The 140061-nt window shown below is 37.1% G+C and overlaps 2 protein-coding genes across 5 annotated transcripts in view; both read left to right on the forward strand.

Annotated features, from left to right (window-relative positions):
• The first annotated feature begins 954 nt into the window (after positions 1-954).
• DOCK9 (dedicator of cytokinesis 9) lies at positions 955-111716 on the forward strand. Of its 4 annotated transcripts, none has more exons than XM_058855623.1 (53): positions 955-1213; positions 37522-37638; positions 45329-45418; positions 47122-47204; positions 48263-48332; positions 52322-52417; positions 53033-53167; positions 56736-56910; positions 58140-58207; positions 62089-62163; positions 62248-62388; positions 62743-62943; positions 63074-63196; positions 65542-65624; positions 66083-66205; positions 67891-67970; positions 68055-68242; positions 68365-68430; positions 68967-69059; positions 69314-69437; positions 69810-69931; positions 71281-71367; positions 71976-72065; positions 73330-73445; positions 73578-73647; positions 73787-73912; positions 74042-74113; positions 76343-76489; positions 77165-77248; positions 77857-77968; positions 80289-80467; positions 81215-81331; positions 82021-82141; positions 82639-82772; positions 85916-86030; positions 86904-86970; positions 88408-88455; positions 90197-90333; positions 93003-93118; positions 94813-94950; positions 95259-95441; positions 96047-96160; positions 96301-96516; positions 98248-98305; positions 99164-99270; positions 102258-102380; positions 102722-102835; positions 104328-104474; positions 105255-105465; positions 106211-106401; positions 107623-107723; positions 107929-108067; positions 110486-111716. In XM_058855623.1, the coding sequence occupies exons 1-53, from the start codon at positions 1100-1102 to the stop codon at positions 110606-110608; spliced, it is 6270 nt and encodes a 2089-aa protein (XP_058711606.1). In that variant the 5' UTR covers positions 955-1099; the 3' UTR covers positions 110609-111716. The 4 variants fall into 4 exon arrangements, with proteins under 4 accessions (XP_058711606.1, XP_058711616.1, XP_058711597.1 ...); XM_058855633.1 differs by lacking the exon at positions 90197-90333 and adding an exon at positions 90854-90897; XM_058855614.1 differs by lacking the exon at positions 955-1213 and adding an exon at positions 30038-30306.
• Positions 111717-131574: 19858 nt separating this feature from the next.
• Positions 131575-140061, forward strand: part of SLC15A1 (solute carrier family 15 member 1) — a 26536-nt gene continuing 18049 nt past the window's right edge. The window contains exons 1-4 of the mRNA XM_058832632.1: positions 131575-131623; positions 134592-134614; positions 137556-137640; positions 137724-137865. Coding sequence (XP_058688615.1) covers positions 131575-131623; positions 134592-134614; positions 137556-137640; positions 137724-137865 — 299 coding nt within the window. The remainder of the gene's footprint in view (positions 131624-134591; positions 134615-137555; positions 137641-137723; positions 137866-140061) is intronic.

A 140061-nucleotide genomic window follows, 5' to 3' on the forward strand; every position in this document is an offset into this window, starting at 1 on the left:
TGGACTCTTTCACTTACACAGCTCCATGTGCATGTACATGTGTGTCTGCAGGTACAGAATCAGGTAATGGATGAGGTTGGAAGGGACCACAGGGGGACACTTGGTCCAACCTGCTTGAGCAGGGTCATCCAAGAGCACATGGCACAGGATTGTGTCCAGGTGGTTCTTGAATTATCTCCAGTGATCGAGAATCCTCAATCTCTCTGAGCAACCTTTTCCAGGGTTCAGTCACAGACACAGTAAAGAAGTTCTTCCTTGTGGCACTTCCTGTGCATCAGTCTCTGCCCGTTGCCTCTTGTGCTGTTGCTCAGCACCACCGAGCTCCATCCTCTTGGCACCCTCCCTTCAATACCGGTAGACGCTGATGAGGTCCTGTCTCAGTCTTCTCGAGGCTGAGCAGGCCCAGCTCCCTCAGCCGTTTCTCATAGGAGAGATGCTTCAGTCCCTCACCATCTTTGTTCCCCGCCGCTGGACCCGCTCCAGGACTCTCTTGCACTGCACTGGAGACAGCACTCCAGATTCAGCTTCACCAGGGCTGAGTAGCGGGGCAGGATGACTCCCTCCCCCGTGCAGGTACGACCAGAAGCAGAGCAGAAGCAGCGGCGGCGGCCGGGGCAGAGCGCGGGCGGGCAGAGCCCGGGCAGGCAGAGCCCGGCCGAGGGACCGCGGCCGAGGGACCGCGACCGAGCCGCCGCCGCTCCCGCCGGGGCGGGGCCCTCGCCAGGCGGCAACTTCCGGCTGGGCCGGCCCCGCCCCGCCGCGGCCCCGGCTCCGCGCCGGGCCAATGAGGGCGCGGATCCGCAGCCGGGCAGGTAACCCGGCGGCCAATCAGAACGGCGCTGCGGGAACAGGTGGGCTCGGCGAGGCCCCGCCCCCCGCTCCGCTGGCGGCCGCGCCAATCGGGGCAGGGAGGGGAGCAGGGAAGGAGGGAGGGAGGCAGGAGGGGAGGGAGGGGCTGCCCGCGGCACCCGGCGGCGGGGCTGCGCTCCCTGCCCGCCCCCCGACGGCCACCCCTGGCTGTCCGGCTGTCCGTCCGTGCGACGGCCGCGCCGGGAGGGCTGCGGCGGCCCCGCGCCGAGGGAGTGCGGAGGCAGCAGCCATGGCACTCGTGGCTCCGGAGACTCGGAAGTTCACGCGGGCGCTGAGCAAGCCCGGCACGGCGGCCGAGCTGCGGCAGAGCGTCTCCGAGGTGGTGCGCGGCTCCGTCCTCCTGGTGAGTGCGGCGGCGGCCCAGGCGCGGCTCCGGCCCGGGGCCTCGCGGGGCTGCGGCGGTGCCCCCCGAGGAGGAGACGGGCCCTTTGATCCCTCCGGGCTGTCGCGGCGGCGGGCTTTGATCCCTCGCGGGCAGCATGCGGCTCCTCGGCTGCCCCGGCGGCTGCTGCGGCGGGCCGAGGTGCGGTGCAGCCGCAGGCGGGGCGGGCGCTCCCGGGCGCGGGGGGAGCGCGGCCGCCGTGGGATGCGGGCACGGCCGGGAGCTCCCGCCCGAGCCCCGCAAACTTCACCTGTGGAGCGAGCGGCTGGCGCCCGGCCTGACGGGACCGAGAAGCTTTCGAGTGTGTCGGAACAGCGGTGCGAAAGCGATTTTTCATCTTGCTGCTCTCTGCTCTCTTTGCAACTAAGATGCAGTTTTTTGTTGTGTCGTGCGGAATGGAAGATAAGCGCTGGCAAGTGTAGCGGGAGTGTTTTAATGTGTTGTTTATCCCGACTGTCCCGTACCGTGCTAGCACATGGTTGCTGCTCTCTCCAGTGCACAGTTGGGAGCGTTCATTTAATTTGAATTGCTGAAAGTAAATTTGTGTAAAAAGTTGTCTAAACCAGGTGTTTTAGTTTAGAGAAGGCTGAGAGGGGATCACATCCGTACGTATAAGTATCTCAAAGGTGTCAAGAGGATGTTGCCAAACTCTTTTCAGTGGTGCTCAGTAAAATGACAAGGAGCAATGGCCATAAACAGAAGAATTTCCACCTCAAGATGAGGAACAACTTCTTTCCATTGAGGATGGCAGACCACAGGAACAGGCTTCCCAGGGAGGTCATGCAGTTTCCCTCTCTGGAGACATTTGAAACCCACCTGGATGTGTTCCTGTGCAACCTGCTCCAGGTGACCCTGCCTTGGCAGGGGGTTTGGACTAGATGATCTCCAGAAGTCCTTTCCAACCCTAACAATTCTGTGATTCTGTTAAATACCATATTGAGGCAGCAGGTGATGACATCTTAAACAGCCTCAGATAGACTTTTCAGGATTTCTCTCCTGGGATTCTTATTCGTGGTATGCATTTGTTTTCTCTGTGGTTTTGTTATCTCCAAGGGGAATGTTTCAGTAAGCATTTAACTCTGTGTAAGTGAAGAAGTTTTGGTTCTGGGATTCCTGATACTGGAAGCTGATCTGTCCTTTGTTCTTTGCTCTTGCTGATGCTAAGTGTGGTCTTGTACTTTTTTTTTTTGAAACCTCCTGTTTTGACAGTGTCTGGTCATAGCTGTGTGTTGTGAGAGTAAAAAATGCTGTAGCTGTGATTGAAAGACAAATACCTTTCTTTTAAAAAACAATGGCTCTAAACTTAAATTGCTCTTTACTTATCTATGGGTCACAGAATTTATAAAATACCTAATATGCAGAGTTTGGAGTCCACCTGGATACTGACAGCTTTCCACAAGGTGCTAGCACATATTCATGAAGTGAACATCCGAATATGTTAACGCTTCTCCAGGGATCAAGTGCTTATCGGGAACTGTGGAAGAAGAGTATATGTATTTTAAAATATTATTTGTTTTGAGGGAGCACAAAGGAGATTTTTGTATTTTCATGACATAAGTGTTTGTTTTTTAGTAGTCTGCAACCCTGCCATTGCTTCCTCTGCCTTTAGAAGGTTTTTCCTTAGTTCATTATGACTAGTGTCAATGAGTTGGAAAATATTTGTGTGCATTAATTCAGGTTGACCAAATACATTATAGGGTGATAGGCACTAATATCCCAGGTGTTTATATGCTGTCACAACAACATACTCTGCAGAATTTTGTGGAGATTAAAGAAGTGATGGTGCAAAGTGTTGTACTGGCTTGATCTTATTCTGGATAAGGTCTTAATCAGCATTTTTAGAAAGCAAAAGGAGTGACTTACAATTCATGGTGACTTAACATTCATGTCAGGTGTTTGATTCTTTTATATTAGCTTGATGCATGAAGCTGAATCCCCATCTCTCTCACATACAGTCTTATGCTGAAGTTCACCTTCCTATTTCAGCTGTATTTTGCCCTGGTTGCTATGTCTCTCTTACTATAAGTGCTGTTAATTTTTTCACTGAACTCCAATGTTCTTGTGCAGACACTCTTTAAATAATGGAATAAAAGGCTAGTAATTGCAGACTTACATTTACATTTTCTTCGTCCTCTTAATGTACTGTAACTCTTTTTGTTGAATACTGATGTTTGGAATGAAACAGTACTTTTTTATAGGAGAAATTTAGATGGGATAGTGCTGCTTTTTTGCTGTAAAAGACTTTAAAAAAAAAAAAGTACTTGCATCTGTAAGTTTGACAGGTTGACCTGTTTCTTATCTGTTGCAGTTTCTGGGCTTTGTTATCTGAAAAATCTCTTAGGCCAGCCTGGTGAAAATACGAGTCTTACCAGTGTTATAGTAGTTGTGGAATACTCTGGTCAGGTGTGGGACTTTAAAGTAAAGAAGACCCACTTTCCTTCCAAAGCTGCCTCTCAAAGCTCTCTGATATAGCACTTTGCCAGGATTTTTTCAGCTGAGTTGTCAACAAATTGTCTTGCTTAAAACTTTGTTCAGCATTGGTAACTAAAGGGATCTTACTGTCATCACTTTCTCATGAGCAAGTGCTGAAGATTTCCAGTACTGAAAAACTGCTGAAGCTGTTTGCCATTGACTAGACTCGCTGGGTAGAATCTGAAGGTAGGAAAGAATTAATTCAAACTAGTAGTTCATGGCAGGTGATCTGTCTAGATCTTTACAACCAGCTATTGCTTTGGACTGTACATCTCTTTGTCAGAATATACTGAGCAGTGATGCAAATCATCCAGTTATTACTTGCAGCAGCAGATAAATGTGAACTACAAATATCTCTGAGCTTGAATTTGCTATTGTGGCTACTATTTAACAGTTCCATCCATTTTTACAATCTACAGCATATGGCTAGGTTAAAAAGGGAAAAGAAAAGCTTTGCCTGTCTTTAAGTGAGGTATATTAGATCACATTACTAAAATATCCTTATTTTTTCTCATTTTATTAATGACCTTGAGATGTTATTGATGAAAGAGAACTGAAAACAGCATATTAGTAGGATAGTGTGGTATATCTTAAAGTTTCAGATTGCTCTTCATTGGATCTAAAAGTCAGAGACTTTCAGCCTGCTGACAGACTAAATAATGTGACTGTGTAGTAAAAAAATATGAAGCAGATGCAGTTTGCCAAGCTAGTTTTCATCACAGAATGAAGCAAGGTCTCTTGTCAGCATTTGACATCTCATACATTCTCTCTGTTAGATGTAGTTTGCTGAACCAACAAGTACAGTTTGGTTGGCTGAAATTAAATCTTGTTATTTGCTAATCGGCTTTTCACTGTGTTGTAAGGCATAAAATTTATTTCTTAATTATTTAGATTCAGTTTTTACTATTTTCTGCTTGACGGTAGCATCCTTGCTGAATATCCTCTTGTGCATTGTTGATGTTGTTTTGATTTCAGACTTGTCATGTGACTTAATTTGATGCCTCTGGCCACCCAAATACATTTATGTCTGAGAGGGAAGATTATGGGGCTGACAAGTGTGTCTCTTAAACCAGCAATCTTGCCAAGAGCAGTTTTCAATGCAGTTTTAGTATTATGCATAGTTGAAAGTGATGTCTTTAAGTGATGATGAGTTACTCAAAGCATGCTGCATACAGATCAGTGTCATGTTCAATAGTATGTTAATGATAACTCATCTTAGTGACAAAATTACATTAGGGTTATTTATAATAATATACCTATATTAGAGCTGACATTTAAGGATAATAAGCAATTAAGATAATGTTTGGCATATGAAATTTGATCTGCCTTTGTCTAGCTGTCAATAAAATTCCTTTGAATGTTCAGGTAATGAAAATGTTTAAATATGCCACATAATGCAGCAGAAGTTGGTCCCCCCATGTCAAAATTAATATTGCACAGAAGAAACTTGTGGTATGGCAAAATAGGATAAAATCTGAGATATTCCCAAATTGCTCTATACACTTCTTCTTTTTGATTTGGATATGTAGACTTGATTTTGATTATCTAAAGACTAGAACTGTATCTTAAGACAGTATAACTTCAGATACCTGATGGAGCTCTTGAGTTCTAAAACTCTTCCAGAAATTCAGGTTTTCAGCTATGGTAGAAAATCAGTGTATCACAAAGGCAATGCTTGGATCTCCTACTGAGTCTTTGCTCTCAAATTCACTGGTATTCCTTCTTTTCTTTATAAGAAAACTTACATCAACTTTGTCCTTCCAATCCTGATCTCTGCCTCCTGTGAATCTCAACTCCACAAGAAAAGCTGGAGAGGTGCATTCTATGCTGTATTATTGCCAAGTTTTTAATACAGCGTTTCTCCAAAAATGCTGGGAGGATTATGTAGTACTTATTTTGGGTTGGCATTTTCCTTTCTGATTCCTGTATCATTTCACATGCCTTGTGCACAGAGGGCTTGTGTGCTTCTCTCCAAAGCAGCTCTTCACATGTGATGAACAGAGTATCTGGATCCTCATTAAATGCCAGATTTGAGTTGTAGCATGTCTAGAAGAGAGAGTTGATGGCTTCCTTTAGGAAAGTGGGAATTCAAAAGTGGTATGTAATGCTAAAGGGATGAGGGAGGACTGGGATCTTTTAGAGCTGATGGATACAGAAAAGCTGGAAACGTTGATAAAGCTTGAGCTTTCTGTACATGGAATGTGAAATTGTATACATAAAGAATTTGGAAGCAGCAAATTGTTATGAATGGATGAATGAGATGAGAAATGACACTCAAGATTTTAAAGGAAAAATTGTTGCCGGTAATGAACATCACCATAACATATTTCATCTTGTAAGAATGTGCTAAAAAGGGTGATGCTAATTCAGTCACTCTGAACTGGTGAACTTTCTTTACTTCGGGGAAAAAGCTTATTACTTGACCCTAAGAAGTTATTTTAGTTTATGGTATGTACTGCTTAACTTTTGTAAAGGCAATAAGAATTCTCAGAGAACAAGATCTTTTTAATAAAGGTGCTATTTTTTTTTTATTTTTGTAAAGTGCAATATATAAACTTTTTTGATTGGATACAAGATAGTAGTAGAAAACTTATTTCTGGAAAGTCTGATACTGCAAAGAAGACTTTTTGGGTATGATAGACATTTCTCTGGTTGTAAAGACTCAGAGGCTGGACTACAGTACTAAAGTTTGTATTAAGACATGCCATTAAAATTATTTGAATTTTAAAGTTCTTGCTCAGGTAGGCAATTTGAGAGACAATATACAGGACAGTTGAGTTTCTGTGTGAACAGGTAGATGTTTAACCTTTCAACAGCATGAAATCATTCTTGTAAGCTGCAATATCTTTATTTTCTGGAATTTTTTATTTCCTGCTAGACAAGCACAGTTACATTTAAGATAGCAGAATAAGTTCTTTATAAGTAGTTGTTTCTAATACAGCAAATGTTAGATGCTGATTAGGGTTTTCAGTCTTACGCAACATGGGATACCACAGCATACCTTATCTTTCCTCTCTTCCTCCTACTCATGCCCTTTAATCCTCAATCAGGATGTTTCTGTCTCAATGGAAGTAGAGCTCATTACACCTACATTTAAACTTGGGACTTTCAGAACTCTGAAATTATTACTATGATTTTTTTATATTATTCATATTATTCATATTATTATTATTTTAAGATCTTGCACAATAAACTTAGGAGCATATGTCTCACTTAAAGTCTTTGGTTATACTATATTATTCTTCAATACAAATGCTTCAAAAAGGTCTGCAGCCACTCATCTTGAAAATAAGATCCTTAGTGTAAACTGTTTTTTCTGTTGCATGGGTGTGAATGCTCAAGTAACTTTTAAGCCTGTGTGATCTTTGGGCTCTCTTGTGAGTGGTGTGTGCCTGACATTAGATGATCATCAGAGATATGTATGTATATGCAATATCAACAATTTGTGAACTTGTCGATTTCACCAGATATTTGTATTTTTGAGGAAACTTGGAGAGTCTGCCAAATTCATGTGGGTCTGCTCTAAAAATGAGAGGTTATTTGTAAGTTGTTGGAGCAAATAAGGGGAATTCCATTTTCAAGACAGCAAGAAGCTTGATTGTGGCCTCTTGAGAAACGTATAGCCTATGTTGCTTTTATGTTTTGATGCCATTGGTTCTTTATGGAGATAAAAGGTGTAATAACATCTTCTGTGTTGGTGTCCATGAAACTCTCATTTAGACCTGAAGTTTCTTAAGGTTGGCTGAAGAACTTACTAAGGCAATGACTATAAGAAATAATATGTATTAAAATAATATATATGTAAAACTTCTTTCCTTAGCTAGTGTTTATTTTTCATTTTGAAATTGAACAGTCTCATGTAACTTCATTGGACTTGGGTGCTCCATCATTTTTATGAAAGTAAAGACAAATCCATTTTCCCTTGCCCCTCCTTAGATTGTCTGTGTCCATGAAAAGCATCAATTATGAAAGGCAGAAAAGTTGCACAAGTAGTCCATGAATTACACAATGCTTTTCTCATTGAAGTATTTTTGAGATAATTTATTTCTAAGGATGAGAAGATAGTTCAGTAATTTTGGTCATGTAGCTTATTCAAGACCTTAATTTAGAAGATAAATAGATTTATGAAAGGTGGCTTACATTCTGTCTTAGTCCAGAGACGCTGATGTCTTTGGTCTCTTAAATTTAATAATCTATGAGATAGCGGTAAGTATTGCATCTTGAGAAAACAATGGGATTTGTGGGTTTTTTTGTTTTTTTTTTTTAAATTTTATTTTACTGTAAGTAAAGTTCTTTTTGTGAGAATGAAACTGAGCATGTATTATCTCAAAATAGAGATTTCTTCTGGCACTAAAAATGAAATAAATTAACACATTAAAACCTAACTCTTTTTACATTATGGACTAGATTTCTTGTATTAAGCAAAGGCTAGAATTTCATTGGTGGAATAGACTCTGCTTTGGAAAAAAGGTGTGCTAGGTTGTCTGAAGATCTTCAGAAAGTTCATCAGAAGCTCTGAATGGGGTTTTATGAAGAAAACTCTTGTGGACCAGAAAAGTTTGATCAGAGAAATCCAACATCTGTTGCTTGTGTTGTCTTCTACTGACACTCCCATTGTGACCAGCTGGAAGAAATAGCAGCTTTGTTGTATATACATTAAGAAAATAGAAAGTCTTAATCTGATTGCAAAGAGTGAGGGATGGGATTCTTTATTAGTGTAAGGATGGATTGCTGCATCTGTTAGAACAGTTTGTCATCTCCTCATCTGCACCCAATGAATCAGATATAAGAGGAGGAGTGGCAATTCCAGGCACTGTCTTCTTCATTCTCCTGCTGTGTCCAGAGATTCCTGGCAGTTCAAGAGAGGGAAAAAATGAGGAAGAAGAAACCAAAAGCTTTTGTTAAAAAGTCTGAATCTGGCACCTCAGGCTGGGGAAACCTACCACTGCATTTTGTGACTAGGGCTCCATGCACAGTAGCGTTACCTTGGGCCTAGTGGTGAATATCCAGAATAATAAAAAAAAAAGAAACAGGAAAGATCTCTCCAAGGGATGGGATTTGAAGGAATGCCATAGTCTGTCACACAGTCCCAGGCTGCCTGACCCTGGAAGGGACCTTTGCAGGTCATTTGGGGCAACATTCTGCCTCAAAGCAGCATAACCTAGAGCCAGTTGCCAAGGTTGTGTCTAGGAAGCTTTTGAGTATCTCCAAGGATGGAGACTCCACAACCTCTCTGGGCAGCCTGTGCCAGTGACAAACAGTTCCCTGATGTTCAGAGGTAGCTCTTGTGTTCCAGGTTGTGCTTGTTGCCTCCAGCCCTTTCACTGGGCATCACTGAGCAGAGCCTGGCTCTGTCCTCTTTACACCCTCCCTGCAGGTATTTGTATACACTGATGGGATCCCCCTGAGCCTTTTCCGGCCTGAACAGTGCCAGCTCTGATTGTCCTCATGGGAGGGCTGCTCCAGTTCCTTAATCATCTTTATGGCCCATTGCTTTGCTCTCTCCAGTACATCCATGGCTCAAGCAGTTGGTGTCAATGTTAATGGGAGCTTTTTCAGGAATTCTAGTTGTAAACTTCTGGGTCCAGGCCAAGTTTTGGGTTTTTCTGAATAGAAAGGCCACTTCCACTAGAGAAGCAGCTAGAGTTTTATTTCAGCTCAGTAGCTGATGAAGAGGATGCCAGGTAGCTTTAGAACAAAATGTGTAATTCAACCCCTGCAATTGTGTAAAAAAAACAAACAACAAACCAAAAAACATTAAAGTTCTGGATCATTTTTCCATCTGAAGACTGGGAGGAGGAAGAAATAAGACAGCTGAGGGTGCACATTGCCTAAAAAACCAGATTGACAGTATTTGTGTGGAAAGGTTAAATGCAAAGCAGATCTTGTTTTGTGCTACATTCTCAGTAACGATAGGTCAGAAGGAAAGTGTCAACTTTATAATTCTGAGCAAATCAAGAAAACATGATTTGGACTGGCTTTTTTTCTCCTAACTGTATTTATAGTACTCATGGAAAATTTCTTCTAGTAACAATTCTAGGAAAGAATCCTGGGAAATAAAAAAATGTAGGACACCAAATCTACATAAGTAGTCACTTCAAAATAATACCTTACTCTTCTAAAATTGTTTTAAAGTTTTCAGGGAAGAATGAATAGTGTTACAGTCTTTACAAGTCAAAATCAAGTAGTCCCTTCTGAAATTTCTTCTGCTAAGAAACATATTTGTTCATACAGCAGAAATATCAAGTGACCTCACATAAAATTAGCTAAGTTACCTAAATAGGCTTTAAAACACAAATTTTCCCCAAATCCAAAGAAAACAAGAGAAACAATGCCAAACCACCTAAAATGGAAAAAAAAAAAACAAACAAGGAAGGTGAACACAAAAATGTAGTCACAACAAACCTGAGAAGGAGTAATACTGATCCATACCTGCTAGAGTTCAGAGAAGCCTGTAACATAGACCCATCAGTGTAAATAAATAATCCTTGGCTGCTGCTTTGTGTACTTCTGGGTGCTTTTTAATACTGAGGTGGTGTAGCTATTGACTTAAAAAGAAGTGGCACGTTGACAGATACTGATCCGGGTTTGGAAATTTAAGGCGTAGATGAAACTGTTTATAGTACTTCCAGGTACTCTGTGCATGAGGAGGAGTTGCTTGTTGAATTCAGAGATAAGACAGGACCTTATATTTTGACTACTATAAAATTATTCTCCCAACAGAGTGGGAGAATTTAAATCAGAATAGATAACGCTTGCATAATTTGAAGTAGGGAAAGCATTTAAAGATCAGGTTACATCAGTGCAGGATGTAATACATTTAACTTGTTTTAACACCCAAATTGTAAAGTAGTTAGTTTCAGGAGCCTGGAATTCAAAGTGGCTGAGTTTATAGACATAAAATTTGGTTTCAGCCTGCAAATCTAGAGCCTCCACTGCCTTTGGATGCTTTAGTTGACATGGAGATATATGATCTTGCTACCTTACCAGTTACTCAATGCCCAGCTGCCCTTCATAGGCTGAAAGGAGTGCTGAAACATACATGAATGAGAAGGTAGATGCTCCACAGAAAGAGCTGGGTGTTCTCCATGGAGAGGTAAATGTCAGTAAGATAGTTCTTGTTCTCATTTTAACAGGTTTGTCAAGAAGTCAAGTCAGATGGAAATGCCATGGGTATCAACATACAGAAAAGAGGCTTGAGTTTTAAGGTGGTGGAAGGGTTGTCATCCATTTTCCAATTTGATCACATTGCCAATACTCTTTCACACTCTGTTCTTTAATGTTGCATAGTAGTCTTTATATCCCTTGGTTTCAGAAATCCTGTTTTTCACCAGGGTGCTGATTCTGACAGAGAATCTGCTTGCCCTTTGCTTGATGCCTTTCTGGGCTTGTTTGTAGCCATGTTGGTAAGAGACTGCAGCCAGGCAATAGAATGATACAGAACTGAAGCTTTGTGAAAGTAAGATAGGAAGTGTTTTCACCTAGCCCGTGTCTCATTTTTTCCAGTACAGTGATGTTGTCAAGTGGTATTTCAGATGTCTTTCTGCCAGGCATATATGCACCCACTTGGACTGGCACTTACATCTGCAGTGTCATGTTGTCTGATTTGGTAGGTGGTTTATGTGAAAATTGTAGTGGTGTGTTTGTCTTTAAGGGATGTTCACGGCGGCCACATTCTTACTGTTTGCTAGTCCAAAATGGATTTAAAATCCATGTTGGTCCTCAAACGTCAGTGAGTTTAAAAAGAGCATTCAGGTTAATGAATAGATGACACACATCATAATTATTTGAAGGATGCTATTCTAGTTTCCTTCAGAAATTGTCTTGGGATTCTTGCTTGCCAGGCTTGTTATCACTTTGGACTTACTTTCTTGGTATTGTATATGGCTTAATACAGTTGTTATATTAATTTTTTCCTAGCCAGAGCATACAACATGATCCAATAAGTTTTTCCTCACATTAAATAGGAGGTTCCTAATAGGAAAGAAAAATCAAATAATCCTGCTGTATACAGTCTTGCTGATAAAGTTCAAGGGACAATACATCCAGCATAATATTTTTTGGCAGCAAATCATCTCCTGTAGGGGAAGTTAGAACTTGTTCCTGGCAGAGTTTGGAACAAAGGAAAGGAGAAAGACCTGAACCTGAATGACCTTCTTAGACAAATTAGAAGTAAAAAAAGGATGTCTGAGCCTGAAGTTTCTGCTGCTCTTACCTGAATACAGAAAGCTTGCCAAAAAACTGGATTTTAATTTTTTTACCTAGTCTGCTGTACTGTTGACCATTATTTATTCCATCATGGTTTCATCAGTGTTTCTAAAATAATATCCTATAATTACCAACTTGGTTTGTAGCGCTTTAATGGTAATAATACTTCTCTGTTATGGTTATTGTATCAGTTACTTAAAATCCCTGAATAGTCACTTCAGCTTCAGAAAGCTGAAAGTTATGTGACCACTAGATGGAGTCCAGTGAGCATATTTCAATATCAGAAATCCTGTGTTATGGATTACAGTGTTAAAAGGGGTAGATGTTTTTGTGTCTCATGCTTAGCAATAAATGCTTATTTATTCAATTTAGATTGGCTTGGACAACTTTCCAGAGTTCTTTGGGTTGTTCTTGATATGTCTGTCCTCAATGTTGAGTTAAGTTTGAACATAAGGCACAGAACTGGCAGATCCTATTGCTCAACTGTGGATCAAAGTGTATTGTTACTCATGTAAGAATAAGGACCTGTGAGAAGACTGAGCTTTCTGCAGCTCTCAAACATGAAGCCTAAAACTACTAGCTAAGATATTTAGCATTTTGCAACTAGCAGGGCTCTAAATCTGTGAGCATCTCTTCATCAGCACCTATGTGGTACCTGTCATACATGTATGTAAGATTTGAAATAGCGTTTCATAGATTGCTTCCTTTATGCCTCTTCACTTCTCTAAATATATAAAAGGCATAATAGACACAAAAAATACCTTGTCTAGGTAGGACAGACTAAATCTTGCTCCAGTTTTCATAATCATTTCCTTTTACTTTTGATGTGATCTTTGACATTTGTGACATCTTGTATACACATACATATGTGTGTATGTACATATAAACATATATATATACACATATATGCACATGTGTGTGTGTGTGTGTATATATATATAATGATAAACTGCCTCTGGTCTTCAGCCTGGTGTTATACTCAGTATTTCTTATGTCATGTTAGCTTTTTGTTTCTGTTGGAAAATCTCTTCTTAAGGTCTTGCTGAGTACATAGATGCTCATTCAAAATTATTTAGAATTTAACCATGCTGTTCTCAAGACTACCTCTGGAGTAACTATACTGGCTTTCTTCTGAAGGATGGAATTCTATTGGAGCTTTTATCTTTCTGTGTTTCAGTGGTTAGTGTGTGGCTATCCAGTGTGTCACCACAAAATCATGGAAATGCACTGGCTGAAATGCAGATCTCTGGAAGTCACCTAGTGCAATCCCCTGCTCAAAACAGGTCTGGTTAGAGCAAGTTGCTCAGAGACTGTGACAGTCTGGTTTTCATAACCACAAAGATGGAAATACTTTAACTCCAGCACCTGCCAGTCTTCATGGTTAAAAAAAAGAAGTAAATAAATCCTTTTATGCAAGTGGAGTATTCTGTGTCAGTTTCCTCCTATTCTGTGACTGTATCTTCAAGAATAGTCTGGCTCTTCTCTCTAGCTTCCCATTAGCTATTGCAACAGCAATAAGATTTCCTTTTAGCCCTCACTTAAGGCTGAACTATGCAAGATCTCTTAGATTTTTCTCATATGATACACTATGATGGCTCTCCATTAGACTCAGTCCAATATGTCAATATCTTTCTTGTACTGAGAAGCCTGTTCAGCATGTTCAACTTGCTGTTCAGCAGCAGGATGTCATCCTTATCCACTCATCCAGACCACAGCGAGCTAATCGATATACAAGGATGCTCTGGGAGACTGTCAGAAGCATTCTTTTCCTAACAGTATTCAGTGTCCAATGCTATCTCCTAGTCCACAGCACCAACCATCACATCACAGAAGACAAACAACCATAATTTGTCCTTGGTATATCTGTGTGGTCTACTTGGAACTGATATACATCTCTTACTCTTTATATGTCAAGAAATTGCTTCCAGAAGAGTTTGCATCATTCCTGGAGATTGGAGTGAATCTGACCAGCTTCTAGTTTTCCATATTTTCCTTACCATTTCGAAGAGCAAATATAAAGGTTACTAAAGATAATCCATACTCAAACACATCCTCTGCACTAGTTTTGACTAATCAAGTGCTTAAGAATTTTAAGAATTTAAAATAAAACTCACCGTTGTGATCACAAAGAAACTTTCAGCATAGTTTCTTCTTTCTCAAGAGCTTCAAGAATTACTTCTTGAAGAGAATTACCTGGTAAAACCCTTCTATGAAATCCGCATGCAGAAACAGATTTTTCAAAAGGAACCAGCACCTGAACTTTCTAGTCCTCTATGAACGCTTCTATTAAGTATGGAGTGTTTTATATACACTTCTTTTTTACTCTTGCAGGGCTATTGGATCTTCAGTTGTTTTTGGCAGCACTGCTTTTTCAGGCAGAAGTGAGTATGTTGCCTTTGAAATACTGTCATTGGCTTAAGGCACTCCAAAAATGCCAAGTGATGTTGGTTTTCACCTCTGGACTGAGGAGGCTTTAGGGCCCCATCTCTAGTGTCCTAAGTCAGTATGCAGGCAGCTGCCAGATGAGAAGTAGTGCTCCACCTACAAATACTGTCATGTTTTGTGAAAAGCAGAATTCAGGCAGGATGTGTTGAGATCTCTAAGGAACCAGACATTCAGTCATGTCAAGATTACATTTTAGTTTGGGCATTTTAAATGTCATGGAGAACTTGGTAGGTTAAAATACAAGTACCTGCTTCTAATGTTTCAAGAGATTAAGGATATTTTTGTGGCTCTTGTGCTAGGGTTTAGGTGCTTGAATCCTCCCTGAAGTATGTTCTGTTGCAGATATCTTTATGAAGTGTTTTCCTTTAGTAGTGGCTTTTCTGAAGACAGAAGCATGTTTTGTAGTAACCCATTCAATTAGAAGGTCTCCCTAGTTTGACCTCTATTCTCGTAACTCATCAGTTTCTGTCTAGAAGTCTCTAAGTTCTCATTTTGATAGTGAGAATTTTATGAGTTGAAGATTTTATATCAGCCCAAGCTGATTCCCTAACCTTCATATGTGTTAGACATTATCAAATGGAAACTTGTAAACATTGTTTAGAACTGTCTGATTGCTAACACACATTTAATTTCTATCTGTGTCATTATGTTTTCTTGGAACTCATTTGGTTGTCAAAGGATTGCTTAATGTGTTGATTTGAAATCCTCCAGTTTCCAAATGCAAAGAGATTTTTGGTAATTTATTGTAATCAGAGGAGTGGTTAGGCCCGTAAAGCAATTTTGTTTTTTTGCAAGGAAACTAGAACTTCTTTATTACTTTTCCAAAAGAACATGTCTCAAAAATACATGTTTCTGAACAATCTGGAGCTAACACGGCTAATTAATTTTTTTGTCCTCATGGCGCAGTCAGTACAGATTGAATATAATATATAGCAGGGAGGAGCTTGTTGTTCCCCATACAAATGAGTGGTTTGGCTTAGGGGTGTAATATTTGCGATGTATCCTAACACAAATAGCTTGTAAGTCTGCTTTCTGGTGTAGACCCTTTTTCATAAACCAAGAGAAGACAGGCACTGGTGGTGTGTCCTCCCTATAGCCTTATATTCCTCCCCTCTCTACCTTATGGAAAAAGACCTATCCATAACCCAGCGTCAGCTAAAGGCAGTTTGCAATGGGTAGTTTGCTGCTCATATGTACAGTCTGGGCTTGTTCATATATTGATTTGTTCTGCTTTGGTATTTTTACTATTGGATTAAGATTTTTACCTACCTTGGGCTGTCTTTTAGCTCTCTGTAGTGGGCAAAGTGCTGTCAGACCTTTGTAGCAACTTTTCTGGCCTCCCATTTGTCTTGATTCCAGCCAGGACAGGGTTAATATTTGCAGTAACCAGGAGAGAGCATAGTTCTTCTCTACCACCTTATATCATTTTCTGGGGACAGGGAAAGGGGTCTCTTGCAGTGGGGGTAGTGTTATGGTGGTTCTGGTATTTACCAGGGGTGAGCAATTGTGTGAATTGTTCACCTCTTTCTTGTACATTGTTATTAGTATTGCTGCTGTTACTGTGTTTTCTTATTTAATTGCTGTTTCCAGTAAATTGTTCCTGTCTCAGCCTGTGATCTTTACCTTTTATGCCTCCAGTTTGCTTCTCCAGCCACGCACATCACATCGTGGAAGAGCAGGGGCCAGTGAATGAGGAGTGCGTGGTTTGGAGTGTTTCAGTGGGAACATTAAATTGGGGAATACCTCTACTAAACCATGACAACATTTCACTTTGTGATACTGAAGTGAATAATATGGCATTGTACTGCACTGCTGCCTGGATGGTCACTGTTTGTGCAGCGTGGTTATTCATTACAATTCAAGGAATCTCCGTAATGAAGCTGGAAACTTCCACTTTGCACCAAATTAATAAAAAGACTGCTCCCTGTGGTTTCTTCCCACTCCTCATGTCCCCATAATTATTTCCCTTTCAAGCTGTATTTGGAATCACAGAATCAGAGAATAAGCTGAGTTGAATGGGACACAAGAATCATCAAGCGTGACTCCTGGCTGTGCAAAGGACCATGTAGCTGAGAGCATTGTCCAATCACTTCTCAAACTCTGTCAGGCTGGTGCTGTGACCCCTTCCTTGGGGAGCCTGTTCCAGTGCCCAGACACCCTCTGGGTGAAGAACCTTTTTCTGATACCCAACCTAAACCTCCCCTGACACAACTTCAGGCCATTCCTTCAGTCCTATCATTGGTCACCAGAGAGAAGAGATCAGTGTCTGCCCCTCCCCTTCCCCTCATGAGGAAGGTGTAGACTCTGATAAAGATGATTTTCATAGTGGTGTTACCATCATGTTGATGCATGTCAGTTTCAGTTGCTGTTTTCAAAATACTTTAGAAACGTGATGCTAAATTCATTCAAGATATAGTTGCAATTAAATTTTCTCATAATTGGTTTTGAATTAGAACACCTCCCTGGGTCATTTCCAACCTGAGTTACACTATGGTGTTTGTCTTTTGAAATTAAATTTTTTTGTCTTCTTGTTTCTCCGTAACCTACCTAGCATTTTACAAGTAAGGTAATTTTCTAGACATTTGGAAGAGCTGTCTAGTGCATGATAAGTTTTTCCTCATACTCTCCTAAGGTGTAAGCTACTTTTTTTTTTTTTTCCTAGAGACATTTGCTATTATGAAGTCTTTGAAAATGCATGGAAAACCCTCTAAATAGTGCTTCCTTTTAATGATCTCTTAACTTTTGATACCATGTTTATAACCCGAACTTTGTCAGGTCTCTGTAATCCTACATTTCAAATGGGAATGAAGTGAGCATCTGCACTAGAAACAGTTAACATGAATGTATTTTTGGATAATGCCTTCTGTGATAATTCCCATGACTGTTTTCCCTTGCATGTTTGCAAGGATGTCTTTATCCAGCCTTAGTGAACGGAGCACTGCATTTCCCTCACTGACCTACTTCTTTTTTTCAAAGAGGGTAGGATAGGTAGGGAGATGTTGCTGTGCAAGGTTCATGGTTATGTATGAAGATTCTCTGTCTTTTGTAGTAGAGTTTACGCTGAATTCTCTGCCATGACCTTCTTTGTTCTCCCCTTTGATAAATCTATTCATTATTAGCAGAACTGCCTTAAAACAACTGGTATTTCTCCCACTACGAGAAATGGTCTAACTTCTGCCTTTATGAATATGGGACTGATGGGTACTACTTGGATCACTGTCAAATATTGTTGGGTTTTTTGTTTTTTTTATTGATGTGTCTGCAAGTAACTATATTTTATCTAGGTTAGAAATGTAGTAAGAAGCATACTGACATGTGTTAGCTAGGCAGATGTTAGGGAAAAATGCTATTAAGCCTGAGATACTTCTTGTGAACTATCATTATAACTTGCAAATATTTCCTTGAGAAGAAAATTTGCATGGGGACAAATCTGTAGCTGACATCTTGAATCTGTTTATTCTCTCCCTCCGTGCTTTTAATTTAGCTTGTTTTAACTCCACTGCAACAATTGTGATTTTGTAAGATCACTTTTTCATCCAGTTTTACAATTTGGTAAGTAAATAAGTAAATACACCTCAGTGCTTTCAGTTTAGAAGAAATATAAAACTTACCAGTGTTCTCTGTCTAGGTGATACAGCACTCTTGTGATGTGGATTGGGACAGTTATTTTTTTGCAAATTGTTTGCCATTAAAAGTAGTTTTAAAAATTTAACATTTCTTCTCTGTGTCAGTTAAAGATGTTTATGTACTTGTACAACGGATACTGGTGCAGTATGTGAATTAGTGTCCTGTACTGATAAATTCAGTCAGCACAGGTGTGAGTCACTATGAAACCAAGAAGTGTATATGTTTTAAATTTTGTTCTGTATTTTTGTTTTAGAGGTGGATGTTGATCTGAGCTAGATAGTATTTCTCTTTTTTTTTTTCCTTTTCTTTTACTACTATTTCTTGTTTGCAATGAAGGACTAATAAATTCAGCTTTTGGCAGGTGTGTATTGGCAGATCACTTTGCATGCAAGAAAGGGAAAAGTGAAGAGAGTCTTCAGATCCCTTGTGGTTTGCCTGAAATGATAATAGCATGCTCTGACATACAGATTTGATTGAAAGAAGTGTATATAGCATGCTGTTTTCTTTGTATAGCAGCAGTGATTTAAGAATTCCCCCTTCATATTTTCAGTTTTTTATATTGCAGCTTTTTGTTTCAGACATTAAAAAGCACATATAGGTCAAGTAAAGAAGTGTTTGCCAGTACGAACTCTGTGCTAAGCATTCTGGGAGACTGCTTTCTTGCAGCAGATGAGGATTCTTTGTGGCTGGCAGCAGAAACTGCAGCAGTATCTTTGCAGTTTCCTTTCATCTTTGATTATGTTCTAAGGATCTCTGAGTATAGATGCTCTTTCTATAACCCCTTGGAATATCTTTTCATCTCTGTGGTGGAGTAGAGCACGTGCAGAAAGCCTCCTATCTTCTACAGCTGAGGTATCCTTTGCTTTTCATCGCCCTCTGATTTTTTGTCTTCAGCGGCTGGATTTTGGCAGTATTTGGCTTAAGCAAATAGGATTACATTTCAGTAGCTGATGGTTTCTAGTCGAGGAACATACTAAATGTGGGACATAATGAGGATTGTACAAAGAAATATTTCTGCAAAGCACAGGAAAATTACTCAAGTCGAGCAACGGAAGAAGACATTCTGCAAATGCAATCAGAGCTGCTAGAAATGCAAAATTCAACAGATTGGGAATGGGTTGCACGACAAGTGTGATTCTGTTTAAAGGCATTCGTACAGTTTTTGAGAGAAACTGTGGTTATATATGCAAACAGCAAGGGGAAAACAATGCCCTTGAATACACAGCATTCAGCTTGCCAGATGAAGATTCAGAAATATTGATTCATTCATTCCTGGTAAATAAAAACTTGTTTCATTAATACTTTTATCTGCTAATTGAAAGCTAAACTAAAACCAGAATAGCATGTTTATTTAACATCTGCTATGTACAGACATGGATCTATATCTTGTCCTGATATTGTAGGATGTTAATGCATGTATATGGCATGTTATATATGTGTGCATGCAGCTTTAATGTTAAAGCTTAAGATTCATATTCCTTATATCATTTAGATTTGTATTGATAGCTCTGAAGAGTTTCCACTCTGTAATTGTTACAGAGGATTGTCTGCTCTTAGATCTTTCTAAACATACTCTTGGAATGTATTTGGCACTTGTACTGAGGAACAACTGATGATTATGTTATTTGAAAAAACTAAGAAAGGCATTGTTGAGGAAACAGTAACCCAGCATTTAAGGTTTATTTTTTCCTTATGGATTTGAGTTTATTTTTTTTTCTCTGAAGCTGTTTAACTGTTCTATTTCTGTTTAACTTACTGAAAAGGATACAGGAGCATTCTAGAAGAAAAAAAAAAAAAAATCATTAAAGGGAGCAATAACTGCTTCCTGGACCTGCTTTGCTCTCAAAGGCTTTTTAGGTGTTTCCTGATGCAAAGAAACCAGGCTTTAAAGTGAGACTGTGGTCTTTGTACCCCCCAGGTTAATGACGTGTTTGTGCGTCAGGTGTATTACTTTTAGGCTTGAGGGGGTGGAATTGCAGGAGCTAACTCATGTGCATGGCTTCCTTCACAATTGGGCTAGTTAAGGATTTAAATATTAATTCAAAGCAATTTGAGTTTACTTGCTAATTGCTTTGTCACTGGCTCAGTAGTTGGGATAAGAGGGGCGTGGTACATTGAAATAGCTGGACAGATTTTGAGCTTGTTATCTTGCTGCCATACCCATGCTGTGCAACTGCAGCTATGAAAAGTCTCTGGAAATTTCATAAAGCTTTTGTTGCTTTTGTGCTGTTTTTTTTTGCTGAACTGAAATTTAAGGGAAAAAAAAATGTGTGTGGTTGCACATATGTGCAGGTCTATCTATAGGCACGTGTGTATATGTATGCACACATATATGTATATTTCTATATGTGGATACACACAAGCTTCTAGGAGAGAATACAGAATAATCTGAACTGTTCTCAGATGCTTAAAATAACTTACAGTATGTATCTTGCCCTTCATGATAGCATTGCATTTTCTTAATATGATTTGATATTACAAATAAAATGGCTTCCTCTGGGTATTAGAAGCCTTTTTACACTGTTAGCCATTTTTAAGTTAGCCTCATACAGAATATTGTTAGACATTTGTTAAATTCTGTGTAATAAATACTTTCAATAACTCTGGTAACCCATTGAGTTTAAGACCTAACACCCTTACTGGCCTAGAATTCTGCATATAGTTAGGTGAGTGAATGAAGAAATACTCCTTTTTTTAAAGTGTAATATGTAATGTAACTTGTAATATGCAATGAATTTTTTTTTGTATATATTTCTTCTTTGTTTCACGTGGTACTGTTCCAGCAATAATTTTTCTTTAATTTAGTCCTACAGAATTGGTACAAACTAGCAAGATTAAGCACAAAATATGCTTAATCTGCCATTTATAACAGAAGTTCCACATCTGTCTCCTTGGGGGTAAGATTTTTCCCAACTCCAAAATGTCTAGATGCTTTTAAATGATGATTTTTTTAATTTTTTTTTTTAATTTTTTTAATTTTTTTTTTATTTTCCTTTGGCTTTGCTAGCTTGGTTTAACTGGAAGTAGTGGATTAAGATATTTTCCTGGGATAAATACCTGAAGGATCATTTGGAGGAATGTGTGGAATCGAGGGGTCAGAATTCCTGGATGAACTTCCTGTTCATTGTACTGGGCCAGTGTGGTCCATAAGAATAAAAGTCAGGGTTTTACAAGAGAGAAACAGGACTTTTTTTAAAGGTCATGCACTTGATAATCAGAGATGGCTCTGAGTATTGCTTTCTCAGGTGTTGTCTGAGGCTGGGGAGCAGTTGCTACAGACTTACCCCTGAAGAGCGGAAAGTAGAATTCTCTGAAGAATGGGAAGAAGGGGAAGGATGCTGTAATCCTGGCAACAATGACAAGTGATTTTATGGAACTCGTAGAAGTATCTAAGACTTATATCTCTTAATTACATGATGTCTGTACTCCTTGCTATGAAAGCTAGCTTCATAGCTTCTTTCCCTTCCCAAACTGGTGGCTTTCAGGGGGAGAAATTTTGTTGCTCCTCACCAAGAAGCTGTACGTTGAGGTGAAGACTCCAGGAATCTTATCTCTGAAGAGAGCCTGCACAGCCAGGACCAAAAGAGTGACACCAAAAACAGTGTCGCTTGCTTGTGTTGTTTTTTATTTTGGTGATTGTTGCAACAGATGCAAGTGGGTGTGTGGTTTCACCTCTTTGTCTGTGCTGTAACACATATCTGAGCTGCAGTGTCTTAGCTTAGCCTATTTGTCTGTACCTCCTATCAGGTCTGTTTAGCCACTTTGGATCAAATATCTCCTGATACAGAGCTATTGTCAAAACACCAATGGATTGCAGGGAGTCCTTTCACTTAACAACAAATTGATCCTCTTGTAAAATCAGTGTTGAAATCCTGAAAATTTCCAGTGGACAGGAAACTCTTGGGAAGTAGCTTCCCTTGAAGGAAAAATCACGTCCTCTGAGAAGAAAATAAGGAGGCAGAGGGAGTTGATTTAGCATATGGTTCTCTTATTTACCCTTTAACCCAGAAGTCAGGAGGTTAAATCTAAAGCCTAGTTAAATCTAATTACAGTTTTATCTTAAGAAGGCCTGCTCTTTTGATTGCTTGAAGGAAAGATGAAATAAAGCCCATGAGAGAATGTCTTCTCAGGAGTACAGTTTATTTCTGTCCATCTCATGTCATTCAAACTTGCAATGAAAATGCTATATCTTAGCTTCAGGAACATTTCTAAACTAACACTTTGTACTGCTAGAACACATAGGGACTCATAGGGTCTCACGCCTGGATCTCACAGGGTCTTTAGGTCCACATGGGTAAGGATCTTTATTTTAATAAAGGATTATAAATTTAGTTTGAGATGCTATTAAAAGTTGCATCGAAATTAATGAAATTTTATTTTCCCCAAATGCCCATCTTGGGCATATTTATTTTTGGCAAGTGTTGAGAAAGCACTTTAATGTGCTTAATTTTGTTGTAAATCGAAGGATATAGTTTCAGAATACAAGCTTGGATGCTTGTTTACTTAATTTGTCTTAATTTTCCTGTGATTTTTTAAAAATTAATTCTCAGAATGGTATTGCATGTTATTTCTTTTTATATTCAATTTTTTTTTTTTTTTTTTTTTTATGGTGTCACTGTATAAGCAGACATTTTCTCGGAGTCAAATGTAAATGTACAAGTTAGATCCTAGACAGCTGTTTTGGGTGGTTGACAAAGGTGGAAAATGAGCAAGGGTGAATGATGTGATGATAACAGAACTAGCAAAATTTAAAAAGTGTGAGGCTTGCTTACAAGCCCCTTGAAATATTCGGTGATGGAAGAAACTGGAGCGAGTAAACTACCAGCATCTCTGGAAGAGATAGAAAATTCTGAAGTGAGACAGACGGGGCTGAAGGACATAAACTTTTTTTTTTTAATATATATATTTGTCTGAAAACTGTGGAAAAAAACTCCTTTTTTTTCCATGCTTGAAATGCTTTCTGCTCAGTTTGCTTCTAATGGCCCAGTCAGTGCTCTCTCATTTCTCTCATTAAGCTTTGGAACCTCGTAGTTTGGTAAATGTACTTAAGGTAGTATGATACCTGCAGCTCGTGTAAGATGGGGCCTAATAATTTTAAGTAGTCTTTAAATTTATGTCTGATGTGGAAAAATAGCTGTTACTTATTTTGTGCTTACACAGTTTCTGAGAAGAAATGTGGAACATTTTGAAATAGTACATGTACAGCTTTTAATAGGGTAGATTTAGGTGTTAGCTGGAAACAGAACCTGCTGCTACATTTTAGTAGCTGCAGTGTCTTGTCTCTGTCACCGGTAGACTTGACAGCAGCGTCATCATTAGGTGTTCCTGAGTTTTTTGGTGACTGTTTTTCCTGTGCTGCTCATGAGTCATTTGGTTTATTAATAAACTGTGACATCTTTAAGAGACACCAAAGTCTGGGCATGTGGGAAGATTGACTAATGACAGCAGTGAGCTACATCATTCTGGAAATAACACTGCAGAAGACATTCAAGTTGCAGATTTTAATTTCAAAATAAACTATATACGTATAATTTTTTACAAAGATTCTCCTTAATTTAATGTATGTTGTGTTTGAAATAAACCTTAAAGCCTTCATTTACTGAACAGATTATATTAAGGTGTATTCTTGCTATCTGAATTTGCAAATTAATACAACTTGTTTGTATGAGGTAGAAAGATTTAGTAGAAATAAAGTAGAAATATAAAAAAGGAGAGAGTTCTAAGGAAGTAATTGTGCTGAGTAAATGGAAGTTATTTTAATATGCTCAAACAGCTTATTCTGCAATTCTGTAATGGTGGGCAGACAATTTGTATGGGTTAATCTGTTGTTACACTCCCATAGCTTGCTTCAACTTGTAACTGTATTATGAGTGGCTTTTATTCATCAGCAATGGGAGCATTAGGCTTCATTAGGCCTCTTAATGAGGAAGAAACAGATATGTAGGAGTACAGCATCTAACTGTGGCATGGGTTTTTTCCAATTGAAAAAATGGAAATGGTCATTGAATTAGAGCACTTCTATTATTTTCTTTCATCTTACTGCTCTGGCTAAATGAAAACCTGGCATCTGATGTGCTGGCTTGTAATTTTGGCTAAATCTCCTGATGGTTTCTGTGCACTCCTTTTATTTTGACCTTTCATTAAATTCCTTTGGGAAGAATGCTTGAATGTCCATCTCCTCATATCCCTCTGCCCTCTCAGCAGGGGAAATTGCAGCACACATTCACCAAGCGTGTAGTACCTACATCAAATGCATGTTTTTGAAAGATGCATGAGAGGACTATCAGAAACAGGTTGGCAAACATTCAGTGCACTGGCATGCAGAAGATAAGATTAAGCACTTTATCTTCAGGAAAAAAATCTTTAGGCCTGGGGTAAAATCAGGATAGCTGGTCAAGTCTACATGTGTAAACCATCATTCATCCATGATAATAAATGTTGGACTAGCACAGGAAGATAACCAACCCAAAAATCTGGCACCAGTTTACATCCAAGTGGAACAGAAGTTTCCTTCAAATGGAGCAGGAGGGTATCTTGTGCTGAAAGAAGTGAAAATGTGTGGAACTAAAAAAACCCCAAAGAACACCGTAACCCCATCAAACAAACAAACGAAAACCAAACAAAAACAACCAAATAAAAAAATCAAAAAACAAAAAAAACCCCAAGCCTCATAAAAACTCCCTCATCCCTAAAAACTTCATAAAACCCCCTCCTAGAACCCCCCAGTAAAGTTTTATATGAATTTAAGGAATGAGAAGAAAGCTTCTGTGGTGGAGAAGCTGCATAGGTGGGGCTTTTAAGATTAGAGTCTAGACTTAATGAGCATAAGGGCAGGCGTCCACATCTCTTCCTCTCTCTCGATTAATACTTCTCTCTACTTGCTTTAGGAACAGCCTGAAGTGCTCATTTGACTCACCTACAGATGTAGGTACCCGATTCTGTCATGAAATTAAATGCAATTAAAGTAAATCATAGAATCATGGAATTGTTTGGTTTGGAAGGGACACCTTCCCCTAGCAGGTTCTTCAGAGTCCCATCCAGCCTGGCCTTGAACACCTCCAGGCATGGAGCATCCAAACTTGTCTGGGCAACCTGTGTCAGGGTCTCACCACCCTTGCACTAGTGAATTTTTTGGTAATATTTAATCAAAGCCAACCCTCCTTCAGTTTAAAACATTCCCCCCGTCCTATCCCTATAGGCTCTTGCAAAAAGTCCCTCTCCAGCCCCATCATTGGCCCCCTATAGGAACTGGAAGGCTGCTCTAAGGTCTCCCTGGAGCCTTCTTTCATTGATGCAACCTACTCATGATTGAGATCTCTTCTGTGTAGTATCTCAGCATCTCTGTCCTATCCAGGCTACTCAACTCTCTCCCTAAAAATATTGTTTCGAGAGTAATTTCACCGACAAAGCAAAATAAAAGATTGTATCAGTCATACTGATTTAGAGATACCTCTGCAAAGAGGGGTTGTTGTTCTCCATGTTACAAAATAGGCTTATTTCTTGTTTTGCCAAAGAAGATGAACATGAAAAGTTGCCTAATGTGTAGCACACTCATATCTGTGTCTCGCGCATTTTCTTTTCTCGCCCGTTTCCAATTGAAAATGTTCTTATTGGTAGGACTGCAAATTTCACGTTTGCAGTGTTTGCCATAGAAGGAGTCTTCCTGAGTTTTGTATGACTTTTTTTGTTTCATCTGAGTGTAGCCTGGATAGCAGGGAATTGCCAGGTGAATTGCATGCTGCATTCCATCTGCTATCAGCCGTTTTCTTGAACTTGTGAATGTGTCCTTCCAGGGAAGCACTTATCTGTAGGTCACTTATGAAACTTGGCAGCATTAAGATAGGTATAGCTGCAACACTGAATCTTCCACTGACTTGTGAAATGTTAGCCTTGAATACAGCTGCAAGGCAGGCTGCCAAGTGTGGGAGGGCAGTTCTGGAATATTTTGTACTAATACAGATGAGAGCAAGAAGTACTGGCTTTTAATGGTTCTTGTCACTCTGCTAAAGTGGGTCCATATTTTCAGATGAGCTACTGCCTTAAAAATCCAGCCTAAACCAAAACCAACCAACCAAAAAACCCACCCCCCAAAGCCCTAGCAAAACAAAGGCTCAACCCCCATCCAGTTATCCACCCTTCTCATTTTGAATTATTTTTTAAGAGATGCTGTGAGTTGCCAGGGAATTTAGAGCCACAAAGTAGAGCCACAGAACAGTAGAACAGGTATAGGGTTTTGGCAAATAATATCAAATCCTTCTGTTTTCCTATATACAGGATATGCAAACATACAGTAATATTATTCCTTCTTCTCTTGCTTCACCCCCCTCAGCTGCTACAGGTTAAGGACAGTTCTTTCCTTAGAATAGCTTACAGAGGCAAGTTTGATAGCTGTAATTACAGCTAGCAGTTTTACTGATCTTGATGCAGACTTTGAATAGGAGTTGAAGGAAAAGAAGGGCCATCAAACCAAACTACTCAGATTTTAAGTTGTTCCTACAGGGAGTCTGGGTAGTCATCTTTTCTTCCACTAAAGTTCAAAGGAAATTCTCGTATACTGCCCGTTCCCTTACTGTAACTTGCTTTTTATTATGTGATATTATCACTAGCTAAACAAGTTCTTTAAGTGAAAAGTGATTTGAAAGAATAAGTGTATGTGAAGAACTTTTCTTTTGGGCAGAAATTGGCTGGATGAATCACTGGAGTCTGCCAGAAATGCTGAGAACTTTGTACCTATGTAATTTTGTAATTACTTAGGCTGTTCCTTAGGCATGTATGATGCAAGACAGGAGACAAATATTTGGCTGTTAGAAGTGGTGTGAAAACTACTGTTGCTAAAGGTACCACATGAAGTCCTTCAAGCCACTATGTTTGTAAAAAGATGAATTGCATTTTTGCTATAATAATGTGAGTTATTTTGCAGATAAGTCTCTAGCTGGTAATTTCCCACAGTTTTGGGAGCCATGTTAGGAATGCAGTCAACTTTTGTACAGTGACATTTTTGTGTGTGTATTGTTTTCCTGGATTTTCTGTAGATAGTTATTGAGGTAACTAACTGACTGATGCAACAAATTGAGTACTTTTTTTTTTTTTAAATTGCATTTTAGGAGGCTAAAACTACGTGTCACATAACAAGATGATAGAAGTTTCATCATGTCTTAAAGTTCTGGTTTTAATCTTCCACTTTTTGAATTTTAATGTTATTGGTAAATTGTTTCAATACACTATTTTCTTAAAGTAGCTTAAGTATTTTGACTCTGATGCCTGGATAAGCGATATCTCTTGGGATTTTGGTTGGTTGGTTTGCTTTGATATTTTTGCTGTGGTTTTTTTGTTTGTTTTTTCCCTCAAATATTTTTAAATGAATTAAATTCTTGAGACAATCACTAAGACCTCAGCAGAAAATAAATGTTGGAGGTACACATCAATTTGGCAGTTAAGGTCTATTAAATGCAGGATACAGTTCCATAGGTACTGCCTCACACTTAAGTTTTTGTCAAATGAAAGAACCTCTTCTAACAGTATATCTGTGAGTGAAATGCAAGCTAGATTAGTCATTCGTAAGGAAAAATAGCTTCTATATCTTTAAACTGATGTTATAAAAATGTTAGGCTGTTGGCCTTCTTTTTGTCCCTCGTCATGTTTTGAGAAGAATAGGAAGAATGGCAGGGAAAGAAAGTCACATCTATACTGAATTAAAGGAATCCAGATACATTCAGGAGAAGAACCTGAAAAGAGTAAAATAATATTGCCATTTAGAAGAAGAATCCTTTGTTAAATTTAGCAGAAGAAACACTATTTACAATGTATATAATTATTAAATCTTTATTAATGTGAGTATTCAGAAATGCCTTTTGCATAATAAGGTTGTGCATTTCTGGTTGCAGTTAAGTATAATTGCAGACCATCTCAATGAAACAAATTCCTGTTTGGCAGCTGCATCCTCAAGTAATGGTGTAATTTAGTCTAAGCTGTTCTGTGCTTCCGTTCTCTGAAAACAAAGGGGGCTGGTGCAAAATAAAAAGTGTAACTAAATGTTCCTGAACTATTGTCTACCTTGCTTTACACAGGAAGATCTGTTTTGTAAATTTGACTGAACTGCTGGTTTCCTTCTTAACTCTTAATGAAGCTTCATAAAGTACTGTTTTCTGGAATTTGGTTTCTCAGTATTTGAGAGGTAGTACATGGATTAAAAAGTGCATGGATTGAACTTGTATTCTCTAGAGAAAAATAAATCATTATTGTCTGGACTAAAATGTTATTATTTCTTTAGGTCCACTTGTTAGAAATGTACTTGCACTGTGGATGGGATGGGCAAACTCTTGTTCAGACTCTATTTCACGAGTGCAGGCTGAAATAGGAGTATGTTACACAAGTGTGAGAGTGGAGAGAAGGGGAAGAGAAAGGGTTATCAACATCTTAGGTCTGAAGAATAAGAAACCTGTGCCACAAGTTGTGCCTTCTGAAAAATACTAGCAATAAAGGAGAATATTTGTGCTTCTCCACAACTTCATCTTCTTTCTGCAGTTTAAGGTGACTTTCTCTTCTACTAGAGAATAGATAAAAGTTCATGTCAAGTTAAATTTAGGATGTGAGTTATATTAAAGTAAGATAACTAACTGTCCCAAGAGAACTGAGAATTGAATGAAGGTGGTGGCTTCGTTTCCACAGCTGTCTGGTTCCTAAGTAGACAGAGTGTCTAAAATAAGGATGTGTTTCTCTGGGGAGTTGAATTTTCTCTCAGATGTATTTTTGCATGGTAAATACAGCTACTGAGGTTTGTGGAGGTTGCAACTCATTAGTGTTGAAACTAAACAAAGGGAAAACCAAAAAATTCCTCGCAAAACCTGGCAAAAACTGCTCATCACGGTTCACTTTTTTTTTCCCCCCTGGAGGAATTTAGCTAAAACTACAGTGTGGGGAAGTTGGAGTAGTCAAACCTTAAAAATTTCCAAAATGTCAGCTAGGTTGCATACAAAATTGCTTAGCAATTGCACAGAAATGATTTCAATAAAATTGTTGCTTTGTATTTTGCCACTGTGTGTGTGTGCTGAGCAGTGTCTGTAAGTAGTGGTATGGTAAGAGAGTAGGTGGGGTTAAAAAAGCAAAGTTGAAACATGACTTGAGTTTATGTTGTAATTAAGGATCGGAATGAGGAGAGCAACTACTGAGCCCTGTTGTAGGTTGGATATCTTGAGGCCAAGAGACACTTGTGCAAGCTGTTCTCAAGACAAGGGTGACACCCGGCAGGGTTTTGTACTGGCCAAAGGCAGTGAGTGATGGCTGGCTGATCTTCATGGCTGCAGAAGGTTCTCAAAATATGTGAAGATTTTGTTGCATTGTCTTCTCTGTGTTTCTGGATGCTGATCAGTCGTGGACACCTACAGCGTTAAAGGGTTGTGAGGAGTAAGGAATGAGTACAAATAATGTGCAATACAGGAGTGAGCTAACTGGCTGAAGAGAGGAAAGAGGCAGAGGGATACTGGTAGTTGAAGAGTTAAGGTTTTTGAATTCTATTTTGAGTTAAAATCTTTGTAGTGTATGTAAGATTTTTACTCTGAAGGCAATTCGGTGTGAAGCAAAACTTTTAATATGGGTTTAGCACTAAGATAAAAAAGGTCATGCCCACTCTACCCCAAAAAAGGAGCAATGTATCTGTCCAGGGCATTGTTCCTGAAGAGTGTCCTTGGTTGTGGTGGATTGTTGATAGCACCTGAGTAAGTGACATTAATGCAAAAAATTTTAAAAAGCACAATACTTAGGGTTTCATATTTCTAAAAAGGCACAGTTGTCAGTAAGTGACTAATTCCTACACTAAAAATATTTTTGAATTATTGAAGCCTTGATTTTATACATGCTGTAAAAGACTCAGCCTATTTTACACAGTAATTTTAGACATGCACATTCTGTTTTGTGTTTGGCTCATAACCTTAAGGCGTTAAATGGATCCACCTTTTTTTTTTTTTTCCTTCCCCAGAGGAATACAGCATGCTTAGGGGCTGGCCTTTGTCTGTCATGCATTCCCACCATAACAGATTTAGCAAACTACAGCTGAGAAGTCAGACTAGTTTGTACTTTGTGCTGCGTGTGCCAGGGAAAAAGCTTTTGTTTTCACTGGATCACTGGCATGTCGATTACTTTGATGCCAAAAAGCATACAGTTTTGCTGCTGTCTGTGTTTTCAATGAAAGAATGCAGGCAAGAACAAACAGAAATCCTAAGAAAGAGTTTGCTGTAGAATCTCCGCAGAAGGGCAAGGATGCAGGTCCTTGTGAAGTGCAAGCGGAGAGTCCTGTGGTTGTGCTGGTAAGAATTCTTTAAACAAGCTGTCTCTTCCCTTTGATAATTCCAGTTCTCTCTGTCAATGAAAAACTGCTTAATCTGATGCCAGTGAGAAGTTCCAGCATTCTTACTTGTGAATAATTTGCATTTAAGATTTAGGGTTGATTCTCTGTGTGTTTTCTGCCTTTTAAATTGATTTTTGCTGTTCTAGTTTATCAGATTTTTGGTTCTCTTTGAGTGTGACTTTGGAATTTGGCTTTCAGACTAGCTGCTTTTCAGTCTCTTCCGTCTAGCATATTTATACAGCACTTTGAACCTAGCAAAAAAAATACATATGCTTTAAAACTCTTTCTAGCACCTGTTTTTTAATTGCCTGGCATATCTTCCAATTAATGTATCTTTGAACTTCCTAAAGTGTGTGTGTAACAGTTAAATTTTACTTAAACGATCAAAGAACTATCTAAATGATTAATGACTACTTCTGTTAAAGTATCTATCTGTTAAAGGTCTTACTTTTCAATTCCTTCAATGCACATTATTTAGGAATTTAAAGTTTTAAAATAGCTTCCAGTGAGGGAAAAGGGAAATCTTCTGTATGTGGGGGAAATAATCAAATAAGAACTATTTTGCCTGAAACACTGCTAGACACTTAGTTCTGTTAGAACTTTAATAGCACAGCAAGAGAACATAGTAAGTGAGGTGTAATGAATCCACCAACTCTCTTCAGAGGAGGGAGGATTGGTAAGCTAATAATTACATATAAGTAGAAAGAAGTACTTTGATAGTTCTTACTAAAATTTCAACTTTATTTAGTATTATTTCATGCTTAATTGCTGGTGCTTCTGGTCCTCTCTTTATTTGTCTGCCTGCAGTTGAAGTTAGTGGGGTGATCCTCAAATTATAGTGTGTCCCCCCCCGCCCCCCCTCTTATTTGAGCTTCACACTCTGCATTTAAGAATTGAACTAAAACATTTTGGCCATCTGTATTTAGTAATACTCATCTGTAAGTTTTTGGGAATTGTTATTGTATATAACTGAAAGCTTACATGTGTGCTAGTAAGACAAACTTCCTTGTCACTGTGTTTTTTTAGTTTTGTTCTATTCAGAGAATTGTTAGTAAAATGTGGGGTTTTTTTTGGATGGGTGTGTTCTGATTTCTGATCCAGATTTTCATCAGTACAATATGAACTAATCTTGTGTGTGCTTTCCTGTCTTTGGAATGTTTAACTTTATTTAGAATTGTTTTTATTCCCCCATGAATACTCAGAGAGGATATTAGTGTTTCTGCAGATACTTGGAGTACTGCAGCTAATCAGCCAGGCATATGTACTTATTTAAGAAGGAAAAAAGAGTATAAACCAATACTGTGTTTACTTATCACGATTTATTAAGTACCTCTTTACAATTTCTCAAATACTAAATTTAATGTTCATGGAGTAATATACCTCCAGTGTTTGCTCTCATTTTTTCGTTTTTGGTTGAAGTGCATGCATTCTACACAAAGGTCAATTTTTAAAGGGAGGAACTTTTATCTTTTGCATAGGTCACATTAAAAATGTCTTCACTGTCATTTCAGTTGCTCTTTTGTTATTAATCTGTTTATATATATACACACACAAGTGTATATATACCATAATTATAGATCCCTTTTGTCTTGTTTTTGAGGAAAGCTAGATGAAGTGGTGCAAGTAACCTGCAGCAAGTGTGCTGCCAGGCACAAAGCAAAAAGTAAGGCGTATGTTTCATTTGATACTGACATTTGGGTCCCTTTCTATTTCATTGGGCTGTGATGTTCTCTACATTTTTACTGGCACAGTGAAGGTAGGTGCCCTATCCCTGGTGCAGGGTGCAGTAAGGTAGTAACTAGGACTGACAAAGTTTCTAGTTGCTGTAACAAATTCTAAACAGCAGAATTTCTTGTTTCCTGGGTTAAAAATCTGGGAATTACATTAGATAGCAATCCTCAAAAGCATGTGGAGCAGTAGGCTTCTGGTTTACTCTAATAATCCTTCTCACTGACTATTGTCTAAAACATTCCTTCAAGTGTAGTATTCCTTTTGTGCAAATATGATGTGATTTGCCTAGAGATAGAATCAGCTGTCAGGAAGCAACAGGGTTTTTGTTGTATTAACTTATGTCATATTCATTTAATATTTTAAATGTCGTTTACTGAGAGTCTGTTGGAGTATTGAGGGAACTGGGTATTTATAACTGGAAACATCCCATGTGTTACTGAAACAAGGTTATTTGATTGAGTGCTCTGCCTGAATTAACTTTTCCTGATTAGGTGGGTGGGTTCACAGAAAGAGTCATCTGCTGCTTTCAGTGCCAGTAAGTCAGTGTGTGTGCTCTTTTGTGTTCCTGTGATTTGAATTACATTGTGTCATAACTTTGCCATTGAGGTTAACAAGCAACAAGAGCCCATGGAAAAAGCATTTAGATTTTCCAGGTGGTGCCACAAAACCCCTCTTGGGATGAGCTGCTGTTGTGCTAGCTGTTGTAGAAGTTACTGGATGAGCATGCCTGCTGTCCAGCTGCATTTTGATAGTCACAAGTAGTAACTGCTTATCAAAACAGATGATGTTTCTGGGAAATTGGATCTTTTGGAGGTCATCTTTCTGCTTGGAAGCTTGCTGGAAGTATAAAATGTAACAGTTAAAAGTAAGCTCTAGGATACAAATAATTTCTTGAATTAATTTTTAAAACCTCAACAGGGGCAATTTATTTTTATTGTTGGACAGTAAGATACAAGGAGCTGTTACCCATGTTTAGTATTAAATAATCTTATTGTATGTCCACAGTGGCTTTCTCAGGCCACTATTAAGAAATACATAACATCTATTCATCTATTTATATGCTGCTTCCTGCTAGTGCCTGTAGCTCCATTTTACTCCTCATGGGAACTTGTTAATTTGCAGGTGTATAAGCCAAACATTTTTTTATAAGGTAAATAATGTTTTGTGGCAGGAGGCTAACAATATTCAGTGTGCTTAGCTTTACCATCTTTTGTTTTCTGAGAAGAGAATTGGACAATAAAAATTGTCTTAATTTAAGCTTGCAAGAAGAACATGTGCTGGAGGTTTTTTTCTGTAATATGTAATGTAGGCAATCACTGAACTCTTAGCTTAAAACTTACTTTATCCTGATGAATTTTCACACTGCTTGTCCAAATATATAAACTGTATTAACAGATTAAAATGCTTGCTGTGTGGGTGTCATGAATGCTGTTTTGAAATATTTCTTATTTCTGATAAGTTTCCATGCTTATAATAGTGAGGCAAAACCCAAAGTGGTACGGCAGAAAATTTGCTCTTTTATCTTTCAACAAATATAGCATTGTCTGGCTCGAGATCAGCCATGAACCTCTATGCTCTCATTTTCCTAGATTACAGAAATAAAAATGTTGTTGGCTGTAGATTAATAGGAAAAGTTAATCCTTATTGGAAGGACTGACTTTTAGTGCCTATAAACTTGATATTGCAGTTTTGACTGGGCTGAGTTTTATCTGTGTCAGCTGGTCCATAAATTGTACTCAACAATCCTGTAACTACCCAGCATATTTTCTTTTATATTGCATGAAATAATAGAGCAGGTTTTTTGTTTTTTTTTTTTTTAATGTAGAAGAGCCTGAGAGAGAATCTGCTTCCTAGTGCTGTTTTTTTGCCTGGCTAAATGCCAGTATCAGTGTGTTGTTTATTGTTTTCTTTTTTCATATCTGGACTAAACTGGTAAAACATCCTCTTCCTTTTGAATCTGACAAATTACTAAGAAAGAAATGAGTAACATTTAGGAGAAACTCAAGGAAGCAAATTCTTCATTAATTTTTACATAAATGACATTTCTGCAAATCAAGTATCTTGCTGATTAAATAGGAGAGGTCTGTATTAAAGACAGCTGCAGTGAGCTTTAGATTCTTTAAAAGCTTCTCATGAGGGAGAATTTTTATTTTTTTAATCTTGTGTTTACAGCATGCAAAAAAATGTAAGCAAACATTATATTCTTTTAAGATTCCTTTTCATAAATTTTATAGTTGTGGTAAAGCAGTTTTGTGACTACAGGGCAGACAGAGGCATTTGTGATTAATTGGATGATTTTTAAAGCTGCATTTTGGGGTTTTGAATTAGCTGTGCTAGGCAAGCGTGTGTGTATGTTTCCATGCCCATGAAATCATTTTAGTTGCATTATCTTTAAAAGTAATCCTTTTCCTCTGATTTTGCTGGTAAAATGAGAGAAGCCAGAACTAGCTTTCTTCCAGTCTTCACCTATCACCTTCCCAAGAGGATTAACAGGAGGATGGATGTAGCTCTTCAGCACCAGGGAGAAGAGGATGATAGTGCTGGTCATGTGCAGCACCATGTAAAAATCCATTTCCCATTCAAGATGACAGCTTTCCCTTGCTACCAGGCTGTGGAATTGGGGCTGTGATCTATCCACTTGCTAGTTCAGATAGTAGATCTCCTTGTATGTGAACGTTCTGACAGTATTGACCATGCATGTGTTTATTCTTTCCTTTGAAAAGCTCCCCAAATTGCCACAAATGGTCACACAGCCATCTGATCAGCATTTCAGATACAATCTGACTAGAAACCCCTGGTTGGAAGTTCTCTCAAGCCAGATCACCTCCTAATCTGTCACAAAAGCTCTGGCTCAGTTGCTTTGTGTGAGAAGCCTCAGAAATGTGCCACAAGAGCGAGGAAGAGTCCTTCTAGTGTCAGCCCTGCTTTTAATTGGTTTAAACCAATTGTGAAGCAAAACCTTTTAAACTAACTTCAGAGACTGATTGTATGCACAAATCAAGTTGTCCTTCTCTGCTGGCCATTTTTTAGGCACAGTTTAATTTGCAGTATTTATTTTTTGTTTCTCCTAAGGGTCAGTCATCCTGAAGCGCTTTCAAACCAACCTGTCACCGCAGCATGTTGTGTATAATTTCTCATGACAACCTCTTGAGGTCACATGGGAAAAGCAGACTTGGCCAAACAGAGTGACTGGGCCACATTACTCTAGGAATCTCTAAACCTTGCTTTTACTTAAGAAAGAGTATTGCATAAGAGCTCAAGCCCAGTGGTTGGCAGGTGGGCATCTTGCCTGGATAGGTAGGGAGAGACCTGATACTCTGAAAGTGAGAGAAAGGTGAACAAAGGGTGTTTTGTTTTCTGGCTGATGTGTTAACTTTCATTTATAGACCAGTGAAGTTTGAAGTGCTCTTTGTATTCTTTTATCTCTGTGCTTAAAGAAGAAAAATTGTAATGGACAGTTATTGCCGTAGTGAAGAGTTGGAAGGCGTGAAGTTCCTGTAATTTATTTGGAATCAGAACTGATTAAGACAATCTGTTAGAGTGGGGCTGCTCAACCTGAAATGTTGTGAAGGGGTAATTTTGCATGTGGGAAATGTTTCAAATGGGTGGACAAGGTGTTAAGTAAGCATGGAGCACATAATTTCATTAGCTTGGGATTCACTGCAGCAGTCTGAACACTCGAATGCAAACTTGCAACCAAAATAGTTTGTGGAATTAGTACATTAGAGAAAATGTAATCTTTTCTTAGGTCATGTTTGCCTTATGCTTTTCTGAGCTAAATTGTCCTACCATTTCAGCCACAGATGGGTGCATGAACATAAGCCTTTCTGATGGACACTGACATCAGTTCTTGGCTTTGTGATAACTCATGTTCATGAATAACAGGAGAAGATCAGGCAGTAGCTGGGGTTCAGGTGAAAAGCTCTCAAAATGTGTCAGAGCAAAATACAGAGTGAACTGAACAGCCCTTCTCCATCTCATCTGAGTAGAAAGATGTCAAACACAACATAATTATCATGGCTCTTAGAAGTATTGGTGTGTACTGAGTATGTTGTTAGATAGCTACTGAATTTATTGTAAATCCTTCCTGTGGGATTGTAAATGGTAGCTATTTTTCTTAACAAAGCTACATTTTGTTCATAATTTTTGGAAGATTTTTCCAGACTTTGCTTTTTTTTGCCTCTTCAGCTGTTATGCTTCGTTATGTTCCCACATTTTTCTTGCCAATAAAACTACTGTGTGGTACATATGAGGGAATCTCAAATAGCTCTTCAGTAGCCTGTGAACTAAGCCTGAAAACTTCGGTAACTTTCTTTGACCAAAGCTTTCCTAATTCCTTGAAAAAAAAATTTATTTGATTCACTTTTGAAGAAAACACCTATAGGGTTTCACAGGAGTATTATTAATATTCTAGTGATTAACAGCAATTACTGATAGAGATATTTGTTCTTTGTAGGACAATTAGAATTTGGAAGGTTATTGTCATGAATTATACAAAACAATATGTAAAGCTTGTCTTGTCATTTTACCTATAATGATGACAGAAGCTGGTCTTGCTGCTACAATTATCTTGAATATACTTTACCTGGAAATTAGTACCACTAATCTTGAGCAAATATAATTTGTAAAGTCTCTTGTAATTGCTGCTTATAAAAAAAAATAAGTAATTTTATGTCTGGTACTGTGATGCTGAATTTTAGTTGCAGAAAATTCAAGCTGGATTGTAACTCCATCTTTGCATTAGTTTGCACACTCCAAGGCAGAGCTGCCTTGTTCAGAGCTCTGTCTAAAACTGCTTTGCCATCTGACCACTTAACAGAATGCTTGGCAGGGTGAAGGTTTTTCCCTGTGTGATGGTGCAAGGGCAGCTGTAATGCCTCATCTGTAGAAAGGCGTTTTAATGTGGAATCAATGCCCAGTTACTGAGGAAAGCTACTTGTGCAATTAAGAGGGAAGTAGATGGCCTATGGGAATTTTGAAATATAAAGAAGAAGGAATGTCAATTAGCCTGCCCCTGCTGCAGGTTACTGCTGAATTAAAACACAGTTCAATCTCTGAGCTAAGATTGTTTTCATTCCTGTTAAATCCAGATCAGAGGTTTCTGGGCTATAGCAAGCAAAGGCAACTATCAACATAAGAGACTAGTAATTTTTTATAATTTTTTAACAGTGAGAATACATATGTGATTATGCAAATAAACTCTGGCTTACTGGATTTTGTGAAATCGTTCTGAGGCAATCAGCATGCTTGTCTCTAATTGTAACTTGCATTTCCCATATGGTGTAATATGACAAAATCTGCATTTTGAATACTATATGTTTTTGATGTAGATGCAGTATAATTCTGCCAATCTTTTAAAGAGCAACTTCTAAAATAAGTTAACAATTGTAATTTTCCCCTCAATATACCTAAGTTTATTTTGTTTTCTCCTTTTTTCCTGTAGGCCAAACCAAAGCTTATAGAGCCAATAGACTATGAAAATGTCATAGTTCAGAGGAAAACACAGATTTTGAATGATCCTCTGCGGGAGATGCTACTGTTCCCTTATGATGACTTCCAGGTAATTTAATCCACCCTGTTGTTATTGTGGGTGCTTTTTTGTTTGTTTGGGGTTGTTTGTTTTGTTTTTTGGGTTTTTTTTTTTCTACCACAGGTTTTTACTAGTAGTAGCCATGAGGTGATAACTTACTATTTCTTTGTTTCTTACCTCTTTTGAGCTCAAAAAATCTCCACAAAGTCTTTGCCATGAGTCCCATAACCCTACTTGATTTATTCTTTTGGGTACAGCAGAAATAGCACAGTTTCCTCATTTGTCCAGATAATAAAATCTACTTCTGCAACTCAGCAATTTTACTGCCTTTTGAAGTAGATGATCAGTCATTTTTAGATATTCCCATCCTTTCCGATGAAGGAAATTACATGATGTCTGTTTAAAAAAAGCATCTGCTTTCTTTAATTCTTAAACTGGTTTTTTTCCCCCTTTCTTAATAGTGAAGGACATGAACCTGTTCATATGCAGTCTGCTACTCTTACCTACATGATCCCAGCCAAAATTGTTCTAGTGAAATATCCCTTGCATAACAGAGTTTCTGACTTGATTAAGCCAGACTTAACCAAGCTTTGTGATAATCTTGTTATATTTTTTTAAATGACCATGTTTATCAAAATAAGTAGTTTATTTACATACTCCTTTTAAATAAATCTTCTTGTAGATCTAGTTAGGACAACTACCAAGCATCTTAGAGACTGGAGTTGTAGTAAATAGTGAGGAAGGTCTCTTGTCCACATGCCTATACCTGCAATCAAAATGTCTGTTTGAAAAGTATGCAGACACCTGAACAGCCTGTAAATTAATTTTGTTCAGCCAAGTAGTTGAAGCTAAGTTTATTTACTGTAGTGAAAGTTGATGATGAGTTGGTATATTTCTACAGAAGGTCATCTAATGTCCTATAAATTACACGTTGAATTTGTAATGAATTTTCTCTGGCCTATTAGAGTGTTTACCTGAATGCAGCTGGACTCCCTTTTTAATATAGTCTGGGGGCTTCTTTTTCATTGTTTCTGACATGAATAACTCTAGTTGTAGCCTTCCCACTCTGAGCTGAAAAATTTGAGTTTTGGGAAACTACAGTTATTTAGAGAGGAGTTTTTGCTTGTGTTCACAGCCACATGTGGAAGTTTATAGGATGGAAGTAAAATGTCTTGAAAAGGATGTTGTACTGATACAAGTTTTTGAATACAGAATCACTCTGTAGGATGATACCCTACACCAATGTTGGCTTCCAGACTGAAAAATATGAGTAGGCTACACTGCCAAAATCCCCTTCTGTAGCTCTCTTCAGAATCACAGATGAAGAGGAATCCAGGTTAATTCCACTCAGTAAGCTCTTATCTGATTGACTAGTTCACTTACCAGGGTCATTCCGGTGAACAGCTCTGAATTATCAGCGGAGAAGATACAAACCTATTAGGAATATCTTCAGGTGTTTTGTTTGAGCAGCCTGGGGGTATGCCTGAAGTGTTTAACTGCTATTTCTAGTGATCTGCAATTCTTACCCTCAGACCTCTATGAATGAAGCTACTCCATAGTTCTCAGTCTCTGAGAAAAAAAATTATCCCTTCAAAAGGGATAACCGAATTTTGTCATAAATTGTAATGCCTTTTGTCATCCTTTGTTTGGATTCTGTGGTCAAATTTCATCAAGGCAGTCATTAAAGTGTCTGTTACATCAGAAGATTTCCTTCAAGTAGTCACAGTTTTGGAATATGGTCCATTTTTCTGTTTCTTTATCCCTCATCAGTATAGTATCTGAACAAATTTTCTGTGTTCCCCCAGTTTTGGCAGTCTCATTTTATATGTGATTTACATGAAGACTGGTTTGTACAGTTTGTATAAAATGGTACTATCAAACTTCTATTTCCTTGGAAGATTTGCTGGCACAAATTAATTCCAAATATTTTTGTTGTACACATAACTCTTCTGTACTACTTTGATCTATCTAACTTGTTTTCAGCAACACAGAGCATTTAAATCTGTCATTCAATGTATTAAGAAAATATTCCCAAGTCAGAGAACAGAAAACCTTTAAGTGCTTATTATTTTTATATGAAAGTTAAACCTTTTAACTCTGTTCAGTTTTCCATACCCATATTTACAGATTTGAAATCATTAGTCATTATATAGTTGCCAGTATCATTTGAATAATTAAAAAAAAAACCAACGTGTATTTTCTGTGTTTGCCATTCAGCTTCGCATGTATTTTTTAGTTCCTCTTAACTTGTGGCTGTCACTCAGTGTGTGAGCAGCTCTTGGGTAAGCCATAGCTCAAATGTTTGATACTGGCCTCATCCTCTCAAGAAAAATTTAAAATACAAGCTAGAGCATTTAGAACTACCTGTAAACACACTTAGAACTGTTTATAGGTGGAAACGCCTACCATTGTCTAGAAACCTGTTCAAGTGATTTCCTTTTAGAACATTCAGTTTTTATCTTTACAAAGTTCTTCCTCACACTTAGGTTAAATTGATTGCAATCTAAAAAACCTTTGCCTGGAAAGGAAGCCCAGCAGTGTTAATTTATAATGACATTAAGCGTAAGGCTATTTTGTTCAGCATGGCCCTAAAACTAGCACTTAAAATGGCACAGAAAATGCTTAGCTTGCAGTACTAGATATCACTTCTAGAATTTTTGGAAGATTACAAAGGAAGCTGTATGTTTTCAAAAAAGCACCATTGATACCAACACTGAATTTCTGTTAAAGTTTAAATCGTTTAGAGAGAAACTGAAAATAAATATTTGTGCTTGATTTGGATTTTTTCTTTGTCAGGAAATGCAGTTAGATAAACCAAAGTTTAATTTATTAGGTGTGAGAAGCTAGTATTAAAGGAGAACCAATATTAATTTTTAGTCCATATCAGAAATGAAAAAGCACAGCAATTGGCTTTTTTTTGGATCACATATAGCTTTCCTCTCCTCTTCCTCCTGATGAAAATTGTCTAGTCAGGGAAAGAGGGGAAAAAAACAACACAAAGGGGAAAAAGAATTATTTCTGTTCTGCTATGACTGTTCTCTAAACATGCTGTCAGAAGAAGCTCTAAGCTCAAATCACTACCAAAGAAACATTTGACCAAGGATGGAGAGGAAAATGCTCCAGTCTTGGAAAACGCATGAAGTTTGAAGGATTGCTCTTCAGCCAGCTATCTGGCTACAGGAACCTTTCCAGATTTCCACTTAACTACATTTGCCATTGTCCCAGATGTGATTAGCCGAGGTTACGAAACATGTTTTCTCTCATTTTGTATAGGTTTGGTAGCAGTTAGTTCATTTACTCTTCAGAAGAATATGATTTCTGTTCAGCTTTGTGCAGAGCTTCAAATCCAAAAAATAGGCTTGTAATTTTTTTCTTTCTTTTCTTTTTTTTTTTTTCCCTTCATGCCATTATATCTAAATAATAGCAAGATTTGCTTTTCTGTAGTTACCAGAAGAGCTCTTAATCAGCAACTTCGTTTCCATATCTTGGGTATTTTTTAATTTACCACTTGAAGATTGCTTCAGCTGCTTTTCACAATCTCAAGCTCTGAGTTTTCTGCACTGAATTCACTTATCAGGTTACTCCCTACCCTGTTCTCAACACATTTGTAGGGGCAGACATGTTGTGTTTGGAGATATGTTTTGATGTTGGCATCACTGAGTTTGCTTTCATTCTTAGTAAGTGGGGTGTCTAAATTTCTTCATGCTTTGTATAGTCTGTTCCTTTTTAGCTGCATTTTTGTCCTCTTTTTCATTGTGGTGCCTATACAATGTGTTTGTTAATTATGATGATAGAACCACTTTTCTGCCACCCATTGGAACATCTCTGTTAATGTTCTTGCTACTCTCAGTTGCAATGCTGCCAATTTTTCAAGGCTATCCCTCTTCCAGCCTCTTAGTGGGAAGAGCCATCTCCTTTGTAGCAGTGAATGAATCCCATATCCATGGGATACTCTTGTATCCAAGTTTGTGCCTCTTCATGGCTTGTAAATTTCTCGCCTGAATTTCAGTAATTTGCTCAATAATGAAATGGCTTCATAACTACATAGCATTAGTTTAAAACAGGCCATCTTCATTGTGGCGGTGATCACGTTAAAGTCTTATGCTCAATGACTGCAAAATTTGTGATGTTGATGTTAACAGCACAGTGGGTAAATTATTTAAAGAAACCTTAACCCAAAGCAGTACTAGTGTGTGGCAGTAAGTCACCCTTTACCTAAATACCTTTTTTTTCTTTTCTTTCAAAATACCTAACTTTTGAGTACTATCTCAATTTTTAAAGGAAATTATAGAGCCATCTTTTTCTAACCCCCTGCCATGGGCAGGAACACCTTCCACTAGACCAGCTTCCTCAGAGCCTCGTCCAACCTGGCCTTGAACATCTCCAGGGATGGAGCATCCACAGCTTCCACTGTTCAGTACCTCACCACCCTCACAGTAGAGAACTTTTTCCTAATAGCTCATCTAAACCTGCTTTCTTTCAGTTTGAATCCATTCCCCTTTGTCTTGTCAAATAATGCAAATGCAGGCTAAATATGCTTGGAGCAAATAAAATGTGGGTGCTTTCCTACCCATATTAAATTTGTCTTCGCAAAGTTATTGCAGTGTTGTTTTGAAGGCAGTTTGGTGCGTAGCTTAGACATCATTTCACCTTTGTTATTTTTGGGTTTGAGCCATATGGATTTAACACACTTTCACTTAAAGCTCTTAGCTTTTATTTAATGCGAGTTAAGTACTTCTGAAAATAGATATTATGCCAGCTTTGCAGAAGTAAAACTAAATCCAGGTCATTCTATGAGCAGGCACATCTTTGGTACAAGAAAAGCAAAAAAAAGTCCCTATAAAAAGTAATATCCTCATTTTAGAAAGCATAAATTAAACTAGTCAAATAACTAATTTTGAATTTTTGAAATTTGAAAGTAATTTCTCTCTTACTTTTTCTCTTTGAAATCTAGTTTGTGTTTTTCCTTAAGTCTTTAGCCAACTATTATAAATTGATTTAGTTTGGAAATAACTTTATAATATAGGATCTGACGCTTCCCATACAAAGGATCTGACACTTCCCATGCAAAGATGAAGTCACTTCTGACACATGGCTGTTTTAACGGCAGGATTTCACAGCTTGCCATCTTTTCCACTGAGTCTTTTAGAAAAATTTCTGTCTCTACATCTGGAGCATAAGCCCCTGTGGTAACAGTCTCACTGGGAAATACAACCTCGTGACAGAAAAAATATCCATTGCAGTCTGCACTCCTTGTGGAGAGGTTCACTATCCATAGTCCACCAGGTTCGGGTAGCGAGTACTCCTTGGTTGACTTGGTGAAATGTTCTTGCTGCTGTGGCCTATTCTGAGACCTCAACATATCCTAAATCCCTGGGTCTCAGTCAGAAAGTTGTGTCAGTAAGAGTCTGTTAACTGTGTGCCTCAGTAAGTGTGTATGAGTCCTGGCTCATGTTACAAGTGGCCTTCCTTAGTTTTGGCAGCAGAGTCACCAAAAGGATTTATTAATTTTCTTTGAGAGCATGAGACGAACACTTTGTAGTTCCTGATGCTGCCATAAATCAAATGATCACTCAAACCCAGAGAGCTGAACAGTTTCATTTCTACAGAACAGTACAACCAATGTAGTTGTGAAGACAGTTTGTTGAGAAGATAATCCTTCCTTTCCTTATTTTTCTTTTGGAATATAAGGTGTATTTGTATGCATGCTTGCTTTTAAAATATAGTGGTACTGCTTAAGTAATTATTTTTAGGAATTTTGTCTAAATCGCAGTATCTCACTCATTGCATTTCCTGGCTCTTTGATGCACTACTGCAGCTACTGGATGTGCTGAGGAGGAGATGGATGCATTAAGACAATTACTAATATGAACAAAATTGACAAGTCAGGTTATTCTGTTTTGTCACTGATATTGATACAGTACTAAGATAAAAATCTTTTTATGTGTGAACAACTAGAAAAAAGCCCTTACTATTGTTTTGATAGTTGTGTAGCAGGGTAACAGCAGCAGACATTTTAAAAGTATGTTCAGCAAATTCTGTTTACCAAATTATGCTACAGTATTAAAATTATATCAATGAGTTCATGGATTTCCCATGAAAAGTGTCTCATAAGAAGCCACCTTAGTCTCTGGTTTTTCTTGAAATAGTATTTTTTTTTTTTGGAAAGTACACTATAATTGTATGCTTATAGAATACAGTTATATATATTCTATAATATATATATTATAGAATATATATAAATACTGCATATAATATTTATTTATTATATAAAGTATAAATAGTTTCTCATCAAATATCATACTGTTTCACTGGAATCGTATCTAGAAATTCTGGTCTTAAGGTAGGTTGCTACTCCTAATAGAAGTTTTTATTATTTTCATAGCTTGTGAGAACAAATACTTAATATCGTTTGAAGATATTTCTAGTTAAGAAAACTTCATTTTTAAAGCTGTTAGCATATAAATGTATATCTTCTTGCAGGGTTTTTTTTTTTTTTTTTTTTGTCTGTTTGGTTTTTTTAAACTGTAGTTTCCAAGGTTTATTGGTCCCATGAAATATTTTGGGGTTTGTGGTATTTGTTTTTAATACCTCCCCATCTCTCCCACCCAAGGAGCATTGTCACTTTTTGTGCTCTGGACTATATGAATGAGTTCTCCATGACTACGGGATTTATTTTTTCCCCCTTTCAATCTTTCCTGTAATTGAATATTCTTACTTAAATACCTTCCCCAGTTAATGGAGCGAGGCTTTGGTAATGACTAAGATAATCAATCACTTTATGGATCAAACTCCTAACAGAGATAAGGTAATTTACTTACATGCCCTTTGTTTTTCAACATTACATGTGGAGCTTTCTCTTGTCACATTTTTATCTGATCCTTCCTGGATGTGTGGAGTGTAACTAACAGGTGAGGGACCACAACTCCCTTCAAGGCCCTGGCTGTGTAAACTCTCATTCACCTTTGATGGCCTAAGCAATGAGATTCTTTTCCACATACTGTAAAAACAGGTTATATTGCTGTGTGCTTGTTTTCATTTGTGGTCCAGGAGATTTTGCTAAGTTTTCATCTTTTTCACTTTACAAATGTAAAGTATCCTAAGGCTTACTTCAGCACAGGTCCGAGAAGCAGAATTTCATGGTCACAGAGAGATTTTCTGCTCTCTGGCAGCCTTCCTGTGCCTCTCTGAGTTCTGGCATACGATAGGAATAAGTCCTGACTTGGTAGGCTGAAGTGCATATATACTTCAGTGATCCACACTTTCTCTCTAAACCTGCAGTTTAGTGCTAGTCTTACTTTTTGTCACTTGTTCTGCAATTAAATTACTCTTTCATTTTGGTGTGGTTTTCTTACCTTCCTTGAATAATAGTTTATATGTGTAGTAATAACACTACATTAATGTCTTCAAAATGTTGGAGTTACGTTGTCATGGTCGAACTATATTTTCCTAGTATTTTCTAGTATTTTCTTTCACATATTGACAATATAGTGGTAAACTGTCCTATGGCATCTGTTTCTCACTGATTCCAGTCTTGCCCTTATTGTGAAAAAAGGAACATGTTACTTGAATGGAAGCATTAAATGGTTATTCTGAAACTTCATATTCGTAGGATGTTTTCTGCTGAGCTTTTCTTCATTATAGTAGTGTAACTGAGTGTGGCCATAATGTGTCATCTTCCCTTTAATTGCAAGTTTGATTAATTGCTTTTGTTTATCAGACAGCATTATTGCAGCGGCAGAGTCGATACATTCGTTCAACGGTTCCTGAAAATGCAGAGAAAGAGGCTCAGAGCTTGTTTGTAACTGAGGTAATACTGAAGTTGCATGTGATTGTGTGTAATAACAATATTATACCTGACTTGTTTTTCTTCTCCTTCCTTTACCATTTAGAACAAACAGAAAAATAAGCCCTGGAAAAAGAATTAAATATTTCTTGCCACTTGTCAATTATTTCAAGGCAAAATTTCCAGGAAAACCCAGTATTAAAACCCAGTATTTTTTCCATTGGTGGCTGGAAAAGAAGTTTTACAGAATAGCTTTTAATTATTTTGTTTGCCTCATTGGCTTTTGCAGATGGTTCTCCCCCACCCTCATTATGCTTTTGGCTTTTCCAGATGAACGTGGGTGATTTCAATACATAATATTGGATCCACTAGTATATCTGGAATGAATCATTGTGACTTTTTTTTTCTGATAAAGTGTCTCACACCAGCCATTCTTACTTTGTTCATGGTAATCTTGTAGAGATTGCTGGAACAGAGGTATCTGTAACACTTGTGGAGGCCAAAATTCATTATGACAGTTCAACTTGTGTGCTATATGTAGAAGAAACATCCTCAACCCTGAAGTTTCTCAGAACTGTTTGCTTATGTTGGCATTCCTTTGCTTTTGTGAGATTGCTCTTCATTTATTGTCTTCTTGAAGCCTTTAAGGAATTAAAGGTTCAATTGTTTTTCCTTTTTTTTGGTATTATCTACTGGTTTTCTACTGATATGATTTAAGCGATATTTTAACATCTGAAACAAGTCTGTTGTAACTCCAATAAGACTGGAGGAGCTCCAGATAGCTGAATCTACATCAAAGTGATTTATCCACACTGATACATACCCTTAATACCTAACCTAAACATTTCTGAGATAAATTTGAAGAGGATAGACAAGAGGAGGGAGGACTGTTAGAGGTAATTCATGAAGTTTAATGAGTTTCTGCTGAAACAATTGCTTGGCAGGCACTAAACTCATGTTTTGAAATATAAAGAAAATATTTATGGTTTATTGGATGCTGTGTTTGTGTATAAGTAGGTTTATTGTGTAACATAAAATTTTGCATGGAATGGTTTTTGTCAACAGATTTTGTCAGTTTTATGTTACTTTGTTCAAAGCCAAGATAAATCAGTACTTTTATGTTGTAACAATATGGGTGGAGTAAAATGGTATTTCCTGTGATCTAGATCAGAACTTAATGACATAATTGCTTTTCAACCACTGCAAGCATACAGTTTCAATTTAAGTATTAATTTAATTGCACTGGAAGTATAAATTCAAGGAAGAGATGTTTTTGGCTTTCTGTATCAGTATGTGCACAATTGAATATTCTATTTTAATAAGGTGTCTGTTTTTGTGCTGAATTGTCTAAGGGCTCAGCCATGTTTTCAGCTTCAACTGAGATTCCTAAAGGCTTGGCCACGTTTTCAGCTGTGGCAAAATGCTGGTTTAACTTTCTGGACGACTGAAGATGGTTAATTCAGATGCTGAGTGCATTCACCATTTTCTGGTTTTATTAAGTACATGTCTAGCAGATGATAACATTGCGTTGAAACATATAACTTATTCCAAAAAGTTATGTTGCATTAGACTATTGCAAAAGAAAGGAAGTGTACAGCATTTTCAGAGATATGAAACCATAATTGTTCATAAACAGACATATCTTAAGAGGTTTTCTTGTGCTGTGTCCATTGAATACCTTTAATCTTCTTGCAGTTAATGTTGATACTTGGTTTTCATTTAAACAGTGTATCAAAACCTACAATTCAGACTGGCATATTGTTAACTATAGATATGAAGATTACTCGGGAGAGTTTCGACAGCTTCCAAAGTAAGTATGTTATTTAGTTATTTAGTGGTATGATAAATTGAAATTGTGGAGGAACTTTGCATTTAATACAGACTTATTTATTAGAGAAGTATGTTAATATGTGTAAACTGAAATATGCGATATCCAGGTTTAATGGTCAGTAGAGATGATATAGACTTGTTGGATGGAATTGATGAATTTGAATGTATAACACCATGTTAAATCATTTTCTGGGAGGGTACTGTAATAACATTGCCTTATTAACAGGCAGTTGTATCACTGACAGTGTGAATTTAAGTATGATAACTAAAACAGGCTGATGTTTAGATGAACCTAAAATGGTAATATCCTGTTTTCAAAGGCAGCTTTTGGAACTCCCTTTAGGAGCTTGGGGAATAGAGCCTAACTGAGATGGTTAGAGCAGGTTTTCACAGGATGACTCAAAGCCTAACTGACATCTGTTACAAACTTTCTAAACCATCTGCTAGAGAAATGTTTTTCCAGTTTTTCAAAATTTTCTAGGAAGAGTATAGAGATTAGACCCTTAATTCAGAATGTCTGAGAGAATCTAAATGCTCTGAATACCCCAACTCTGGAAGGACCTATGTCTTTCCTAATTGCTCTCTTGCATCTATTGGCTAAGAAGTAGTTACTTTACCTTGTGGAGAGTTCTGATCTACTCACAGGTTTTGTACAAGTCAGTACCTGTTTTTCACTTGCCCTGAACAGAAACCACAATAAGAATTAAAAAAAATGCATTCTCCTGCAAGGAGCCAGTGGTTGCAGGTATGAATTCTTACTCATAAGGTATTAGGAATGCAGTGAATGAGAAGGCATTTGTTCTCTTCAATTACACAGTAGCACAGTGACAAGCAGAACAAAAGTGAAGTGGTGGCCAGATGTACAAATGAGAAAAATTGCTTTCTAAGATATAGAATTAATGAAAAATACATGTTTTTACTTAGATATTCCTGTGCTTTTTCCTCTTTGGAAGGAAAAGGACATCTTAATTTTTGCACCAATAAAATATGTAACTAATCACAAAATTCCTAGTACTTCAGAAGCTTTTTCTTTTGTAGTAAAGGCACAAAGCCAGACAAGCTTCCTGTTCATTTATATGAAGTGGATGAAGAAGCAGATAAAGATGAGGTGAGATAATAGCAATTCCTTACTTTCTTTTGTTTTCATTAAAGTATGTATATATTGGGTATGTAGAGATTGTGAGTTTGGTTAATTGTTGATGTCTGTATGTGAAAACAGAGATTAGCTTGAACCACCTTATTGGGAAACAAATTAGTTATTTTACCTGTCTCCTCTCAAATAACCTTGTTCTTTGAGGTCTGTCAGTTGAGTTAGAAAAAGTTTTGACAGATAATAAAATTGAAGCTTTGGTACTTGGTGACATATAATCCTTCGGCTGTCATAAAATCTGTTTTATACTCTGTCTATGTAGACAGGTTTCCAGAGAGAAGTGTTTCCTGCAGTTTAATCGTGGAATTAAGTAAAATCATAAGTGAATCTGTTCCAGCACAACAACAGCACACACACTTCAACATGCTACATGACAGTGTAGCATACAGTGTGAGCCAAAATCAGTTCATCACAAATTTGAGTATAGGATAAGACTTGGAGAACTATCATACAAACAAAAGCATAAAAAATTGACCAAAACTCCGAGATATTTTCTCTTGTGTCATTGACTTAGGGAAAGAAGAGATGTATAGCATCAAGCAATTTTCAAGGCTATTTCAAATGCCAAAGACTTTTTTCAACAACTGCCTGTTGTTTTCATGATTTATTTATTTTTTACCACACCCTGTTTCAAAACACATTTTTAAGTGCCCCTGTTACTTTTTCTTACAGGTACTTAAACTCTTACATCTCAAACAAGAATTAAAATAAAATAATTTTTCTTTTTTGTGGTTTTTACCTCATGACAATTACTTTGCTTCTAAATTCCTGGTACTCAGAACTGCTGCATATGAAATGAAAGGATTAAATATGAAGAAGTTGTTTGGGGAATTAATCTGAGTAGACATATTCCCAATCAGAGTGTCCCAGGCTGACATTTACCCAGCATTGCTATTAATCTGCCCTATGAAATTTGGACAAATAACTTCATACATCTGTATCCAAAACTTCCGATTTGTAGGGTGGGAATAATTATGATTACTATTATACTGACATTTAAAAGACTTGGAATTATTTACTGTGATAATATTTCTGACAACAGAAGTGTTTTAGAAAACTGAGTTAAACACTAAAAAATTAAATGGATATATAATTTTTACCAGGAAATACATTATGAGTGGAGTCAGTTAAACACTGAAAAACTATAATTTGGCTATTAGCAGGTAGTATGTGTTTTACTAGGAAGTGTAAGTAGAGAGGATTGCCTGGGTCCTGCAAGAACAGGCAGGAACAGGGTTTCTTTCAGAAGTACAATCACTGGAGGACAGGTCTGCTGCTCTTTGAGGAACTTGAAAAATAAACACAAGAAAGAGACATGCTAGGAGGAAAAGGGAAGTTAGTGGGACAATAGAGTAGGGGGGGACCATAAATTCTTTCATCAAGGGAAGACTTAATGCAAGAGGTGTTTCTTCCTCATCTGTGCCAAAAAGCACAGATGCAAACCTCAGATTGAAAGTTGTTTGGTCTTTTTGTTTTGCTTTTGTTTGTGTTTGAAGAAAACTGATTTATTAAGAGAATGATAGAAAACAAAAAGCTACAAGTTATTAAAAATTGGTGGAAAATCAGACAAAGATTAGTTTAATCATGCATTAATAAAAAGGAAAATTAACCCTATCAAAAACTAATTTGGGCTATCAGGCCATCAGGTTGATGTCTGCAAATGGAATTTTTCAGTCCAGTATGGGATCAAGATACAGGATTGTTTTTGTTGAAACAGTTGCTGTTGAAGTAAACTTTGGAGCCAAGTTTATGGGAAAGATCACTTTAAAAAGTGCAGCACAGTGTGCAGCAGTAATGATAAAAGTGAGGAAATTACCTTACCAGTTGGAAACAGGAAGTATGTTTTCAGTGTGAGAGTTGTGTGTTAACAACTGGATCCTGGGTTTCTTTGTATTAACAGATGGTCAGCTGGAAAGATTCAGTAGCTTTTTGGCTCTGTAGGCAGGAATTCTGGCTGACAGAGAGAAATGGTGTAACTAGAGAGGCCTAAATGATGCTCAGTTTTATTGCTAGAAAACAGCATGCAGCTCAACAGAGTTGGGAAATTGTTCCCCTCAGAGACTGGGAACTGGAGTCTTAATAGAGCTAAATCTTAATTTTTGTTAACACAGGTAATGAATGGATTTTAGTCATGTGAGATGATCCTATGCACATGGTTTGTGCAATTGCAGAAAAGCATTTTGTGCCAAGTTTTGGCTATAACTTATCTACACATCACTTTATACTTGTAAAGGTGATTTAAACCAACCCTTTCCTTAGGAATAACTCTTGCCAGGGGAGGTGAGGAGTCATATAGAGTCATATTTGGAAACCCAGTGTTTTAAGTTGTGTTTGTGTCATTATTCTTGTACAAGAAAAGTAATTATGTGGGTAATAGAACAGCAGTGGAGGGTAATGACTTGAAAATATGAAAAAAAGGTGACTGTGTTGCTTGGACAGTGAAACTGTTTAGGACAAATGAAAATTTACTGAGTATTTCTGGTCTATGCCTTTGGGCCATTATATCAGATGCTCTGATAGCTGATGACCATGTCATCCTTACTGGCCCTAACTTCAATAGTACCAAGCTGACTATAAATTTTAAAATGTCAGATTGATGCATCTTTTGCCTTCTGTTCACAGTTTTTTGAAGTTCACATGTTCCTGTGCTTATGAGTATGCAAGCTAGACAGACTGAATAAGCTGTAAATAAATTACCTAGTAACTTTTTACAGAATGTTCCTTGATTCAGTTCCAGAAACAAATTCATATTATTCCAAGATTTGGTTTAATGTTCAGTTGTTGAACTAGTGACTCTCTCCCCCTTAAGTAATCAGTTTTTGTTGCATGTTTTCTTAACAGCCAAGAAAAGGAATTAGAAAAAGTACTTGAGGTACCTCAAGGATGTTTTGTGATTCTTGTTTTCAGCTGGATGCTCAGCTAATTCTGAATGTTTCAGTAAAAATTACCAGGAGTATTTCTCCTCTAGATGGATGAAAATCCTCCTACATGTCTAATTCATTAACAGTTTTGTTTCAAAATGGGCTACATCAACTGGAAACCATGGTAATGTCAGCTTTGTAGTACTCTAAAAGATTACTTGGAACTGGTGATTTAATATTTATTCTGTGGCAGTTATAAATCTGTCTTTTTGATCTGTTTTGATAGCAGAGTGCTGCTTTTTGGTAGTTGTTAACATCCTAAGGTTTTTGATGCAGTCATTCAGTTCTCTGCACTGGCAGATGGATGTGGTGTACAGGCAGTGGGTGTGATGTGTGATGCTTGTATTGGATCTGCTGTTTGTGAACTTGCTGTCACTGCCAAGTTCAGTCTTGTTCTCTCTGCAAAGCTTTGATTCTGATCTGTAAAAGGGCAGATCCAATTCAAGAATTAATTCTCTGTAAATTCTTAAGAAAGTAATGTCTTTGAAATACTTTATGTAAAGCAAAATGGTTTGATAAATCTCCACTGAAGTTTTGGATAAGAATGTGTTGGCATTGTTCTTTTTGGCAATAGAAATTGGTAACAATTCTTACACTCTGTGGAAAGGGTTCCAAGGTAAATGTAAGGAAATGTTTTAAGTTTTGACTGTTCATTCCCCTGTTTCATTGGGATTTGTCTTGACTAACATTTAGCTATAGGCTGGATCATCCTGGTGGCTGTAGATAAAGCCTGTAGAAGTGGCCAGATTACATATTAAAAGTTAGATGAGGTCAATCTCATCCCAGGTCTTTAAATAAAATAATGGAAAAGCTATAGAATTTCAGCAGGGACTCATTTATCATTATTATCATTATTATCATTTATCATTATTATCATTATTATCATTATGTTATGAACATAGTTATTCCAGCTTCTAAAATGACTTCTGAAATTATTGATAAATACTACATGGGCTGTGATGCAAAAGTTTACCTTTTTATTTCTTTTTTTCTTTCCTCCTTTCCCTGTATTCCTTTCATCTCCAGGATGCAGCATCTCTTGGGTCTCAGAAGGGTGGAATAACAAAACAAGGATGGCTGTACAAAGGCAACATGAACAGTGCAATCAGTGTGACAATGAGAGTAAGTTTAAGAATATCTTACATATGACAGAATAACTGAACAATGATATTAAATATCCCTGTGCCTTGGAGAGGTCAATTTGTGGTATGTGGTTTAGTTCTAAAAAAAATTGTATGAAAAGAAAGAGGGAAGTTTGCATGTACTTCATGTATCTGAAACCTTGCTTTTATTTTATTATATGTAAATCAGGAAAAAAAAGCCATGAAAAATCTAGTATGTGGGAGGAGTTAAATTTCCATAACTGTACCCTGGTGTGATTTTAGTGGAAAAGGGACTGTGTAATGTGGGGGGAAGGGGGCATTATTTGTTTGTATTCTTGTATTTTATATAAAACTATGATTTTTTAATTTGCCTCTTATGTAAATTATACAGTCAGTTTTCAATAGGTCAAAAATACTGTCAGATGATATAATAAAACCCTGCTGCAGATATCATAAGTTAATTTTTTTCATTCATGGTTTCTGTTTCCTTTTCTGCAGATACTGATTATGTTGTCTATAAATAAAAGCATTTTTTCTATAAACTACTGTGTAAATAGCACTTATGAGTATATAATACGAAGCTAATTAATATTAGTTTTGTCACTGTTCTTCTTCCCTCCTTTATTTTCACTAGTCATTTAAAAGAAGATTTTTCCACTTAATCCAACTTGGTGATGGATCCTATAATCTCAATTTCTACAAAGATGAAAAAATATCAAAAGAACCTAAAGGATCAATATTTCTAGATTCATGCATGGGAGTGGTTCAGGTAATTATAATTATTCTGCCTGTTTGCCAATTAATTCTTTATTTATTAGCAAGGGAAACTTTATTTAAAATATAGATTAGGGAACTTTTATTTAAAATATAGGCTAGTGTTGTTGAATGTAGATAAGTACCTATTATGCAGAGGAACAAATAGGCTATATCTTGCCAAAGCAAGTGAACATGATTTCAAAGGGTGGGAGACTGAATTTTTGAAATCTTTCTGAAAAGAAGAGAAATTACTAGTTGATGTCAAGTATTTAGCAAACCAAATTCTAAGACAAATGCATGAAGAACCCCAAACTTGGCAAAGTAATGACAGCATAAAATTGAAGTTTATTTCAGTTCGATTTTGTGCTTGCATGAGCTGTAATGTTTTTCATAGCTTCTTGTGTGGGATTTTTGTTGCAGGAATTGTATCGAATTCAAACACCCTTCCAGATGCTTTTGTTTGACCTTTCTAATGTTACTTTTCTGTCCTTTTCTTTATTTTGAAAAGTTAAGGGCTGTGGTAAAATGTTTGTCAGTAGCAAGTGCCAAAGAAAAGATTGTTTTTCTTTTTTTTTTTGTGATTCTGTTATGTATTTATAGTACAGCATGTAACTGTTCAGCATGTAACAGGCACAGCATACCTGAAAAAACCCCGTGGGTCTTCGGGTTTTCTTTAACTTGTACAGAAATAGGCAAAGTTTAATAATAATGTATTGCTTACATAATATTTTTGTAGTATAAACTTGTTTGAAGATTTACACAAAGAGATAAAGCAGCTTTACAGAGGATTTTTTTCCCCCAAATATTGTAGTATAGTTTGGATACTTTAATAGGTAACTCCTATGAAAATCTTATAACTGTAATACATTTTATCATGTTGCAAGCTCTATATATAATTTTACAGGAATTATTTTGCCTTAGAGATACAATTCTGGCCAACTCTACTGAAATGAATTTGTGTTTTTAAAACAAGCCAACAAACATAAAAGTGGTTCCTAAACGTGGATGTAGTCTCATCAATGTATATAAATACCTGCAGGGAGGGTGCAAAGAGGACAGAGCCAGGCTCTGCTCAGTGATGCCAGTGACAGTGACAGGGCTGGAGGCAACAAGCACGACCTGGAACACAAGAGTTACCTCTGAACATCAGGGAACTGTTTGTCACTGTGATGGTGGCTGAGCACTGGCACAGGTTTCCCAGGGAGGTGGTGGAGTCTCCGTCCTTGGAGATACTCAAAAGCTTCCTGGCCACGATCCTGTGCTAAATGGCTCTAATTGGCTGTGCTTGAGGAGGGAGTGTTGGATGAAATGACGACCAGAGGCACCTTCTAACCTCTAACCGTTCTTTCATTTTAGGATTTAAAACCTGAAACTCTCTTTTTCCTCATACATACTTTCATACTGTTCCATACTTGCTATTCTGTCAGTTCAATCCAATTAACCTCAAGTTTCCTCAGACTCTGCCAGAAGCTTGCTTTTCAAAACAAACAATGTATTACTGTTCCTTTGTTCTTCTGCAAGTGGGGCTGATACAGTCATCTTTAAGTAAAACTGTACTTTGGATGCTTTGAAATTTTATAGTTGGCTGTGTCTCTAATGCTATACTGTATTGTACAGTACCCTCAGTGTTCATCCTGGCACCTGGTCTTCAAAACTGCATGTAAAAATTTGAGACTAGTTATGGATTAGCATCATGTGAAAAATCAAAACCAGTTAATGCTCACTTCCAAGAAGCTAAGTAGTCATTCAGTGGCTAGAATAAAGGGGTTTGGAAATAACTGTTTTCTTCACTTGAATTTTTGATGGGGGCCAAGTAAATGCTGATTTAAACTATCAAATATTATGCATAGTGTCCCTATTCCAGATTTGTAGTTTAATTATCTTGTATTATGCCCTGTATCCTTTCTGGGTGACCTTATTGTTTTACTGTTACTTACTATTAGTGTTGAATTAGCATTTGAAAACTCATATGGGAAAAAGTGGTATGTACACAGTATAAATTGCACTTCCATTTAACAGAAGAGGAAAACAAAGGAAAATATTTCTAAGGACCCCAGCCATATTACTTAAAAGTAGTTTGACATGGAATTAATAGAAATGGTTTTTCATAGGTAGTTATGCTTACAAGATCTTGTTCTCAGAATGAAACTTCTGATTTTAGAGTCAGTCTTTTTAGTGAGGGGAGATTAGTTCCTGTTGCATTGCTATAACACTTTCCTGGTCTGAGTTCATTCAGTGCATTTGCTTACTTATTTTTTTCAAAGATAGTAGATGCCTGAGAGAAAAATACTGACTTCACTTATAGGGTGAAGTTAGACCAGAATGTGCTTCTTCATCAGAACTTGTATCAAGAGGAATGCTGAATTTGTGCAATAGGGGGCTTCTGTTCGGTTGGGGTTTTTGGTTTGTGTGAATTTCTTTTTTCCCCAAACTTAAATAAAGAGACTAGAATTCCTGGAATTCTGTTTGGTGTTTTTGAATTTGGTTTCATTTTGTAGGGGTTTTTTAATACTAAATTATATAGAGACCTTTCTGATCAGAGATGTGGAGCACATCATATATGCAGTGTATCTATTCATACATCCAGCCATATGTATAGGCATAGTTGCTCTAATTCAGTGTTTTGTGAAAGCTGAGATCTGTGAAAGCTACTGCCCGTGTCAAGGTTTTATACTGTGAAACAGAGAGGTTACTTTTCTCAGGATTTTTCATTTATTTCAGAATTGATTTCAACTAGTAAGATTGCCTTAGGTCTGAAGTTCACACTTTTGTTTGTATGCTTGACAGAAACTCAACTTTGGTAGAATGCTGACTGTTTTGTCAACAAGTAGTTAGTCTGTTAATTGAAGAATTTGAGATACAGTGAAACTAATATGTAATTTGGCATTTAATTTAACTTAAACAAAAAATCTCCTAACCATTAAGTCTGCCTTACTGTTTATTTTAACGTTTATCTAGTGCATTATCAATTTGTAAAACTAAATTGATGATAATATAGAATTTTCATTTAAGACTTCTGAATTCTTTCCCAGAAATATGAGTCAGGCTAAGTAGCATTTGAAACCCTGATTTAAATTGTGCAGAGAAGGATGACAGAAATGGTTGAGGAAAAAAGAGATTCATGTATATCTATATGACTGACTATATCGAGGCATTTGGGGTTGATCTTGGATATAATTTTACCTCCAGTATAAAATCCCAGTCTGCAAACAGTCATCACTCAACTATAATATGGACTTTTGGTTTCCTTTTTTTTTTTTTTCAGTAGACCTTAGTTGGCTTCATTTCTAGGTGATCTGAGTACATAAAGAATTGCTATTTGGGCTTTTATAAAATGATTGCAAGCATAATGATTACTGGAAACTGGAAGACAGGCTGTTCTCTTTCTTACTTGCACTTGTTGCAGTGCTACAAATAACTTCAAAAGGTCAAATGTCAGAGAGCAGGAAGTGTCATTATGATGCATTTTTTCAAAATATCAAACTGTATTTTTGTATAGAATACCTGAAAGATGTATAACTTCCTTTGATGGTGGTTAGACAATATGCGAAGTGCTACACAGGTCTTTTATTTTCTTATAGAACAATAAAGTCAGACGTTTCGCATTTGAGCTCAAGATGCAAGACAAGAGTAGTTTCCTTTTAGCTGCAGACAGTGAACTTGAAATGGAAGAGTGGATAAACACTCTGAACAAAATCCTTCAGCTTAACTTTGAGGCTGCAATGCAAGAAAAAAGAAATGGCGAGTCTCATGAAGGTAAGCAGGGTTTCTAGCAAGGCTAATGTTACGTGACCATGTCTTCTTACATGCATTTTGGAAAGAAAGGCTTTAATGTGGCTAAATTTTTTTTGTTTCTCTTGGTCATAAAAATTACAGGCCTTTTTACTATCCACTTCAGCTGATGAGCATTTTGACCTTCTGGGCATTAAAAGAGTACTGTTATGTATTGATTTAAGTCCAAAAAATAATTATGCAACTGATTTAAATCTAGAAAAGTAGAACCCACAATGTAAAATCAGGACTGAGGCAGTTTAAGGGTGGAAAGAAAGTCACGATGGACTTGTTTTGAAATGTGTAAAATGCTGCTGAAAATGAAATAATCTTTTCTGTGGTCACTGTAGGTAGAAATCATGGTTACATTGTGGGGCTTAAATTTAAATACAATTCCTTTGACCAGAAATATTTCCTGCAAGTATTGAAATAGCTTGGGTGTAGAATCCTGTTAGAGCCCTTTAAGAATAGGTAAGGCAAGTATCTAAGGAATGCAATGTATGTCACCAGTATTTCAGTGACAAAAGGATAGTCTAGATGTCCTCTCATTCGCTTTTCCTCTTGAGAGTGGATGGAGAGCAAAACTGGTGTGAAACCAACTGTATGCATATCCGAAAGAACCTGGGAGTTATTCGAGAAAGTTGTTTTTTTATAGCTAGTACAAAGTACCAGAAGGGATCCTTAGAGTTTAAAATGAGATATCACAGTCTTCAAAGACTGTCAGAATCTAATGTGATGTTTGCAGCAAAAGCAAATCTGAAAAGGAGAAGCATCTAACTCTGGGAAAGACATTTCAATCTGTGGTCCTTAGTTGACCTTAACACTGCAAGATGTTTATAGCTAACTGAATGGCTGCTTTGTAAATCCAGTAACTGTTGGTGAGTAGAGCTGGGAACCTAATGAACAGAAGGAACTTGTTTTGAAATCAAGTTACAATGCATTGTGGAAGGAGTAATGTAACTTTGTGCACTGATTGCCCCATGCAGATATCAAAATTAAAATTAAAGATGTGTTCCGGTAAGATTAGAAATAACTGCTGCTTTAATGATTTTTGTAACTGGTTGTATCTTTCAAGAAATCACTGCATCAAAATGATGCAGTTGTCATTTTTGAAGGGGTAGGAGAATAAAAACTATTAAATTCTTTTGCTATGGAGTTTTGCGAGCACTTTGGAATTTTTATAATTATTTTAAAATGAGGTTTTATAATTTCAGATGATGAACAAAGCAAACTGGAAAGCTCATCAAGTAGTTTTGATAACTACTATCCTGAAATTGCCAAGGTAATATATATTGTAAATGTCAACTTGGGATATAAAGTACTAAACATAAGTTAGCCACATGAACTTTCAGTAAAGGTAAGGCATTGGATTGAAGCTTCCAGTTAGTTTGTGGTGCATGGAAAGCTTAGAAGCTGTTTTGTGAATAGGTGTGGTTATTGAGCTTCATTATTTTCTGTTTTTGGAAGGAAACAAGATACTGTCTTGAAGTTCCCTATATAAATCTTAATAGCTTTTTAAATGCAGCATGTCTTACTATTTTATTAAATCATTATATTTTGTATTGGTTTATTGCATTCAGGTAAGTGTTAAAGCGTTTATATAGAAATCTAGTTATGCTGAAATCAAGTTTTATTTTTATTTTTAGACTTAAAAACCAGCTTAGTAGCAGTGATGAAATGGATGTATTTTAAGATGTTTGTGTTTATAATGAACTGGCAGGTCCATGGATGCTTCCTGTGTTGCCATGGTTCTTGCTTTTCAGTTTTGTTCTTAGAGAAGTGTGATAGAAACGAGCATGAAATCCAATAGAACCAAATAGAAAATAACAGTAACTCTTCCTCAGGCCATTTGCAGACTTTATTTCAGTTAAATCTGTGAGTTGTGGGTTGCAGTTTGATTTGTGAGTTTTGTAAGGGAGAAACTTCTGTTAAATCACCCAAAAACTGAAACTGGTGACCTTTTTTGGTGAGGTTTCAGAATCCAAACTCCTTCTTGTGACTTCCTTACTTTTTCTTCTATGTGGTACAGCCTGGCGTATTGAAACTTTTCTCCTTGACCATTCTCTGGAATGCTCTCCCTTTCTTTTCTGAGGATCTATCCGACCTAGTAACTCCTCCTGAAGGTAGTGCAGTTTATGAACTGAGAATAAGCAAACCGAATTCTATCTACTACAGTAGCTAACATACCAAAGGATCCAGTCAGAACCCATTAACAAGCTTTTAGCACCCAAATTAGATGGCTGACTTAATCCTTTCTGTTACTGCTTTGAAATCAATTTAGGACATGTACACAAAAATCTGTCATGTGATAGTCTAGCTCCAGCTATGGCTGTACTTGGAAATTAATTAGGATTATGGTGCATATAATGAAGGCTTCCTTGGAAGGGTTGTAAGCATCAAATAGCATATTTGCATGAGACTATGAAAATTTGTTTCAGAAATAAATAAGAAATTAGATCCTCTTATTGTGTGAAGATTTTTCTTTACAGTCAGTTATTATAGTGCTTATGGTCCATTTTCCTTCCAGAGGGGACTTCAGGGCTGCAGCACCTGCATACAGTTGTAGTACTACAGTTGCCACTTCCTGTTTCCATAACTTTTGGATCAGAAGCATGCAGCTCTTGTAGCTCATTATTTTTTAGAATATTATTTTTGCTCAGCTCTTTAAGCACTGGCATGTTTTATTATTATTATTTATTCCATTGTTATAACCCATTTACTTTTCTGTTTCCTTCAAAATATTTTTTTTTTAATTTCCCCTTCTAATTCACTTTTACTAAACACTGCCTTTCAAAATAATTTGCTCTAATGTATTATCCTAGCCTTCTTTTTCCTGAGGAAAATTACAGGGAAAACTGCCCATTTGCATTACTCTTTGAGTCTTAACTTGATTTCTTTATATAAATGGTGTTTGTTTGGAGGAATTTTTTTCTTCTTTATTCTTTCTTGCCTTGTCTTTTCAGCTGTTGTTTGGATTTGGTTCTTTTTTCCCCAGTGGAAGCCTTGCAAGGCATTGGGCTTTCTTTTAGAAGAGTTTATAGCTGCTCTGTTATTTTTGTTGGTTCTAGAAGGAAAATTTCACAATAGCTGACCTCATATCCTTATGAGGAGAGAGAAATTCCTTCAGGGGTGATTGTAGAGCACCTGACAGTAGGGAAAAACCAGACTTCCTAGGGAAGGTTTAACCCTTGTGAGTACATACATCTCCAAGCTTTCATTTTTCTATCAATAGCTGTTAGTTTATAACATAAACTAAGCAAGATGGTATTTTGCACTTCAGTACATAGATGCACACACATCTGTCTGTCTGTCTCAGTCTGTCTTTCCTACCTATTTCGTGTTCCTTTTATCTGTAAGTCAACTACCAAGAGTAAATGAAGCGGTTTTGTAGTAGAATTTTTTTGTGATTGGTTTGGATTGTTTGTTTTTTTGTTGCATTTATTAATCTTAAAATAAATTTGACCTCTCAAATAGCTTGACTGTCATGATCAGTGTTTCCAAGCACCTCATTAACTGTTATTGGTCTCAGAATACCTTGAGGTGGGAAAATATTGTCTGAGTTTTACAGATGAGAAAATAAAATTGCAGAGCCACTGCTGTGCTATAGACAGGGCTCATGGTAACATGCATTTCAGTTCTTGAGTTTTGACAACTGCCTCTGATCTGTCAGTCAAAAATGCATATAATCATCTGGTCTTCATGCGCAAAACACTAAAGAATCTAAAACTATTCAAGATGCTTTAGCTGAAGCTGTTTCTGTCTAGCTCCTATGGCTGGGTTATCTTCCTCCTCAGTTCTTGCCACTAAATATGACCTTTGCAAAACATACACACAACTTTCTTGCCATCCTTAAACTTTTTCACGTTTCCTGTGTTTCTCAGTTATTCCAGTTGTTCAACTGGTAGAAGCTAATTCTGCCAGTACTCTGCTGGTATTGAATATCTGGGTCGTCTCTTTCACAGCAACTCTCCTCTTTTCTTCTCTTTGTGTTAAAGTTAACAAAGTAAAGTAAATTAAAACCATTGGAGCATTTATATTCAAAATAGCAACTCAGAAGTTTCTCTTCTGTAATACATCCTTTAAGCCAAATTATTTTTTAATTCCTGTTATGAACCTGAAAATAGGGTTATGAGCTCTTAGAGGTTGTTCTTTTGTTGTATTTTATTTTTTCTTTCTCTTGAGACATAGTAGAAGTTGCTTCAGTCTCCAGCAAAGCAGATGTAGACAGTAGATCACTTCCTGCTGATGGTCAGTGATGAGCATTTTGGGTTTGAAACTTCTTTTAACCCATACAGGCTGATCCAAAAAGAAACACCTGCCTGTAATGTAATATTTTGTATCCTTGTTTAGCCAGCTGCTACTTTAAGAATGGCATTTCTCCTGCATGGGTAATTTTGGTACATGGATCTGGTCATTTGTCATGCTCTGTGACTTTAAAAATCATAGAATGCTTCTTAAATAATACCTTTTTCAAAGGTAGCCTATGTATACCATCAGTTTCCACATTCTATTTTGTTCCACTTTTGTTTTACTGTTGATAGGTATCCACAAATCCCAGGCAATGTACAGCAAACTCTGCAAAGTAACTTTTAAATGTGAGGGATTGATCTTTTGGAAGTTTTTGTGTTTTCTCCAGCTACCCACAGGAAAACCACTTCTTTGGCAGTAGGGCTCAAGAAAAGTTAAAAAAGAAAAAGCAACCAAGAAAAAGAAAATAGAAAGCGAGCTATGATGATGTTTCTTAATTTAGGTGATCTCTTTTTTTCCTGAGCAGTCTTATGGTCTCAGGATAGCTCTGAGCTTTAACCTGCAGTCATACTGGGTGTTTTTATTTGAATAAATTAGGATTATGAAAGTTATTATTTAAGGAGGCAGATATATAAATTACACTGAAGTGTACTTTCCATGAGCTTGGAAGGCTATATGTTGCTGATGTAAGGTTTTATACTTCTAGGGCTGGAAAAAAGCGTTAGGAAAAGAGGCTCTCACTTTGTGCTTGGACATGTTGGATGAATGTAAACTAAGGAGGTACAAAGCTGAGTGAGGGAGAAATGAATGCGTGAATCAAAGATGTGTAGAGCTTTGAACATCACAGAAAAAGGCATGAAATTAAAGCCCACTTTAATAGTGTGATATCAAGACTTCTTTTCTTATTTTGAACAGAGTACCAGAGAAGCAGAAATCAAGCTGAAAACTGAAAGCAGAGTTAAACTTTTTGCCTTGGATCCAGATGCACAGGTTAGACTTCTTACAAGGAAGCCGGGGTATTTTATTTTGAGATGAAAGCAAATTGACCTTAATTTTTCTTTTCTCTTTTTAAAGAAACTTGACTTTTCCAGTATTGAACCAGAAGTGAAGCCATTTGAAGAGAAATTTGGAAAAAAAATTCTTGTGAGATGTAATGATTTATCTTTTAATTTGCAAAGCTGTGTTGCAGAAAATGAAGAAGGACCAACAACAAATGTAAATAATTAATTACTTTCTATTTAATTTGGAAATGAATGTCCTAATGTTTGGTTGGCACTGTCCTTAATGACAAGGATTCCTTACTGTGATTGAGAAGTTTATATTATGGGGATTTTTACTCTTTCAAATCAAAATGAAGGCCTAAATCCTACAAAAAGTAACTTCGTTGCTAATGTTTTTGTTGGGTGGTGAAGAAAGAAATTTTTATTTTACATGTTGTCAATAATACCTAGGGTGATGGCCATGTGTGTTCATGAAAATGTTACTTATCTTTTTTTATGTGCATTTTTAGTGATCTAGATGCCAGCACTGACACTTGATCCTTTTTTTTTTTTTTTTTATAATGTCTAGGTAGAACCTTTCTTTGTCACACTGTCACTATTTGATATTAAAAACAACAGGAAGATTTCAGCAGATTTCCATGTTGATTTGAACCACGCCTCAGTAAGGCACATGCTGTCCAGTGCATCTCAACAAATGATGAATGGCAGTGGTGACAGCTTACACAGAATTCAGGACATTAATGAAGCTGTCTTGCAATATCCAAAGCAGGTAAGAACTAGGAACCTGAAGTACCAGTAGGATTTTGGATACAAGCTTCCTACAGGATTTAATTTGCTTTGTATTATGTGATATAAAATGTGCATTTTCCTTCCATATTTATTTCTCGTTTCATTTCTAGGGAATATTCTCAGTCACATGTCCTCATACTGACATTTTCCTTGTGGCTAGAATAGAAAAGGTATTACAGGGAAGCATTACACATTGTGCTGAACCATATATGAAAAGTTCAGATTCATCAAAGGTATGTTTTTTTCTTCTGTGGTGTGAAAAAAATGCTGAGGCAAAGCAGATCGATTTCAAATTAATAACTATAAATCATAATCTTAGTTCTTCTATAGTAAAGTCATGTAACTGGATAATTTGATTTAGTAAGTTGTAGTTATTTCTAGTAACTTATTACATTATAGATAAAGGAACATTTTATTGGAAACATTTATTTCACTTTTTATAATTGTGAGAATGTAATTTTTGGAATATCTTTAGTGTAAACAGTTTTGACAAAAGAATTTTGAACTTAAGTGTGAAAGTTGAGTTGAAAATTGTTGAACAGTGAAATATTAAATACAGATCATAACTGTATGTCTCAGTTAATGCATCTTACTTAGTGTAACATAGTTGACATTTTCTTTGTCTTCCCTTTTGGTGACAATAGTTTATCTGCACTCTTGCTGGTTTTTCCTCCAGAATCATTGAGATTATTAATCTTCTGGTTTTATGTATAAAATTCTTAGCAGCTTTGATAGAACCCCAATCACTTCTGGCAATAACCCACTGGAATGTTTTAGGATTTCCAGGAATTGTGGATGGCATAACATTTTGATGTTCTATCAAACATACCTACAAAAAGTTTTGTTAATTGCTACTTCTCGTTTGTCAATGAAGAAGCAGAGGTTCAGATTTTTTTGGTTTACAGTTATGCTTAAATAGCCAGACCAGCATATAAAAGTGTTTTTGTAAGCAGTGTCAGCTACTGTTGATGTTCTGCCTGTTTTCAGCTAAGAAGAAACAGTTAACTTTCAGTCTCTGCAGGGCATCAGTGTTCTTTCCTACAAATTTGATGCTGGCTAAGCTGCATGTAAAAAAACATGTATTTTTCACTTGGTCTTAATATAGATCAGCCTACTGATTTGTTTTTCCAGGAATGTGTGAGTTTGTTGGTTTTTTTTTTCCCAGCTATTGTTGGAAAACAGCAGCTTTGTATTTTAGGAGTCTGGTTTTGATGTTGACTGAGTTAAAATAAACCTGAACTCAGTGTAGGTGATTTTGGAGTCCTTGGGCCTGAGCCATGTGGGGAAGTTAAGTAAGCCCAGTTGTTCCCATATTTGGTGCTGAGTTCTGGACTTGTAGTGGCCCTGTACAATGGGAGTGGGCAATAGGAATGCTCATGGTTATATCAACTTATACTTTCTGATGTTCAATTGCTTATAATTTTATGCAAATGAACGCTTAGTTTGAACTTTTCTTCTGTTCTTCTTCTCAGGAACTACACTGCATTAATCTGAAACAAAATAGAACAGTACCAGCTATATGGGCTTCCATGTGGGCCACTGTAGGGAGCGAGTTCCAGTTCCCTACAGAATTACTACTCTGGACAAGAAAGAGGGAAAATGGAAGCAGCAAATACTATAGCCAAAAAAATAAAAATAATCAATTTTCTCCCCTTAAATGTTGAATACAGTGATTTAATGATCATTACTTACCAAGGTTTTGTGCTATTTCCCCCTTTTTACAGGAAATGGTAATGGAGGGTTCCCTCAAACACACTAATAGAGTCAGCACTTTATAATATCAACAGCACAGATCAGGAATAATATTCAGGAGGTTTTACTCTGTAGGTGGTTTTGCCTTTGGCAAAGAGTTTTCCTCTTTGTGGACAGATGGGAAAAGCTGATTTCTGGAAAAGAGAAACCCAAGTGGTTCAGCTCAGTGCTGAACATCTCAAACCTGATTGTTCTAGCTCTGATTGTTGTATGTATTGGTTTTGCATAATGGCGTTTTTTATTCATTTCAAAGTTAACAAAATCAAGAATTTAAACTTTTAATGGGAACAGTGTTGCAATGTCCATACATAGAGTTGCCCATGTGATCTTCATACAACTCTTCCCCATAGTCTGTGTGTATTGGTAGTAAAAGTCTTGCAGAATATTGTACTACTATTTCTGCAGGAACGTAGGGTGAGTGGTGGATGTAGGTGGGGGAGCAAGTGAGAGGGGAAATGTTGGGGTTTTTTTTGGAGTTGGAGTTTTGTTTTAAAAAACAGTTTAATTTTGCTCTAGCTTTCCATCTGTGTTCTGTATATGCTAATATTTCTCACGTTTAACTAAGTATTTCTTATCCAAAGTGTAGATGCGTCTGTTTTCACCCACAAAATGCTGTGAAATCAGCCCACTGTGCTTAGCCTGAAATTAATAGTTAAGAGGCATTATCAATTGTCTTTCCCGTCACATACTTAGGATTAATCTATAATCTTCTAAAGAAGATTTTATAATCCATATCAGTGTCAATATGTGGGGGTTTTTTCTTGTGTACTGATGGTTCAGAGAAATGTAGCTTTTCAAATATGGCTATTTCTTATGTCCCTTGTAGGTTGCACAGAAAGTTTTGAAGAATGCTAAGCAGGCATGCCAGAGATTAGGTCAATATAGAATGCCTTTTGCCTGGGCAGCTAGGTGAGGACAAATCTTGTCAATCTGTATTTTTTTTCCTGACTTTTCTCTAACATGGTTTTTTGCATCTCCCTTCTTGTAAAATGTCATGTGCTATTTACATTATTGCTTTTTTTTTTTTGCTTTCAATTAACCAAAGATTTCCAACAAACTTGCACTTCAGCTTTGTAGTAGGAAAAAAGTTATAAACATTCATTACGTTATTGTTCAAACTGTCAATATTTCCAGCTGGTTTCTGTTGTCGGTATTTTTTGTTATTGAGGGTGAAATGGTTCACACTTACTTGTTAGACTGAGCTTTTTATATATTAAACTCACCTACAATGACAAGAATATTAAATTCTTAATGAATATTAATGAAGGATGGTAATGAAGTATATCCTGGTTTGTAATACAAAACTTTCCTGAAATCAATTTCAACACTTTCATAAACTCATCTGAAAGCACGATTTTTATTTTCAGGACATTGTTTAAAGATGCCTCAGGAACCCTGGACAAAAATGCAAGATTTTCTGCTCTCTTCAGACAAGACAGTAATAAACTTTCAAATGAAGACATGTTGAAATTGTTAGCAGATTTCAGGAAGTAAGTCTGACTTTCTCACTTGAAAAAAATAGAAACAAACCAATCTAAAACCCCTCACTCCCTAAGCCACACCATATTTTGTTATGGTCTTGAACTGGAACATCTAATATGTTGATGTGTGTGTCTATACATGTCTTTCATATCGAGTACAGAATCTGTATAAATGTAATTAAGGCCTTCAAACAAGCTACAGATCTTTTAGAGGGTTTGGGGGCTACAAGCAGGACTGAAGTATAATCCCACATGTAACATGCAGTCAGCATCATATCCTGAAGGATCTCTGGGCTAGCACTTATGTTTGCACAATATGCTCTTCTGTTTGTCAAAGGAAAGCAAGTATGAGCATAAATCATCTGTTCCCTGACCTTGGACAAGGAACAGATTCAAGGGAAAAGGATTCAAGCAAGTCTCCTTCCTCGGGAATGTGTGTGACTCAGGATACCTAAATAACAGAACATTGGTTATCTTTCTTTTACAAAGTATTCTTAAAGACTTCATCAGTTTGTGTGTAAGATTTAGGAGTATATTACTGACAGATAACCATGTTCACGAAGTTGTTAATCCCCTTATTGAATAGGATGTAAAATAATAGAGCAAACTCTGCTGCTTTGCACAGAAATTTCCACATCTCTTACAGCACAGTTGGCAGGAGTGGTGTTAATTTAAGCCATCACTAAGCACAAAAGGCACAGGCTATGGTTTCTTTCTTCTTGCTTAGCAAATCTGATAAGGAGATGAGGTTTGTAATAGATATTTTAGCTCACTTTTAGCAAGTGGCTAAAGGTTTCTTCAGCTTCATGTGGCAGTGAAATTGCTCTGTATGCTGATATTCCTTGCCATAAACGCTATGACTGGAATTGAAACAAACAGTAAGTTAGCCTGCTACACTAGGTTGTGAGTTAAGGCAGTGCTTTTGGTTATTTCAGCATCCTGTTTGTGGAACCATGTACACTGTTTCACAGGAATTACAGTAAGAAAGGGGTTCTAATATCTGAGGAATATCTGTTGGAATTAGAATCCTGACTCCAACCAGACGTTTGCTTCACAGCATGGGATTGCTTTTTGGGAGAACTTTGCATCCATTTGTTGTGCAATAATTTTTAAAAATCATGCTGCTGACTGTCTTTACTAATAAAGGGTTCTGCATGGTATTGGCATGGAAAATACTTGTACTTCGTTTTTCTGAAATAGCTACATGATAACATCTATAGTTGGTGGGTTTTGCAGGGTGAATTGTTAGTCTAGAAAAAGGAGGAGATAGAAACTTGCTGATTTCCCTTCCCCCAGGTTTATCCTGCTACCATGAGTGCTTATCACTGGCCACTGAGATTTAAAAATTACTTACAGATTCCCTCTTTGCTGCAAATGATAATGACAAAACTTGCCTTTGACAAAGAGTTTCTTTTTGGCTTAAAGAAAGAAAAAGTCATGCTTTCCTGTGAACTTTGACACACACGTGTGTGAAGACTTTTTTTTTTCCCCCTGAGAATTTAATGGAAAAGAAAACTGTGTATCTAGGCAAAAAACAAGACCAGATCAGTTATGCATCCTCATACCATCTTTGCTATCGTACTCCTGTTTCAGGATATTACTTTTGCCTCTGTTTCCTATTATCTTTTTTTTGCTGGCATCTGATTTGCATTTAGCCTGACTTTGAGGCGTGTTTTTTTTTTTCCTTCCTACAGACCTGAAAAGATGGCCAAACTTCCTGTTATTTTAGGAAATCTGGATGTTACAATTGACAATGTGTCACCAGATTTTCCAAGTAAGTATTAACAAACACTGTTAAATGGAAATGCAAGCTTTTTCCTTTTCTGTTCTTTATTTGTTTTTTTCAATGTATTTTCAGATTATGTTAACTCATCATACATTCCCATGAAACAGTTTGAAAACAGTACCAAGACACTCACAGCATTTGAAATAGAGGAGTTTGTTCCCTGTATACCAAAATGCACTCAGCCTTTTACCATCTACAACAATCATCTTTATGTTTATCCAAAGCACTTAAAATATGACAGTCAAAAGTCTTTTGCAAAGGTGAGTAGAGGAAACCTGTACCACCTTCTTTCTCAGGTTTGGTTAAGATTGTTTACATATTTATTTCTGTGGTGATCCTTATGATTAATTGCTTGGCTTTATGTTTTTAACTACTGCTTTAGGCTAGAAATATTGCAGTGTGCGTTGAGTTCAAGGATTCTGATGAAGAGGATTCTTTGCCTTTGAAGGTCAGTCTTCTCGTTTTTGTGGCTGATAGAAGTAAATAGTGAGTAGTTAGCTAAGTAACAGTAGTACTGGATTAATTGATCTAGTTCGGGATGGTGGCTCGAGAGTAACTTCTGGATGGCTTGCTTGTTTCTGATAAAAGAGATTTCTAGAGAGTCCTCAGAGTATTTAATGTCTTTAATATTTTTTTTACTAAAATTCTAGGAATAAACTTGTTGCAAACAAGGGTAGCTTATACCTGCTCCCCAGTAAGTTAAACATTTGAGATTTATATCAGCTTCAGAGCCAAGCTCCATTTTATGAGCTATCACAATGTATAAAAGGTGCCTGGAAGAACAGAAGTAGAGAAATGTTAGAGATATCCTGAAGTGAAATCACAGGGTCAGCTCTACTGAACAGCAGGCAGACTAAACATCATGTAAAGAAACCAAATTAAACACACGTTAAAATACTACAGATTCTGAGTGAGACATTCTAAGCTGAGAGTAAAAAGGATCACAGGGTCATTTTGTTCTTTTTTCCTTTTCTCTGTTCTTAGTGTATCTATGGTAGGCCTGGTGGACCAGTATTTACTAGAAGTGCATTTGCTGCTGTTCTGCATCACCATCAAAATCCAGAGTTTTATGATGAGGTAAGCTGCCTTTCTGAGGAAACTTTTACCCAGTCAGGTACTATGTAAGTTTCAAAATAAAAGAAAATATTAGAGGATTGCAAAGTTCTCCGTTAAGTCAGGTCCCATTTCTGAGGACTTTTCTTAAGTTTTGTGTGTTTCATTTGTGGTCTAGCTTCAAGTAAGGTACAAGCTGGAATTGCTTTTTAAATGTAGAACCAGTAATACATGTTAGTGCTCTAGCTGAAAACTACAGAGATTTCTTTGCCTTTCAGATTAAAATAGAATTGCCCACTCAGTTACATGAAAAGCACCATTTGTTGTTCACCTTCTACCATGTCAGCTGTGATAATTCAAGCAAAGGGAGTACAAAGAAGAAAGATGTTGTTGAAACACAAGGTTTGTACACTAATGCTTTACTTTCAGTAATTAGTAGGGAAATTTTTTGAAGTATGCTTATCTGGTAATTTTTGTGAGCCATATAATGCTTTCTAATTACATAGTACTGACTGAAATATTTAATAAGATATTTCTTCTAATTTAAATGTTTCAAGTTTTGGATTAGAGTGTCCATCAAATGTACAGTGTTTTTCAAAATCAGTGACAATTACTTTGTGCTTTCAATGTTTTGTAGTTGTTTGAGTACAAATCATTTGGCCTTTACAATAAGGTTTTCTGTACATGTCAGAATTATTTGGTAATACTTCTATTGTTTAGGGTGTATGTGAAGTTTCATAATATTTAAAATTACTTGCCTTTCATATTCTGTAGTTGGGTATTCTTGGCTTCCTTTGATAAAAGATGGAAGAGTGGTCACCAATGAGCAGCAAATCCCAGTGTCAGCAAATCTTCCGTCGGGCTATCTTAGTTATCAAGAAGTGGGTATTGGAAAGGTATGTTGTAGAAAATGGCTATAGTCTCAAAATGAACCCAAACATTGTGGAGAGAAGGCTTGGTTGTAATTCCCCATTATTCTGCTGATAAGATTTAAGTAATTTTCCAGTAGAATTTATTTTCTTTTATAGTTGCAAAAGTCAGATGTCTGACTTAGAGGACACAAACAAACCCAATGAGATATGGGAAACAAAAAAAAAGTATTAGGGCAGGTTGAGTCAAATTCTTGTAAAAAGAAAATTGTTAAATACTTACTTCTGTTGTTATTTAGCTGATAAAATTAAGAAATGCTTAAGTTTAATTTTCTGTAGTAATAATTAATTTGAAGTTACAGTAATTTTTAAACATTTAAAATTATTTTGAGCTTATAAAGGTATGCAAATAATCTGAAGTCCTTTACTAAATTTTTTTTAGCATTTCATGCTGTCTCCTTTGAGTAAGTCCTTTATTCCTGAACAAGTGTTATTCTCACATCTTAATTTTTGTGATCTCTATACTTCACGAGTAAAATTTATGGTTGTATCTTTCAAAGCAGAAAGCTTGCATAATTGCGGTAATATAAATCATACCAAGGAGGATACAAAATGAAAATGTGATAGGGAATTTGACAGAGATTAAAATGCAGAGACAAAATTGACTAATCTTGGAGGAAGAGACCTAAAATCATCAACAACAAGAGGTGCTGCTCTCCTCCTGTTCTACCACCTGGTCTTTTTTAAACTCTGCTGTAAGCTTTCCAACCATCGTCTCCTTCACATCTTTCATCTTCTCACGTTGTAGGTGTATTCTTTATGCCTCTGCTGTTTGTCTCTGCTCATGCCCATGGGTAGAATGTTAGGACCAATATGACTAGGTGTAGATTTTGCCATAAAATCTTTCCCTAACTGGCTGTCAGGGTCAGCATTCTCATTCTCAGTTCTTTGGAAATGGGATGAGAAGGAAGGTCTGGCTGCTACCTATCAGTGACAGGCGTTAATTTTTAAATCTTGTGAGTATATGTGGAAATCCTTGTGTTATTTTTCTGAAAAAACTAGTAAATATTCTTTCTAGTCAGAAGTTTCTTTGCAGAGTTGTAGGGGAAGCACAAAATCTGTGACTCACAGAGAATCAATTTTGTTAGCCATCAAGGAAACTACTGTGGGACTTGCAAAAAACATTTTAAGCTTCATAAATGCTTTTGGAAATATTGCCTGCATAATTTTGCTTTTTTTATGACTTTATTCATTGCACACTGCATTTCTTCAACCTGTTTTTTTCTTTTTGAAAGAAGTGTTAATGGTACTGTTAACTGTTTTACTTTAATTTACTGCTACATTATTTTACTTTTCCACCTCCTGTGTGTGTGCAGCATTCTGGTCCTGAAATTAAATGGGTTGATGGAGGCAAACAACTGTTGAAAATATCCACTCATCTGGTGTCAACTGTGTATACACAGGTCAGTTATAAAACAAATCTAATTAGAAAACTTTTTAGGAATTTTGTATGTTTGTAGTATGCATATACAATGTATGGGAAGATTCTTTAACTCAGTATGCTCATCCCTGTTCTGTCTCTTTGGGCTTTTCTCATGGTCTCTTTCTTTTACATCAGATGTGAAAAACAGAAGATCTTAAATGGAAGCTATTCAAAACATGAGCCTTTTGTCTCCTGTCATCCATTCCAGTCTGAATTTTCCAGTTAGATGAGAGGTCATAGCTGTCTAAAAGCTGTTCACTGGCATGTCTGCAAAGCATTGAGTCCTGTTAGACCTGTTCATATAAAATATATTATGACTGGTTGGGATAATTAAGTATGCTATTTTCTGCATGCCAATAGGAAGCAAATATAGGTGGCATTTTCTATAATAGGTATTCAAAAAACACTTGAAATTTCATTTTGAAAAATAAGATTTAATAAGTCTTCAGAATAGTGCACTTCAACTGTTATTTTTGAAAATTGAATCTCTGGACAAAGATATGTATTTATACATGTAAATATTTTTAATGGATTATAGATGGTAATGTTAGATATTGTTTAATTTGTTGTTCTTTTTGTCTTTGACAGGACCAGCACTTGCATAATTTTTTTCAGTACTGTCAGAAAACAGAGTCTGGAGCTCGTGCACTAGGAACTGATCTTGTAAAATATCTTAAGGTATAAAATGGCAGTGAATAACAGATTATATAATTCATTTATGCATTTTCAAAACCTTGGAGCATCAGACATTTTATAGGTCCCATTTTTCAGTGTGATAATTAGTACTGTGACTGTGACTTGTATTAATGGAATACGCTGTGGAAAAAACCCACAAAGATACCTTCTGCTTTAAATAAATTTGCAATTGCAATGTAAGAGGAAACCACAAAGAAATAATGAGACAGTATTGGTCAGCCTTATGAGTGGTAATTTCAAAACACTAATGGCTTAGTTTGTCAAAATAATCAAATTGAACTGTGTATGGATATTATGAGAAGTCACAGCTCTTGATTTTTCTACAATTTTGCTTAGAAAGTCATCGTCATGTCTTCATTTCTCTTTCAGGATTAGATCAATAGAGTGCATGGTTTTCACTTCAAATTTTTTTGACACAGATCACATAGGAAGAAATTTTGTCTCCTGAATAGCGTGGGTGTGAAGGCAAACAGAGACAAGGCAGTTGCTTAACACCTAACATTAAATGAAAATGTTTGACATTTGTTGTCTGCATGCACTTTCAGCAAATACATTCCTTTTGTCAAATTCTCTTTAATTCCAGGGAATTTTGTGGCAAAATACTCTGTAGGATGAATTTCATACACTACCTTTTCTGTTAGGGTGGTTATGTCTGTAGGATCTTTTGCATGTGATGGAATGCAAAGGCATATCAGGAAGAAATTGTCATTAATAATTCACTGTCTCCAATTTCCATTAAGCAGTTAGGGATTCTAGTTCATTTTGACACAGTTGCTTGTTTATTGTTTAGCAGTAGCTAGTATAAGTAGTATTACACTTAGCACAGGTAAGAAATCTGCATGTTTTTGTGGAACTTCTGTTTGCTAAATGTCTGCATTGGTGGATGAAATACCAAAATATACCAATGTCAGTCTCAGTGTGCTGTTGGGCACATGGACAGACTTTTCACTGAATCATTACCTAGAGTGCATGCCAATGGAAAAGTACAAATAAATACTTCTAAAATGCTGTTAATAACACCTAATTTGTATCCCTAATTTACTTTTCTGTAGAAAACATTTACTAAACATTTATATTAGAAAATATCCTCAATTGCTTTCTGTGCCATATTTTTGGTAATAAACACCAAATGGTGCAAGCAGCTTGTATTTTAGGAAAAAGACTTGCAATAAATTTTATGGTTTCAGAATTTGTGATTTAAATGCTGTTGATTCACAGAAGTGACAGTATTACTACTCTCTTTTAGAGCCTTCATGCTATGGAAGGCCATGTGATGATAGCTTTCCTGCCAACTATTCTAAACCAGTTGTTCAGAGTTCTCACCAGAGCAACTCAAGAGGAAGTTGCAGTCAATGTGACAAGGTAAAGAATTTTAAGTGGTTCATAGAGTCTATGTGATGACTGGGTTATCACATAAATCTGAAACTGAGTAGCATTTTTGCTCTTGCAATCAGTTTTCTTTATAGGTTTACTTGTTTTCTGACTTCTGTTTAGGGTTATTATCCATATTGTTGCTCAGTGTCATGAAGAAGGCTTGGATAGCTACCTGAGATCTTATGTGAAGGTAGGTAAAAGTAAATTGAATATTTTCTTTTTTTATTTCCCTAAGAAAGAATATATTTAAATTCAGTTGTATTTCTTTAATTTCAATTCTTTCATATTGTGGCATAATTTCATATTTAATTCTATTTTTTCTTCCCAAGTATGCATATAAAGCAGAGCCCTATGTTGCTTCTGAGTATAAGACAGTACATGAAGAGTTGACAAAGTCAATGACAACAATTTTAAAGCCATCTGCTGACTTTCTTACAAGCAACAAGCTGCTTAAGGTAAATGTTGAACTGTACATTTTACTGTGTGTTCTTATCTAGTCATAACTGAAGAACAGGAACTAAGTGTATTGAAATAGTTGTTGAATGCATATGGCAATCTTAATGAATGCTTTCTTTTCTCTACAGTATTCATGGTTTTTCTTTGAAGTTCTGATAAAGTCAATGGCTCAACATTTGATAGAAAACTCTAAAGTGAAGGTATGTCAACTGCTGCAAAAAAATATTTGAAGGAAGATTCATATGGTCTCTTCTTTCTCCAGTCATATGTTTCTTATTGCATATTAGAAAGAAAGGGAGAGAAAGAGGCAGCAGGAAAATCAGTTGAAATATTAGCTAGAAAAAATACATGGTGGGATTCAACAATAATATAAAAGAATAGAAACCTTTAAAATCCATATAGTAGAGCAGTCTGTGTAAATCATCAAACTCTTTATTAGGAATTTGTAATTCTTGTGGTACAAAGAAGATGGGAGCAGTAGATAACACTGTGGACTTTGATGTAAGCACTGTCCAAAAAAATGTGGGCTTTTTCCTGAGCAGTACTGTGGCTGTGATATTAAATGACCCTGAGAACAGTGAGTCATGAAATTTGCAGTCATCTGTATGTAGTAAGAAATATCAATATTTAATTTTGTGTTATTTCCTGCATTGGAAGGAGAATGCTAAAACTTCAGAAATGCATTTTTCTACAGGCTTAGCTTGTAAGCAGTGTTTTTTGCTTCGGTGACAACTTTTTAGTTTATTTACTTTCGAGTTGTAATAAGTCTTGAAAGTTTCAAGTATACAACTCAGCTGAGTTACATATCAGGTTGTTGTGATGTTGTTATCGCTATTTTCACTGTGTATTTAGAATATAACTGGAAGAGGGAAAAAATAATTGTACAATGATCAGGAAAAAAGCTTTATAGTTCTACACTTAATATGATGTGGTATGATCAGTGGAGTTTGAGTCCCAGTTCAACTAACCTAATTGCCACCTTCTCTGTAATGTGAGAGAGAGGAGCAGAATTTACTACAGTTTGCAAGTATTCTCACCTCTGAACATTGCTTCTTGATTTACAGGCCTCTTAAATATAAGCTATTTAGCTAGATATTTTCTGCCTTACTAGATAATGTAATAAATGCAACATGCACTCAGATATTTCCTGCTTATGATATCTGCTAAAAAGATGCATTTCTATGTGCAGCAATATTATTTCTATAGCAAGAATTATGTTAATTACAGCCCAACAAAGACTGAGCTACAAGGGCATTGTAGGACACTGGCATACTCACCAACAATCTTTAGTTCTTATTTGCTATTTCATGCATGAATACTGTTTATATTTATAAAGAGATCTTTTTCAGCCTTACTGTCTATTCTTTAATGTTTTTAAAACTAGAGCTGGAGGTTTTGGACCACAATTCAAGCACAAAGGAAGCAAATTATGTAATCATTGATATATGAGGGGCCTTGACAATGACTTGTTCTGTCTAGGAATGTTGCATTTAATGTAGTTCAAAAAACTATTTAAATAAAAGTACTTAGACCACATGAATGTTTTGGTTTCAGTTTTCAAAAAGAAAAGACATGATGACCATACAGTTGAAACAATTTCTGATGTCATCAGCCTCATGTCATTAATTCTCTTCACACAAAAGACAGAATCTTTAGTAAAAGGATGTAAGATGTAGAGAAATAAAAGAGACTCTGCAGTGCCAAAGAGCTGAAGAGCACTTACTGACCAAATTGTCAGAATGTACAAATTCATTGATGAAGATAATATAGGTGGTGAGTGGAAAGAAAGAAATTATGAATGAAGAGGAAATATTTTAAGTTAATTGGCAAACTACCAAAAAGTAAGAGAAAAGAGTTCTGATTGTGAAAACTTAAAAACACAGAGTGTTAGATTCTGATGCCTGAAGAGCTGAGATTTTGACGTTGCTGAGGAGTAAGAGAAAGAAAAGCATGGATGATAATTTCCTCAATGGTGAAAGCAGTTATTACTGAGATAGTTACAGAACAGCAAAAAATGAGGTTTTTTTCAAGACAGAAAGGGCTGTCTGATAATGTAGTTAGTATATGTGAACCAGCTGTTGTCTGCTTAGGAGAGGAAGATGGGTAAAATTAAGACTCCCTCTTATTCTTAAGCTTGTGTATATTACAGTATATAAAAATATTAATGCATTATACTTAGAAGCTTTTATACATGTGGTTTATGTCATCAAAGACTGCCTTGCTTGAATTTCAGTACTAGAAGCTAGTGCATTTTATAATATTTGCTTTTAAACAAATGATCCTTTTCCCCTTCAGTCTAGAAATGGAGGAAATTCGAAAACTATTTCCTCTCTCCCTGTCAGGTTATCTATGTATTATCTAAAATAAATTCTCTGATATATTCTAGTGTTATAAACCGTATTTAATATTGCATCTGAATTAATTTCTAGCTGTTGAGAAACCAGAGATTTTCTGCCTCCTTTCATCATGCAGTGGAAACAGTTGTTAATATGCTAATGCCACACATCACTCAGAAGTACAGAGACAATCCAGAGGCCTCAAAAAATGCAAACCATAGCCTGGCTGCCTTTATAAAAGTAGGTACACAAGAGATTTGGACTCTGTGATTATTCTTTCAATAATATTGCTTCTGTATGGATTTTATGGAACCTTAAAGCCAACTCATATAAAGCTGAATATGCATAAAGCCTTTTAAATATAATTTTATGTCCATGTTAAAATGCATTGAAGTATAATTTGCATCTTCTGTAATTAATACAGCATCCATTCAGATTTAAGAAATTAATTTATATTTTATTCAAATTGTATTTAGATTTTTTTTTTTCTTTAAAAATATCATCTGGGTTGCCTTTAAATCCTGCAGAAGTTTTCACTAGTGCTTTATTTGCATGCATTTTATGTAGAAAGATTTTTAGTGTCTTTCATTTTTCAGCCAATAATATTTACAAGGGACAAAAAAGGGTGGGAATTAAGTGGTAAATAAAACTTCTAGTGGCATGATATTTCTGTCAAGATAGAGTTCTTTTCAAACTGTTTTTTATTTGTGATTTAAGATGAGCACTCTTAAGGAAAAATTTGGTATTCATATATGTACACATATATTTAGTTTGCTTGTTTTATTGTTTTTTATATTCAAACTGAAATGTCAATAATGTGTTTGGAAAATAAACCTATTAAATACAGAAATATAATTACTGAATTCCAAGACAGTAGTAAATCAATTCTATCTTGGTTTTACTTGCTCTCCCCAGAGGTGTTTCACTTTTATGGATAGAGGCTTTGTTTTCAAGCAAATCAATAACTACATCAGCTGCTTTGCCCCAGGAGATCCAAAGGTACTCAGTGTTTTTAAACAAGCTATTTTTAAGTGTTGTCTCTTTTTGATGCATGGGGATAAAGTCCTGCATTAAGTCTTCAGACCTTTTCCCAGTTACATTAGAAGTCCCTGCTCTGTGCCTAGAGCATTGTTTTTTCCCATCAGACCACTGTTTCCTATTTTGATTCCCATCTTCACGTGCAATTTTGCCACCCTAGAGTGTGTGAATCACAGAAGTGCTGGGGTGTGGGGGTGCAACACTAGGCAGAAATTTTAAACATGAGTGCAAGAAGTCTGAAATTGGAAGAGTTGATATTGAATATCTTCAGCTACACTTACTGGAGTGGGGAAAGCATGTATCAGATGCCCAAAGAATTTTTGCTATGTTTCCAAACTTTTCTTACATAATAGGGTTGTAAACTTTGAACAATGGGAAGAGTAAATTGGATCAGTTGTTAAGTATGAGTTATTCTGGATTTATTTTGTGCTGACATGGGTAACTTTGACAGGTCTATATCTAACATAGTGCAAGACTGAAATGAATCACTCTATTGTGTTAGAAATTTGTTTTTAATATGTTATTCGAATCACTGCATCAGTTGTTTAATTTATACTTTCTTTTTGCAGGCTCTTTTTGAATTCAAATTTGAATTTCTTCGTGTAGTCTGTAATCATGAGCACTATATACCTTTGAATCTACCGATGCCGTTTGGAAAAGGCAGAGTTCAGAGATACCAAGGTAAATTCTTCCAAAGTAGTGTATGGCATATTTCTTGTATGTCAGCTTTTTATTATTAGGTGTGTACACTGTGTAACTTCAGGTCTGTGAGATGATGGAAAGCTTGAAATTGTTAAATAGAAGTCTAAAGTTTCAATCCTTTCTTTGAAAGTTAAAGGAAGTGCTTATGTAGCAGAGTAATCTTTCCAAAGAAAGACATGGTAAACTTTTTTCATATATTCATTCAGGTTTAAAGGGACTTCAAGGAGTAGGTCTGTAGCCCAATTTTCTGCTTTGATCATGTCAGGCCTTCCTTTCTCTAGAAGCACTAGTCCTTCCACAGCTGGTGCCATTGCAGGAAGTTCATCCATCCCAGGTGCAGAATTTTGCATTGTTCCTTATGGAATTTGATTGCCACTTCTTTAGAATCTAGATTCTTCTGAAATGCAGCTCTGCCCTTTGAGCAAATGAACTGTACCTATCTGCAATCTTCATGAGGGTGTAATGTTTCTCCCCTTTCAGGTTGTTGATGAGGTAGTATTAAGTAGGATAGTCCTCGGGAAGCTCCTCTTGCAGCTGTCTCCAAGTAAGGTACAAACCATTAACCTCCCAACTTTTGAGCCCAGTGATCCACATAGTTATTTTTCACATTTGGGTGTCTCTTCACTTAGACTGAAATGTCCCAGCTTGGATACAATGACCATGTCAACATCTGCTGTTCTCCCCTTAAAACAGACCAGTCTTAAAGCATGATTTACCCTGGGTAAATTTATTTTGGCCATTCCCAGTCACATTCTTCTCCTTCACTTGCTGAAAAATGACTTCACCGTGGCTTAACAAAGGTGATAGGGAGCAGTCATCCAGTGGTATCAGTTAACTCAGCCTCTCATCTGGTGGATTTACATAACTGGAGGTCTCTCAGGAGATCCCTGACCTGATCCTTATCCACTGGCACTAATTGTCTTTCTTGAAGATGGTCTCTGGACTGTTAAGGCCTGGAATCATGTCAGCAAAGTAACAAAGTTACGGAGTACATCAGCCTTACACAACCCACTGTCTCTAAATCACAGTCCCCAGTTAGCAAGTGTCCCATGTTTTCCTTATTCAGGGGTTTAATGCTAATGTGGTGGTAAAAGCTCTTCTTGTTGCTATTGATGTCCATTACCAGTTTTAGATGTAGCTGAGCTATAGCCTTCCTGTCACTCTCCCTGAATACTTCTATATTCCTCTTTTGTAGATTGTTCTCACTTCCACTTTGTGCTTCTTTTTTTTGTTTTTTTTGGTTTTTTTTTTGGTGTGTGTAGGAGTTCAGTCATGTAAGCCCTGTGTAGCCCAGCTGGGTTCCTGGTACATCCAGTCTGGTGCCAAAACAAGTCATATTTTATCTATTGCTTCTATGGCTGTGAAGACACATTAATTTCTTCCAGGCAGTGAACTACAGCAGAAATCACTAAACAGAGACAAGGAAGGTGCTTTTACAAGGAATCAGTAAACCTGCCTAACATATTTTTGTAGAATAGGCTTTTTTTTCTCTGAAATATTTATATAGTAGACTCTGCTAGTTAATAAAGTTGAGTATCACTAATTAGCACTTTCATGGAGGTAGAGCAAGATAAAGGAAGATTTGAGACCACAAGCTGAACAGCCGCTTAGTGCTCCTTTCTGTCTTTGGCTTTTTCAGCCTTCGGGAGTGTCTTGGATAATAACACTGCATAAATATTTTCATAGAAAAGAGACTATGAGCTGCTGGCTTAGGGAAGCTTAAAAAATAGCAAAACCAGAGAAGACAGTGTTTCTGATTGCACAATAAAGAAGAGTATAAAATGCTCCCTGGGAACTAGGAGTTCAGCCAGGAAAGAAGACCTTTATCACAAGTGTTTCTGGCTCTGTTTTGCTGTGTCAAGCAAAAGATATCTTAGGTGATGTGGCTGGCTCTTAAGTGAGTGGCAAGAACACTGGTAGATTGTCTGTATAATGGCTGTGCCATCTCAGATATGCTTCTTTCTGACTTAAGTGATTACCTTACTGAGAGAGTTCTTTGGGAAACGAAAGTGCTTTGAGATTAGCATCTGATTTTTAATTACTGTATTGAGCAATGACAATGAACATGAGAAACTCTTGGACACCTCAGCTGTAAACAGCTGCTCTGATAAATTCAGTTTATTAGAGCCCTTGAAGCTGAAGTTTCTCTTAAGATGTCAAAAATTCAATACAAAAATGTACTGGATTCTTTTATTAGACAAGAAGTACTTTGAAGAGGGAGCAGATTGACTTTGCTGTGTCTGATGTGCTGGGCTTTACTTCAGCCTGAAGTTGATTGATAAATTGATTTTACTTCCAGACCTTCAGCTGGACTATTCATTAACTGATGAATTCTGTAAAAATCACTTTTTGGTTGGACTGCTTCTGAGGGAGGTGGGCAATGCCTTACAAGAGTTCAGAGATGTGCGGCAGATTGCCATTAGTGTGCTCAAGAATCTGATGATAAAGCATTCTTTTGATGATAGATATGCTACCAGGGTAAGTCTATTGCTATGCTATAGTACAAAATAATAAAGATTAGGTGTGCACACATACAGAAAGTTTTTTCTTTCACAGAAGAAACCTGTGTTAGTTTTCAGCAAAGAAAAATTATTTCTGCTTAGACTGTGGTGAAAATTTTATCAAAATCAATCTGTAAATTCCATCTTTTTGCCAAATGAAATGACAGACCATCTGACTGCTGTGCCTAAGGTCGTCAGATTTTTTACAAATATGTTTTAAGCTCTTCATTTCATTAAATATTAGCTCTTAATACTCTGCAGCTGTCCTTCCATCATCTATTATTTATGAAATGGGTATAACAAAACTAAAAGTCATGGTGGAAAATTTTGAGTGATTTTTAATTTTCTGACTCTTTTTAACATTAGCAGTGCTGTGGAGAAGCCAAAAAATTTGTAATGAAAAGCATCATTGATTCATCAAGCTAACATAGTATTACTTTACTTGGTTAGTCTTAGCTGAAATGTCATTAATTTGGAGTTTTTCTGCATTTTATTCAGACAGTAAATAAAATTTTCTGATCTTCTGTAAATTAGAATGAAATACAGTGATGATCACTGCTTTTGCCACTTACAAATTTATGAATGTGAGCTCTGGCTTGGCAAATATTTATTAAATGCTCTTTTTTTTTGTAATTTAAAAAATTACAGAGTGAATAGGTTAAAACTTGTTGGTGATTGAAAATTAAAACTGTAATATTTTAATGAACTGTTAAACTCTATTTAGGGCCATCAAGCAAGAATAGCCACTATGTATTTGCCACTCTTTGGTCTGCTCATAGAAAATGTTCAGCGGATCAATGTGAAAGATGTGTCTCCATTTCCTGTTAACCCTTCCAGCAATGTGAGTGACAGTTTCTGTTCGGTGTTCTGAATTGTTCTTATTATAATTTATTGGTAACACGTATAAGAAACACTTCATACTTCTGGCAAGGAAGGAACTTCATAAACTTCAGAATCCTGCAATTTTTCAACATAGTCCAACACTGAAACAAATGGACCACAAAAGGATAGTTAATTTTTTAGAAATTAGAGAACTTAACCCTAAAGGAGTGTGATTTTGAAAGAGATGTACTGCAAGAGGGCTACAGGAAAATTAATTAAAATGTAATTTGTGAAGGGTATATATGGTTGCACACAGTTATTGAATCTAAAATATAATTATTCATGTAGTTTACTTTTGTCCTTATCTCGTTGTGTTCCATTTAGTATTAAGAAAAAAAACCTCACAAACTCTTCCAACAAGATAAATATTTGAACTAAAAGTAATGTGAGTCTTTTTGAAATATCTCTTTTATAGTGTTTAAAATTCAATTGCATACTCATTTCTTCCATGTTTCCTGAGATATCTTAAGTTTTGGGGTATCCCAAGCTTGTGCAAATATGTGAACATCTCTGTTCTTTTGAGTATATTTAATAGAAATTAAAATTTAAGGAAGAAATACTTAAGAAATATTCCTCTAAAAGATGTGTCATAGTCAGTAAGTCCATAAGGTAGGAAAATAATCACATTTTGCTCTCTTTTCCAAACAGAGCACAAAGGATGATGCGCAGATTTTGCCGACTGCAAGTCAGTTAGTAACACCACAAAAATCAGGAAACACACTGGATAACAATCTTCCTAAAGATCTGTTTGGTGTTATCTCTGGCATTGGTAAGTACTTAAAAAGAAGTAGAATAAAATAATTAATTTTTTTTTTTAGTCTATACATGAAATCTGTCTTTTGGGATCCTTTGGGGTTTGCTCTTCTTTTTGAAACTAAAGCTATTTTCTGGAGCAGGGCTGCTTTTTTTCCCTGTCAAAGGTGATAGTTAAGATATAAAAAATGGGAAAGGTTGTGGGGTTTTTTTGTTAAATAGACATGCATCTTCATGGAGGTGTGTATGTATTGCTACATATGTTTTCTTATGCATGTACATTATTATGTACATAATTGTACATAAGTCTGCGTGTATGTGCTTACACATACACTTTGCTGAAATTCTAGAATAAGTTTGTCTTCATTAAAAATAAATAAATGGAATTAATTATTTGCCTTCTTAAAAAAATACATGCTGATTTAAAAAATCTGACTGAACTGTGGAGTGACCTGTGTGTATTGTTTGAGATTTTTATGTTGTTTGGTGTTGTGGTTTTATTTTTTTTTTTAGCTTCCCCATACACCACATCAACTCCAAATATTAATAGTGTGAGGAATGCTGACTCAAGAGGCTCTCTTATAAGCACAGACTCAGGAAACAGTCTCCCAGAAAGACACAGTGACAAGAGCAATTCCCTTGACAAGGTAAAAAAACAATCCCAAGAAACAAACCAAGATAAACCCTAATGGTGTATTTCTAAAATTTTATACTAAGTCTCATAGAAGTTAACTTCTCTGATCTCCATTGTTAATGAACTTTCTACAATAACTTCAAAGCAGTATTTTATATAAAACTTTTGCAGAATAATTATCTTGTGAACTCCTTTTGCATTGCCTTTACTGAGCTGTTTCACAGAGAATGCAACAGAATTTCACAAAGAATGTAATCTATTAGCAAATAGATTTTCGATGCAGAGACAAAAGCAAGCAGTTGTTGTTTCCTTTGCTAGAGAAAGGCACTAGATTAAGTGTAATGAAGTTTGCTTGAGAGGATTGAATTCTGGTTAGAACAGCTTCTTTGATTTTGTGGAGACCATCGCTCCATCCCTTTCTATGCTCAATATACTTAATGTTGAAAAAAACAGTTGTGCTTTCTCTGGGTGATTTCTTTTACGTTTGTTTGACTTTTCTGAACCATTTCACTTTAAAGCTGTTACAAATTATGAGCTCTGGCTGCAGTGGCTATGAGGTATTCAGTCCTGTCTTTCTAGAGTTTGGTCAATACTGATCATGTTTCATTTTCTTAGCTCTCGTTGTGCAAGTCACAACATGTTAACCTTTTCCCCTTGACTCTGACATGCCTTCGTGTGGCAGAGAGAGAAGCTTCTCAGAAGGCACTCTGCTCATGCTTTGCGCCCAAACGGAGAAGAAGAAGAAAATTCGCACCCTCCAAAGAAAAACCGTGTTACTATGGATTTTTCACTTCTGACAATCCCAGCTTTGCCAGAGAAAATTTTGCATACTACTTTCTCTCTTCAGTTACAAGAAGTATCTGGTTTTTGTGCTTGGTATAGTTAAGCTTCTGAGTGAAGTGTGTGGTCAGTAGTTTTGCCAATTATTTGCAACAGTTGAATCTCAAACCCAATAGATGCAATTTGACCATGTAAAATATTTTCAAGTGTCCAACCTAGAGTACAGGCACATGATCTAGTTTAAATATTAAAAATCCAATTGGTTTAAATAACTGCAGAATTTGAGTCTTGGGGTCTTTGATAGAGCTGAAATTTCCTCTTTGGTATTGACCAAGGTAATTAAGCAATATCTTGGTATACACTGTTGCTAAATGGCAATGCTGTCATCTATTACTTAGTTGTCATGTTGCTAATTACTAATGTGTAATTAGTAAAAGTAAAACTCGAGTAAAAGGGTTTTCAAAGGAGTCAACATCCTTTGAAAATTCTACTTTGGTCTGCCAATTTAGGTAACACAGGATTTATGTTTTGCATGCTGTTGATATTTTCCCCAAATAATACTTGATCCTGGCTTCTTATTTGTTGCTTTCTGAACTTTCTTTTTAGTGGATTAGTTGTCCAGTGCATGTTATCTCCAAGCTTTTGCTCATTGCTTGATATCATTATAGTCAAGAGCAATGTTTTTGTTCTAATTTTCTTTCAGAATAATCTGTAGCATTATGCTTGTGGAATCAGAATAGACTGGAAGTATATTTAAATATGTGCATACTTTATAGATTATCAATGTGATTTTAAACTAAGTTGCTGAGTAGCTATTAGTAGTAGTATTCCTATTTTATCTATGTGTGTGTTCAACAGTCTTAGTGGGAATATTATCTAGTGCTCTGGGCAGTTTCTAAAAGTGTAGTAAACACAAATTCTGTTTCCGCTCTGTCACCCATTGATTGCCTGCTCCGTTATAGCATCCAAAAAGTTGTAGAGTAGCACCTCCTTGTTCACCAGAGGTATTTCAAAGATAAACAGTGTTTGAGGTCTTTAGAATCTGCAATAATCAGGCTTATAGAGATGTCCACCTCCTAAATTACAGTAACTTCTGGCTACTATTCATCATAGTTTCACATTCAGTTTCACTGTGCATCTATTCAGTGACTAGTATTGAGTGATTTACACATTTACTGGTATCAGATTTGCACAGATTATTTTAGGAAAGGAATTTAAGGCAACAGAATGCATAAAACGGGCTCAGCAGTCAATGGTTGTGATTGCTGTGAAATGTTCCTTCATGGTCAGCATGTCTCCTGCTTTCAGAACCATTCCAGGATGGGTTGTTCTAATGTCACTTCCTGCTTCGTTTGTGAACACAAGTGCTTTTCTCCCTTGAGTCTACCTTTGAATTTGTAAATTTTTTGTAGCTAGAGTTGTACAGGTCAATTGTACCAGACCAATGACTTTACAGAAAACTTACTAAATGTCTGGTTCATTTCCCATTTGCATAAGTGGCATATTGGATGTGAGAATGGGGCACTATAAAGGGCATAATTTGTACTTGAAACTTGAAAAAGTTTATACAGGATATCTATAGAAGCCTCAGACTGAGTATTTCATAACACCTGACTGTGTGGAAATTATTCTTTTACAAGTCTTCGCCCGAAGTTCAGTTTATATCTTTTTAAAATTTTTATTTTTCAGTTTTGTTTGGGGATATACATTTTGAAAGATTAATTGTAGAGTTTTTTTTCTTTTTGCACAGACGATGGTATTGTGGGTTGCTGATAAACTTCCCACAAGTGTAGGATTTACATTAAAAAAATTAAACAGGGAGAGAGTTTTGCTTTTATTTGGGTTTGTATGTTGGGGGAGGAGGGGATGGCAAGCACAAGTTTATTTCCCTTCATGTATGTTTTTCTTGAGGTTCTTTGAATTTTGCCTGAGATCTTTAAATGGAACAAATTTTGTAGAGGCAGTTCTGTCTGCAGTTCAGCATAAAGTCTCTTGAAAAGCAAAGGACATATATTTACCACCTAACAGTATAATTTGATTTTCAAGTATTCAATCTAAGCAGAAGGGTCAGGCTTGGTTTCTACAATGTGAGTACCTAGGTATAATTAATTTGTTTAATAATCACTCTTAGGTGACTTTTCCTTTTGTTCCTAGGGGGAAAAAAATTGTACGTAGAAAGAATTAAAAACAAGCAAAGCAAAGAGACTTAATTTGCTATACTTTGTGTGTTTTAGTGACCTGTCTCTACATGAAACATTTCTGTCTCCATCCTGGGATTCTTTTTATGTTGCAGGAATTATTAAAGCAGTTGAAAACAATATGGTTTGTTATCAGTTTAAGAACTCTTCAGCCACAATACATCTGTTTGCTTTTCAGAACCAACAGAGCAGCACTCTAGGAAGTTCTGTTGTTCGATATGACAAACTTGACCAAGCAGAGATCAAAAGTCTGCTCATGTGTTTCCTTCATATTTTAAGAAGCATGTCAGACGGTAGGTAATTCCTCCTGCTTTTTATAAGTTCAAAGTAATCTGCTGGATTTATGCCTGTTATTTCAATAAGTTTTCAAAATCAGCAGAATATTTTAGGTGTAGGTACCATGATTTACTGCGTTTTACAAATATGTGTGAGCACTCAAACTCTGACTGAAACCTTGTAAGGATGAAGTACTCATTATTTATTCAAAGTGCGAGGTCAGCTAGAGGACATTTTAAGAAAGTGAATATTTGTGTGCGATTGTACAGTTTGGTTTGGAAAACAGAGGTGAAGAGTAATTCATTGCTCTGTAGAAGTGTCTTGGGATAGTTCATTCCTCCGTTCTACAGAACTTGCTGTATTACAGGGAGCCAAATTATTTGATTGCTGTATATATTTCCATTTCTGGAATATGGGGCTGTTAGTACTTCTTCATTCTCCTGGGATGTCTGTGAGATGATCCATTGAATTTTTGAAAGGGTCATGTTATCCTGGAGAAGATTACAGAGTTATAGAAATACAGCGTGAATGGCACATCTTATTTGTTAGGATCATACGTCTTGGAATCATCCCTGTCTGTAATCAAAGCAAAAAATAATAAATTTGAATTAAAAAAAATATGTTGGGACCAATCTGTAAAGAAGGAGGTTATGGGACTAACAGCCTGAAATATTCTGAAGTCTTACATTGTTACAGGGCTGTAGGTACTACAGGCTACACAATTATTACTATGTAAAATATGAAATTGGATGGGAATATTATGGGATAATTAATTAACATCACATTGCAGAAATTAATTTGGAGAATTTATATGTGCATTTGTATAATGAGCTTTAAGGAAAACTTCAAATAGTAATTGTTATCTTTGAAATTATTACTCATTTTCCTAGATGCATTGTTTACATATTGGAACAAGGCTACAAAATCTGAACTCATGGACTTTTTCACGATTACAGAGTAAGTTTTTGTGCTTGTCATGCAGCTGTATCTTTGGCTGTTCCATTAACAACATATGAGTGTGGATATAAGCATGTGTAAATGTTTTTTATGGTTGTGGGCTTTTTTTAAAATATGATCTGTTCAGAAGTCCTTAACTCGATGTCCACTCTTGTATGTCTGTCCAATTCCATGATAGTTTCTGGAATCAGGCTATACAGAAGGAATCTCAGGGAGTTCTTGAACAACAAGTAGTGCTCAGAGTGTTGCAGTGCTCTTGGAAGAGGAACCAATTGTCTTGATACCTTTCTGCATTAAAGTGTGTCTTTTAGCATCAGCTGTTAAATAGGGAATATATGGTTGCATAGCAAAACTGATTGAATTGCATAATTTCAGAACCATGCTTCTAGCATTGCTCATGTGTCCTCTGCTACTGTCTAAGGGAGTAGATACAGGATGAGTCCACTGTTTGTTACCATCAGCTTACGCTCCATCTGAAAAACTTAGAATCTAGAAGACAAGAAGATATCAGAAAGGGGAATTGAGGTTATTTTGTGCTCAGAATGACAAGTTTGGGGAAGGTAAACATCATTCTGACTTTGCAGGTTGGAGACAGCTAAGCTACTCAAGGTCTCAATAAAAAATGGAGCTGAGTTGAAGAGGCATTAAGGCAACCTTTTCTCTCGCTCTCAGCTGGCACATGGAAGACAGAGCCTGAAAACTGCCTTTCATTTTGACTTTACACTTGAACGAACAACTTTTAGAACATCTTAATGGAGGAACAAGGGCTGTTATGTTGTTTCTGTATTGTTGTAATAAATATTTACATTATGAAAAGAGTAAAATAAATTGAGTATTACAGCCTTCACTCACACCACTTCTCTTGATTTGAAAATATGACTTCTACTTAATTAGTCATTAGTGTTGTGCCCTTATCAGTAATATAGATTAATTTTTTAATGAAATTGTTTTGTTGTTAATTTGTCTTTGTCATCATCTTGTTATAAAAGCATATTTCCTTTTGAAAATAGTTCTTTCAGAAACCCGGTTGTTCTCCTAGAATCTGGAGACTTTAAATAAAACCCAGCAAAACAAAAAAAGTCAATTGGTAACTGAGTTTAGGCTGGGGTGGAGGGAAGGAAATGTTTTACCCTTATTCTGAATGCTTACACATAATTCACAAAAATTGTGTAAATAGGCAATGTCTGGTTATCTCTTTGCTTCCCTCTTCCATGTTAGTTACCCTGGCTTGTTGCCCATTTGTGGCCAACTGTGACTGTGAGATGTTTACCTTTTCTTGGCTTGGGGTCTGGAAGGGCGTTTTAAGGCTGGGAGAAATAGAGAATTTTTATGGTGTAAGATTTTAAAGTTAACAATAACTATTGAATAACTTCAGCAAACATAAATCTAGAAGAGGTTTTTTTTAAGTGTGGCTTCTTTGACTTGTGTTCTCTGCAGAGTGTGCTTACATCAGTTCCAGTACATGGGAAAACGATACATAGCCAGGTACTGTGTGGAATTTAAATTTTACTGTCTTGTTTGCTAATAATTACACTGTGTAAGACATGCCTTGAACCTCTATAACAAATAAATTGCACAAGTGGAAGAGTTATTGTGAAATGATGGATAAGATTTTGGAGTAAGTAACTGGTTACCATATTAACTATCGTGTATCCTGTCTGGAAGTCTAGTATTTGTTTACAAATGATCTGTGAGCTGTTTGTCAATGATGACTTTAAAATCCACCCCTTAATTGCTATCTCTTACAGCATTTATTCCTTGAAGTAATGTGTTTGAGAAAGAACTTTTATGATGTTTTGCTTATTCAGTTGGCCATAAAACCATGTAAATTGAAATGTTTTAGAAATTTTGTATGTATAGTGTTTTTACTTGAAGGTGAGTAGTGAACATTCCAATGCTGCTGTTTTTAAATTTTAAGTCTGAAGAAAATATGTGGGAGTCAAAAACTTGTATTAATTTTTTTTAATATCTTTGCATTAATTTTTTTAATACAAAATGCTTTTTAATGGAGTAAAATATAGCAACTTCTTTAGGCCTTACATTGTGATTGATGTGGTAATACTGTTATAATTAAACTGATTTGGTTAAAATACTGGCCCTCTTGAACTCAGTGAGAAAGTTGTTGCTGACTTTGGATAGTAATGCATTCTAAGTATAATGTCAAGTATTTTTTGTTTTTATTTAGATTGTGTGAATCCTCTTCAACAAACTTGACTATCTCCTTTGAGATTTTTCTGGGGGGAAGAAAAAAAAGTTCACATAACCTAAAAAACTCAAAAATAAATCTGGCTTTTTTGAGATTTTGATTGTAGTCTTTGTGTTCAAATGTACATCAAACTCTGGATTTACAGGAGTCTATAATTTTCAGACTTTTTGTAAAAATTCTTCCAACTTCTTTGTTTGACTAGCTTGTAGAGGACACTACCACACTTCCTTTTCGTTTACTGATCACCTGGTCTGTGTGCTGCATGTTAATGTTGAAAATGTTGAGCTATTGAAAGCATCTGGTGTTGTGAATTTTCCCAGTGAATGTAACTTTCATGTCTTTCACATTGTCACTACACTGAAGTATATCCCAATCAATGCACGCACTCTTAAAATACACAAACGGCAGAGAATGAAAGGGAACAGGGAATTCTGCAGTTTGAGCACTGGTTTTCATTTTTCAGCTCTGGTGGTGGTACACAATAGGAAGTTAGCCTGTTCTGATTGCTAACACAGATCATTTTTCTGTTTTCTTCATTTAATTGCTGCAAATTTAACAAAGTCTATGGCTCTTCTCCCTTCCTGCTTGGGTAAGGAGTATATGATACTATCTCAGTAAATTCCTGTTCTCCTGTTGCATGTGTGCTTTCTAATTTTACTGCTGTGTGTCCTAACGTTTTTGCTAAAATTTATGCAATCAAAATAGAGTTTTGGGTTCTGAATATTTTCAGAATATTTATGTTTTCAAATATATTTTTTTTTCAAAAGCCCTGAAGTAAATTTAGAACTTCAAGAGTGGCTGCTTGTGTGCTTTTGCTTTCATGCTTTGAGGTTTTAAGAAAGAGTTTGCTGTGATGCTTTTTTTTAAGCTACCTATTTTTGTTTTATAAAGAAAACAGTGAATAGGTTGCATTACAATTCTTTCTATAAAACTTCTTGTGCTTAACTAACAGCACTTCCTGTCTTGCTGCAATTTGACATGTCTAACTTTTGCTTCTATCCCATTTCACCCATCTTGCAGGAACCAGGAGGGGTTAGGATCCATAGTTCATGATCGAAAATCTCAGACATTGCCTGTTTCCCGTAACAGAACAGGAATGATGCATGCCAGATTGCAGCAGCTGAGCAGCCTGGATAACTCTCTCACTTTTAACCACAGTAAGTCTCATGACATGGTAACATCTGTCATCCTCAACCAGTACCACAACACCACAGACAGGTCCCAGAGCCACACCAGTGCATCCCAGTGACTTTTACTGTTCCAGGTCAAACGAGTAGCTGGAAGCAGTCGATGGTCTGTTCTCTGCTTTGTGATAGAACAATCACTGCTGGCTGATGCCACAACATGGAGTATGGTTAACTACAGTGTATCCTAAAATGATATTTTAATATTTTCTTTTAGTTACATATGCCTCAAACTTGTGCTGCACACAGTTACAAAATTTACTTTTTTTTTTTTTTCTATTTGCTTTATTAAGCTTCAATTTGTTTCTTCTACATGGTCTTATAAATTACTAGTCTAAAATTAAATATATGTATTCTGACCATATCTCCATGTTTTGACATCCCCTAAGGAGAAATAAGTTTCTTAGAATTTCTACAAAGATTGTGAGCCCATTATTTAGTTTGTCTGGAAGTAAAAAAGCGTCCAATAATGAAGTGATTTTTCTGTTTTCAGTGTGAGAAAGATATCAAGTATTCTTGGAATTTCTGTAGACAATGGTAAGATTTAATCAGGTTGAAGTCAGCTTGTATAGACTGCTGTATAGAAAACTAAATCTGCTTGTGGCCTATCTTTTTAAACATTCTGCTTCTAAATTGCAATATACTGTATGTAAAGTATTCTAAAGCACCATTTTTCAATTTCCAGCTTCAAAAAACAATGAAACTGGTTGACTAATCCAGTAAAATACAGCACTGGTACTGAAAAGATTTGTGTGCAGAAAAACAATTATTTGAGTTAACTGTATTTTCACTGTGTTCATTCTTTGATTTCTCAAAGCATATCTAACTGTCCCTTAAAATCTTTTAGCTCTTTTTCTGTAATATAAAACAAAACTTAGCCTAATTGCACAAGACTTATCACAGTCTTGTGTAAAAGTGAAAAAGCACAAAACCTCTCTATTCATAAATGCATTATCACATCTGTTGAAATGTGAATTGCTTGCTTTTAAAATGTCAGACAAGTATGTCTGTGGAAATTACTTTTTTTTCCCTTGCAATCAGTCTCCTAGTGGTGTATCATCATAATTTCTACGTGGTTGTTGATACACAAAAGAAAGCCTTTACATGATGTGGCTACACATTTGATACAGTTTAATACTTTGAAGATAAAGAGTGGTTTACAAAAAAAAAACTCTGAGAAACAAAACATGTCACTGTGCAAAGAGATTTCATGCGTTCAGAAATTGGCAATGTTTACTGATATTTTAGGAAACAGTGAGCTGAAAGATTTTAAAAAATGCATGCATATGTTAAAATAAACTTTCTGTTCTTTTCCAACTGAAGGAAATTATGAAGGAAGGTGTTTTATTGAGATAACTTTGTCTAAACTGACAATAGGTGTTTTTTTAATGGACAGTTGATAAATATCAGGATATTACACATTGTATTAACCAAGGTTTTACAAATTGAAAGCATGTTGTTGTATAAACCACATCAAGTGTGAAATTGATTTTTATATCTTTGATCTTGTTGTTGTTAACTTCCAGTTTTGTTTGTGTCAGTTGCTTTACTTGTTTCTAAAATCAAGGTTCTTTGGGCAGATAGTTGTTTATTGGTAAATTATAAACTTATTTTCTCCCTTTCTAACCACCTAAGCTAGAAATAGCACTGAAATACTGGTATAAGTGATACCTTTAATCTCTGAGAAATTTCAGTATAGTTTTGTGCTTGAAGAAAGAATGTATAAATCTAAAGAGACTGGTAGTTATGGGTATGCATGCATAGTTCAGCCAGGGAAGCGAGAAAGTGCAGAAAGAAGTGGCCAGGTGTCATTATAGAAGAGTATGGCATTTCTTCTATTCTTTACTTCATCTCAACAAGTTTGTCATCCTTGTCATTGATTTAATGATGCTAAGTTGTCTGTAAATCTAATATATAAAATAACCCAGACCAAGTTTTTATAAAGCAATCCAGTCATGTTTGTCAATCTGGTGCTTAATGACCAGTGAGGGAACATAAGTGACACATTATAATCAGTGCTGAAGCAGGATATGTTTTTAAAATTATTAAAATACACTATGGAGCTAGAAGTGGTAGAATGTTTTATTAAATATGGAGCCATTGCATTGGATTGCTACGAGAGCAGAATTAATTTACTCGGGTGTTAAACTGCAGGATTGTATTCCTTCAGCTCTTACTATTTTGTATTTTATCCTGGTTGACTTGTGATTAACTTTGAGACCATTGCAACATCACTAAATTGCCAGAATTACATATTTTCATCTGTAACTTCATCCTACTGCAGTACTTACCAATATATGTGTGTATACACATATATATAACTGTGTAGCTTTATATATATATATAATGTGTGTGTAAACATGTACATATGTATGAAATATCACAGAGTTTTTAACTGCTATTTAATGCTTCTGTTGTTGAAATTCTTACTTAATATATTTTATGATCCTGTGCAAATTATGTTATGAATAATTATCTGACCATATTTGAAACTATTTAAATGCATATTTTCCTGTATTGAATACTAACTTCTGTCAGGCTTTTTACTTGTTAATCTTTTCCTAGTTCAGCAAGTCTTTTGGAAATAAGGAACATTTAAATGAGTGTATCCAGCACTTACACTTCATTTGGAATTTCTATAGGCTATGGCCATTCAGATGCAGATGTCCTTCACCAGTCTTTACTTGAAGCAAATGTTGCTACTGAAGTTTGCATTACAATTCTGGACACTCTATCATTATTCACAATGGCTTTTAAGGTTTGTTCATGACTTGGTGTTAACTTTTTCCATAAGTATCTTTGAGAAGAAGTAATTTTTAAAACTGTTTTTTAAATTATATTTTTATAGTCTGGTTAAATAGCATTACTATTTTTAGCTTCTCTAGCATTGTATTTTATTATTTTCATGTAATACTGATAATATCTCACAGCAAAATGCTTTGGCTTCAGCTGCACATCATACACCAGCAGTAATCTATGGGAAAAGCTCCTTCCTCAGTCAAACTTAAAAATTGTTCTAGAACCTTTAGTGTCTACCTAATATTACTGGTGAAAGTGGCTTTTAAAGGCCATGTGAGGTGAAAGATCTATGGCAGAACCATAATTGGACACTCTCAGACTTTCATATTGAGCTTGGCTACTTACTATAGTAATGCACTCCTTAATAGTGCTTTGTGTGTTCCTCTTGTGTAACTTTTTTCCATTTGTCCACTAATGAGACTTCTTTTAGTTGTATCAGTTGCTGTAGCTCTCATGTGGAATCTTTATATAGCATACTCACTTACTTACCCCTCTTGGCTGTTTTTCTGAGGTTTTCCAGACTTTAAAATCGAAGCCATAAAAAAGAGAGATGACAACTCTAGCTTGTTTTTCATTTTATGAGGGCAGCGTATCCAGATTCTTGCTTGAAGATTCAAATTTAGTGTACTATCTTTAATCCAGTTAAGAAAACATGACCTTATTTACAATTAAATTCTCTTTCTGGTAATTTAATTAACAGAGTTTAGAGCCAGTTCTGTCCACAGACCTGGTGACTGAAAATTAAGATACCTAGCTATAAAGATGTAAAGAGGAATTAACACTAATCCTTTAATTATTAACCCATCATGCTTGGAATGACAACCTTTCAAGGTTATCTATGTGTTGTATAATGAGAAAGAGTATGCCAGAATCGTCTCAAAGATCCAAACAAAACTGTTAGGAGATTCAGAATCAGGAGCTTCTATTCAATAAACTGCACTAAAATACATAAAATCAGAGTCATGTGATGTTTTGGGTAGTAAGGGACTTCCAGAGATCTTCTAGTTCAACCTTTCTGCATGGACAGAGACAACTTCCACGAGGCCAGGTTGCTCAAAGCCCCATCCAGCCTGGCCTTGAAAGAATTTTGCAAGGAAGTGAGCATCCTCTCCTTCCCAGGGCAACCTGTCCCTCAGCACCCTCACTGTAGAAAATATCCCCCTCATGTCCAGTCTGAAGCCACCCTCTTCCACTGCTTTGGGGGCCTGTGTACTGTAATGAAAAGAGCAGAGTGCACCAAGCTGAGCTTGCAGAAGGGTCAAGACCTTGTAGAATCACATTGTAGTAGGAGATGCTGCTATGAGAAAATTCCCCTGTCTGAACTGCTAAAGCCAGTGCAAGCAAAGTCTGTTAATAGTTTGAGTGTGCCCCTCAAAAAGTTATTAATAGTAATGGATTTAATTAACCACTGATAAAAACAATTGTGTTCTATAAGTCTATTCAGAAGGCAACGCTTCCTTTAAAGGCAAAATTAGTGAAGTGTTAGAAACACCTCATTAGAATTCAAGTATGTCTGTGTTATTAAACATTTTGTTGATGCCACAGAGGTTATATTTTTTAAATGTCCTGCTTTTTGGTGATCTGTAGATATTCTTAGAGTAGTTTACATGTATTGCTGTACAAAACTCCTAAATTCTTGCTGTTGTTTTAAAGAATCAGCTTCTGACTGATCATGGACATAATCCACTGATGAAGAAAGTATTTGATGTATACCTCTGCTTCCTTCAAAAGAATCAGTCTGAAACAGCATTGAAAAATGTATTCAGTGCTTTAAGGGCACTTATTTACAAGGTAAGAAGTTTAAAAAAATTCATCTTCAAGTACTTGTCCAGTTTTTTAGTTAACAATATATTTAATATATTATATATAATTATCCCAAAATAAAATTGATGAATAAGGACTGATCCGATCTCAGCAGTGTGGAATGCTTGTCCTTTGATTTGCTGAAAAATAATTTTGTGTCATGAACTACTCTTAACTCTTTTTTTTACTACAGTTTGAGCATATGAATATATTTGTGTTTTTCTTGACATGCTTATTTTTCAAGATCTGACTCTAGTTTCAATGAATAAATTCTTTGTTTTCTTCTTTTACTTCAGTTTCCTTCCACATTTTATGAAGGTAGAGCTGATATGTGTTCTGCACTGTGCTATGAAATTCTGAAGTACTGTAATTCCAAGCTGAGTTCAATTCGTAATGAAGCTTCACAGTTACTGTACTTTTTGATGAGAAATAATTTTGACTACACGGGGAAGAAGTCTTTTGTTCGAACACATCTGCAAGTTAGTACATTTTTTTGTTTGTTTGTTTTAAATAATGTAGATACACAGTTGCATACAACGTGCAAAGCCCTGTCAGATAAAGATATTAAAGAATTTATTTGGGGTTCAAGCAAGGCTGGTGCTAAGAGTAAGAAGACGCCCATAAAAATATATTCAGTACGAGGAGATACTTAGAAACAGTTGGATGACCCTGTGTTTTGTAGGAAATAAATTTTATTTGTCAGTGCAAACATTCTGTTTTGTACATGTTATTTTGTTTGTTAAATGGTGCACCCTGTTGTATCTGAAGAAGGAAAAGAATGCAGCAACATGCACGTAATAGTCTAAAATAAAACAAATAATTAGAAACTGTGTGTCCTGACAAAGCTGGGAATGGCTAGTTCACCTAGCAGTCAGTCATGTGTCTTGAATTTACACAAGGCTTTTTTATCTTGTCTATGTTATTGAACAAGTAACTGGGAAAAAAGACCCCTAAACATTATTTTATTTAGGATAATAATTTTTCAGTTAAAAAGAGCAAAACTTCCTTTGTAATTGCTTCATAGGTACATCTCAAGGGTATTTCATGAAATATGCACTAACAATAGATATTTGTTTCTGTCAAGGTTATTATTTCAGTAAGCCAGTTAATTGCTGATGTGGTTGGAATTGGAGGAACTAGATTTCAGCAGTCTCTTTCCATCATCAACAATTGTGCCAATAACGACAGAATTATTAAGGTCTGTTTTTATTCTTATTTCCATACCGTAGAAGGATGCTTGAAGACTCTTTCATAGCACCTTTTCCAGTTATGTTTTATCATTTTGTTGTGCAGTGACTAGGAATTCATAGTAACTAACCTGACTTTTCCATGTTTTAGCACACTACATTCCCGTCTGACGTTAAGGATTTAACCAAACGGATCCGTACAGTACTGATGGCTACGGCTCAGATGAAGGAACATGAGAATGATCCAGAAATGCTCGTAGACCTCCAGTACAGCTTGGCAAAGTCTTACGCGAGTACACCTGAACTGAGGAAGACGTGGTTAGACAGCATGGCAAGGATCCATGTTAAAAATGGAGATCTTTCAGAGGTAAGAGGGGGAAAAAGAAAAATCAAATTAGTTTTAGCTCTGTAATAAGCATATAAGCTTATCTTTATAGAAAGGGAATGTACTATATGTAGTTGTTAGCATGTAACATAATAAATATTTTTAATAATCTTCGAATTACCAGACTGGTTTCAATAGCTGATAAGTTTCTACCCAAGTACATCTGTAAGTAATTTCTGGTTATTAATGTAAGGAACATGTTTAACTGCTATAGCTGACACACTGCTAAGAATGGAATGCACAATGCAAGCCATGGAAGAGAGGCCTTTTGCTTAAAAATATCTTTGTTATTACTTGCTTAAACCCTTAAAGCCACTCCTTGAATTCCTCTCCAGTTGCCTTTACAGATTTAGCTTGATTTTATTCCAACAATTCCTAATGTTTTTAAAACTTACAAGTATTTTTTGTGTTGTTTGAAAAAACGAAAGCTTTCTGATTTTACTGTGCTCTTAAAATACTCATTTCTAGCAAAAAGGAGACTCGGGTGTGGGGATTGTTATATGTCTTCATGAAATATTAACATTTTAACTGGATACAGATTAATTTTGTCTCTTTCTGGAAGGCTTTTCCATCTGAAAGTAAGTTGCTTTGTATGAAATCATTGCATTTCATAAACATCTGTTAATTTTAACGTCATGTAAGCATCATGTAAGCAAGTAAAGATCTCCAAGAAAATAGGAGGTGCTATCTTCCTAACTCAATTCTTAGTACTAGAATTCTCTTCTACATGGTAGCAACACAGAAGGCTACAGTACACATTACTCTCTTATTAGCTTGTCTTTTGAACTGAACAGCATCAGCTATCTAACTCCTTTTCAGGACTAAAATATTCTTTTTTATTAAAATCTTAGAATCTTTGACTGTGCAACTAGATGGGGAGGTCTGCAAATCATCAAGTTCAAGTCAATGCAAAGAATGAATTAGAATTTTTGGTAGATTCTTACCTTTTTGCTCCACCTCCATTGTTTGAGGTGGTGCAGTCCCCCTGTTTAAGTGTTCAGCTGATAGTTACAGTTAGAGTAATACTTTGCTGAAAGCCTAAGCCTTTTTAATAAAACAAGAATATCAAATCTTCTCTTTTTTTTTGGTTCTTTCTGTGGAGAAAAGTGGTCAGTGTCAAATCCAGTAAAAAACTCAGATATCTAAAAATTATTCTCTTCTTTTTTTTTTTAATCTCTTCTCCTTTTTTTTCTCTTTTCCAAACTGCACCAACCAAATTCCTTCAAATTCCATTCATAGGTCATATCTCTCTTGCTGCTTTCAAATGGTATGTCACCATTTTCTTCTGCATTTTTCTTGGTCTGGAGCCAGAAACCAGACAAAACAGGTTAGCAGAAGGGCTACCAAATGTTGAGTAGAATCATTAATAGCTTAACACTTAAAATACCTCCCCCCAAAAAAAGAGATTTGCTTGCTTTTATTACAGCATGATGTTCCAACCATGTGATTTGTGACCCAAATCACTCTTAGATTGTGAATTGCTGTCCATGCCACTTAGTGCTCTGATTAAGAAGGAGTGAGTGCACTTGCAAAATTACTGTTTTACACAAATGAGGTGAAGAATTCTTACAGTAGTCATAGAATATCTTCTGCAAAGCAGAAAAAAAGGAAAACTGAAGAAATTGTCTTGTACTGTTTTTCTCCTTATATACCTTATTTTTAATGGTCCCATTTTAATTGTTTTTTAAAAGATTGCTACTGTTTCTGTTTTAGGCAGCAATGTGCTATGTCCATGTAGCAGCACTGGTTGCAGAATATCTTACACGAAAAGGTACGATTTCAAAATCTTGTTTTAATGTTTTCAAATATATATTTTTTATTAGAGTTTGGGAAAATCAATCATTTCCTTGAGGAAATTGTAGCTATTTCAGTATTCACCAGGGAAAGAATTCTGACCTAACCAGGTAGCATACTCACATACTTAAGAGTATACTTGCATATCTAAGGGACAGCATTTCAGATAAAAGCAAAGTAAAATTTTTGGAAAGTAAAAATTTTTATTTTACACCAGATCTGCTAATAGCTCAAATCAGATCCCTTCTAAAGCAAAGTTATCTGTGAATATTCTTGTTCTGCAAGTAGTCATTCTCTCACTGCCTCTAGGGAAACCTGGCATTGCCAGAGGAGTCAAAATGAACTTGTACAAATTTTCAGGTGTTCAATCAATGATAATAGTGCTCAGGATTTTTCACCTTGCTGTATATTTTCTGTGGAATTAGAATTAGAATTAGAATAGACTGGAAAAAATGACATGCCAGGTCCTGCCCCTGTATGCAGTTCCAGCATGACTTCATGGCAGCTTAATTAAATACTGCAAAAGTTACCTTGAGTATCTTACACTTAGGGTGGAGTAGATTAGACACAAATTTAAGATAAAGTAGGAAGATTTAGACACTACTTAGTTTGATATGTAAAGGTCCAGATATTAAGATTTTTGAGTCTTTTAAAACCCATTTGTACATTCACAATAATGTAATTGTATTTTAATCATGCAGCTGATCTATTTCTTTATTTATTTGGTGGTAGGTATATTTAAACATGGCTTCTACTTTATCCACAATCACAAAATGGCCCAATGTTATCCTGCTGGAGAAAATTAAATTCGCCTGTGTTTCTTTTTCAATGACAGGGATGTTTAGGCAAGGTTGTACTGCTTTCAGGGTAATCACACCAAATATAGATGAAGAGGCTTCAATGATGGAGGATGTTGGAATGCAAGATGTTCACTTCAATGAAGTAAGTAAATATAAAAAAGTTAAAATGTACATACATGGAAGGGCTGGGGATTTTTTGCGAATTTTATGTTTCAGTCTAGAGAATTACTGGTATGAGGGATACAATAATTGTTTTCTGATCTGCCATTCATACCCTAAGCTGAAATGAAAAATTCTATGAGGTGTCCCAGATTTAGAGAATTTACTATATACATGTATTTTAAATATAGTGCTAGCACATAATTTTACTGACACCAGACTCGTGTCCATGTGTTTTTTCTGGCTTAAGTTTCACTCCTTGCATCCTTGCTGATCCACCTGTGCTGGTTTTACAGTAAATTTTACTAGTAAGCAGCCTATATGAAAATATTATGAATAATCTTGCTTTATGATAAGCTGTGTCTGCACTATGTGTTTGCTGGTGTAATTGTGGAAGAGAGGGACAGACCACTTCTGGCAGCAGTCATGTTGGAAAACCCCCTGGTTTGTAAGCATAATTGTACAACAAAAATATTTTTCTTCTGTGTTTTAATTAGTGTATGGCAAAGCTGTATGACAGTATTATTTGACTGTGCAAATCGTTTTGTGGTTTGTATTTCTTTTTCAGTTTTTGTGCTGTCTTTTTAAAGTCATTGATTCTTCTGATCTAGCATGAAATTTAGCATGTTACTCAAAGCAAAATGCAAGCTGCTCTGAGTTATAGGAGATCAGGAATTCTAGTGACTACTGCTGATGGAAAGTTTTGTTGGAAATTTCTGTCACTGTTTTCCTGCCAGACCATGTGTCAGAGTTAAATTATTATGCTTTTTTTTTTTTTTTTTTTAATTGGAATGTCTTTATTCTTCTTCTCATTAGTCACTCTCTGCAAAAAGAATATACTGCTTTTTCCGGGTCATTGAACCCTACACAAATTTATTTCCATCTCTCAGTATTTCCGTGGAATGGAAATAAGCCAAGAGTGAAATTATAAGCCTGTACAGCTTGCAGAAGGATGAAACCAGGCCAAATTCATTTTTTCCCCTTCATGCAACCCTTTCTAAGCTTAACCATGTAGTACTCTAACTGATTAAATATTGAAAAAATTTGCTATTTTTCAGATAACTTCTAAAAGTTATCTGAAACACAGAAAAAGTAGTAACAGGGGAGAAGTAATATTAGTAATAATAACAAGATTAGCAACAGGGAAGAGCTGTTTGGCTTTAGCAGACTAAAAATCTTTTCAGAAATGCTTCAGAGCAGGTAGTCCAGTTCCTTCAGGAATAGGAACATATTCATAAATGGAGTGTTACCTCAGTGTGTTCATAAGAAAGCAGAATTACTGTCTGAGAAAAAAATGAGGTCAATTGGGTACAGAAGTCAAAAACCAGAATGGTCTCTCAAGCTGTATTTTACTACTTCTTAGCAAAATAATGCTCTGATGAGAATTCTTCCTATATGTAATAACAAGCCGTGTGGAATTTCTTCCCTTAAAACTTGAGATACCCCTTTTTGCTAGTTATTTTAGAATTAAATCTCCAAAGGAGCATTTCAAAGTATTGAAGGATCAGAGAGAATCCCTTCATGTTTCTAAAAGGGATAAAATTTCTTTCATACTCTCCAGTTTATAAAAACTCGTCTTAATTTAAGTGAAATTTTTCTGAAGACTTTATATAGTTTCTCATTTAAAAAAAAAAAAAAAAGTGAAATTTTGGGATTCTCAATTTAGTTCTCATTTTAAAAGAATTCTGTCTAATGCCAGGGTTACCTAAGCTAGCCAGATGATAAAACCAAAATTTGGTTTGGGATTTTCATTTTTAACAAGGCTTCCATGTGCATTTCATCAAAACAGTTGTTTGCCTGTGACATTCCTTGAGAGGCATTATCCTGACTGGCAGATGGGTAAATGAAAGAGCCTCACAGGAACACAGTGTCCTCTCAAGGTTGTACAAAGATAAGTGCAAAGTCTTGCACCTGAGGGAAAAAAAAAAGAAAAAAAAAAAGAGTAAATCTCTGTACAGTCTACCATGTTGAATGGGAATCATCAGAGCCCCATCTCTAACCTTGCACCCAGCACTGACTCCCAAAAGTCAAGACGGGTGTCAACAAACTGGAAAAAGTCCAGCTTCTAAAGTGGTTAGTAGAAAAATCAGCCTTTTCCAAAAAGAGCACCATCAAAGAGCAAGAGGCTGTTCTCACAGGTGTCAAGGGAAGCTGATTGCATATAAGGAAAAGAACTTTTCCCATGAGAATGGATAAACATTGAGACACGTGGCTCAGAAATGTGCTCTTTTCCTCCTTCCTATCAGCTGTCCCACGTGAAGCTTGTGCTCTTGATGTTATTTTCCTTTTGTAAACAAAATTTTATTTCTTTGCTACATCTGGATGCCCTCTGGTGTCAGAATTAAGACTTGTGTCATAAACCAGTGTTTGTGGACAGCCCTTGTGCTCCAGCAGTGACACTGGTCTGTCACTTGTCAGCCCTTGGCTGCTGAGAATGGAGATACTGGGGAGTCTGTACAGCCCCATAATGACTGGTGGAAAAGGAGGAGATGTTTTAAGGTCTGTTGCAACATGTGGATAGGGATACCATTTTTTAGTCTCTTTGCTCGCAGTGTTAAAACTTGATTTTCTTCATGATGTCTTTAAGCTGGTTTAGTCCTCTACCAAAGGGAAGAAGGAGGTGTAATTGAGTGGCTTCTAAACATGAAAGGAGTTTTTTTCCAGCTTCTGGCTTCACCACTGCAATGTAAGAATGATAGAAGAAGGTCCAAAGAAGTTTCAAGAATATCTAAAAGAAACATGCTGTTTGTAAATACAAGGAGTATGTCTGTACACTCAGACCTTTCTGTCTTGTTTTGTTTCCTTTTAGCAATTTTTGATTGCCACGATAACTTAAAATACTAAGTGCAGATAATTCTGTTTTGAGGCAAGATTTCCCTTTTCACTGGGAAGAACTTTGGTATAATTATTTGCTGTGCTTTTGATGAGTACTGAATTGTTTTACATTTTCAAATGTGTATCCAAATCTAGGATGTGCTGATGGAATTGTTGGAGCAGTGTGCTGATGGACTTTGGAAGGCAGAACGCTATGAACTCATTGCTGATATATATAAACTTATAATTCCCATTTATGAAAAGCGGAGAGATTTTGAGGTACTTAATTCATCAAAAGTAAATTTGAGCAAGAAAAAAAATCCTGAATTTTCTAGTCTAACTGCATGGCACATTGGACATCACATAATAAGAGTATTAAAATAGCAACTGATTTTTTGAATGCTTGTTTTAATTTTAAATAGTTAAATTTTTCTCTTTAAATATAAATAATTAAAAATTAGTCTTACATGTCGTCATCCTGACACAAGTGCTAAACCTAATACTAGCATTCAGCAAAAGATTTTCAGTTGTTACTGGCTTCAAGGACATAACCTGTTATTTTAAGATAGGAAAGTTCTGCTTTGTTCTTCTCCCTCCTTATTGTTTTCTTTTACTTTCAGAGGCTTGCTCACTTATATGACACCCTCCATCGAGCATACAGTAAAGTTACAGAAGTTATGCATACAGGCAAGAGGCTGCTGGGAACTTATTTCAGGGTAGCATTCTTTGGACAAGTGAGTGTTACTTTCACTGGTCTGCTCCATGCAGTAAGAAAAACCTGAATTTATTTTACAAGGTTTACTCTTGCATCATCTGTATTGATACCGTGACATAAAAAGCACAAGGAACGTGTTCTGTATGAAATAAAGAAACACCATCAGTAATTTATTTTTAAAACATTTATCAATTCCAGTAAAATTCTTATAATTTTCCTCAGTAAATTTTTTGCCTTTTTTCCTTTTTTCTTCTTTTGTTTACTACCTTAAGGCAGCGGTAAGTTTTCTGTAATGTCAGTTTTTAGCAATGTATTGACTTAATGTCTGTAGTGCTACGGTGTGGTTTGCAAGGCTGCTTCTTAGATTGGTATGCATTAATAGCCATTGCAAGTCCAAAAGTAACATCAAGCTCCATTTAGAGAACGGATCACTCTTTTCTATGCATCAGTATTGCATGCTTCAAACCAAAGTACTGGCTGAGTATTGGGCAGCTTCACATCCTCTGGTACGTGTCTAGAATGCCTCTGTATCCCTATGGTATCACGCAGTATCAAGTAGTACACTCTCTACATGCATATAGCCCAATTGCTTAATTGTCCAGCTGAGCATGGAGAATTGTAAAATACTCTTACAGCAGTATAATTTTACATGTATTCTGTTGTCTTTTATGACTTTATAGCAATACCAGTTTACAGACAGTGAAACAGATGTTGAGGTAATTACAGTAATCACTTACGAAGCAAGCAATGCAGTACAAACTACTGCATTTCACCTTAGTTTGGTGTGGGTATTTTTGTCAATCTAGCCTGTGTTTATACATGATATGTTGTGCTTCTCTATTTTGTCTGTTTTGTTTATGACAAAAATATTTATTTTCTGGTTTCAAACATGAACTCAACATGGCTTGTTGTTTTAAACCAATGAACTGTTTCACTTCCCATGTATTGTGCACTTAGTTGTGGTTTTAAAAACAGTGGTATGTGTAATACAATAAAGAAGTATATACCAGTTTTACATCATAAAATTAAGGTCTTTGCATAATTGAATTTAATCTTATGGAATTAATTTCTTATTACTGCCTAAGGAAAATTTTCAGATTATTTTTATGTAAACCTTTGCCAAAATAGTCACTTGTGAATCAGATAGTCCTGTTGGGCAGGACTACCAGTTTTGGCAAGTGAAACAGTGCTGCAAGTTCACTTTTATTTAAAAGTGATGGAAACTTATCTCAAAGGCTTGGCACACCATAGAATTGCTACGAACTTTTAAAATTTGGACTCTGTGTTTCCATTATCTTTCACTCATGTTGTAGTAGAGAATTACATTTTTCTGTTGTTTTTTTATTCTCTTAGGAGACCTTTCTACTTAGATTTTAATTTCTGTCTATTTATGTTTGCTTGAATACTAATGTTAAATGTTTGTATTTCCTTTGAACCACACACATTTTATCCATCTTAGTCATTGTCCTATGTTTTATTCCCCAAGATTTTGATTACTTCCTTTTTTACAGGGTTTCTTTGAGGATGAAGATGGAAAGGAATATATCTATAAAGAGCCTAAACTCACACCTCTTTCAGAAATTTCACAAAGACTCCAAAAACTCTACTCTGACAAATTTGGAGCTGAAAATGTCAAAATGATTCAGGATTCTGGCAAAGTATGATCTTTATTCTTTTTAAAACATTCTTATATGTTTCTTTCACTAGTTTAGTTGAAATACTGTGGGATCACTGTTACTCATTTGGTGCACAAGCATCTGCATCTAAAAACTGTACTGTTAGAAAGGCATGAGAGGAATATTATCTCCTACTAAGTATGCCTTTTAGAACAACCAAAAAGCTTAATTTCTGTAGTGTTACCTCTCAAAACAGTAATTGTGTCTTAGAACAAATTTGTATTATGATCATATTCTGTGCCAACTGTAGCTATATTTCTTGCACATTCATGCACAGTCATCCTTTGGAAGTTACTCCCTTTTCCACACCCCAGCCTTAGACTTTATGGTGATTTTCTCTTAGTATAATTTCATGGCTCTTTTGGTTCCTTGATAGGGATCCTTTTGAATCCTTTATTCAAAAATTTCTGTGCTTTTTCTGGCCTTTAAGTGCAGCAGTGGAGGGCATTTCAATATTGGAACTTTAAAAGTAGAGGAGGACTTGATGAAAAGGCTGGGTTTCATGATCATGAGCAGTTTAAAAAAACCCCAAAAATCAAACAAACCAAAAAAATCCGCAACGTGCTAGAATGCATCTGGCTGTCTTTCTTCCTAAAAGTTAAAAACTGTGAAAGCATGAACATTTCCCATGTTTTCAATAATTAAGAGGTTAAGAGAACAAATTTAATTTCCTAAAGTTGTGTGACTACTTTTAGATCCACTTAATTCACAATGTAGCTTTTTGATTTTTTGTTTTTTCTTTTTTTTTGTCCTGTTTTGAAGGTAAATCCCAAGGATTTAGATTCAAAATATGCATATATTCAAGTTACACACGTAATTCCATACTTTGAAGAAAAGGAGCTGCAGGAAAGAAAAACAGATTTTGAAAGGACTCATAACATTCGTCGCTTTATGTTTGAGATGCCTTTTACTCAGGGTGGCAAAAGGCAAGGAGGAGTAGAGGAGCAGTGTAAGCGACGGACTATTCTGACAGGTACTGATGGAATGGAATGCTTTGACTGGAAGCATTACTTCAAATGGTATAATTTTGTCCTGTATGGGTTTTTTTCATTTCACCTTACTGAGTTCTTTACAGCTATCAGCTGAAATACTTTTCATATTTTTGGCCACAATTAAGTTTTTCAGATTGATTTTTTTCAGTGGGGAATCCTCAAAATTATTATCTCTTTTTCCTTAAGCTTCCAGAATTCTGAATCTGGAGTCTGGCTTTCCTTTTTCTTAGAAAAAGATTATTTTGTGTTTTGTCTATGTTAAATATAAGTTTCTGTATTAATACACTTGTGAAAACAAATAAGTGACTTTATAATAATAAAGTGATTTCTTAATAGTAAGTGACTTGGTAGGTGTCTATAGCCAGTACTTGTGAAGAAATAGAAAATACAACTTCGCTATTTTTGATTCTGCTCTTCGAGATCTGTGAATGTCAAGCAATCCTTTTCACAGTAATCATATAAATTAAGTTTCAGTGGTTTATTTTTTGGTGGTTTATTAGTAGCAGTAATGACAGTGATCTTTCTTTGCTGAGATGCATGTATGGCTGTGCATATTTGCATTTCAGGGTCTTGTTTCCTTGTCCATTTGGTAGTATTTCTAATTATATAAGTTATTAAATTGGGCAGCTAATTACCTCAAAATGAGATTTTAGCATAAGATTCTCTCAAAGCACACCTTATTAAAAAATCTTTTCCTGACAATGTTAAACTTGTTTCTGTCCACAGCTATACATTGTTTCCCATACGTGAAAAAGCGCATTCCAGTGATGTACCAGCACCACACTGATTTAAACCCAATTGAAGTAGCAATTGATGAAATGAGTAAAAAAGTTGCAGAGCTTAGGCAGCTTTGCTCTTCAGCTGAAGTAGATATGATCAAATTGCAGCTGAAACTACAAGGAAGTGTCAGTGTTCAGGTAAGACCTTTGCCATGCAGCTGTTTCATTTGCTTCTGTCCTTGAAAAATTATATAAATAGCATTTTATAATTCATTTCTATTCTGTACATTCAAGAGTGTCCTAAATTAGAAATATGTTCACTGTCTGTAGTTACTTCCTGAATTGGAAAAGCAATAAAAGTATTTCATATAAATAGCTGGTCAGAGACAGTTACACAAAAAAATTAAGATACATCTCTGGAATATGTTGCATTCCAATCCCCACCAGATTTTGGCATAAAGCTGAAACTGCTAGAAGATAACAGATGAACCTGAAGATAAATTAGCATATTTTGCCTAGCTGTAGGTCTGCCCACAGTAGGTCTAGCATACTTTTGTAAGAACCCTATGGAGATAAAGAGTGAGTGATAATTTGTAGGAAGAAGAAAATCATAGACAGTCTCATTGTGCATGCCTATTTGCCTAAGGCAGGCAGGAACTGGAATGTATAAAGATTCACCAAAACAGGGTACCTGAAGCAGGTATAGGATGTACAAGTCAGTGTGGAAAGGATCTTCAGAAAATGCAGTGACCAAAGTGCTGCTCTATTACTTTAAACTGATTGGAAATGAACTGTTAAGACAGTCATGTGATATGACCAGCTGTCATATTCAGAAAAGGATCCAGAAAAGGGGGAAAAAGCAAACCAAGATTCTAGAATCAGTAAGTGGTCAAGCTATAGTGCTTGGGATGAGAAGGGAGAGACTTGTATTAATAATATGAAGGAATAATAAGAATGAGTCAGAAGTCACCGAAACCACTTCTTCTGTAGCTGCCATAAGAGCACAATTAAACTTCTGCAGGTTTTTGCAGAATTCTCAGTTTGGAAAGCTGTTTTCAACAGATACACAGACCAAACAGTAGTAGGTTTAGTTCATTTTCCCACCCTAATTTCATAAACAGAGATGACAAATTGGCAATATCTGCAGTTACTTTGACACATCATTGAAGTGGTTTCTTTGTGCTTTCCAGTTTATTTCTTTGTTTCTTTCTTTTTAACTGTTTCTTTCCAGTTTATAGCACTGGGAAGACCTCTCCTGCTCTAATGGTCCTGCTCTAGAAATTTTCTTGTTTTCCAAGTCCAGCTTTTTTGAAATCAGTGTCTTCTCATAAGAAAATCAAATCCAACACCTGTAGCACCTGTTATTGCTAAGACAGGATGTCAGATCTCTGACTGTTTTTTAATTCTTGTTCTTTTTAGGTTAATGCTGGTCCACTAGCATATGCAAGAGCTTTCTTAGATGACACTAACACCAAAAGATATCCAGACAATAAAGTAAAGCTCCTAAAGGAAGTTTTTAGGTATGGCATGGAAGGTTTGGGATTTCTTGGGGATGGGGGAGAGGGAAGGAAAAAATGGACCTTTTTTTCCAAGACTCATAAAAATTATTTTTGAAACTTCCAACTTCTAAAGTGTTCTGATTCATTAAAAACATACTTTAAGCTGACATTTTAAATCAGTCTTTTGAATTTCTGTTTGAGAACTTCCTTATTTTCTCTAACTCAGGCAATTTGTTGAAGCCTGTGGGCATGCTCTGGGTGTAAATGAACGACTGATAAAGGAAGATCAGTTGGAATATCAAGAAGAAATGAAGGCCAACTACAGAGAAATGGCAAAAGAGCTTTCTGAAATAATGCATGAACAAGTATGTGCTGAAATTAAGTTATACATATTATCATTCAGAACGTAACTATAATGTGAAAAGAATGTGGGAGATGTATGTAATGCTTTACACAAAAGGGTTGTTTATCTTTTCTCTTTCTATAAACTATAAGCCTGTCATGAAATTGTGGACCTTCATTTTTTTAGCTTGTGTATTTCCTTGGCACCAGCCTGGTTTTTTGTAGGCAAGGAGGACTACAGTAAAGATAAAACAAATGTAATGAAATCAATATATATGATCTACAAGCTTAGCCCTTTCTTGTTTGATTTTGGAGGTATAAATAATTGCTGTTGCAACAAAGAGTTAAATGTCTTTCAAGAGGTATTCCAATACATTTTCTTGAGGGAAGTCCAACACTAACAAGCTAGAAATATGGGGGAAGGAAAACAAAAACTTTTGTGGAGTGAGATGTTCCACTCAACCTTTGCGCCTGGGTTCCATGCTAGAAATGTCTCATGGCATTCAAAGGCAAAGATATTTCCAGGAGGACAGGAAGAGCTGAAGTTCAGTGCTCGATCCCTACCTTCTTGACATTTTTATTCATCATATTCATCACTTCAGCCCCCTTTTCTTTCATCCACAGTTAATTTTATAACCTTTTTCCAGAACCACTCAATGGTTTCTTTAAAGAATTCAATAATTCTTTAGAGAGATTTGCCTTAATTTTGCCTTTGCTTAGGTGGTACCCAAAACTTTTATGGCAACTTTTTTCTATTCAAAAATGTTCCACTTGTCCAAAATTCATTTCCCATGCTTTCTTGCTTTCCATTTTTTCCCAATGTGGTTTCTCAGGTACTGTGTTCTGTGTTCTGAGTAGCTCTGTGATATAATGTAATTATTTTGAAGCATATTGACTTTATTTTCCTTTCCCTGTTTTGATATCCTGTCACAGAGAAGAGCTTATGACACAACTAACTCTTTTTTACTACCACCAATAGAGAACTTTGTGAACCAAACTTTATAGGAAGTGATACTATTTTTCCAGAATTATGTGGTTGGATGTGGTTTTTTAACAAAAAACAGTAGTAGAAGAAAACAGTTTTGAAAGATTTGTGGAATAGAAAAAGAGTTTGCTTAGCTAAGAGAAGTGGGACAGTTTGACTATATTTCAGTGTGATTTATTGATAAGCAGAGGAGGGTTTGGAATGGAGGATAACTGATTGGAAAGCTGATTGAGATGAACAAGGTACGTGAGAGAATTTGACAGTGATGCAGAATACCCCTTTGGAAAGGAGAGGCAAGTGTTTTGGTCAAAGAATTTAATGATAAATGCAAGATTAGCATTCCTTTGGCACAGGAAAAAGTAAAAGAATATAATGAAAATTTGTACAAGAAAAAGTACTTTGAACTCAATGCAAGATGTAGATATTTAAAAAATGCTCAAGTATGTGAGTTTCCAAAGATTAGTGATAAGAAAAACATGTTCTGAAACATTAGGAGTAAATCACATTACCCCTTCTCTTGGTTTACATTTAGACAAACAACTGATATCCATAAGGTACTGTGAACAGAATATAGAAGTACATCACTGACTGCAGTAACATGTACTATTAGCCTACCACTGTGTTCTTATACAAATGTAATTAGTTGTACATAATTAAAACATGCAATGTTGTTGGTAGTTTTCCTTTAGTTGTTTTCTTTTTCAATTAGACTGATAATTCTCCTGAATGCTTAGAAACATGAAGATCTTCACTTAAATCTTTGAAAATATCTCCTTTATGAATCTGCCTATTGCTGTTTTGGGAAAAAGAGCTTTGCATCACTGAATAAACTATTAGCTGTAATGTCTTCAAGGTCTTAACAACTGCAGAAACTTTGCTATAAAAATGCATACAAGAATCTTAACAGATTTTTTTTTTTCTCCTCTGCTGCTTGCCAATATGATCAGATGGGATGGTAATTAGTTTTCTCTACTTCTTTACTATTAGTTTGTCTAATCTTTATATAATTCCCTTTTACGGTATTTCTAATTTTAGCATCAATTTGTTTATAGCTGTTAAGAATTAAATCTTTTCGGTGCTTCGATAGCTTTCTGTAAGAAATGCTCAAATCATACCTCAAAGTCAAAAAAGGAAAACCAAAAAAGGGCAAAAGTGAGCTTGTCACTATGAAACTCCTTTTGAAAGTTAGCAGGAGGAATGATAGAAACTGTCCAAGCATCCTCTCCAGAGGACAGTGTAATATCTGAGTTAGGAGAACTGATACTGGAGAAGTAACTTCTCCTACATTTATGAAAAGATGGCTGCAAAGAGTAGCCATTTCCAAAAAGTTTTGTGCAGTTGAAGAAGTGCTGGGAGGTTGAGTTGATAAGCAGCACATCAAGAAATTAGTTATCTGTTTTAGACATGCCTGTGCCATTTTGTATCGTTTTGGTAAATGTGTGTCTTTCATTTTAAGATTACTCCAGTGGAAGAAAAGGCCAGTGTCATGCCCAACTCGCTACACATTTTCAACGCCATCAGTGGAACTCCGACAAGCACAACAGTTCATGGGATGCCCAGTTCTTCTTCAGTTGCATGATTGTTTTGTAAAGGAAAGTATGTTTGTTTCTTTTAAAGTTTGTGGATTTGCTTCATTGTGTGCAAACTCAGGTTGACCTTGAAGCTAAATGTTGGGCACATGCAAGCTGCGTAGTTCATATGAATGTCTGAGCACACTTAGCAAATAGCAGTTACTGGTAATAGTCTTTTAGAGTAAGGGAGGCACACATATATATTTTTTAATCTTGCTGGTAAAATTTAAAAGTGTTCACAATGTCATTGCAGAAGTGCGTGTTGGAAAATTATGAAGTTGAAGTTAGCTTCTGTTTTTCATTAGAAAGTATTATTAAAATGAATTGCACATTACAAAAAAAGTGTTGTGGGATGTAATTTTGCAGATATGTAACATTCAGGTGTTCTTTTTGTGTATGGCACATAGAGATTCCAAGTACAAGAACTATTTTGGGGCTAGACAGAGACACTAGTTTTTGGGGTTTAATGGAACTGACAATAGTAGTTTTTGTACCATTTGGCAAATTGTTGTGCTTTATTTTATACCTTGTTGCATTTTGGAGGTATACGAGCTTAGATCTTACTAAACAACTAAATACAACCAAAGGTCTGCATTAATGAACACTGAGTTATACTAAAATATCAATAGTAGTAAATTGTTATGTACATATTGTTTGTTAATACAGTCCATACAGTCTGTACATAAATGTATTACATTTCTAAGCATTTTTTTAATATTCATACCAGCTATTACCATTTTGCTTTCAGTTTATTTTGAAAATTTGCTCATTCCAAGTATATGCAGACTTTACAGTTCATTTATCCCTGTATATAAATAAGTGCAATATAAAGATGTATACAGTCTTTGCTATGTTAGGTTTATATGCAGTTATTAAAAGAAAAACCTTTTTTGCCAAAGCAATGGAGTATGTAATTGGTAATCATGGTTCCTGTGGTAAATGGTGGTATAATTTAAAGCTTTTTCCATATTCTTATTCTTTTAAGACATTAATTTAGTAATTTTATATTTGGGGAAAATAAAGGTTTTTAATTTTATTTAACTGGAAGCACTGTCCTGCTGTAATTAAACATTCTGTACTACATCTATATTAAAAGGAAAAAGGTAGTTACTTTTCTCACTGTGTGCTGAGTTTTTTTTGTTTCAGATTCATCCCTGACATTTGGGAAAAATGAAAGCTTGATTTTAAAAAAATGTCTTTTTGCATCCTGTGTATGGGATGCAGACACCTGTAGGTCTCATTTCACATTCCTTGTCAATAAAAAGAATTAGATTATTAGTTAAGACATCAGTTTTGAGTCCCTCACATTTGACTCCAGTACCATGTTACTGGAAATACAGGTTGTTATTCACCAGAACAGTCTTCAAAACTTTTCATCACATGGCAGTAGAAATTATCTTTTCCTTATGACATAAGGTTTACTGTCGTTTTTCTGTAGCATAGCATGAAACACATATGTTGCCATTACTCATCAAAGGTTTTTTCTAAAGCAGCTCATCCTGGCAGTGAAATGCTGAGTATACTCTGCCTTCTCTATGTTTCTGAAACAAAATTTCAGGTTGTTTAAAATATTTTCCTCAAAGAGGAAAACAATCATACACTTCTAGACAATAAACTCATAATTATCTAAGAAGCGCAAACTCTTTTCTTTTCCTCTGCCCTAAATTCTTCACTCTTTCATCTGTGGAAGTGGGTGCAGGAACACCTACCTGAAAGGTATTTCATTCTTGGGAGAATATATCCTCTGAAGCTGTTTTGCCATTTGGGAAGTCTTCTATATCCATGTATTAAGAGATATTGTGTATATCACGATGGCTTCTTTTAATTGCCTCATTTTTTCTCACTTTTTCCACTTTGCCTTGGAAACAGAACTGACAGTTTCTCTTTTGCACTGGGACCTCAATTGCGTGAAGACATATCTGATAACTAACCTATAAATGTAGTATGTATTCAGAATTGAATATGTATCTATGCATGTATATATATACACACACATCTAAATATGTGTGTAACTGTTTAGCTGAACCTTGGCCTATGAAAAACAGACAACTTGACATTTCTGTAGGTTTACATGGGTTTAAATTATTAATGATTAATACATAAGCAATGTGTTTATAGACTTCATCTCGTGTGATGTGTTTATATGAGGGAACACACCCTCTACTGTTTTAGTTTTATATATATTAAGGTCATAAATGTGGGCGTTTCCCTCCTGAATAATTCCTTCTGTACCAGCTTCCCTTCTCTATTGTTACTTCTGTAACACATAAAGTATCCAGTGTGGGTTAATTTATTTATAAAGACTTGGGCTCTCTGCAGGTTTTTGAGTAGTTAATTTTCTTCACAGGAGCTGATGTGGGGCTGTGTTTTGGATTTGTGCTGCAAACAGTGTTGATAGCTCAAGGATGTTTCAGCTGTTGCTGAGCAGTGCTTGTACAGTCAAGGCCTTTTCTGCCTTTCAGCCCTCCAGGGAGCAGGCTGGGGGTGCCCAAGGAGCTGGGAGGAGGGGACACAGCCAGGACAGCTGGCCCCAACAGGGATGTCCTGTACCATATAAGTGTCATGCACAGCAATAAAAGCTGCAGAGACAGTTTGCCAGCACTTGCTCAGGGACTAGCTGGGCACTGATCAGCTGCTGGCAAGCAATTGAGGGTTTTTTGCATAATTGCTTTTTCTTGGTTTTGTTTTGGCTTTTTTGCCTATGAAACTGTCTTTATCTGGACCCACAAATGTTCTCACTTTTACCCTTCTGATTGTGTCCCCTGTCCTGCTGCAGAGGATTGAGGGAGCAGCTGGGTGGAGTTGAATCACAACAGTCCTGTTTTGGCACCCGCTGTCAGGCTTAAAGGGTTTGAGATAACAGATTTGACCACAGCGTGTTATAGAAGGAACGGATAAGTATTATCTGTTTGACACTTGTTGGTCACAGTGTTGATTTACTTGTTCAGTAAATCAACAGTATTAGTTTATCTAATCACTGCCCATGCTCCCTATTCATTTTGCTGTACATCAAATTTTAGAGCTTTTTAAAGGCTGAATTTGCAGTGTATCATTTGGTTGTGTTTTGCCTGGGAGAACTATGATAAAAGAGTTGGCCTTGAGCCTAATCTGGTATTTGGGCCCTGCATTGTTGCCTTCCCTGCACTTTGGGAACCATCTCTTGAAGACATTGAACAATGAGACATTTTCCTTTTTCCAGGAACCGCTTGGTGGATGAAACAAAGAGTGTCACCTTCCCCTTCTTTTCCTATGGGGTAGATGTTTTCTCCGTTTTTAATATAACTCTTCAGTATCTTCAATACCCTTTGGTAATTAAAATATTCCTACTGGCATGTTTCAAGTATATTTTTTCCAGCTTTTCCTAAGGTTAATTAAAGACTATCACACAGGGATAGGTCCTGAGGCAGTATGGTTGTGGATAGCAAAGCATGTGGGAGAATATGGGCAGGTGACAAGGATTATCACCTCTGACACTCCGGGACTTCACGACAGAACAAGTGCAGGATCTTAGGGATCAAATATTTGATAAAAAAGGATGCCCTGGCTATGGCAGAAACACAGTTTAGCGCTCTGCCAGGGCTAACATTTGGCTATGAAGCAGTGCTTGGGAATGCTGAGGGGAAGAGAGGGTGTGTGGATGTGAGGCCGTAGAAACAGACGCTGGCTAAAGCAGAGACCCCTCCACTGGACTGTGTCAGTCTGTGCTGACACAGTCGGTCATGCTCCGCAGGGAACAAGGAAGTAAAGGAACAAGGAATGAGGGGGCGGGTTTGGCTTAAGGACAGGAAAGATGAGGAGGTGTAGGGACAAGTGAAACTGGACCTTTCCAATTCATACACTTCAAAAATCTGTTTTCAAGGTGCTGAGTGTGCTCTGTTTTACTGTTGCCACATACATGACAGCAACCTGGAATAGGTCATGGGGGGTCTTTGCAGCTGGGTCTGAGGATGAACATGGTAAGCAGTAAATTAAACTTAACAAAACTGTTATAAATATTGTTTTAAAAAGTATTTAGGTAAATAGAATTATTTTAAATAAAACAGTGTATTTAGATGGACCTGGCTCTTAATGAAAATACCTAGTCTAGTAAGTCAGGCAACGTTTTTTTCTTATACCCAGTTTCTATTATCTTTGATTTCTTCATGAGAAGACTTCAGTACATAGGAGACATCTGAGTCACTGTCTGTCATGAAAGTTAGCTGTTAAAATTTGTGAAGACTGCTGTTCTGTGGTTTTTCATGAACAGAAAAATTCTGTATTTAATTGTGTTAAGACTACGAGTCCTGGAGCTTCCTGGGGAAGAAAAAAAAGTTATGGCAGATAATGACAAAATTCAATCGTTTTTATAGTATTTGTGGAAATGACCATTTTAACATCTTTAAAATATTTTGATGGTGGTTTTTCCCTTTCTTTAGTATTATGGTGAATATACAATGAGTTATTTAGAAGCTTTTAGACTCTAAATATCTTTTGGTCTCAACACAAATAATGAATTTAAATTATAACTAGAGCCTAGGCAGTATATCCCTTTCAAGTTAACTGTAGTAGATATTAGAGGTGTTTGTCTGGCATTTTCTGATTAAGGAGTTTTGTAATTTCTTCTCTCAATGAAAAACTTGCAAGTTATTTTTTTTCCTGCGAAAACAAGGTGTGATTGATATTAGTAAAATGCCTTGGGAATACCGTGTTTAACTGCTGTATGTTCTAAATGATGGAAAAAGCACTGAGAGTTTTTCTAGCTGCATGGTTCTGTTTTGCTGTTTGGATTATGCTATAAAAGATTAGCTGGAAAGACCAAAAGAGGAGGCTGAAGGGATTTAGGTAAGTAACCTTTCATTGTGAACATTCATCCTTAGAACATCTTTTTTTTTTGTATGCCTCTCCCTGTCCTGTAAGATTCATTAACACCAGATACAATGAAAATTATGAACATAATTGGCAGAACTGCAGCTGAGGTCTTCAAAATACACTCATCTCCCAAAATAAAATTCTTCTAAATTAGTTTTGTTTCAATTCAATATTTTAGGAATTGGTATAAGGTTTAAGCTGCTTTATACAAATACAATTTTCAAATTAATTGAAGTAACACATCAGATTTTTTTCCAATTGTATGAAATAAAGCAGATGTCTACAAGACTAGTATATTTATCTGACTTAATACAAGAAAATGCTGGTAGCCACTGAATAAGTAAATTTGAGTTAGCATTTAATGTTTGAAAAAAAAAAAAAGATTCTGAAGCCTGGAAGAAGTCTGAAAAGAAGGTGACTGCATTGTTTTGCTCCAGTCAATGTTATTAGCACCAAGACAGAAGTGAAACTTCTGGTAGAACTGGTAACTAACCTGGGTTTTTTCAGTGGCCTGGACTGTAAAAGGAAGAGATAAGAAGTTCCCAAGGATATACAGGTAACTGTAAGAAAAGGACCTTAGTTCAGCAAAACTGTTCAATTCATTGTTCGTTCCATAACCCTCAGAACTCCATGAACATTGCTTGGGGAGGGACAAGCCCAGAGCTCTGTTTCATTTAGTGAAGCTTTAGTAGCCACGTTACCCATAGTAATCAATAACAAGGTACTAAGGGGACTAATGCCTTTTATAATTGGCATTGTGAGATGGAAGAATTGTCAACATAACTACTTAGACTTTTAAAAGGCCTGTGACAGAAAATCTCTTTGTCAACAACAGCCTGTTGAAGGGGGATTTTTTTTCAGGTTGCTTAAAGTTTTTTTCTCTCATTGTCAGCAGTGTCGGATCTTGTTCTACATCCATAATTTGAAACAGCTGAATATTTCCTGATTACAGTGTGCTAGGAGACTATAAAAATGCATACACAATAATAAAGCTCTGAAAAAAAAAATTTGAATGTGCCTAGACAAATTATGTGACTGTGATTTTTATTTTCTTCTTTTTTACTTATTTAGTTGAGAGAGATAAAATAAGGGAAGTGACACCCTACGCTAAAGTTGTTTGTTATCTGTTTTGGTGATACTGATAATTTCAAAGTGCAGGAACTGATGCAGAAATTAAGGAATGCACCAGCTGGTAAAGCACGAGGCAGCAATGTGTTGGTGAAGAGCTGTGTTGTGAAAATGTGGGCTCAGAACTGGACGATTAACTTGCCTTGCACGTCTGCAGTGGAAAATGACTCACAGCCAGTAGTAAAAAATGCTTATCAAAAAAGATGCAGGATGAAATTAATGTGACAAAATTCAACTCAAGGCCAGAAGGAAAGGGAAGTTGGTCTTTATTTTAAACACAACCAATTTCAGTCACTCATGTTGAATCTGATAGATTTCACCCAGCTGTATTTTCACACCCACGTGCTCACAAGCATCAAGAAGCCCATGTCAAAGCAGCCACTCCAGCCTCCCATGAGAGAAAAGGAGTGGTGACCCTTGAGTAAGTGCCATGTGTCTGGGGTTCTTCCTTGGCAGTGGAAGACTTTCATTGTGCTGATTTGGACTGGCATGGAGTTAATTTTCTTCACAGTAGCTGGTACGGGGCTGTGTTTTGGATTTGTGCTGGACAGTGTTTATAACTCAGGGATGTTTCAGCTGTTGCTGAGCAGTGCTTGCACAGAGTCAAAGCCTCTTCTGCCTTTCAGCCCTCCAGGGAGCAGGCTGGGGGTGCCCAAGGAGCTGGGAGGGGAGGACACAGCCGGAACAGCTGATCCCAAATGGCCATAGGGACATCCCACACCATATGTCATTGAGCTCAGGAATTAATCTGGAGGGGACAAAGGTCAGCTAGAGCAGCAGTTGCTTGGGGACTGCCTGGGCATCTGTCACTGATGAGCAGTTGGGCTTTTGGCAACACTTTTCTTGATTTAGGGCTTATTTATTTTTGCCTTTTTTAGCTTTATTTTTTGTTTGTTGTTTGTTTGAATGGGGGCATCGTGGTGATTTGGTGGGGGTTTTCTTGGTTTTTTTTTTCAAATTTACTAAGTTATGTTTATCTCAACCCCACAAGTTCCTGCACTTTTACCCTTCCAGTTCTCTCCCCTATCCCATTGGGAGGGGAATGGACACGTGCCTGTGGGGCTGAGCTGCCTGCCAGGGTTAAATACCAGATAAAAACACCAGAGCCACTGAGGTATTTGTATCCTTCAGCTAGTACAAGGTGATGTTCCATCATAATCTTGCTTACCTCATCACCCATAAATTGTACAGAGCGTTGTTACCTGTGTGTGTTTCCTCATTTCAGTAACTTTATGGCCTTTCCATGTTGGGGCAAGAAGCAGTGGGCACACACTGTGCTGGAACCCCACTGCCATCCTCCTGCTCTGCTGACAAGTCATCCTGCCATGGCCTTATCAGAGCTCAGGCCTCCTGTCTTGATGTAAAGAGCACATTCCTCAGCATTTACTAGTTTAATTGCTATTAGTCATGTTATCACTTATCAATTCATGCTGTTCCTTGCAACTGTGCTGCTGCTCATGATTTCACATAAATAATTCTCACTCATATTTCATTCAAACCATTCTTAATGTCTCTGTTTCAGCTCCCTGGAGCAGTGTGACATGGACAGGCCTTTATAACAGAGCTGTGTCCAAATGTTGAAGTGCAGCCTGGCAAATGTTTTTAGAGACTACTGATGGAGCATTTCTACAAGTCTTTCCCAAACATATTGGTATCATAGTGGTACTGTTCAACATTTTCACTGGTATTCCAGGAGCAAATGTGACAAAACCCTGCCTATTTCAATTGCATGAAAACAAAGGTCAGTCTCTTCTGTTTTAATTGCACCATACCTTTAAACACTATGCTAGTGTCTATTGCTAGTGTGTTATCACTACAAACTCACGCTTCTAGGAACAGGACAAGAACTTTAAATATACACATTTTGCCTTGGTAAATTGCACTAGTGAAATGGATTTAAGGAATCAGAGCTTCCCATAAACAAACTCCTAATGTAATTCTGTGGCAAAGAGACCTACTGCAGCAAGTGGATGTAAACAGAATGTGTTGTGGTGGTTTTATCCTGTCCTACAGAACCTGTGAAACCACTGTTAAACCACGCTGTTACTGGGTCAACACCAGGGCTGAGGTTTTAAAATGTTGTACTTGAGAATTTATGTAAGAGCCACAAAAATCCATACTCAAGGAATATGTGATATGAGACCTGGGGGACAATACTTCAACTTACCAAGTAGAAATTTGAGGAGTTTACAGCCCAAAACCATTTTTTCCTAAGTGAATAGAGAATGCTATGAGGCTTTTTTAGTTTGGTTAAGGAAGACATAAGAGAAATTGGATACTGAAGCAGGGCAAATTCAGATTAGAAATTCAAATCAGATTCTTAATCCCTGTCAACAACTACATTAAGCACTATCAAAGGTGCTGAATTCCAAAGGTTGTTTAATTACAATTTTATTTCAGGTATGGTTAACCTGTGATTCAGAGCTAATGGTCTCTCTTAGGTCTAAGTGCTAAAACCAGAACTTGAAATTCTGAAATCATTAGCTGTTTTAAGCTGATGTTAGTTACTGTTAACCTGTTCTGTTTAATGGCTATTTTATAACAATGTTCTGAAAAGAGGACTGCAGTCTGTAACGTGATAATTTTAGAAAAAGGTCTTCTTGTTGACTGGGTTTTAACTTGGGACAGCACACTGGTGCTTACCACAAGGCTTGTGTTCAACAGCCAGATTTCAGCCTGGCGTTAATCACGGCAGAAACCTGTACCACAAGCACTAGTGAAGCAGTTTCCAGGCAACTACATCCTAAAATTTCTACTGTTTGAAGTGATTTGAAATTTATAAATGAAGACATTCCTGGGATGCTTTTTCAGAGAATAGTGTCTTGCATGAATGTTCTAGAACTTCAATCTTGTTCCTTTTCTCTGCCTCCACTTTTCAGGTATCAACAAGAAACTTTATCACAGTTTTAGGTGGTACTTAGCTTCTACAAGGCAGGTATGTCATTTGGTCCATGCAGCATGAAAATTGTATTTTGTCTCATCCTCTCAAAAGCAACAAAATCCTGGGCTGAAGTTCTTAGAAGCTGAAATTTCTTAACTGAATTTCACCCATTATGTGTCTTGTGTCCTGATTGGTCATTTTTAGACTGTTCAAACTCCATATAACCATTTAATGATGTCCTGGGAATGGCTGAAAGTTCTTGTAGCTGTTCTTGTTCTGGCTCAAATTCCAGATTTCTGACTGGGGCTGTACTGAAAACTGAGTTAATTTAAATTAATAAGCCTGTCACAAAATTTGCAGTATACTTTTTTGTCTTCTTTAATTGTAAAAGCTGTTTATTGGAGTGTGGTCCTCCTGGAGCTTGGAAGTCTTTCATTTTGGCTTTTTTTTCCCCCCTTCTACCAAACTGCAAGTCAAGTACACGTGATATTACATCAGAGTTAATTGTCAAACAGTTAAATATTTGATAGAAAGCATTTCAATTCAACCTTGTTCAACACCATTTGCTTAATCCATTTATTTTGTATATTTTAATTATTTTTCTTCCTTTCAATTAAGACTAATACGTATCAACCTGACTTTATCCTAAGCTAATTATATCACTGTATGTAAATTAAGACAGATCTCCCTCCTTTTCTAGCAGGATGTGTTACATTGCCATTGAAATTTACAAATTCCTGCCCAAAACCTGCACTAAATTTTTCTTTCCCTTTTTTATGTATTGCAAGCTATTTATATATAAAAGTTGTCATCAGAACCATTTTTCAGGTTCTGTATTTAAAAATAATTTATATCTATTTTATTTATTTTTGGCAGTATTAGCATCTTACTATCACAGAATATTCAAAGTTGGAAGAAACCCATAAGGATCGTAAGAGAGATCATCCATCTTCCTGACCTTTCCTCAGGCCTGACTTCTCCTTTACTGAAACCTTAATTCTTTAAAACCTCTTTGTTAGGAGAACTGAACCACTACATAAAAGATTAGCTGTGTTTCATAATCTCTGTTCCTTCTGTCTGTTCTTGTTACCAGGTAAGTCAAACTGCTGTTAAAAAAAATAAACAAAATAATGAGGTACTACAGTGAAAGTTAAATGGCACCTCTCTATCCCAAATAATTTTAAAATAAAAACACAATTAATATGATTCCAGCTTCACCCTGATACAAAATGTGGCAGCACCTGTTAGGAGGATGTGGCAATGGTTTCATACTGTACAGCTGCATTGCATAACAGCAGGAGTGAAAAATACATGCTTAATCATGAGAAAAGGTAAGTCAGGTGCAATGCATCCCTTCTGCCTGGATTGACCTTTGCACCTGACTTTCGTGCCAGCTCACTTTCAGCAGCCTGGCTGCTGAAAGATTTTTGGTTCTGTCTATATCATTGCTTCCTTTAGATAAAGTCCACAGTTTTTTCCCCTCACCAGTCCATCTGCAAGGCCCAGTCTCTGAGCACTCTTTTTTGGCCATTTTCATTCTTTTCAGATCTGGTGGTGTTCCAAGGGAGAAAAAAAGGTAGTTTTCTTTCCTGTGGATAAGCCATTTAGCCAAAGTCCTTTGCTGTGTTCAGCTGCTCTTTCAAAGCACATGTAAGCAGTGGTGATGTTCAAACAATATGGTCAGCACCAGACAGAACATCTTGATATGTCAGGGTACAGCTCATCGTATTTAAGGTGAGCTAGACACAAATATTTAGAGTTGTGCACTTGCACTACAATGGCGACCCAAATCTCACCTCAATCCATTCTGAACATGGGCATCTTGCACCAGAGATGTCTTATATCTGCTTATTAATAACCCCAGGCAGCAAATGGGGGGTGTTTGTGAGGATCCTTTGTGGGACAGCACCCATCTCTGCACATGATTTCTCAACATACTGGGGTTTTTTCTGTAGTAGGCAATTTTTGCCCTATGAAAAGCATCTGGGGACTCAGGTGAGTGCAATTGAACGCGCTTTTTTTCTGGAAATGTTTGTTGGCCTTCAGAGAAACTCATCAAGGGTTATTGGAGGGAGTATTTCAAGCCCCAGGCAGATACCCAGCATCAGCTGTTACCAAGTGAATCATAAAGGAAAAGGTCAGTGTGAATATTAACAAAGCCAACTATGGCTGAGAGGCAGTGTTAGAAGTTCCAGTTATCTGATAACAGAAAGAATAGGAAGTCATTTTAATAGAGTGCAGGAACTTCTCCTTGTCTCCAGGAACTCTAAGTGAATGGATATGGGAGCGAGAGGATGATACTTTTTTCTTTAACTATATTTTCTTATCCCCTTTTAAGAATGCTCTCAAAACCCAAATCTGTCTGTTTCAATATGAGGCTTAATGTATCTGTGGATACTTCTTTTTGGGACCCACCAATAAGTAATAGTCAAGCAATGTGATTTTATCAGAAAGGAAAACGCAAAATAAAAAATAATTCAAAATGTACACCATAATGAAAATGCATTTCTGTTTCTTTTGGAGAGAATACAGATAAACCATTTCTGCTTGGACATACTCGATTTTTTGCCATAAGGAAAAGAGAAGTATTGCTGCAGCAGTAGCAGGGCTTGGTAAAGAAAGCACTTCTGATCAATACTATATTAGTTAAAAAGAATTTTTAAATGGCCTATAGACTGCTATTAATAAAGCACTGTTTTATTGTAACAACATACAAGGTTAAATATGTAACTTAAAAGTTTTTCACTCCAGTATTGAAACAGATAAATGTGGGCCCTGTTCTAGTAAGGTTCATCTGAACTTACTATATGAACTATGAACTTACTATTCTACTACTCTAGTAAGCTTTATCAGAAGCTTTGGCACTTTTGGATGGATAAACCTGGATTAACTTCTGATACACAGTGTCATTTCTCAGCCACTCCAGTTCAAGCAATTTCAGAAGCTGATGCTACATTTGTTCTCTGGAAGGTTATTTTACAGCCTATAACAAAAATGTTCAAGGGTCTTAAGGCCTTTCCATAATAAGAAGCCCATCCATTTTAGGCCTCTTTTCTCTGAGCTTTTACCTATAACTAGCTAGAAGTATTTTAATCAGCTTTGCTTTTGACCAAATATAATTGCTTGTTTATGGAAGAAAGCACTACATTGCAGGCTAATCTGTTCTGCATCTGTTTACAAACAAACAAAAAATAGAGCAATTAATTATGCTTGCATGCCCTTCCCCTCTTTTTTTTTTCTTTTTTTTTTTCCTTTTTCCTTTTTTTTTCCTTTTTTTCCCTTTTTTTTTTCCTTTTTTTTTTCCTTTTATTTTTCTTTTGCATTTCAGTGTAGATTATAGGGAAAGATTGCTCTGCTTTTGCATTGTGAAGGGACTGCTTCTGTTACAGAAAATGCTTCCTGCATACATAATGTATCTGCTATCTAGGTCGAGCAATTTGAAATCTTTCTTTTACAAGGTTTTCATGCAGCATGTGTATGGGATCACAATGTGCTAAGTGATGATCTCATTATAAGCAGACGTGATATTTTAGAATGCAAGTTATCATCATATTATATAGCTTCTTTAGGGAAAAGGAAGTAAAAATTTTAAGTGTGAAAATCTGATTAATATCTGCAAAGATTCATAGCTGTTCTGTTTTTACAGACTGAAAATTTAGATGATTCACTGAAGTGTCAGTGTGTCAATAGCAAAGAAAAATAGTAAAGCTCTGAGTTCTGAACCCCTGTTCTCAACACACTAGGGCTGTTACTGTCTGATTAATAACAGCTTTCTCTGTAAAACTTGTTCATTTATAAAAATGCACAGTCAAAAAATAACTACACACTCTGCAAACTTTGATGGTTCAGAAAGCAGTGAAAATTAAGTCTTGCTGAATATATGGAACAAGATATAACCTTTGATTGGGCAGGATATTATCTTTAAACATTTAAACTATAAAAATAGTGGTAGGTTTTGTGATCATTACCTTCTCCATACCTAGAAGACATGCCTACCAGAAGAACCCTGAGCTCAATTTTGTGGCTTTTTTTATTAGTAAAGATATTGTGGGTATCTCCCCTAAAGATATCTGAGTGCCTCCAGAGAAGGGTACTAGAGCTGGTGAAGGGTCTGAAACCTACATCCTGTGAACAGTGGAGGAGGGTGGTGGGATTATTTATCCTGGAGAAAAGGAGGAAACCTTCTCACTTCCTACAACTACCTGAGAGGAGGTTGTAGCAAGGTGGGGGTGGTCTCCAAGGCAACAGGTGACAGGAGGAAATGGTCTCAAGTTGCAACAAGAAAGGTTTAGACTGGATATGAGAAAAAACTTCTTCACTGAAAGGGCTGTAACACATTGGAACAAAGCTCCCCAGGGAAGTGGTTGAGTCACAGTCCCTGCAGGTATTTAAAAGATGGGTAGATTCTATGATTCTAGGAAGTGAAAACTGCAAGAGCTCAATCATGTAATATGCTTTATTCTCCTTCCCATTGCAAGCTTCCATCAGCAAAATGATTTTAGGCAGAAAGTGAGAGATGGCAATTTGATTTTCAATCTTATGAGAGGAGGAAGAGGGAGAAACAAAGATAAAAAGACCCACTGGTGGAAAGGAACCTGTCTGCCAAGATTAGGGTTCTATAAAACATCTAAAAATAGATGTTTCCAGCCTGAGGTGCCAAAAAGTCTCTGCTCACTCTTTTCAGGATAGCTTTCAGCACCAGAACTGCAGTAATTTTCATTACAGAACTAAAATTTCTGTGTTGCTGATGCTACTTTTTTGATGAGGAATGTACTACAAGGCCATAGACAATCTTTTTTTTTGTTGGTATCTCCAGAAAATGTTTACGACAAAGGGAATATATTTCAACACATATGAATAAATATGTGCTTAAAAGAGAGAAATGGCTGGGTGCGTTCCAGCAATGAGTGTAGACTGAGCAGGAAGAAGCCCAACCATTTGAGGAGCAGGCAATAAGCTCCCAGGCTTTGCTTTTGTCCTGACATAAAAATATTCATATGGGATGTGTTCAAGTATCTGTGGGGTTTCCTCTGAAATTCACGCTCCAAAGTTTTCAGCCCAAGTGGATTAATCTGACTGTATTTACAAAGTTATTTTTAGGTAGAGGCTGAAAAACCTGTTGGTACTCTTTGGCCCTTACAACTGGGTTCCCAAAGGAAAAACACAATTGCTGAAATACCTAAAATGAACACAATTCACTTAATCTTTAGAAAAAGTATTAACCTTCATGGCAAAATTCTTAATGATTTCCTAAAAAAATGTTTCCCTGTCATTGAGTATGTTCCCTGTAATTTTTCATAACAGCATTGCTCAGTGGGCATTTGCTACTGCTCTTTCTCTCTCTGGTTCCTCTTGAAAGACAGTTTCCTGTTCCTTGGAAAAGCTTTTTATGTTGAGGGAAGCAGCAAATGACCCAGCAACATGTTATGCTGACAATTAGATTATTTATGTGCTGCAGTTTCAGTTTATGAAATATATTATGTAATTTCAGGTGGTTTATGTACTGTCATAGTGTAACCTTTGTGTGGAATGCATTTTACCCAGATGCCTTCGCAAGAAGGAAAAGGCTGTCATTGGTTGGACTTCTGTTGTGGTTTGGGGGGTTTTTTTGGGTTGGTTTGTTTGTTTTCTTTTCAAAATCTCCCACTCTCCTAAGAGGAAAATGTGTTGACCTATCTGATTTGTTTTCACTTCCTGCAAAGTAATGGATAGCAGACCTTGGGCTTTCTAAGTGTGAGAAACTAAGAGGATCTCCCTGTTCTAGAAGTTGACAACAATTGGATTGTGTTGTGGTGCTTATTGGGAATCAGTTGCTCAGGAGTGTCAAGAACAAAGAAAGTAAAAATATAACTACATAGATCAATCCCAACACATTTTTTTGCTAATTTGAAGAAATATCACAAAAATAAGGAGACTACCTAGAGAAGGTTAGAGGTGCTACTGGAAAAGACCAAAAAGAAGTAGAGAGGCAGAGAGTCAGGGTACTACAGTGCACAGGTGAATTAATCCAATTGAGCCCTGGATGCTGTGATCTTTCAATAGCAACTAATCTGACCAAGATTTCTAAGATGAAATACAAAAATTTGCTTTGTAGAGATTTCATGAGAGAGCAGCAATATAAATGAATCTGTTAAAACCCAATTGCACATTAAATTCTGTCAGATACTGCTGTTAAAGTTTTCATTTAAATCTGAGCAATACACGGGACAGCTCTGGGTAGTGAAAAAATGAAGCTTTGTAACCTGTGGTGAAAATATGAATGTGTAAGTAACATGAAAATCCATTTCAGGAGGAATGAGTCCATCTGCAAACGTCTAACAGGGCTTCAACAGGTAGACAGTGTCAGCTCTTGGTCTCCAGCTGCAGAATTTCCACACTGGAAAATGTGTCTCTAGAAAATGATATGATCTAGTCCTGTTACCTGAATTCAAAATATGTTATTTCCACTGTGGACTTTGATATCATCTGAAGTCAGATATGCTTTGTACATCAGTACTGCCTCACCCACCAAGAAAATGATATATAAAGGATAAGGATGTTAGGATGCTCTCCCTTGAAAATGTGAGCATTCAGTCTTGTAAGATGGTTTATTTGGGGGTGGTGTGTGTGTGTAAGTGCATCACTTAAAAATAATCCCTTAAGTATATTCACAAGTTAAATACAAATCTCACATCAGTTCCTAAATATTGTGCCAGTTTAAGTCCAGTCTTTTAACATCTGCTCGAGTCAAAACACAGATTGGTCAAGAGATGACACTTATACTTGCGTGGTCCAGTCAACAACATGATTCATGTTGTAGGGCTGGTTGCATAAGTTGACAAGATAATCCAGCCAGCTCTACCTAGCAGCTGCTGTGTTGCTGACACTCTCATGTGCTCTCCTTTTGAAAAAAAAGCTGAACACAACTTGGCTAAAAACATGTTAGAACTGAAACTTCAGCAGATAAAATGCAATGAGAAGATCAAAAGTTCACTCAAAAATTTCAGGTCTCACTGCACAGATCTGAAGTTTCAGAAGAATAACAATGTGGCAGTACAAAGAAAAAAAAACTACTGAAGAGATGTTAGAATGGTTCCAAGATGCTTTGAACAACATTCAGCATCCTTGCACTGCCTTAGGTGAGAGAGGGTGATGCTGTGTGTCAGGCAAATTCAAGTTCAACATAAAGGAAAGCAGAGGTACATAATTCAGAATAAAAAAAAGCTTTCACCACCCAGTGAAAGCTTTGGGTGAAGAATACTCATACACTTGTTGGTGTTTTTTTTCTTGAATCGTCACATACTTCAGGGGTAGAAACAGGTGTTTATCTGTAGTAGAAAGGAGTATGTAAAGGCTTTAAATCAGGAGCTCTTTTGTTCTGCCCTACTTCCCTTGCCAGCTGCCCTTAATACTTATGCTAACACTTGTATTTACCTGCTGGGAGTGCCCTCCCTTGGCAGGGAGAATCTCCCAGCCTCAGAGATGGGTTGCACAACATCTGACCATAAATCAGCATCAAATCTGGGATTACTGTGTGTGTTTCTGTTCTCCTCGTCTCCTGCCTCATGTGTTGCAAAGGCACAGCACAGTGAGTGCTCTGCATTTTGCTCTGCCTGTGGTACAAAGACTGAGGCTGAAGGCTGGAACCACAAAGGCCTTTCAGGGCTGGAAGGAGTGGTCACATCTCTAAGTCCAAAGTGAAGATTTTGAAAGCCTCCTTGCAACTGGCAGCTGAGGCTGGTTTCCATACAGACCTGCATTTCCAGAACCAAGGTTTCCTCTTAAACTCAGATTCCCCAAGGGGAAAACCCATGGAAGGAAACAGCAGCAAAGCTTCTGGCAAGATGGAGATGGATGTAGAGAGAACTAGACAAGGGGTAAATGTGGCTCTACCAAGGAAACAAATTTATCAGAGTAAATGAAGGGGAAACAAAACAATCAGAGTTATCAACTCAAGTTATGTTTTTGGCAAAAATAAAAAGGAATAAACCCACATCTTGGCAGGAGTGACTTCACAGTGTATTGTTTACCATTAACTCATTAGGTCTATATCTACCATATTAGTTAACTTTGTTGTCACAGGCACTGGTAATGAGCCAAAGACTTCTGCCATCAGTCTGGGGCAGCTCCAGGTAAATAGAGTTCACTTATTTACTTTATTAAGGTACAAGTCTGCGCTCTAGTTCCCGCTCCCCTGCTTTACCCTCCACCCACGTTCAGTGTGTGTACATAAAGACATGCCAGAGAAGCCAAGTCCCTTGTGGGCCACAGCATATGAACTCTTTTCCTTTTTCTGGAGACAATTACTTTGAATGCTGCTGAGCTGGGCTGGCAGGCTGGGTTGGTAGAAAGCTCTTCCTCTGCATGTCCCTGGTCTGGTTTAGCAAACTCCTGAAGAAGCAAGTCCATATGTTTTGGGGCAGAGTTACTCCTTGCACAGAAGTTGAGTGGGTGTCTCAAATACCAGCCTATGTCACTATATGTGTGCACAGAACCCAGTAGGTGGACTGCTGCTGCTTGAAAGCACCTGAACTGCTGCAGACCCCCTCTGGGAGACCCCTGGTGCCCTCCTTCCCAGCAGTCCCCATCTTCCCCAGACCGTCCCACCTATTATTTTCTCTGCTAGCAAAGCATGACACAGTGCATGAGAAAAGTCACAGCAAACAAATCACTTTTACCCCTGAGATTCCCTATCTGGAAAGCAGGAATCAACTTTTCGTGAGAGGATGCATGATCTTGGGAGGAGTAGGTACTGGGAAGTGACAAGTATTAGTGTTTGGCTACTACCATCATGAAAGCCAAATCGATTGTGGCTGTAGAGCAAGATCCATTAGCCTTTGTTTAGAATAAATGAATGTGCAGCATCCCATGCAACACTGGCTATCCCATGATGAACACACTCCTGAAAATTCTTTATCCTTATTATAATTCTTCCAGATTTGTAAAAAAAGAGTTAAAAACATCTATTAATACTTAAAAATCACATGTAATCTCACCAGATAGTAATTTGCCCTAATTTTCCTTAAAATACTTCAATATTCAGGTTGTCAGTCCTTAAATAATGAAATATCAATAATTAAATATCAACTATTCCATGTTATGGACTCGTGTCACCAGCTCCTCCGAAATGATTGTGTTCTTTCTTCCTAAGAGATGCAAGGAAGCAATCTTACAGACTAAGGCACAACCTTTAACTGAGCAACATGTGGAAGGATCCCACCTTTGGAAGGATCCTTACAGCTGGGAACACACAGCCTGGGAGGTCTCTGCAGAGCACTTTTGACACGGATGATGGAAGAGCCATTAAGGAGACCTGCACTGCTGGACCTCAAACTGTCTAAGAAAGAAGGATTGGTCTGGGATATGAGAGCTGGGAGTAGCCTTGGTTGTGGTGACCATGAGATGGTGGAGTTCAGGATCTTGTGTGGAAGAAGCAGGACAGTTCTATTACACTTTGAAAATATGCTTCAGTGAAGCATATTTTTTGTAGAAAAAAAGCAAAAATGCATTTCTGCATCTTTGCTGAATATTTAACAACCCTGCTGTGCTTGGAGTTCTCCTAGAAAGAGAGCTTCATTGGGAAACTTAAATCCTCTGAGAATAAATTCTGTCCCTCCAACAAGTACAATCATAAAATAGCCCCACAGAAATCAACCCTGTGGCATCTGCTTACTAAAGGAGAGCAGCAGCCAATCCACTTCAGAAATAGCTGTGAAGCAATTGTGTGTACTTTTATCTCTCTCTGTGGGACAAATTAAAATGTGTACTCACTGGGGTGAATTCTTTGTGAATTAATAGAGACCTTAAATATCAAAAGATAACCTGAGTGAAAGCCAGGGTGATCAAACTAGCTCATTTATCCCAATTTTTTGAGAAAATGGGTGTTTTTCCTTAATTTCTGCATCCTACTTTTATGTAGCTTTCTAGGAAGAAACATCAAAGGCCTCCTCTTTGTTTTCAATAAATGCATGGATCTATAGAAGATGTGCCTGTGAACTAACATTTTACCACCACTGTTCATGCAATGGGAAGTTTCCCATTATTCAGGATAGAAATTACATCTTTAATTCCATACTTTAACAGAAAATGATAATTTCACAATTATTTCTGTAGATGAATGAGCCATTGGAGGTTTCAGCAGTCTTTGCTGCATTACAGATTGTTTGTTTTGCTGGAGTAACCATAATAGAGAAACGCAACACTGCCTGTGCTGTGTGGCCATATATGTATATCCCACTGAGAAGTGATACATGACTAGCATCAGCTGTGTCAGTGGGGCTTATACAGCAAGGTTTATGTTTCTTACTGGAGAACTTGCTATAAATATAGCTATAACCACCTACTCATGTTTTATCTTAAAAATCTAGTCACAGATTTTTACAGTCAAGGGTACAGGTAACTGCTAAGAAGTTAGAGCTCCTTTGAGTAGATTACCCCATATAGATACAATCTAAGAAATCCCGGTTCAGCTGTAGCTCTGTATCACAAATCAGAGCAGCCTTCTTTAGCAACTGAAGTACTGACTGTAGATATTCCAAATTGCAATGCAATGCAATGCTTGTTTGATTTGTACCCAAGACAAAATGAACCAGTTCAGCAGCCAGGTAATTATTAAGTGCACGCCATAGAAAATGCTATTGGATTGGTTGAGTAAACTAGGGTGTAAATCTGTATCTTCAAGCCTCAAAGAAGGAGTTTATTCTTCTTTCAGAAAATTCTTTTATGGCAATGTCTGCTAATATTGTACTGTTCTTGCATTCTGAGTTAATTCAAGTCTTAGTAACATGTAGCTTCCCCTACCAACTCTTCTTGTCAGCCTCGCACTCTGGCTCTTCTTCTCATGCTAAACTTCCCATCCATTTATTTCATGTACATGGCTCAGTAAGGTGCATTCATGAAATGTGCATCATGTTGTATTGGTGTGCATTCTCCTAGCTTTCCCTATGTCTTGGTGGCTCAGGTGGCACACAGGACTGACATCTGCTGCGGGCTGACCGAGTGATGAGCAAAGTGGGTCATAAAAACACAGACTCACAGAATGGTTTGGGTTTGAAAGGACCTGAAAGTTCTTCTAGTTCCAACACCCTGCTTTGTGCAGGGACACCTTCCACTAGACCAGATTGCTCAAAGCCCCATCCAGCCTGGCCTTGAACACTTCCAGGGATGCATCCACATCATCTCTGGACAATTTCTGAGAAGCATCAGTCCATGGGAGCTGCAGGTCAGAGACCATTAGAAGCTGGTGGCAGCAGCAGTCTAGGATCTATTTCCTTGGCTCGAGAGGAAGGAACGGGGCAGAAAGCTGTCCTCCACACAGCGTGTATTCATTCCACTTACTTGCTTGCTAAGTTTTCCATCACGCCGTTGACATCAAAGGGACAAGGCGGATCTGACAGCCCTGCAGAGCGCTCGGTTCAGCTGATGGCACTGTCTCGGTGCTCCCCGACGGCCGGAGAGCCAAGCAAGCCCCGAGCAGCAGGTGATAGCCCTCGTTTGGCAGCGGGCGGCAGGGAGGAGCGCTGGGGCTCCCCGGAGGGCTGCCCTCGGCCAGCCCGGGCTGATCGCGGCGGGTCAAGGCCAGGTGAGCCCCAGGATGGCTCCCCGGCCATAGCGACCCGCCCCGACACCTGCGCGGCGCCGCCCCGCAGCACCCGGGGCCAGGCGGGGCCCCGCCACCGCGCTTAAAACCCGGCCGCCCCCGGCAGCTTCCTTCCCTCTTTCCCTGCCTTCCTCCTGACTTTCGGCTCCGAGCGCTCCAGCAGGACAGCGCCGGCGACATGGGTAGGTGTGGCGGTGTGGGCCGGGGCAGCCCGGAGCCGGTGGCGGGGTGGCGGTGCCCGGCCCGCGGGAGGGATGCCGGCCCGGGATGAGCATCCCTCCAGCCGCTCCCCTCCGCGCCGGGGGATCGTGTCCGGCTGAGAGCTGGAGTGCTGACACACTGCGCGGTGTCGGTCTGAGGAAGTCTCTACTCTCCCTCTTCCTCCCGGGCAGCTCTCCATCTGGCAACGCTATATGCTGGTTTATACGAGCCTGCCTTGAAACCCGAGTGAGAGCCGAGCGGTGATGCCTCGGGCTCTGTAAGCTCTGTGAGCTGAGCCCCTGGCCGGTGAGGTTTATCCTACACTACGCTTTTAAGGCATGCGGAGCTTCAGAACTGAGGACAAATTAAATGTGGTGTTCCTTGCAGGTGCTAAATAATGCTTTTTCGTCGAGAGTATTTGCCTAGGGTTGACCTAGTGTTTTTTGACTACAAAGATACACAGCTGGAAGATTCCAGGGCAGAACCCATTTACCTAATTAATCCTCAGGAATTTTCTAAACTGGAACACTGAATAGTAGAGGTACCAAAAAAAACTTTTTTGTGATGTATCTCTCCATTGCCTTTTGTTAGACCTTTGGTCCTCCAGTGTCTGAGTACATTGGTGTCTCTCATAGCAAGCAGTTTGTGGGCTGGGGAAACCTTGTCTCACAGAGGGGAAGGAACCTGAAATGCCCACCCTCCACCCCCCAAAAAAAACAACCCAAGAAAGCGCCATTGCATCTTCAGCAAGCTAATCTGTGTTCTGGGGACAAGGAACTGTAGTAATGAGCAGGCAGGACATGTCAGTGGTGCTGCCAGGGGTCTTGTTGGCTTGGGCAGACAACCAAGAAAATGATGACAGCTCTGTGAAGAGAAAGAAATGGGATGCAGTTGTGTCTGCTCATTTAGTATCAGGCTTGCTGTATTATGGGTTTGCTTGGATAGTTTCTGTGTGGGTGTATTTCTGGAATAGCAAGGTGTGAAGCAGGGACTCCTGGAGGGGGATGTCCCGACGGTAGCAGCATCCTTGTGAAGGTGCTGTAGGGCTGCTCCAGGGAGCAGAGGCAATAGGCTTGTCTGTGCCCCAAAGTCAGGTGTCAGGACTGTAGGCTTGCTCTGGAGCCAGAAACATCCTAGGTGACAGTGTGGGTGTGCACAGATATATTGTGGCCATGGACAGGAAGCATTTCATCCAGGCAGGGTTGCATGGAGCAAGGCAATGTGCTCCCATCTTGTGTCACAGGCCTGTGAGCTGCAAGAGCTGCAGCACCCACTACATCTCCGTGTCTGCAGGGAAAGAACCACATTGGTGGGAAGGGGTTGGAGCTATAAGCCTGCCCCATCTGACCTGCAAGGCTGGGAAGGAGAGAATGGCCCATTGATAATTATTTAAACATGGTGCTGAAGCCAAGAACTGAGTGGCTGTTGACTTTCCTTATTTTTTTTTTTTAATTTATGAAATGTCTTAAGGGAATACAAAGTGCACAACTGTTTAGAGCTTTGTATTGAAAAATGTGGAGCTCTTCAATATTTTGTGGTGAAAATGAGCAGTTCTGTAGGTCATTCTTTGTGGGGAAAGAATAAGAGGGGCTGAAGGTTGCCCCAAAGAGGGATTGCTCCAACAACAATGCCGCTAGCAAACTTTAGATTTATCACTGAAAATGATGTTAAATGGTGGGTGCTCTGTGCTTTGTAGGTCAAACCCTGAAGCTGCCTGACAGTGGAGACCTCAGTTTAGGTGCCTGTGTTGAAAGGTTTGCTTTAATGCTATCTGGAGTTTCCCCAACCCTCTCTTTAAAACAAGAATAGAAGGGTAAAAATCAAGATGTTTAGAAAGAATTGTGTCTCTTAAATATTGAAGTTGGACAATGTTGTCTGAAAAAAAATGCCTCTGTTGATGTCCCCTGTGTAAGGTTTCTTGCAGAGGTGATACTTTTGCCATGAAGAAAGCAGAAAAAAACCCAAACCCAACTAACAACCAGATCCTAAATATTTTTTGCCCATGGCTTAGCTATGAGCCAAGACTGAGCTGCCTAAACTGTTTTTCTCTGTACATATCATAAAAAAACTGGCAGTGTGATACACATATGCTGGAAAGGCCAACAAGTGGAAATAACCAAGGAGCTGATATGAAGAAGGGCTATTGCTGACACTTTGATATCCTTTGGTGTGTGTGCTCATGTGGGCTGTGGAAGGGACATTGCCAATTAACTTTAATAACTCGTGTACCTGCATGTGCCTAGAACTGGGTGTGTTAGCACTTTCAGAATGTTGCTTGCTCTCTAGAAGAATATATTCTTGAATCACCTGCATAGTACTGCTGTCTCTGTTGTGAAGGTCCTTGTCCGCAGCAGTGAAGGAAAGAATAGGAATAATCTGTTTTAGTGATTTCTGAAGATTACTTGATTTAGTATTGTGTCAAACACTATAATGTTGGTGTCAGCTGTTTTCATCTATGGTGAACTATGGACTAAACAACGATTTTCACAAACATGCTTTTCTTATAGAGATGTATTGTGGGCTGACTTGATTTACAAGCAGGGATTTCAAAGTTCACATCTTGTACTTGGTCTTATCTTAATGATAATGAGCTTGCTCATGTGATTTCATGGAAAATGTTGACATCCACTATGTGGGCACGGGGCCTTTATCTGACACAGTGAAAGCTCAGCCTTCAAGCCTGTCTCCTGAGCCGAGGAAGCCCTGCAGGGCTCTTCTTGGAGTGCTGCCAGGGGTAGAGGGCCTGCCAAGAGCAGCTGGAAGTGACTTCAGGGCAGCAAGCCCTGAAGTCTGTTCTTGCTGCCCTCAGTGGGACATCCCTGTGCTTCCACATCTTTTCCCAGGTCAATATTCAGGTTATGGGAATGCCTGCTAAAGAGGATCACTCTGTTGGGGCTGTATATTCAGTCCCCTTTAAGTCCCTTTTCAGGACTTGACCTCCATCCCTGACAGGGTATCTCGAGTCTATTATTTAATCCTGACTTACCTTTAAGATAACATCCCCAAGGGTGAGTTATAACAGGGTGTGTCATCAGTGGGTGGCTGGTTTACCACCACCTTGAATGATGTGTGGTGAGCAGCCATGGGATGCTTTAACTTGTCCGTCCCTTTGAGCTTCTCCTGGGAGTGTATGAGTTTATGCACACTCTGAAAAACCAAAGGCTATCAAGGGAAGTTTTGCCTAAAAACTATGAAAAGTCTCCCTTTAATAAACTGAAAAATTTACTCACCCTAACCAGTACTGTGTTTATATTTCAGTATGTATTGGAGTTGAACCTTTTTTGGATCTTCCATTGGTTTTAAGAGAGTATTACTTACTAGTTGCCATTAACTTCTTTGTTTTTTCTGTCCACAGGTGGAAAAACTACTGGCAAGTCAGTAAGTACTGTTTTCCCTCATAAAAAGTTGCTCTACTGACTCTCTTTGGGTTACATTGTCTTGGTAATATTAGCAGTGTCCAAAATAAAAATCACTCTATAAACATACATTAAATGTATACAATAATGACTTACTGGCCAACATGTGCAAAAGCAGCTTAGTAATTTATTAAATTCTAGCTAAGCATTAGTTTGCTTACCACCTTGATAAAATCTCTGAAGAGTCTCTGCTGACTGAGCAGACATGGTAGGGAGGAGATTGGTCCCTGGAGCCCATCCTTCTTGTGTCTGTGTTATCATCCACTGCTCTTGAATCTTTGAACTGTGTAATGACATGTGTCTCAGCAACCCTATTTCTGCCTTTGCATTTCTTATCTTGCAAGGTTTTACTCCACAGACTTTTCCTCAGCAGAAAAAGTCAAAGCTGTGCAGAAGGATAGTGGCATCCCCAGGGCAGGGCAAGGTTACAGAAAGCATTATAAAACATAACCTTCAGGTTACCTTTTTGGTGGTGGATCTATCTGGTGCTTCCTGACTAATGAGGGTAACAACAGAAAAGGTTTTGGTAGATGTGTGTATGGGCATATGAATAGAGTAACAGAGGTCAGTACAGTGCAAAACAAAGACAAGTACACATCATATATTAGCAAGGATTAATTGCATAGCCTCTTCTTGCTTGTAGCATCTTTGGAAAACAGAAGGAATATCACCTGGGAAAGACCCAGTAGCTTTCCCTCGCATGTCCATGCTCAGCTTCAGCTGTGACATGCAGACTGCCTCCAGTTTGGGGGCAGCCACAAAAAACCCACCAGTGGCTGCTGTGCCAGTATGGGAATGCAGGACAGCTCCAGCAGGCACAGAAGCACTAGTGGCTCAAAACAAAAATCTAGCCTTGCTGGATTGTGACCTCCCCAGACCAGCAAGTAACACCCTCCTAAAGAATAAGGTCTTGAGGAGGCTGATGGCAAAACATTAGAGAAGTTTGTGAGAACACCATATGGTCAAAAATAATTTAGTGAGGTTTTTTGGAAATTTTTCATTTTTGGAAATTCAGGTGGAGATGAGTCCCACCAGTTCCTAGGCCAGGACTGCTCTGTCCTTCTTTTCCTCTGTAGACAGGACAGACATGGGGAGGTCTTTGTTCTGCTTCAGGAACAGACATTCTCTACTCTCCATCTGGGCTATTCCCAAATACAAGTCACACTGGGTTACTGTTTCAGTAACTAACTTCACATGTGCTGAACCAAAACTTCAGTGTGCAGCTCTCCATCTTATGACCATTTTCATAGCTTAGGGGAATGCTGTGTGGACAGGGCACAGAGCATTCTTCTGTGTGAACTCCAGCCCACCAACACTGGTGTCTAAGCTGGGAGTAGCTGTCCAAATTTCCTGCTGTCTTCAGCTGAAGGAAATGGGCAACTTCAAGTGAATTTTAGCAAATTTTGGGATACATGTGAATGGTCTTCGTCTGGAGACACCTCTTTCTGCCCATGGAGGATGTGGTAACTCAAGAGCAACAAATTCATATTTAGGGCTCAAAATCTGTGTGCTCTAAAGCTAGAGGAGTCCCACCTGGCACTGGCCTCAGCTGAGACTGGGTTCTTCCTGTGCAGCCTGCTTATTAAACCATGGGTAGGAGATGCAGTATGTTCTTGGTTCTGCAAACAAATGTCAACGCTGCTCAGGCATCCTCACAACTGAGTCAGATGGGTCAGCAATGCTTCTGCCACTCTCTTATTTTCATCTCTTTTGCAAGATTCCCAAAAAAGGCCTGTTGTAGCACCCAAGTCTCCAAGTGTTGTGTTGTTTGTTGAGGCTCTACTGGAGACACTGGCTGTCCAATTTACTCGTGTCAGGCATGATTTCCCTAAGTTTTTTTCCTTTTGATCTGCAAAGTTAACTTCATCCTGTTTCACACAAAATAAAGATTAGTTTAATTCCTAAACTTTTGCAATCCAAACAATCTCATTTTTAAATTAAACTTGAGCATGGAGAAGAACTGTTCTGCCCCTGGAATATTTGGAAATGCCTTTAAAATCTGATTTTTTGCTACTTGCAGGATTACACCCATTAAAAAAAATATTAAAAGGGAGGATTATGTTTAAATTGCATCCCCATTAATTTTAATAGAAATTATATCATATATTCATCCACTCCATGAAGACAAGTAGGTGGTCAGAAGTTAAACTTCCAGCTCTAGTGACCATATCGGATTTGTGCCTGATGTATGCTTTTGAACCATTGTCTCAATGGCAAGAACTGCATGGTGATGACCATGCACTGCTGCCAGTTGCAGCAGGTGAAGGCTCAGTGAATCTGGCAGCCAAAGCCATGCCATTTTAGGTTAGGAATAAAATCCATTCTATTATCAAATCTGGAGAAATTAAGAAGTTTTCATCAAGCAGAGTATTTTTAAGGATAAGGAGTTTTCCTGAGAGATTTGCTTGAATGAAAAGTTTAAATGTTTATTTGTTTTAATTACAGGTGCTTAAAAATAGTCCCAAGCTTCTAACTGGTATGCTGCAGGGGTTCGGCATTGAGCGTTTTTGGTTGGCTTTGGGTTTTGTTTTTTTGTTTTTCCAAAAACGTTGTCTTTTTGCATATTTTTAGATACCAATCAAGGTTGCTGTAAGGGTGAAGTGCTGGAGACCTCAAATATGCATAGTGCAACACTTGAAGGTCGTTTCTAGCATTGCTAAAGGTCTGTTGCTAAGGGCAGATGATAAGTGTGCAGACCTCTGGGGACCAGGAGAGGAAAGTGAGAACTGAGTCTTGGTTCAGGTGAACTACTGTCATCCTGCAGAAGCCTGTGCAGCCTCTGGGCCCTGAGTACCTATCCACCCCCACTGAGTCCATGTTGAGCTTGCTTAAGCTGTGGGTTGCAGTAAAGAGCGTTGGTCTGGGTTGCACAGCTCTCAGCTCACATTGTCTCTTGCCTCCAGGTGCTCTGCTTTGGCTTCCCTTTGAGCATTTTCTTCATTGTCATCAATGAGTTCTGCGAGCGGTTCTCCTACTATGGCATGAAAGGTATGTCCCTTGTCTCCTTGGGCTGAGCAATACCCAGGCCTGACTTGGCTTTGTAACCTGTTGTTTTGTTGTTCTTCCTACAGCTGTACTCACTTTGTATTTCACCCGTTTCCTACTCTGGGGAGATAACTTTGCCACTGCCATCTACCATGCATTTGTTGCTCTGTGTTACTTGACGCCGATCCTTGGAGCAGTCATTGCAGACTCTTGGCTGGGAAAGTTCAAGTGAGTGCTTCCTCAGAAAGCAACCAAAGATCTTGAATGCTCACCTGAAATCAATGTTAGTTAAACCATCACCTAAAACTACTGCTGTGAACAGCAGCTTCAGAGCTAGTGTTGACTACTCCAGGACAGTGGGTTTTTTTATTTCACCAAAGCTTGAGGTTTTAATTGATTCAGCTCAAACTGGAAACTGCACTGTGAATTAACAAATCTTTCAGTTCTGTTACTTGGTTAAGGGTGGTAACATGCTTTCCCAGCATGCTTCATGTTTTTCCTCTCACCTGGACAAAATGTAAGTGAATCAAAGAGTATTCACCAAGCTGTGAAAATAGATATTGGGGATTGTAATTACATAGGACAGTCTCTATCTGTTGCAAGTGGCTGATGAAATAGTGAATTACTCTGTTATCCGGTGTTAACTGGGCCTTAGAATAAGTTTTAAAATATTATGTGATTTCAGAATTGACAGATCAGTGAGGGGTCTTACTGAATAGCAATTCTTTCTCTAAATTATGTCTTCTGTATCTTTAGCTGTGGGCTAGCTGGCTGGGATATTACCACTGAAGTGCTTTGAGATGCAAGCAGATTATTTCCAACAGCTTTATCTCCCTCTCCTTTCCTGATGCTTTGATTTTAAAAGTGTTTACTTTGCCTGAAACAAAGCACATTAAAGATTTTATGGAGGGTTATGAGTCATGAATGTAAGTGGACTTGCCAAAGGTCTCCCAGAGATTAGAGATGTGCTGTGCAGTCAGCTGCACTGTCTTCTTCCGCTGTAGGGACAGCCCCTGAGAGCCCAGGGCTGTGACCATGGCCCTGTGTGCTCTGTGCAGCTGCTCTCAGCAGTGCAAACTCACTGCAACTAGCTGGATGTCTTAACAGATTGCAGCCTAAATACATTGCGCATTTGCTTGTCTAGATGCTGTGGTTTATTTTTTAAAATTTATTTTGGCTTTTACTTTTTTTATCAAGATGAAACTTTGCAGACCTTGCATCTCTTCTCCTTTGGTTCTTCTTGGATATGCCAGTGCCACAACTGAAAGGCCCAGACCTTAAACAGGAGCTTGTTAAGATGGCTTAAACAAGAGAAAACATGTTTTAGGATACACCATGAGGGTTTAACACCCAAAAATGCAGCAAGGAGACACAAGGAAGGCTTAAACAAGAATTTTTAAAAAATCCATGATGACAAGAGGAAGAGGAGGTTACCTAAGCACTGTTAAGCCCTCGGAAAGGAGAGACTCCAGTCTTCCGCAGTCCATGTACTTTGTGCAATGTCTGTCAAGGAGCATGGGACATGTGGGACTTGCTCACATATCATGCTATGTGAATTTATTGGGGAAAATAGTACAGAAATCACAGTTACTTTTTTAATTGTGTACCAACAGTGCAGTGCCAATTATATAAGTCTTTGCAGTGTGTTTATAAGCCTCACAAATAAAACCCAGAAGTTTCTCTCCTGATCAGCTCAGGTTCAACTTCAATAGGAAAGTTTTCCCCAGGTTATTAGGTAATTAAAGTAACTTCATGGAAGTGCTATTAAAAAGACCCTATTAATCTATGTCTATTAAATACCATTAAACAACACCTCATTGCCCCACTTTATAGGTTTTTTTTTTACTCTGCTACAGGTGAGGGCAATTTTAAGTCAGAGAAATCTTGTTTTAAAGTGAGAGGAACTTGGTCAACGTGCCTCTTGTGTCAGGGTGCTGCTCCAAGCTTGCTTTGAGGATCTCTTGCCTATGTCAAATAGTTGGATTGTTCTAGGTCTTTGAGAATTGTCCTTCATTGTCAGGCCTTGCACTGGGTTTGGGACTACTCCTAGAAACACGGTTTTTAAAATAATTTCACAACATTGCATTGTGTTTCTCCTGATTTTCCTCCAAACTGGAGACTTCTGTCCATGCCTATTGAACGGAGCCCCACCCAAGGACACAAGTGAACATGGGTTAAACTACAGCTGTATACTTAAGGTCCAACAAAGTCAAAATAGAACATGTTTTTACTTATAGAAAAGAGGATTGGACCCTAAAGCTGGGGTGGGGGGGCGCTGGTAATTATGCATACTGTCATCCTAGGCACCTCCTGGCAGAGGAAGTCAGGCTGAAAGCTTGCAGCCTACACTCTTTGCTGTTGCTCTCATTCAGATCCGAGCGTAAAAATGTTGATACGCTTATAGCCAAGAGGGTGGTGGTATAG

Source organism: Poecile atricapillus, chromosome 1, assembly GCF_030490865.1.
Source record: "Poecile atricapillus isolate bPoeAtr1 chromosome 1, bPoeAtr1.hap1, whole genome shotgun sequence".
Classification (NCBI taxonomy): domain Eukaryota; kingdom Metazoa; phylum Chordata; class Aves; order Passeriformes; family Paridae; genus Poecile; species Poecile atricapillus.

What these genes read in the sequence shown, in the direction of transcription:
- DOCK9 (XM_058855623.1), top strand. Translation starts at nt 1,100, where the DNA reads ATGGCACTCGTGGCTCCGGAGACTCGGAAGTTCACGCGGGCGCTGAGC. An exon ending in AGGATTCTTTGCCTTTGAAG is followed by an intron (nt 68,431 to 68,966) that starts GTCAGTCTTCTC and finishes CTCTGTTCTTAG; the next exon opens with TGTATCTATGGTAGGCCTGG. An exon ending in AAAAGCGGAGAGATTTTGAG is followed by an intron (nt 102,381 to 102,721) that starts GTACTTAATTCA and finishes TTTTACTTTCAG; the next exon opens with AGGCTTGCTCACTTATATGA.